The following is a 144179-nucleotide window of genomic DNA, read 5'->3' as shown; positions in this document are numbered from 1 at the left end:
AACCAAAAAGCCAGAAACTAAACACACTAGAGCAATATGAAATGTACAGATACACAAAAACACACTCCAGTGAAATTCTCAACACACAACTCAATTTCAGAACACACGCACTCTTTGACTCCACACTACACCACACGAACACACCCTCAGAGGAGGCGCCAAGACCAACAACGACCAGTTCTGAGGATGACCCATAATAGGTCGAAACATGTAAACCAGGTACGATAGACTTTAACACAAGAAAATCATATAATACATATTCCGAAGTGATACCGTATTAAAAGTTGTGTAATCAAGATGTATAAAAAATTAAGATCAAATTAATGCCTAAGAGTCATTATTAAACAAACACGATACATTATGACAACCCGATTATTATATTTCATCGCAAACATTCCGACAGTTCTGTGCTAGCATGCTTGCTCGCAGACTACAAGGTTCAAGGTTCGGATACTGTTGAGGAAAGAGCTTTTTAATTAATTATGCAGGTTAATTTCGTTTACCATGATTCTATTTTACTACACGACTTATAAATATTCATCTGCTATTCGAGTTTGGGATTCGTCCACAAGAGCGTCACGACACGAAGAGGTTTTACTTACCCGGTTGAGGATTGCCCACTGTCATCTGACACATGGCCGTCTCCTACGTGGCGAGCCTCAGCTGGAGTGTTTCCCCTTACGGTGGAACATTTTTGTATTGCATTACATTATTGAATTGTAGAAAATATAACAGTTTATGTCGGAAATATGGAATTCGGCCGACTCTATGTGACGCTTTTGGAAATGATTTTAATTGTACAAAGCAGTTCTGAGATTTTTTATCAAATATAGGACTTGATGGGGAGATTTAGATTTTTATTGATCCGTTTTACTTATCCTCCGGACCCTTTACATCCGGAGGTTACATTTGTTGTTTTATATTTGATTTTACATAGTTTTCATTTCGGACCTTTTATATCCGAATATTTTATGAAATTTTATTGTTTTAAAATGTGATATACAATTTATCCCTGGTGGCCTTAGTTTTATCATTTTATTGGTTCGTTTTGAATACTACGTATGGTCTGAAAACGCTCACTTTTATGATTCTTTACAAATCACCTTGTGTATGTTGGATTTGTGTACCTCGTTTCACCATATCAACGCTTTTTAGTTCTTTTAGCATTCTGATTATTGTATTATTTGTGTCTTTGTTTTATGAAGAATTTTAGATAAGGGCGCAAATAACCATAGTAGCTGATCGCCCTTTTTAAACCCCACTATTTATCTATCTTCATCTGCTATTAAAAATACGTAGTTCAATTTTCATCGCACCTTTTCAAATGCCTTTCGGGTTACGATGAAAATCAACGCAAAATGAATTTCAATAAACGCCAAAGCGTTCTCGGATGTACCACTACTTTGGAGCATTGAGCATGCGCAGTGCGTTGAATCTGGAACTTAGAAAATTCAAGTGGACCATTCTTCCCTCTGGAACTGTGTTTTAATGAAAGAACACCTTACACAGGAATATCCTTCTTCACCGCTGCTTTCAGACTGACTGATCGCAGCGTGTAAAGTTTAGCGATGGTCTTTACGTGTCCGTTGATAGCACTAGCTATTGTGGCGAACCCCACGTATACCTTATTTTATTTCAAGGAGTGCAGTTCGGTGGCTCCTTTGAACACCCACTTACCCACCTACTTATGACTTCCTACACAAACAACTCTGACATTTCCATCCTGTTACCTCGTCCCAACATTGCACAGTTGCCACAATCCTGGTGACCCTCGAAATTATGCAGTGAAACTGACGGGATTCTTGGAATTCGGAAAAGATGCGGCAACTCTGCCTCCACGTGGATTTGACGGGTACCTGTCAATTCTTCTGAACGAGGGTTGTGATTGGTTACTAACAAGAGAAGACAAGATTTCCGTCACAGTAAGGAAGACATTTATTTATGACAACCAATTAGTAGGGGGCAGTAGAAGGTCTGTCGGCAAAGTCTTTTCTATGAAACTGCACTCCATGAAAAAAAAATAGAGTATAAAAGAGCATCAGCAGCACCTCCAATCCGATACGTATATTCGCTCTGTCGACCAGTAGCGTGCCTGGCTCAAGCCGGTCATAAATTACTTTTTTTTTTTCTTTTTTTTTCACAGTCAAGACACTTTCTGGATTCGAGAGTGATTGTCCATAATACACATTTTTTAACGTGAAGACGTCTATCTGCGAGGAAAACTGTCGATCTCTGTATAACACAGATACGATAACGCGAAAGTACAAGATTTGTGAGTAAAAACTACATGTAAAATATATAGAATATTGAAGGATATCTAGCTGTTTCTTTTTTAAATATACTACAGTAATATTTAGTAGGTAAAAGTTTAAACAATGCATGTGTAAAATTTTGTAGAATGTACACCTTTAAGCGCTCGCCTTTTCTAAACAGATCAAAACATGTTGACTTTGAAATAGATCTACGTAGAATTTTACGGGCTTCCAGGATCTGTTTTCAGATTCGCTGTAGCTAAGATTGTTAAGTTAATAAACATGTTAAAGAAATTAGTAAAATTGACACTGCATGTGCTTGGTTGTTATCTACGAGTACCTGTAATTAATGTGATATATGTTGTGACGCAAATGTGACATCATATGCAGTGATGCAACACCATCAATATGCCTGATTCGAAAGCTACATTAAAAAAATAGCAGATTACATACGATAATATAGAAAAAATAAAAGAGAAAAAGACTGAAGAAAATATTGAAGTTGTTGAATCAGGTTAAGTGTGGTTGAAGAATATAGAAATAGAAAACGGGAGAATATTCTATTGATACAAACACAAACACAAATAGGCCTCCAAATATTTCTTAACTGGTGCACAGCAAATCGTTTAATTCAGAGTTGTATTATATCTCTGCCAATGAGGATACAGAATAGCTGTACGTAACGATCCCAACAGTAGGTTTTTTCCTTTCTCTCCTTCCTTCCACCTGAAGACGAAGGGAGAACCACCCTTCGAAACGTTGTCTTAATTGTTTGATTGTGACAACCAGCAATGGAAAAAAGTCCAAACCCCTCACCTAAACATTAATGATCCACCATTGCTTTCCAACCTCTCATTTAGATCAATGAGTGACCGTTAAATTTCAAGCATTTTGTCTTTGTCTTGGGTGTCACGGTATTAACCCGTAATTGATGAGGTGGTGGCTGTGAGTACCCCAGCTATTGTAAGAAAAGAAGCCTGCGCAGGTGGATGTGCGGAGATACCTAGTTAAAACAAATAAAAGTATTTGATTATATAAATTAAAAATTCAGTTTGATTATATGAGTGCTACGATACAAGTTTTTAAGTTGGGGTAAGTGCAATCCCCATCTCACCAGTTACGTGACTAGAAAAATATCTCACCACTTACGGGTTAAAGAGCATTACAATCTTTTGCTGTCTCTCGTCCCCCTCACCTCAAACTGTGACTTTGCGCAGAGGCAGATATGTAGGCTAATAAAATATCAATAAACAGATCGCTAAAGACAAAAATTACTAACACACTCCACCTTTCCCTCATCCCATCTATCATCTGCATTAGTATATATTATGTTACGGACAATGAAGTAAATTCGGAAAATGTCGTCAATGGTCTGTCTTTAACATTACTGTTCACTGTTCAACTACAATGGTTAATAACGTAAATGCCCGGTCATTAACTACAATACCCAGATAGCTGGGCAATGATGATAATATTGTCCGGTCAATTTTGTAATTTCCCAAACCTCCTTGGTCAATGTTGTAACGAATGTTTTTTTTTTTTTTTTTTAACTTATTTCAACTCAATAATAGTGCAGCAGCTGGCAGAAAATAAGCAAAGCGACGACAATGCAGAAATTGAGAGCGGGAAGAATGCGACGACAACGCAATAGTAATATGAAAGAAAGCAACAGTTTTGACGATCTGGATCCTACATGTGCGCTAATTTGGCATCATGTACGCTCTATGATCCAACGGCCACGGCTAGTACGCAAAATGTACGATCCTGTCGACAAAGAGGGAAACATATGTCAAAAAGAGGGGATTTTAAACATTTTGTTACAATTTACGACATTTTAAATTTTATTTTTACATCTCTGCGGATTATATTCCACTTATCCATTTAAAGTAGTTTCTGCGTATAGCAATTCTGCGTTATAAGTGGTGTCCACGAGCACACAACATTTTTTTAAATAATTGTGTAAGCCCATATTTAATTTTAAACAATTGAGGCCTCTAGGATCATAACACGATATCCACAAAAAAAAAAAAAACTACTTATTCTGTAATAATTCATAAACCTATAAAAAAAAGATTTTACTAAAACAGTCATTCATATTTAGAATTACAATAGATGGCACATTTAAAATAATTCTGCAAAATGCTTCACTTCTGCGTATTGTTTGGATGCCTATGGAGTAGGGCGAAGTTTGTAGTATCTCGATATCCCCTCTCAAGTTCGAATATTGCACGACACTAGTACGGATACACGTGTTTTTGCATTGACATATTATCTATATCCTTCGTACATGTTACTCATGACAATCGGTGAATTAAAGGGAAAAGCAGTTTCATTCTATAGCTTCTACAATTTGGATTGCCTATAAGCAGAGTTGGAACTTTGCTACAAAATATGAAAGAACAATAAATTGAGTACAGTGCAACTCCACAAATAGACGCTCACTTTCATATACTTCACGATACAAGGTAAGTCAACGCATCCTGTCCCGTGCTGCACAGGGCTAACCAGTTGAACCAGTGCAGTAGTGTGCAGATACTCGTACACGTTGGCAGCAAGGCAGGGAACAAAAAATGTGTACTTATGTTGAAGCAGAAGTTACAACTATTGGAACGGTTAAAAAAGGTGAATCAATCAGAGCTATCCCTCAAGAACTTGACATTTCGATCAGAACAGTGCATGGCATAAAACAAAATTCATCTAATTGCGAGGCATTCTGTAGTGATTATAAGAAACGTTGTTATTGTCAGTTGATTGTAGGATGAAAACACAGCTTATTTTGTGTATTTCCTAAATTTAATCAATAGGGATGATTTATGTACTCTCTTGAAGGGTATACACCATTTTAAAATAATTTAATACATAAACACAACTATTACAAGAAATTCTCAAGAAGTTTTTGTAGCTTTATTCTCTTCGGCTCTAATCAACAATAACAAAAATGCAGGTTACCAGGCGACGATAGAAAAGAAAAGATGCGAAAACAAATGAATGTGGTGTATAAACAATTGAATGCTCTTTCATATTCAAGTATAAAAATATAGGGATACCATTTGAAATTTCAAAGTGGGAGTGGCTGGGTGTGGGAGGTGAAATCTAAAATGAAAATAAGCCTGGTTTAAGACTTCCCCCTTGATATCTAAATTTACGTGTTTTTTGGTTTAAATTGAATTAAATTTAATTAACTGGTTATTTAGAGTGGGAAGTTCTGAAATGAAAGCCCCGTATGTAGATATATTTAGAGTTTTTCCTCTAGAAGTTTGTTTTATGTTCCAATGTATCACGTATATATTATACTTAATCACGGATTTGTTTTGTTATATATTTGCATATACTACAATATATTATTTAAAATGATATACGTTAATTATTTATGTTTCGGTCCGCACGCCATAAAAAACATTGTACAGCCCTTATGTTTACCAATGTCCGCAGTACTCCGTAGAAAGACAGCGTTCGTACCTCGTCTCGCACACGGACCATTGCTGTGTCTATTTGTGGAGTTCCACTGTAGTGAAGAATTGGAAGACCTTGTCGTCTCCCAAGTTTTAAAGGAGAGTGAACCTTTCTTTTCGGCGACGAAAATGGCTCTGCTGATACTGCTTGTCCAGAAAATCAGGACATGACCACGAAGCACTATGGGAGAGGTCTGATTAAACGGACTGGTTAAGGGTGTTTGACAACTATGACTTCTTTATTCAAATAGTAGCTAAAAATTTGCCATGAACGCATGAAAATTACTTCTTGAATTTATAGAGTACCGTTACGTAAATTAAAAATAATTCTTACGTCATTTATTAATTAATGTTGTAAGTTCCGTCTGTAGGCCTATAATACGTTAAAAGCATCCTATCTTGAACAAATATGCAAGAAAGATCTCTACGAGAAATTACAAATTGTAGAATATGCAAAATAATGTGCGCATTGTAGAAAATGTTGACACAGCTTTAGTCTTGTTGATAAAACCTTAGTTTTGGTTCATAATCTGCATTGTCTTTGTTCTAATTTACTTTGTCTGCAACATAAATCCGAGTATGCAAGTTCATGTCTTGTTTGAGATCAAAGTCTTATTTTGTTAGCTTGAGTATAAATAGCATTGATACAGACAGCGCTCTAACCGCGAATAATTGTGATCCTGGTGACGTAACGCTAGCTTTCATTTCCCAGAACAAAATTATGTCGCTACGAAATAATGACTATAATCATATTACAGCTGTAAACCCATTCTTGAATTATATTTTCGACTCCTGCACAAAACAATTTTAACAAAGCTGCCATAAACCGAAGAAGATCAAGATAAAGAAATTAAAGGATTTGATGGAACGTTTTGTTACCCTGACTTCATTTGACTTGGTCGCCTTGAAAATGCTTACGTTATATCCGATAATCTTAACAATGTGAATGCTTCCATTGCTATGCATAAGGGGGGGGTCCGTGTTTTATATATATATATATATATATATATATATATATATATATATATATATACTACCGGTCAAAAGTTTTCGATTACCTAACACAACTATGGATTTGTGGTTAAGAAAGGGATTTCTTTTTGAATATTCTATCATATCATAATGCTAGAGAGAGAAAATATTTATTTTGCTGGTCTATTTAGTTTTTCCGATGTGTTTGTATATTGAAATAAAGTATTTAGTTGTTTTCATAGCTGATCGAAAACTTTTGACCGGTAGTGGCGTAACTCTGTCGGCTAAGGCGCTTGCCTGCCGATCCGGAGTTGCGCTCGGGCGCGGGTTCGATTTCCGTTTGGGCTGATTATATGGTTGGGTTTTTCCAGGGTTTTCCCCAATCGTAAGGCAAATGTCAGGTAATCTATGGCGAATCCTCGGCCTCATCTCTCCAAATATCATCTCACTGTCACCAATTCCATCGACACTAAATAATCTCGTAGGTGATATAGCGTCGTTAAATAACCATGTAAATTATATATAGGCCTATGGGTATTGTATGGGACAGAAACATGGTCATTACGACGAAGTGAAGAGAAGCGAATAAAAGCATTTGAAATGTGGATATGGAGAAGAATGGAACGTGCGAAGTGGACAAAATAAGAAAGGAAGCTGTGTTGGAAAGAATAGATGAAGAAAGAATGATGCTGAAAGTGATCAAAAAGAGGAAAATAAATTTATTGGCTGGGTCACTGGATGAGAAAAAACTTCCTACCGAAGAATGCACTGGACGGAATGGTGAACGGGAGAAGAGTTCGATGTAGAAGACAATATCAGAGGATAGACGACATTAAGATATAATAATAATAATAATAATAATAATAATAATAATAATAATAATAATGATTTATTTTAGCTGGCAGAGTTAAGGCCGTAAGGCCTTCTCTTCCACTCAACCAGCAAAAAGTGTATATACATATGCATGAACTTACAAAGAATTCAAAAATTTGATTTAGATGAGAGTTACATGTATACAAGAGTTATTTACAAATTAAACAACAAAATACTATGAACTATTTCATATGAGGAAAAAGGAGAGCAGAAAATAGGAAATACTGGAGAAAGCTGATTTTGCAGTGAAAGACCTGCCCTTGGGCAGAATACTAAATGAATGAATGAATATATATGTTCTTTGTATTGTGTATTAGGCCTAGTGGCCTGTTACGGTTGTTTCACACCATCGTTTCAGTGGATGGCTCAAAGATCGTTTTCCTAAAGGACGGTAGTTAATTATTTTTCGTGGTATTCCTTTAGGTGCAATTCTGAGTACATGAGATTCCTATTTTTATCTGCAATTTTTTTATTTTCTTTAACATAGCATCCATGTTTAGTTATTTAAAAGTATTTATATATAATTTTCCTAATTTAGTATAGCCCACAGTGCTGCTTAAATATTTCATTTCAATGGCAGTAATTCGGTGTCCTTCTAACCTTCACTTCCATAGTTCTCGTCAATGTTTTATAGCTTTGATTTTTGTATGTGTTTTAGATAAGAAAAAGTTTGAAAATGTTACACATTGCATAGTTAAAACAGTTGAATTTTGTACAAATATCTTTTTGCAGTTCATAGCTTATACGATAACTTGATAACCTAAATATTTAAAACATGAGACCTACACTACAGGCGTATTATAAAGGCAAATTTTTCTGCGGACATGTTTTTTTTTCCAATGAAGCCCATTAATTCATTCTTATCAACTGAAATTTCCATTCCATATTTCTAAAACATGAGTTGTAATTGAAAAATAGACCATTGGAGGCTGTCTTCAGAATCTGCCAATAATATCATATCATCTGCAAACAGTAGTATATCTAACTCGAAATTTTTCATTCAAGTTACCCTTTTCTGTTCTTTTTAATTTTCTTATCATGTGATCCATAGATATAGTAAATAGTAATGCCGATAGATTACAATCTTGCAGAACATCATGATTTATTTATTATTTTCCACTGAGCCTGATTGCTTCCTGTACATACTGCAATGTATCTTCCTTCTTGGCAGTTCCACACCGCAAAAAAATTGCGAAATAAGGAACCTTTGTTGTCCGGCGTCTCTGACATCGATACCTTTCGAATGGGTTAATTAGGATGCGACGGAATTCGTAAGCTGTCAAAACTTTCGATAAAAAACATTTGGTGCGAAACTGCCTATGAAGCAGATACTGGCTCTGGTTTAGTGTTTCGTTGCTGAAAGAGCCTGTCAAGTAACAATAAATGAGTGCTTTATCAGGAATTAGAATCTCGCACACATCACAATCGCAGAGTTGTTCAATGAACTTCGAGCAGGGAATGTTGAGCTTGGATGCTCTATACCAGCGGTCATCAGCACAGAGCACCCTGGGGCTAGCGTCTCTTACCCGCGGAGAACACACTGCACTATGGTGCACTCGTAGTTACTAGCAGGTATGCTCTATATCTCTTCCTGCTGCACGACGGGGCACACGGGACGGCTCCGCTTACCCTTTATCCATTTCAGCGAGTGCTGACGACCACTGCTCTATACCATGGGTATTCAAACCCCTGTAGAACTAGGAGATACTGCACGTCAAGCATGCTCTGCTAAGGTCAATAACTTTCCATATAAAATAGGAAAAACGACCTTAAAGAATATGCGCTGCGGGTTGTTTACGCCAGGGGTTACCTCGTATGAGTTAAAATTGGACGTCTATCTGTACAGATCAACGAGAGATCGGAATACCAGAAAGCAAGGCTGATTGATGAAATGATGAGTGCAAAGACCGGAAAAAATATCGGAGGTGTGATGATTTAAATTTCTAACCCTGCATTGGCAGTATTAAATTACCGATACTCTTTGTTCACTGCATCATGGCCACAGATGTTTCTTCGTCGAAATGAATTAGTTGCTACAGAAATTTCGTTCCTATACTTCACATCTTTATTGTCAACTTTAGGTTCGTTTTAAATAACAAACTAGAGTCTTCATAGAAATTATGAGTGTCATTTCATATTATGTCATGGCAACTATATATCTTCCGAATAACCGAAAATGTGGTTAGTTCAGTATATACGTTTGAAAATCTGTTGTACACTGTACGGGATGCCACCGCCAGATTGCGTCTGTGTGTATTGGTGGCTAATTGACATCACACGCAAAACAGGCTAGTTGACAGCACACGCAGAAGTTAATATGCTAGAGGCTGTGCTGCAAGATGGATGTACAGACAGATTATTTAGTCCTGACAGTTCGGCGACGCGAAAGAGGGGAAGTAATAGGAATAGTGGGGAGAGCTCCGGAGTAGAGATAAGGGCGAGCGGTCGGTAAAGAAATGCAGTACAGCTTAACTATACTGGAAACATACAGCTCTACCGCACGCATGATATCCGATCGCTCCGAAGGCAAGCGAGTGAATAACCCAAACACCCCTTGGCGTAACTAAATCGACTCGCCTGACCAAGGCGCACATTGCCGGCGACTGTCAAGACTAAATAATCGTACTAAGTAAAGTTGATCAGCGGTCATACGTGAAAATTACAGTTCTTCATGGTAGAAATGCTCGTCAGTGTCATTCTGAGCTACGAAAAGCATTGCAGTGGCCTTGGGACACCCTCCCTACTCGCCTGGTCTCAGTCAATGCAACTTTGATCTCATTTGCAATCGAAGATGCCACTGCGTGGGAAGCGGTTTCCAAACAGGGAAGACATCTTAACAGCAGTTCGACGAGAGGTGGTACATATATAAACGAATCGCACACAGCCGATGGTATTCAACGCCTGCATCATCGTTAGCAAAGATGTGTGGAAGCCTTGGGGACTATTTTGAAGAGTGTTAGCTGTGAGGAATGTACTCGTACTTTGTTTCCTTTTGTGCATAATAAAACAATGATTTCTATTTACGCATCTTTCAATTTCCCTTACCCATTGCCTCCTGTACCCGGACCCAATTTGGTACTAGCATTGCGAAGCACATTCCACTGACCTTCAATCACATATAGTGAATTTCTGTTCCTGCAGTTTTATTGGCTGATGTAATATAGTTGCCATGACTTATGATATGACCCTCGTACATGTCATACTTCAACGAACACGATCCTAAATTGTGGAGAGAATCACAGTTGAAGTCAGGGCAAGTCCATATTCTCAACAATAACACGTAAAAATAGAGGAGAAAAAATAAATATTGTAAATTCACAACTTCTAAAAATAGATTTCAGGACTGACTGCCCTAGTTAAAAGTAGCTTAGTAACGTAGAAATAGCAATGGTGATCGTGTTTTGAACGACTAAAATGTTGTTGTCAACTCGGACGATTATCATGTTCTCGAGAAACATTTTACAGTCTTCGTGCATAGAAAATTTGTTGTGTATTCAAGAGTTGTTTATAAGTTTCTTTATTTATGAAGCTATTGTAACGCACAAGCAAGTCAAATATGTCTAACATATTAGAAGTACCAAACAACAGTCTGTAAACAATCTCTGCGTTAATTGAGTTGTGTATAAGGCCCACATGTGTGTTCAGGCCCATATTAAATATAAACCTTTATTTTTTTTTTAACGAGACAGACGTCACAGCGTCTTCATAACTCGGTATTTTGTTTATACCTCCAATTACGTGTACATATATGGTGTGGAGTGAATCTGCATGTCTTTTTAATTAGCGTTTTTCGTTTCAACACTGTTTAGCCTAAGCTGTGATCTTCCTACTGTTATCCGCAGATTTTTGTTTATTCTTCGTCAAATGCAATGTATTAGGCAGCGGTGTGTTCAAATATTTATATTTGTTTCGAGCCTTTTGTTAAAATAGCTCGCTAGGAAATATCAATAAAGAAAACACACTTTTCTAATTTAGATCCGAGTTCGATCTCCGGTGTACCATCGATTTATAACTTGTATTGGGCAAGCCCGTGGCCCAGGTAACACAGGGGTTTTCTCCGAGAGCTCCGGATCCCCAGTAAAGGCTGATTCACAATAAACGGGGAACGGAAACGACAATGAGAACGAGAACTGAAATATTAAAATGTATTTAAATGTGAGCTTTCACAATTAATTATTGTGAATGCTCATATTTAAATACAGTTATTTTAACATTATTTCCGTTCTCGTTCTCTTTGTCGTTTCCGTTTCCGGTTTATTGTGAACCAGCCTTAACATTTCAATAAATCTTCATAATCATCTGATTGCGGGTGTAGTGTAGACCAGCCTTCTGTGGCGCACCCTGGGCACCGAATCTGTCGTTAAATTGGTCTACGGGGGTACGCTAAAAATTCTTAGTGGGTACGTAAGATTAAAAATAAGGATACATTTCATGAAAGTTTTACTTTGGATTGGCTGCGTTAATAAAGGGAATATTACGGGGTTTTCAACTCTGAACATAGTGGACAAGATGAAGTTAGTATTGCTGATGGAGTTTTGGAAATAATCAAATGCCACCTAGAAAATGTCAGGAAATACTGTCCAGAAACTGAAACAAAATTGGATTACAAATCCGTTTTCCACCACACCTCTGAACTTCCCTTAAAATAGAAAGAAAGTCTGCTAGAAATGTCCGTTGATAGTTCACTGCCAATAAAATTTGAAAACTTGTCAATTTGTGACTTTTGGTGTTATGCTCGCGAAGAGTATATGGAAGCCGAAAAAAATCGCGAATTCTATCACCATTAGCTGCGCGGAAACTGAAAGAGACTTTAGTGTAATTGAATAACGTTGTCGCTTGTGAAAGAAGTAAGATTAGTACAGTCTCCCACTTACTCGTTTAATGACTATTAAAATTATCGGCAAACCTATGAAAGAATGCGACGCGGTCCCACTTTTGCTATCCTGGTTGAGAAATCATCGCCTCTCAACTGACATTCGAGTGCGTCCCCCAGCTGAACTGAACTCATTGATGATCGAAATGGCAGTTTGAAGCCTATTTTGAAAGTAAATTATTATTATTATTATTATTATTATTATTATTATTATTATTATTATTATTATTATTATCATCATCATCATCATCATCGACGTTATTGTTGTAAAGTAACCTTTATTTCACCTTTTTCTTTGCTGGCCGCCCCATTTCTTTTGTTAGCCCTTAAACTATTACCAGCACACCCCTTAGGTAGCGATCAATCAACGTTTCTGTAGCGGTTATTTTGCATTGTTTAAATAAAACTCTTCATCGTCATATTTTAACACTTTCTGTCATACTGACTTACAATTCAAAGCAATGTAGGAAATAGTAATATGCGTTACAAGAACGGTATGTTGAAGTTTTCATGTTCGAGGAAAAGTTTGAAAAAGCAAAACGTAGTTGAACTACGTCTGTTCCCCCCCCCCCAGTCTATGATGAGTCTGGAATCTTGTTGATTTTTTCACGGCTTCCTTAATGTTACTTGCATCACGAATGCAGTAACTTTAGTGGAGTTGTAGAGTTTACTTAATTTTTGCAAATATTTAAAAACAATAATTAACAGTGCAACTTAGGTGAAATTGCAGTGGTAAGTTTCCAATTTATAATTATTACTATATTGAACATCTCTAAAAATAATGTTAAAAGCCTAAAGCAGTAAAATGAATATGTCACTTAAGCGGTAAGAAGAGGGAAATTGTTATGTGTTAGGTTGGGAATACTGAATGTGGAATTTTAGACTTTCCGCGGATTGGTTTTGTGCGGAAACCAAGCAAATACGCACGATCTCGCACAAAAATATATACTCTATATATGATATGATATATTGATATGATATGATATGAGATATATGATATATGATATGATATGATATATAATATGATATGATATATGATATGATATGATATGATATGATATGATATGATATGATATGATATGATATGATATGATATGATATGATATGATATGATATGATATATGATATGAGATATATGATATTATATATGATATGATATGATATATATTTGTTGTCAACATTTACATCCATGTAATGTGGACCTCACAATTTTGTATCCGGTGCCACAATTACATTCATTACAGATATACCTTTTGTAGACGCTCTTATATTTAACTTTCGACCCCATTTAAATTCATCAGTATTCCCACTTTTAAAACCTAACAACTTAATTTAGATCATTCAAAATTGCCACTTTTACGACTCTGTTCTTGATATTCAGTACACTTATATCGAACCCACAATGTTTCTAATAATACTTGTTACTAAAACATACTATAACATTTTGTCCCATATGTTCGTTATTATGTCTGTTTCTTGTGTACATTTCATTTTCAGATCCCACTAATTTTCTACATGTTATACTTCGCTATCCTAGCTAGCCTCCCCGCCATACCCCTCACCTATTTTCATTAGCTCTATCGTTTTACTTAACTTCCTATTACACTCCTCTAATTCATTCAAAATTGACACTTTTATCACTCCGTTCTTGATTTTCAGTTCACTTAGCCTATCTCGAACACACACTGTTTCTAATAATACTTGATACTAAAACATATTACACCATTGTCCAGTATGTATGTTCGTTATTATGTCTGTTTCTTGTATACATTTCATTATCTGACCTCACTAATTTTCTATATATTATACTTCGCTATCCTAGCTAGCCTCCTCCACAATACTTCTTCGCTATTTTCATTACCTCATATATGTGGACTAACACTTGACTAGTACATATTGCAGGTCTCTGTGATCCTGTGGTCAGCGCGGCACAGGGTCACCGTTGCGACAACACAGGAAAAGGACAAACATCCAGTCCCCATGCCGGAAATAGAACAACGGACCGCTTGGATAGGAAGGGTATACGCTATTCACGGACCCAAGACGGCAGAAATGTTTGGTTAAAAATAATGACGACAATATTGTAGAATTATGTTTGTCCATAGACCATTCTAGTTATACACAGCAAATTTCTTGGAGTAAACTAAAATTATTCGTTATAATATAACTTCGTTAAACTGGGATTGAAGTTTAAAAACAGTTGGAATCAATAAAAATAGGGAAATAAAAAGAATAACTTTATTATTTTTGGGAGATAGCCTGCCCCTTTCTAAAATATAGTTTTTTATAAGTTAAATTTAAATTATTAGGTCATAGACGTTTACCACAGTCGCTCTGTGGTTAGCGAACGCGCTTCAACCAAGCGTTCCGTGGTTCGATTCTCGGCGTTGGTGGAAATTGATCTCCATTCCATGGGACAGGGTAGGCCTATATGTTTTTTGGTTATCTTGTAAAGTCTTCGCGGTGGTCTTGCATCGTGCTGACCAAACGGTCAGGGATGCCCGCAATATGAATGTCTAGTGTTTTTTGAAATATGTACTGTTCACCAAACCGCACTGGCTATAGGCTAAAAGTAGGAGCTAAAACACACAAACAAAGAAACATCGTACTTTGTCGTCTGTGGGAATTCAATTAAACATAACTAGTGCGTAGTAGCACGCGTAATTTAAAGGAATCGAAATCAGGACTGACAAGCAAACATTCTGATGGGGACAAATAAAAAAGTTAATTTTTTTTCTTTCATCGTGTTAATGATGTCAAAAGAAGTGCTTATATAAATTTTGGGCACTCGACCGCAATTACGAGAAAGTGATTTTCCCTGGGGCCGTTTACAGAAAAAATCACAATTGCATGGAAACATTTATTGAAACAGATACAGCAATTGTTGCGCTGTTTGTCAACATATCCCCCACGGGAACTGAGACATTTGTCATACCATGGGATCAATTTTTGTATCCTTGTGTCATAGAAGTCAGCCACCTGGGATCGGAACCAGCGTTTGATAGCCGTCTACACCTCTCTGTCGATTCTATGATATGGCAAATATCTCAATTCCGGTGTGGAATATGTTGAAAAATAGCTCTACAATTGCTGTGTCTGTTCCTATAAATTTTTCCAATGAAATTGTGTTTTATTTCTGTTAACGGCCCCTGGCGAACTTTTTACGGCCCTCGTAATTGCGGTTGAGTGGCCAAAGTTTGTACAAGCGCTTCTTTCGACATTATTAACATTATGAAAAAAAAAAAAACTTTATATCTGCCCCATCAGAATTTTTGCTTGTTAGATTGTTTTTTAGGTTTGAACTTCATAAGTGACACCAGTAAGGCATCACTAGGACATCATGTGGTAGATTGGCCAGTTCCTTTCTCCCTCTATTGCATACATCGCTGACTAGCAGCATATTACTTTATTCAGACTTCAGATGTATGCAAACAGTTATTCTTCCTCTACATATTGTCAAGGGAGATGTAATACTGCCTGATAATAATAGATTGATTTAGATTAGTAAAATGGAAAATTTTATATATTCTTCTATAAAGATTTTTCCTTTTATATTGTAGGTTGTTTTAACAAAGGTAGTCTATAATTTTCTTTGTCTTGGTGTGGCTTGCAATTTTTATGTAAATTCTTGACTCGTTGAATTTCGATATGAAAATGTTATTTTCTTTCTACAGTATTTACCCAGCACAAATTCTCCAAGAGTCTTCAACCCGATACACTGAAGGTTTTCTTGTGAGCAATCCTCTTTTCTTTGAGAAGTTTATTGAAAGTTATGCCAGACTCATCTCCGAAGCTTAAGCAGATAGAAAGCGTCATTAGGGCGAAGTTATTCCATATTGTAGTCACATGTACTTCGTAATGCTCCACCGATTTCCTCACTTCTGTAATAGCACTATCCCGGGCCAGCAGGTCAGCAGCTTCATAGCTGTTATCCGAAAATAATGACAGAACATGTGAAAGATATTTAGTGACCTTTCAGTGTTTCGTAAAGGAAAGAATCGGAGGCACTAAAATACGCAGAAATATCGAGAGTGGAAGTGTTGAGCAACTCGACGTTGCACAGCTGTGAGACGAGCGTACTTGAGTCACAGACACCTGCCCGCCTGCCTGCTTGTCACAATCGTGTTTACTTAAAATAAGTGTCAAGAAGTTGACAGGCCTACGTATCTTCTCCGTATACAGGGACATCATTTTATTTTTACTTCAATTTTTATTGTACCTGAGTTTTTGAATGTACTTCACTCCCACCCCTTCTAATAATGAAGTTCAACCGTCCTCCACACAGTCATAGTAGCCTTACGGTCATAGTAAACAGTACGTACCAAAAATACGTTCGCGTTTTCCAGTAACGAAAGAGCTTTCAATATTGCATCATTTTCCATTTGCCTACGTCGCATCCCGGTTTACCCCACCTACTTCTATTCGCCTCTCTGTAAATGATATTGGCTGGGCTGTCTTAGCTCTTTTCTGAGAACATTAATTTCTGTTAGGAATTGAACGTCCACGTAATATTATACCAATACAATTGTTTAAGATAACTTAAATAAAAGGGCCTCGTTAAGTAATTAACTGTTACGTGATTTCCTCCCTTTCTATGATGCTGCGACGTAGGCTAACCACTTGGACGGACAGTAGATAGCATGTCTGAGTAATTTTATCTTTTCGGATCGGGCAGAAGTGAAGATTGAATTTACAGTGCGTAAGGTCTCTTTTATAGAGTAGCTACAGAATTATTTCAACATGAGTTAATGATACGAAGTACGAACCTGGTAATTGGAATTACGTACAATAGTCTATAGTGCGATAATATGCACATTAGAACTGAAGCTTGTATCTAAATGAACGGCCACCAATTTAAAAAATGTGTTTAAATATCCATATTATGATTATTTTTCAATTTAACTTCATTCTCTATAGTGTACGCAAATGTGCTGTAGACAGTATAATATACACTGCACAATGAATATGTCCGCATGGCAAGCTCAGTTCGTGAGTAAAAACAGTCATTGTTAATACTGTACTGTATTTTGATTAAAGAAAAACCTAATGAAAATGATCAAACTCAAAAGCGTGATATTTCCTAGTTTACGTAAATGCATGAACTACTTTTCTTCCCTCCTATACCTAGTAAAGTGATTTGTTTGTATATTACGCCAGTATCATCGAACTCCAGTCGTGGAAGGGGGTAGCAAACTGTGTTCCCGATTTTTAATCGTTGATCCAAAGGTATAGCCAGGTTAATATTAGAAATGTTAGTAAAAATAAAATTATGTCCCTATATAAATTCATACATTCTGTATACATTCTAAATGCACATTTTGCAATTGTTTCTAATATGTATCATTTTTCTATTTTTTAAACTTGCCATTCAAATGTCGTTCACTCATGTGTAACAAATGTGTTTGACAAAGCGTGTAATCCTATAATGACGCACGCTTACGATAGTTACTGTATCACGCTTATAAATGTTTAGTGTAGGTATGTAAAATTAGGAAAGCGTAGCAGGTTCTTTGGTCAGTGTTTAAATAGTATACAATTTTATTTAAGGAATAAATAAACATTATTTTTGGATAGATCACTCCTTATTCTTTCATTAAATATGATATGATCCTATTAAGTTAGATATTAGCATCCAAAGACGGAGTTGCATCAGTGTTAAAGTCTGTGTGATGTATCTTGTCTCACTGTGAAAAGAGAGAGAAAGGAGATATGTCTTATTTCGTCAGTGTTGTTATGGTGATGGGGGAGTGGAGCGATGCGGTCCATCCATCCAGTGTCGGAAGGGACTAGTTGCTACATTCTGTAGCGCAAAATAAAATTACAAAATATCTCTCTTCGTACTGTATAGTTCCGTCACTGAGCTTGTCTTTCAAGAAACTGAGTTCCGGTAGCCTGTATAATAACAAGGTTTTGAAAGGAATCCTGAAAATTTACAACCCTCCTATAATCTCCACCCTCATTTGAAGGGACTTAGTTTTATTGCTACTGAGACAAGATAAACCTTACCAGGTATAGGATACGTACACGTTGGAGCAACGATAAATGATAAAAGAAACGACCTAGTGATGCTTTGGTATTATCAAAGAGTCAAGTGTTCATATCGGAGCGACGTGGACGCGGGAAGCAAACATTTTGATCTATCGGTAGAAGATATTCTACGCATCCACTTAATGAAAGAAGATATATAGGAAATAGGCCTATTAGCTGCTAAGTTCAGGGTTAATGTAACTTAAATACGTACAAAATTAAACCCGTTTCTCATCCCAAAGCTAGTATATATTCGTTGTGTTGTGATTGGTTCTTGTGATCATATAACATATGACGAATAAATCACAACTGATCAATTTGCCAATATCTACAATAATTAATTTAATATGCCGAAATAATAATAAATCGATTAATATTCGGATATATTGACAACCACAGGTAATTATACAAATTAATATTATCTTAATCAGAGATCATATAAACGACAAGAGCGAAGAAAATGGAACTTTTCTTTTTCGTCGCTTTTACAGTGCATCTTCGCTTTTATCGTTACTCCAATATGCACACCTCAATGACAATGCATGCTTCAATTCTCTCTGATATAGCATCGCTGCTTCTTTTATCGTTTATCGTCGCTCCAACGTGTACGTACCCTTACGCGAAAATGTCTGTTTCATCCTAGTGACCCTCTGTTAATAACTTTATTCAACGTTGAAACAGGTGTCACAAAGATAACCTACATTTCGTCTAAAGTTTTATGCCTTTCGCGACGATAAAAGTTGTTTCATCATGTTACCAAGGATATTTCTTCACTTACGGTGCAGTTCAAAAAGATGAACTTCCATATTATTATACAGTATATTTAACATGACAATATTTTGTTTATATTCCAAATATTTTATATATTACAGTATTTATTTATTTATTTCCTTATTTATTTATTTATTTATTTATTTATTTATTTATTTATTTATTTATTTATTTATTTATTTATTTATTTGTACTGGGGAAGTTAAGACATAGCGTCTTCTCTTACACTTCACCTGGTCACATTATATCTGACATTTATAAATTTAGTGTTGTAAGTGTAAAAATTCAGTTGCAGTATATAGGTACCTATTCGTATATTGCATTCCCTTTATTATTATTATTATTATTATTATTATTATTATTATTATTATTATTATTATTATTATTATTATTATTATTATTATAGATGGGTTATACAGTTTCCCGATATGCGACGTCGATACGTATTTTAAAGCTTCGGTACTTGATACTACAACTGAGGACAGAAAACAGCACAACAAAAATATTAAAATGCTTCAAACGGCATTTCAATTTTTGACACCTTACTAACACAGTCTGCGCGCATCTGCAGAGGATTTTTCTCGGGGTACTCCCTTTTACCTCTCTCATTCGAGCAACACTTTCCATTTCCACCCCATTTCATCTGCAATAGAAAAATAGGCTGGGTTGATGTCTGGGGAGTAGTACGATTCCGATGCTGGTCTAGGTTCTAAGGGCTTGGAGTTGCGGGCTCTGGTTTCGGGGTCGTCGAGACCTTACCTACATGACCCAAAAAGAATGGCCCGCCTGTCGGTGTTGGATTTACGAAAGCCACCCGGGACATCCTTCGAACTGACAATCATCGCATATAAGGTGCAAAATGGACCTAAACGGCCTAAGTGCAAGGATCGATCCCGGATCCAGCCCTCTTGAAATCAATCAACCAATCAATCAACGTAGTCTGTGTCTCATTAGTCACGTCTTAGTTAAGAGACAGGTAAGAAATTCCTATTTTTTATAATAGGAGTTCATTCACACGTATTTTATCTGACCGGAAGCATTCTGGGAGGACTGTGACAATACTGAACTTTTTGCAACATACTATAATTATCTATTTCCCTAGGATTTCCTCTTACGCATCGCTACTCGGAGATTTCCCAATCTCACGACTGAGCCAATTCAAATTTTTGTTTACCAGAGGTGAGGATTATTTTGCAACCTACTGTTATAAAATATTTTTAAATGGTAGAAAAGACAACATATTTCTGTAAAATACGGAACAGAGACGAATGATATCATAAGCTTTTATTACATATAGTGGAAGTTCAGTCCTTGGTTGAAACGAAAAGAATGTCTTATGAGACAACACAGGATTCCACAAAACTAAAGACAGACAGATGTAATACTTATTGTAGATAGGTGATAATTATCCACTTCCGTCCATGGACTGCGAATAAAAGATTTCTGGGTTCATAGTCACGTTTTCTTGTTGTATGGTTGACAGTGCCTTCAAATGAAATAAACGCATAAATAAGGCAGACACATTGCAATCGCTTGTGTAATTGCGAATTATGAGACAAAATAGGAGCAATTAATGTGAAATGTACTCTGGACCTTGTTGTTATGGTATCAAATTTTTCGCAGGCTTGCAGAGGATAAGGGGTATGTCCGCGCTCATTTTGAGAGGAAAAGTGTTCTCTTGTGGTAAATTTCCATGAAAATAATGTGACTACATTGGATGAAATTAACAAGGATCAATTTAGTGTAGTGTAGAGTGTGGGTAAATTGCAACATGCATGAATGGAAGATAGGAGCTTATCGCGCGCTGTTAGATTTCAGCTCATCACGAGATGGGAGACCAACAGCACCAGTTCTATAATTGGAAATATATTGCTCATCAACTTATTTCAGTTTATCACGCACATAAATAATGGTCTAGTACTAATGTCGATGTTCGTCGTGCATGAACACGCTCTTAATCATAACGAGTGCAAGCTGTTCAATTGAAATTGGGATTAATCAGTTCAATTCATGAGTTAACTGTAATGAAACTAATAGCAATTCCTAACGTCTCAGAATATGGTGACTCGTTAAGCCTTCTGACCTCTGCTAGCAGAGCGACATGAAGCGCACTTTTAATGTGGGGCACCTATAAGGCGTAAGTAATTATCCATTTAATAATACAGGGCGAATCAAATGTAAGGGACCGGAATTCCCGCCGTCTCTCGACATTACATTCTGGCAAGCAGATCGCCAGCTCTCACGGAAAACGTTCTTGTCTTACGGGACTACAGTCTGCCAAGTGAGAAATCCAACTTAACCCTCAAACGGAGTTGTGGGATCTTTTTCGATACCAGGCAAATTGTATACCCCTGACATTCCTTAACCGTTGCATTCTTTCTCTAAAGCTTTTGTGTACCTTTTCCTTTTGTCAAGCTTAATCCATTGGCTATGTCGTTGACCAGCAGGTACCGTTATTTATTTCCAGTAATAGCTAAAATATTGAGTGGTATCCTTTTCGACCCCACAACTTCAGTTGTGTATCTGCACCTTGTCAATGTACATCTAACTAGTTTTCATAGTGGAGTATGGCTACTAATGCGCGTAAAAGTGTATCAGTGTTCGATTCTGGTTTCCCACGCTTTGTAAACAGTATTGTAGATGAAAGTGAAGGCAGTGATGCGAGTGAATGTGAAGTCGAAAATGAACTGGACTATAACTCTGAACATGACACGGATTCAGAACAATATTACGACTCGGATGGAGTGGATGAAGATGTAACCAACCAAATGGTGTTTCATTGAATTTCTACGGTAAGAATGCATGCAAATGGCCGGCTGTCGAACCTAATAGAAACAGAAGAACACCAGCACACAATATTGTAATGAAAGTTCCTACACTGAAAGGAAAAGCTAAAAATGTAGGGAATTCGTGCAATCCTTTACAGGTATGGGAATGTTTATTTACAGAAGACATGATTACAGAAATTGTTGTACACACAAATGAGAAAATTAGTTCCTACAGAGCAAATTTTTCTGATACAACTCGTACAGAACTGAGAGACACTAATGCAGTAGAGCTGAGGGCACTTTTCGGGTTCCTGTATTACACAGCAGTTTTCAAATCAAACCATGAAAGTCTCGAGTCCATGTTTGCAACTGATGGTACTGGAAGGGATGTTTTCCGTGCCATTCTTTCTGTCAGGCGAACATACATTTTTATATATTGCTTGCGTTTTGATGATTTTGCAACACGAGCAACAAGGAAGGAAATTGATCCATGTGCAGCAGTGTCGTATATTTTTCACAACATGGTTGAAAACTCTCATCCTTGCTATAATATATGTTCTTATGCCTGTGTAGATGAGATGCTAGTAGGTTTCCGTGGCCACTGCAAATTTAGGGTTTACATGGCTAGTAAGCTGGAGAGTGAAGAAACATGCGAGAAATCGAAAAGAAAACGTTGCGCGCTGTGTCCTCATTCAAAAGAGAAGAAGACAAACCAGTACTGTGTTAGTTGTGACCGTCCAGTTTGCCAGGGCTGCCGATCAGTCACATGTAGAGAGTGTGGAGAATAAAGGAAATCCAGTTTGACAGTAAAGTATGCAACCAGACTGGCATTTTTATTGTGATTACTACATTTGAATGTGATGGTTATGAAGAAAATATGATAAAATGGAACTTTATCTTTTACAATAATTTTAAATTAATTCAAAATTGTCATACAGACTTTCGGTGTTACATTATGTTATGATCTATTGTTTTTCAAAGTTTTGCACAAATTAGTAATAATTATATTGTACTCATATTAGTTATATGACCTTAAATTATGTAAACAAACTTAATAATAATTGAAATTCCTATTACATCAGCTTAAAAAGTAAACAAAATTAATATTATACCTCCTTTTGTAGTGGTATCGTTTTTGACCCCACAACTCCACTTATGTCACAAAACAGTCACAACTCCGTTTGAGGGTTAAACATGTTAAAACCACGTAAATTTATTTTTCATTTTATCCAGTCTCCCTTATTGAATTAACTTGAAAATGTATGAGATTATTAGCAAGTGAACAGCATCAAATACTTGGAATGTACTATAAGTAGTAACATACGCTGCTGCCAGGAAGTCTAAAGGAGGACAGAAGTGGCAAAGGAAGTTTTTAATAGAAAACGGAATATCTTCTGGAGATCTCTAGAAAGAGAAGGAAGTTGGAAGAGACTAGTGAAGTGCTTTGTGTGAAGTGTGGAGCAGAAACATGGACATTACGACATTACGACAAAGTGAAGAGAAGCGATTAGAAGCATTTGAAATGTGGATGTGGAAAAGAACAGAACGTGTGAAGTGGACAAACAATAAGAAATGAAGCTGTGTTGGAAAGAGTGGGTGAAGAAAGAATGATGCTGAAACTGATCAAGAAGAGAAAAAGGAATTGGTTGGGTCACTGGCTGAGAAGAAACTGCCTACTAAAGGATGCACTGCAAGGAATGGTGAACGGGAGAAGAATTCGGGGCAGAGGAAGATATCAGATGATAGACGACATTAAGATATATGGATCATATGCGGAGACAAAAAGGAAGGTACAAAATAAGAAAGATTGGATAATGCTGGGTTTGCAGTGAAAGACCTGTCCTTGGGTAGTAAACTGTGAATGAAATGAATATGAATGATGATTTTCGTTAATAAATAATTCACTAGTTAGGCATGCTACGCGAAAATCACTTGCGAGACTGCAGCGAGAAGACAAGAGCTTTATCAGTGCCGTTCTCTTAGGTTTGACTAACCCGGTGTGATAGAGGATTATGTTGACTAACAGTTGGATATTAATGTAAGTGATTGAGAGAGCACGGAAATAATTTTAGCTTTTTTTTTTTTCGTTATAGGCCTACTCGTACGAAGTATAGAGAGAGAAAATTATGCCTATCCCTGTTACCAAAAATGTGGAAGTACAGATGCGGAAATAAAATTTTAAGCTCTGTTATCGCTTTCAACACACTGAGGATGTGCAGAAAACAACAGCCTCTGTATAGGGTAATATTGCGATATGAATAGTATCGTGATAGTTCTTTTTGAGAATATATTACAATTTTACCGAGCGAGAGGAAGATTGTCTTTTATTGCGTCAACGTATTAAGCCTATTAAGGGAATGTTCGTGGACAAGTTGCTGCACAAAACCGGTCTTTCTCTCGCTCAGTAAAATTGTAATAAATTCTTAAAAAGAAACTATCACAATACTAGTCGTAACACAATAATACCAACCTTTACCTTACATGCTATTTGTAGACAGTCGTGCGAAGTTGTTACCTATATACAGGTGGACTTCCATCAAGGCTCGTTGCAAATTTTAATTCCGTATCTGTACATATCTGCTTGTACAGTGTTTTTTTTTATTGGTCGTACTTTGTTCATTATAACCCTAGTATCTACGAGTCAACGACATGTACAATAAACAGTTTTGTTGTTGTTTAGTCAACTGTCGACAGATTTGAATCTCATAAGTGACACCAATAAGGCATCAGTTATGAGGCAAATAGGCTAGGAGATAATGAGTTAAGGTGGTCAATTTATTTTCCCCTCAATTGCATAAGTAACATTCCAATAAATCAGACTTCAGATGTATTGTTTTTCCTCTGACACATATCGTCAAGAGAGATGTACTGCCTGATAGTAATATATATACATATCAGTCAGAGCTTCAATTAGAGGTATAGCCTATACAGTTTTAAACTACGAGGATCGTTCCGAATGTAATGCCTCCTATTTTTTTTTTTGTGTTCACCTGTAATGTCTGAGCCAGGGATTTAAGATTGGGGGGGGGGCAGAAATGAAGAAAGATTTGGGAACATCACTTGGTAAATTTGTCCATAACATGCGTGCGACATATTAAAAAGAAACAATAATAAATTATTGTTTCATACTATGAAATTTAAAATCAATTTAGACTCTTCAAAAGTTGTTACGAAGCAAACTCCATACCCCGTCATTGCATAGTGAATGGATACTCCATCCCCTAAATAAATTTAGTTATTGAATAATTTTAAAAATAAAAATTGTTCCGGGACCGGATATCGAACCCGGGACTTTGGCTAAGCGCGCCAACGCTCTACTTCTGAGCTATCCAGAAACTACATCAGATATCGGTCCAGTTCTTCCTTCCAAAACCAATTTTTCCCTTTAAAATCATTCAAATCAGTCTTAAAGGAAGCTAAACCTTGAAGTTAGATTCACATAAAGTTTAATTATTGCTTTGAGAATGTTAGCTTCATACTTTCTTTGAAAATCATGAGGCAATTTAAAATAACCTGTCAGCGGAAATATAAAGGATTTGATATACTAAATATTGGTCATTGTCGGCAGAAAAGGTCAAACAATCCTCAGTTTTTACAGGTAGGCCTATCTTAGTAAAATCTTAAATTAATTATTAATCTTTTGTAAGTCCTATTTGGTCCTCAGTTTTTACAGATATTTAACCTATAAGTGCAGATAAAAATACCAATATGTGACGTATTTTACCGGTAACAGTAAACATTTTAAATCATTAGCCTATAGTTATGTAAGGGTAAAAATATATATGTGAAACCAATATTATCTACAAACCTAAATTATTTCAGTATTGCATCTCTCGTTACGTAATAGCGTATGAAGATAAATTACGCCTTCCGGTTTCCATGAGATAAGAAATTTATAACTGTCTTTCCTAACTGAAAACACTGCTCTGCATATGAAAAAAACAGGTTTCATTATCATTGTCTTTAATTCCATTCCAGTTTATTCTAATGAGGAATTACTTTCGCAATATTTATCTAAAAACTGTCACATTCTTTTCGATAGTAGCATTTTTAACTGCTGTCAGATTGTTTTAGCTATCGGTACTTATTTCTAAAGCTTCTCTGTTTTACTATTGTTAATAGACATAAGTTAAGCTGGGAGCAGATTTTAATACTGGTTCTGGTTTTAAGTTTAGTGTGCTAATAGTATTCTTGTTGCATTTTTCTGCAAATATTATTTTCTTTGATGCCACGGACTTTTTCGTGAGACGTAGTCTACTACCTATTAAAGGATACGTTATTATTATTATTATTATTATTATTATTATTATTATTATTATTATTATTATTATTAACTCGGTATAATCAATTTACAGTAGGCCTACCCTTATTTTGCGTAAGTATATTAGGGTTATAGTTATAGCATCTGAAATATCGTATAGATTAGATAGTGATAGACCAGACATGGGCACTATGTTCCCGCATGAGCACTGTATACACCACCTCTTCATTTCTCCCCCTACAAATATTGTATCTGTCTGCATGTGCATACAGTAAGCAGAGGCTGAACGCGGCACCTTAGCGTTCTAATCAGGGGTGTGTAAAATGGTGGAATATGGTGAATAAATTGTAGGTTTTGTTTTAATTTCCAAGAAACAAGGGAACAAGCCCATTTTGTTATTATAAATTAAAGTAAAGTTCAATACATCAACTGTTAAGTTTAGATTTATATAAAACAACATAATTTGAGACGGCACATCGATCTTGAACATGAGAAGGATTTTAGCGAACATAAACTTAAGGCAGGAGTGTAAAATATAATTGTTAAAAATGGTTTTATGTTAATAAAATAGTTGTTAATGCGATAAAGCCATGTGTTATTTTGATCTGATTTGTTATGCAAGTTGAAATACTGAGAAAGTTATCAAGAATGTACAAGAATAATTTGTTAATGGAAAAGCCAACCCACAATCACTACTAATTTAAAATGCAGCCCGATCAATTTATCGTATTTCAAACAAATACGTGAGCCATAGAGAACAATAGGCCTATCCTTTACAAATGTCAGGTAAAACCAGCAAAGAATTGTATAAATTGAATAATTTCAAGGGAAGAATTGTTCCCGGGGTCGGGTATAGATCACGAGACCCTTCGCTTAGCGCACGAATGCTCTACCGACTAAGCTACCCCAGGTACCATACACTCACCATACCTGCACAAACAGCGCTCAACGAGCGCGCGCGCTCCTTCGGAGCGGGAGAGCTGTGTTTACCGCTCGCCGAAACGGAGAGGAAGATACGTCAGAACGACATAGACTTGCTATACGTAGAGGAGGGGGAAACGACCACTCAGCTATCTAGTAGAGTGCAGTGTGTAGGCTTATTCTCAGTAACTGTTCCATGTTGCTTACTTACTGCTACAGTACAGTATGGAGGAATCTAAAAGACGGAACGTAACATTTAAAATTTAACAATTTACAGCTTGAACTTATTGATCTTCAATGTGACGTAAGGGCCAAAGATTGTTTGGATAATACAACTAGCCTGGTTGAGTTTTACAAGACTAAACATTAGCAATAATATCCACGACTACACCGGCTGGCTGTGAAAATGATTGCTATGTTTGGCTCAATATTTATATTTGTGAGTAACTGCTTTCTATAATAAAGTTTAATAAAGGCAGGCATCGAACATCGTAATGTTTCATTACGATCAGTAGGCTACTGTTCCTTTCAGCTGCCAACAGCATAAAACCCCGTTTTGATGTACTGATAAATAAAAATGCAACAAAAATAATATTGTACATTTAAGTAGCTATAGAATTTCTATTATTTCTGTAAAATAAATAATCTTTATTAATTAATAATAGTCCAAGATAGTTTTGCAAACACTAAACGGGAATTCATTTCATAAGCACTCGTAATGGTACTTCCTTTTGTGTATATTTTGTACGAGATCACCCCTTCTTCATGCAGAGCGCAGCTAATATCTGCCTCCGCTCATGAGCTGTGACCCGGCTCGGAGAGCGCAAACCTTGTGCAGGCCTGCACTACACCGTCACAATTCTTCCCTTTATATCCACACAACTCAAATGGGCTGACAAGACGCCAGAAACTCAAGTCACACGATGTTGATGATGTTACTACGAAGACGTCAATAGCGATGATAAATATTCAGAAGTTTGGGAACCGTAGGCACCGAAGACATCGGACTGGCTTGCCTGTGATCTCCCCGTGCCAGCAGACTGCACGGCGAAAGCGTGAGAATCAAGTGCAATGGACAGAAGCCGCGATATGCCATCTATAGAGAGGTAGGGGGAACTCATTGTCAGCCGATGACGTAATCGCTAACGCGGTGCTATGCTTCTGTTATTCGCAATGTCAAGGTAACCTGTAGCCTGCAGTCAACCAACAAGTTTTGATCACGTGACTGAAGTGTGCAAATCTCGACTTCTCCAGGAGATTCATCCCATGACCTAATTGATCAACAGACTTGAGATATCGGTCTTACTGTATTAGCGAATATTAAAAAATCGTGTTATCTGTCTAGGATGGATTAAACATTGCCATATCTGGTGCGAGATAAGTGTGATTTCTTGCTACACTTTGAGACAACTAAGTTCAAACCGTGTTAAATAGTTCACAAATTAATAAAAAAATATAGTTATCCTTTCATTATCTTAATCTTCTTTCAGTTCATCTTCATTTCCTTCCTCTTTACCTTCACCTTTCGCTTCTTTATCCTCTTACCTTATTCATCTGCCTCATTTTCATCTTCCTCTTGTTTTTTTTTTTTTGCCTCTTCATTTGTTCAATAGTTATTTTATACATTAATCATCATCCCAATTACTATAAACTGGTTCTTCATTATATTTTCCCTTTTTATCTTCATTTTATTTTTTATTTCCTTTCCTTATTTCCTTTCCTTCAGAGTTCAAGTTCTAAACTTTATTTTTAAAATGTTTTATCTTATATTTCTTCTCCATCTTCTACATATTCTTTTTTTCTGTGCACCTTATCTCCTCTCCTTTGTCATCGTCCTCTTTTATCCTCATTTTCCTCATTCTCCTTCACTTATTTTCCCTCTTTTCCTCTTCATTTTCGTCGCTTTTCTCCTTTTCCCTTCCTCTAGGCCTTTAACTCTTTCTTCCCCTAATCCTCGTCTATTTCTCCCCCATTTCATCTTCTCCCTTTTCTTCGTTCTCCCTTCATTCCGGTACTCTTCCTTTTGCACTTGTTTCTCTCCGTCTATACCTCATCTTCGTCCTTTTCTCGTTCTTACCACGTATTTTTTTTTCTTTTCCCCATACTCACCCTTTATCTCCTAACCTTCATCCTTGTCCAGTTATATTTTTTCATCTCATCTTCATCCTCCCATCTTTTCCTCATCTACGTCCTTTTTTTTGTTTCTCCACCTCATCACCTCTTTCTCTCCCTCACACTCGTCCTTTTCTTATTCATCTCAAGTCTTCCTTTTCTCACTTCTCCCCTCATACTCTTTCTTTTTCACTTACTCCCCTTCTTTCTCTCCGTTTACTCTTCATTCTCGTCCTCTCTTCATCGTCCTTTATATTTCTCCCCCTCCTTCTTGTCCTTTTTCTCCTTTCCCTTAGCCCCTCACTTTTTTATTTTTCCACCTCGTCCTCTTTCTTTTTCTTCTTGCCTAATCCTCGTTCTTTTCTTCACCTCGTCTTTTTTCTTTTCTCTTTTTTCCTCTTAGTCCCTTTTCTCGTTTCCTTAATCCTCGTTCTTCGTGTTTTTCCACCTCAACACGTTCTTGTTCCTCTCTCTCACACCTTCATCTCTTTTCTCCTTTACCATTCCCTCATTCTCATCCTTTTCTATTTTCACCTTATCCTCTTTCTTTTTTCCTCGTCCTCGTCCTTTACGCTTTCTCCATCTCATATTTTTTCCCTTTTTCTCTACAAAATATTCATCCCTTTTCTCTTTCTCCACCTCATATATTTTGTTTCTTTCTGCTCTTCATTTTCGTCCCTTTTCTCTTTTCCCTCATCCTCCTTTTCCATTTCCTCACCTCTTTCTCCACCTCATATATTTTTTTCTTTCTCCCCTTCACTTTCGTTCCTTTTCTACTTTCCCCCATCCTACTTTTTCATTTTCTTACGTCTTTCTCCCGTCATCCTCGCTCTTTTCTATTTCCATTCTTGTTTCTTTTTCCTCTTTCCCTCTCAACTCTATCCATTTTTCTATTATCCAATTTCATCCTCTTCCTTCTTCTCTTACCCTCGTCCACATTCTTTTCGTTTTATCCACTTCATTTTTATTTTTCTATTTTCTCTCCCTCATCTTCACCCCTTTCCTCACCTTCACTTCTTCTGCATATTCTCCCTTTATCGCCGTACTTTCCTCTTTCTCCACCTCATATATTACTTTTCTGCCCCTTAACTTAATCACTTTTGTTGCTGTTTCTCTTTCCCCTCTTACTCCTTCGTCCTTTTCTCCCCTTTTATTCGTCCCCCTCCTCCCTCCTCTCTAGCCTTCTTTTCATCCACCTTTTTATTTAAAACCATTATTTCCATTTATCTCATTAGGCCTACTGTTTCTCTTCATATTATTATTTTATTTTCATTCATCTTTCTTACATATGTCTCTCTCTCTCCCTCCTCACTATGACTTCTCTTCATATTCTATTTTAAAGGCATAATGGAAACATTCGCTGTCTCATTATTTCTCATTAAGATTGGTTGGTTTGCAATACTGCTGAATTTGATTTATTTCAATTCGTTTTCGTAATATTGGAGTTCATGTGATGAATTACCAATAGTTTTGTAATGCAGGAGTGATGTTATGGCGTGCCAGAGTTAGAGAGCTGCAGAACAGGGTTTACAACAGGTTTAAATTTGACCGGTCATAGAACTTCCGACAAGATTGAGCTTCAGACCGAATGTTCGAATTTCAAGCGGTTATCCCCTGATGGTCCTCTGGTTGAGGTCCTGGCTGTTATGTTGCATCTATTATCAGGCAGTACATCTCACTTGACGATATGTGTCAAAGACAGAACAATTGTTTGTATTCATATGACGTCTGATTAGTGTAACATGTAGCTAATCGACGATGTATACAATGGCGGGGAAAGGAACTGGCCACCCTACCCCATTATCTCCTGGCTTAGTTGCCTCATAAGTAGTGTTTTCTTGGTATCACTTACGAGGTTCAGACCTGTTTTCGGACAGTTGACTAAACAACCCCCTGATGTATTGCAGGGTAGACAGAACAACAGGCGCACTTCATAATACAAGATAATTCACATTTTCGGAATACACAAACGGACCAACAATTTAAGAAAATTTATTTTGTTTAATTAAAGAAAATTGATTTAGACCTACAATTTATTGGACACTTTAATATATTTATCTTCATAAGTATTATATAAATGAACAAATGGACATCTGTAATAGCAAACGAAATAAGCGTAATGCATAATATGAAATCTAATACTTATATGCGAGACTAGAATAAATTACACAATTGCTTACAAAATAGAACAGCAAATAAGTGCACACGTCCCATTGTAACGTTTAAAGTTTAAACTCAAAATGCTTACATCTAAAACAGTATAATATAAAATATAATAAATAATAATAATAATAATAATACTATAACTAATAATAATAATAATAATAATAATAATAATAATAATAATAATAATAGAAATATATAGTAATTAATATGCAACAATTTCTTTGAGCACTGTTTAATACCTTTCAATTACTCTAAGGAGATGTTTTATTATTTAATTAATAAACCATTTTTTAAGAAGATAGAATGTAAAATTATTAAAATATCACTAATTGAATTATTAAGATAGAATGTTATTAACAAAAAGTAAAATACTCTCAAGCTTTAGTATAATGGTTGTAGTTTCACGATGCATGTTGTTGCTCTTGACGATACCCATCTGTAATACATGAATGAATGACGAGTGAGAGGGTAGAAAATGTTAATTAAATAGTACACGATGATACTCGCGCCCTTGCAAGGATTCTTGGGAGCCCTGAATGGCCCAATCGAACATCCATTAAACCGAACACTGAGGCACTCAGCATGACGGAAGAGCTTCGCATATTGTCTATAGAGCCAGGCGTTCAGTAGCAATATAGATATATAATTTCGATTTTCCTTAACCGGTTCTGCACGACTCTAGCTTGAGTCATTTTCAGAATTAAATGGGTAATAGATAGCAACATTTACATTTAACAGAACGTAGATAGCTTTGTTACTGGAGCGAAACCCATCAACTCATGCCAATACTTCACTCTAAAGAGATAGGAGTACATTGGAGAACTGTAATCAAATCAGTCTTTTCTGACAGCTTGTTGTTCAAGTAGTTTCAGAAATAGATGGAACTATTTGTAACTCATTTTATAACGCACAGAATGAATACGTGTCTAATATGCGTTTACTTGGAAAGTGTCATGCCTTACCACTAAAGTTAGGAAACGCATGAAGGAGAATAATCTATCACCAAGAACTGAAGTCCTGGCCTAGACACACAAATACATACCGTACGTAGCCTTTTTTTCTCCTCTTTACGCTTGTATCCAGTACTGAATGTTTGCATTCACGTAGCCTGCTGTAAGTCATCTGTTTTCGGTTAGCCACTATATGAATAAATACTTCTATTGTTCTTAAGACCTTTTCCTGTCCTATGTTGCGCAATAACGACATCTGCTTCCTTCGAGGTTATTTTTTTCCTTTCAGTCTTTTTCTGGACTCCACGAGTAAGTCGTAAATTTTATTACAGAGCGTTCGAAAAAATGCCGTACAAGTAGCCCGCGATACGATAGAAGGGATCAAATGTAAAATCAGTATAGAAACTTACCTCTTTAAGGGGTTAGGTACAGCTTACAGCAGTAAAAGTTTTGAAAATATACAACTTTTTTTTTTCCTCCATTACTTTATTTTGTACAATAATGAAAGTTGGTATGTGTGAAACACTGTCGTTCTTCTATATGAAACAAATATTTTTACGATTAAAAAAAATTATATATCTACATATATTTTTTAATTCAAAAAGGTGACAGTTTACTGTGCAGTCATGAAGCATTTCCCTCATAACTCATAAACTTTAATAATAATAATAATAATAATAATAATAATAATAATAATAATAATAATAATAAAAAATCCGTCCGTCATAACAGGTGACCAGATAGGTCCGGAAAACAATTTAAAAAATGCGTATATGGAATAGAGAGAAAAATCAATACAATAGATAGCAATCATATTACAATATGCAATTTAGAAAGTTTAAAAGATTAAACATTATATAAATTATTATGTAAAATGCCTATGGATTTCTTTAAGATATTTAAACAAATGTTTTTAATATCTTGGGATGTCATATCATATTGTGTTAAAATGTCAGTAGTATATTTATACGCCTATCCGCGGGCACCAAAAAGCAAACCCCTCACCTCCCATGTGTAGTCAATTGCATTATATCTCTCACTCAAGTGAGGAACACATGGGCGGTAAATGACTTGTTTTTCTTGATCAACCGCTAATGCTTGAGATACATCCTTTTCGAACCGTACAGTTGGGTCCAATATTACTGCCGTCTTCTTTTGTCTATTAAGAGCAACTATATCCGCTCGTACAATGTACAGTACTTCTTCACGTTTTTTTCTCTTTCATTTTATTGCTGAAACTCGTGTTTACAATACCATGCTCTTTCTACTACATTCCTTAAAAAATAATATTTCTTTTTATTTTTTAAAATTAATTTATTTTTTATCAGACAATCTATCAAAGGTAGAGAAGTGATCTTGCATCATATTGTAAATATGACATGCATAAATACACACAAAAAATTCCATCACAGAATGTTGGATAGGTTTTTTTTTTTTTTTTTTTTTTTTTTTTTTTTTTTGCTATTTGGGAAACGCTTCATCATTGCACAGTGAAATGAATTTTGAAAAAAAAAATGTAAATAACTTTTTTATCGTAAAAATATTTTTTTCATATAGCAGAAGGACAGTGTTTTACACATAATGATTTTCATTATTGTTCAGGATACAGGAGTTGGTGAAAAAAATGTATATTTTCTAAATTTTACTGCTGTAAGCTGTACCTAAACCCTTAACTCACAATTTTACTCAAAAGTCAGACTGAGTACATCGTATTTGTGTAAGTTACAGCAGACCTAGTCTTTACCAAGCAACGGAATCCCCTACGCTTTCTAAAATAGCTTCCCTGAGCTCTTTATAAAGCCAGGTCCCATTCGCAGACGAGTGTCCTGATAAGCCCCAAGGTTCGAAGTTCCAAGCCCTTCTTTTACCAGCATCGGAAACCCATACTAACCCTAAAACTTCATTCCAGGTGATAGACGAAATTAGGAGCAGCTGGACAGTGATGGTAGAATGAAGAAGGGAAACGGGAGTACCCCGATAAAATCTTCTGCAACGTCGGCTTTGTACCCAGAAATTCGATCACGACTTAACAGAAATCCAACCCGCGCTGCACATTTGAGCCCCAGCTGTGGCTAACAGAGCAGAGCAGAAGAGTAGTACCAGTTTGCTAAGTTGGTGATTTTGCCACCAGATCTGGTGTTCTTGGAAGCCATTTGGTGCCAAAAAAATGTAATTTAGCGACATGTTGAAATTCTGTTAATTAACCTCAAATCTTAATACATTGGGAAAAGCTTGGCATCACTTTGTGTTTCAAAATAGTGTGTAACATCTTCACGTCGAGATTCCCCTCCCATCAACTCACAGAATAGGAGTTACGAGGTCATGAGCATGAAGAAACGGAAATTAGGAACGAGGAGGTGTACAGAAGTCAATACAGCTTTGTTCTGTTCATTAGCAGTTCGCTTTGTTAATTAGTTGCCGGTACTTTTGCCTACGCAACAGCCTTTTTAAAGTTTTATCGTATTTTGTAAGAGTGCAGTATGGAGTTCAGTGTTATTATTTGTGAAAATACGTTTTTTCAGCTTGCTGCACATGCTTTATCATTTCTAGCTCCTCCATATTCGATGCCGATGTTAAACGCGCGTTCAGTGTAATGAACTTTGTCAAATCTAAATAGCGAAATATAATGAAAATTGAAATACTTCATGCTATTATGTGCATTAAATTCAGCTTGGAAAGAGTCACCAAGTTGTCATAGCTATAGTTTATCAGAAGATGTAATTAAACAAATCAATATATTACAAACTTCGCCCTAGTCCATAGGCATTCCAAAAGTACGTGGAAGTGAAGAATGTAAACTAAAATAACAGAGTCGGTTGGAAACCGGTAAGAGACCGTATGTTCGGTTCATGTTTGCCGAGTGTCCATAAAAACTGAAGAAGAATGTGGACAGGGAAGCTTCCTCTTTTCGCTACGCTTCCACTTGTAGCTAGTTAGCTCACTTATCCACATTATAAGGTTCTTACTGTAAGCTTCGGCGCATGCATGCATGCATTTGGTTTCAAGAGATAGCGAATAGCCTATAATAAACACGGTGAGCGGTGTAAGCTTGAATGTCAAAGGTAGTCGCGTTTGAGTGAGACGATTTGCTCTTGTACTGCTCGTATGCAATGAAGAGTGCACGTGTAACAAGTGAGTCAGTAAAAAAAAACTATTGTAATTAATAAGTCAATGCTTAGTTGGCAGTATTATTCTCTTTTCTCGTTGTCGCATCACCCCTCCCCACTGAAGCTCAGGCTCTCTTGTACATCATGCCGATCTCTCTCCATTTCGACACAGAGTACACAATGGCGAGCACGTGAAATAATAGTTGTCTTCACCTGACGATGAAAGTAGATTGAACGACATGCTTAGAAAAGTGACTTCACTGACCTCGTACCCGCCGTGGGCGCAGGACCAGCAGAACCAGGCTTCGCCTCTTGTGGCTGCTGTACAGCATCGCCAGGTAGATTCTTTCGATCTTCCTGTGAATGGGACATTTGACCAGAAGAGTCCGTTGTACCTCCATTCTCTTGTGAGGGAGATATTTTAAGTTCCGTATTCGTCTCACGTGTATTAACTTCATCTTTTTCAGTATTATGTATAACAATGGATTCGTTCACATTGTGTTCCTTTTCCTCTTTGATACTTTCACATGGTAAATTCCAGACTTTGGCATCTTCGTCGTTAACGTCTTCCCTGTAACATGGAAAAATTTTATTGACATTAGACACGTGAACAACGTGCGTGACAAGCTCAGTAAAATGAATCATCTAGCTACTGTGGCTGTTAATATCGTTTCGCCATAATACTTGATTTTCCCGTTCATATTTGTTTCGGTTGATTTTGTATTTATCAATTTTATGATTATTTCACTCTTCAGAGGCCCTGATGTGTCTAGAATTAACCCTCCATTCGATTTTGTAACATAGTTTATACTCTTAAACAAAATACAGCAAATTTAAGTGGTTTAATTATGTGTTACCTGGTGAACTACGGCTTTGACGAGACGAGCATGTGCAATGTTATGTCTCTGGAACTTAGAAATTGTCGGCGGCCCATTCTTTTTGCCGTGAAGTGTACGTTATACCGATTTCTCTCCATTTCGACACAGAGTACGCAATGGCGACCACGCGAAAAAATAGTTGTCTTCACCTGACTATGAAAGTAGATTGAACGACATGACTAGAAAAGTGACTTCACTGACCTCGTACTGTCCGTGGGTGCAGGAGCAGCAGAACCAGGCTTCGCATCTTGTGGCTGCTGTACAGTATCGCCAGGTAGATTCTTTCGATCTTCCTGTGAATGGGACATTTGGTCAGAAGAGTCCGTCGTAACTCCATTCTCTTGTGAGGGAGATATTTTAAGTTCCGTATTCGTCTCACGTGTATTAAGTCCATCTTTTTCAGTATTATGTATAACAGTGGATCCGTTCACATTATGTTCCTTTTCCTCTTTGATATATTCAGATGGTAAATTCCGGACTTTGGCATCTTCGTCGTTAACGTCTTCCCTGTAACATGGAAACATTGACGTTAGTCACGTGAACAACATGCGTAACAAGAGCAGTAAAAAGAACCATCTAGTCAGTACTTCTTCACTCGTGCACTATTTGGCACGTTTTAATATTTATTAAGGAAGGTCATGTCCTTGGAAATTAATACAGCAATTATTTTTAGCATATCATTACGTCTGTAGATTTTTAATGAAGATTAATAAGATTTACAACATAAACAAGTCGGCTAGTCGTGTGGGGAGTGGTATATCGCTGTCATTACTTGTGAACCGTATCGGCTGGATTAGTAAAAGTGACGGCGATATCCCAAAAGGTCGTAACTTGAATTCTAATCAGAGGAAAAAGTACAGTTCGTATTTTCCTCGAAACATTTCTGAGGTCTCTCGCTCACTTCTCATTTTTGCTTTTTACTTTTTACTTTACTCTTCTAAAAGTTGTAAGAGAACTTACTGTGATGTTGCAAAGAGCCAATTCTGGGATTCTTTACAAAAATACACGTTTCCATTCTCACTTAATCCGAAAAGTGGTTTTGTTCACTCATTTTTAAGTAGGTTATTTTACGTCGCTGTATCAACATCTTGGGTTATTTAGCGTCTGAATGAGATGAAGGTGATAATGCTGGTGAAATGAGTCTGGGGTCCAGCACCGAAAGTTATCCAGCATTTGCTCAAATTGGGTTGAGGGAAAACCCCGGAAAAAAACCTCAACCAGGTAAGTTGCCCCGACCGGGATTCGAATCCGGGCCACCTGGTTTCGCGGCTAGATGCGCTAACCGTTACTCCACAGCTGTGGAGTGTCTGTTTTTGTACTGAATTTTTCATGACCTATTGGATGGGTTTTGTTCATTTGAGTATCTACGATTCCTCTTATCTGCAGGCGATGAATATGAAATAAAAAATTTTCAGTAAAAAGAATTGTTCCTATATTTATCTTAATTGAACAACACTCGTGATTTGCTTTCAACGCAGAAAATGACTTTGTGTATTCAGGAATGATTTTCTTCGTGTTTCAACTTTACGTAAAATCATCTAACAAATGAAACAATATAGCCTAATCTGTATCAAAGGAAAAACGATTTCGTCAAATAATTTGTTTCTACAGAATTTGTTTGCTTCTTGTTTGTAATTTCCGTCGAAGTACATAAGGCGGAACGTGTTCAGTGACAGTTATGTCACAGAGTAAGTATTTGAAATAAAAGCAATAGAACTGTTCTTTGGCATCGGCGTTATTTCTTTTTATTTAGTGGAAAATCGACTTTTTTTCTAGAAAAAATTACAAAATCTCAGAAAATTCAGGAGAATTTGTCAACGCATGGAAACGCCCCTTCTCTGCTGCAGTGAGAGCAAAAGATGAGAATGAACACTGTCAGTTGCACGGCTTTTATGCAAGAGATGATGAACTGTTAACGCGGTATAAGCCTTTATTCAAGTTCTGAATATACAGTTGCAGTTATTGCTAATATGAAGATCTTTTCTAAATGTCTCGCTGATAAACAAAACCAAGTTCCCTAATGCAGTGGTATTCAACCGGGGGTACGCATATCCTAGGTTCAATTAAAATAAATTTAGCATAATTAATCATCATTTATATTCTTTATAAAATGTAATTTGTCTTGTAGCCTAAATTGTTTTTTGTTACATATCCAATAAATTTTTCAATGATAGCCTACCTAACTAGGGTTTCTATTAAAGAAAAAATTAAATTAAACATAAATATTCATTTGGAATTGATTAGGAGGCCGATTATTAAACCCTGGTTGGGATGGCTATCAAATATCACATATTTAAAATAAGCATATATGTACGTTTCATGAATGATCAGAGCTAATGAAAACCATTTCCTCCAAAGGAAATATGTATTGCCTTCTATAACCCTACCCAACAACAAAATCTTGCAGTTGCACTTATGCTGATCGTGCTCCTATAATATTACGAATGACATACGTCAGAATCAATGCCTTAGTGTATCTGGCTAAATGTAACCTCTTTCAGTGGTGTATGGTGTCTCTTGTATGCAGACTCGGTTTCTTTGCTTCGTTTCTTAGTCTCTCTCCTCACTTCTTTTAGTGGCGAACTAAGAAGGCAGAGGACGGACACTGGAAAGTTTTTTTCTCAATCGTACTATCAGAGACTGGATTGCTCTCTCTGCAGACTTATTAAAAGCTTTACCAATAACCAAAAATGTATTTAAAAATAGGCTTAAGGACTTTACTAATAGACGGTAGAATATTATGCACATTATTTTGTTGCTTTACAAGTACAGTGACCAAGCAGAGGAAACAAAGTGAATTTCCAGTGATTAGTATTGGGTGTGCATGTGTTGTAGTGAAAGTGCAGTGAGTTTCAAAGCAAATTCTGAGTTATAGTGACAGGGAAAAGAAATTGATTTACAGTGAAAGGGTGTGACTTATAGAAAACAATCTCGGGCATCTCATTTAACAGGTCACATGCACTTAAATCAATAATAAAGTTATTTTTTATTTTTTATGATATCTGTGACGTTATTTCTTCTATTACATACTTAATAGCGTGATTACCTTTTTTTAAGTTTAAAACTGGGTGATTTAATAATTGATAGATTGAATTTAATTTAGTTCGGATATAGTTTTGTATAATTTGGATTAAGCATAACTTTGGGGGCACAAGTTTGAGTGGAAAAATGTCTCTAGGGTTACGCAAAGAAAAAAGGTTGGATACCACTGCCCTAAGCAATATCTCCAGCCAGGAATATATCGATAGTAGATGGGTAAAACAATAGTCCTATAAATAGCGCCCACGTTTATGCAGAGCGCGGCATCTTTGTAACGCTGCCTCAGAAACCTGCCCCTGAGTGTGGCTGCTTGTTTTCTTTCTTATGTAACTCTGTTCTACCCTGTATATGTTTTGTTCTCTCTCATATTTTCAACGCATGTGAAGGGACCCTACGAATTTTCACGATAAAGTTCAACAGTTTTTCCACTTTTACACAAATTTTAAGTAACGTCCGAAATTGTTTACTTGCTAATTTTATATAACTCGACGAAACTAATCATTTGGTGCAAGTCCGGTCGATTTAGCACTCTTCACTGTCGAGTTACGACTGCCCGAGACATGCGGAAGCTTGCTATTTTTAACCTGTTTGTTCTCGACTTCTACCAAGTGCTCAAGTTCAATCGATCGATCGCTCCCGCCATACACTAAATGTTCATCCTAATTCTATCGATCGACACTATAATGCGTTCCATAATGTCTGACAGGCTACGTAAATTTTGCCAGCAGAGGAAGAGAGAAGGATAATTGAAGATGTAACATTCTAAATGTGCTATGTGCCTGACAATTTTTCAAATTTAATTTTATTCAGTCTAAGGGAGAAACATCCATATGATAACATATTAAATTGTCTTGGTCGTAGCTCTACTGTAAGTGACTCATTCGTGCGCCAAAAGACGGTATTGTAGATACAGGGTGAGTTAGGAGGAAAGGTAGGCTACATGGTTTGAGGGGTGATAATATTGGTGATTCTGAACAAAAAAGTTTATATGAACATATGTCCTGTTCTTAACGGTTTCGGAGAAAACTAATGGAAACAATGAGGAACGGGAAAACTGCAGGTGATAGTAAATTAAAACATTGTTGCCTTATGTTCTATTTAATTGTGAATTTTTTTTCTTTCAGAATATGTTCAAAAAGTCCAGCGTCAATCTCAACGCACTTTACGGATCTTGTAGGCAGCTGCTGTGTTGCTTATCTGAGCTGATTCGGACATTTCTTTACTTGAGCACAAGCATGTGAAATGCGAGCAAGAAGTTCCTCCCTTGTTTCCACTTTGTGCTTGTAGACTTCGGTCTTAAGCTAATCCCACACACGCAGTAATCCAATGGAATAAGGTCAGGTGATCTCGGTGGCCAAGAAATGGCTCCACTACGACCGATCCAACGTCCAGGATCCTACTACAACCTAATGTCGTTTTGGTTGCTTCCGCATGTGAGTGCTGATGAACGACATGAGACTGACACTCGTGATTTTCAAACAGCTGTATGTCAGATACTATTAAGAACAGGGTATATGTTCACATAAACTTTTTTGTTCAGAGTCACCAATATTATCGCCTCTCACAACATATCCCTTTCCTCCTGACTCATTCTGTATCTCAACATACATTTCGCAGTTTTTTTTCGTCAATATCTCAGAAAGTTGTTTTTGACACTTAGGACATTTAGAATGTTAGATCCTCAATTGTTAATCAACCAATTATAGAGGTCACGTTGTAGATTTATCTTGAAGTTGGGCGGTCTGAAGCGTCTACCTCTGCCCAACTTCACGATAAGTCTGGAAAGTGACCTGTGTCATTGATTAGCAATTATACTTCTCTCATCCTCTGCCGGCAAAGTTTACGTCGCCTAGCAAACATTATGGAACGCAGTATAGATTTATTGTTCATTATTTAGCTATTATGTATTATTAATTTTTTTGGAATTTGTATGATTTTCATCACACCGGATTTCATGACCTGTCACCCTATATTGAGGTGCGGTCAAAGACACATTCTGCTTCCAAATTGAAGTTTTACAAAACGTATGAGGAAGTATGTTCTATCTTAATACAGTAACTAAAATAATTACTTAAATTCTTTAAAATCAAAATTAAAATATGAAATAATGAAAATTAATGAATGCGTGCGCAATTGTTGAGAGGTCTGTACAGTAGAAGAGACCAGACCTGTCCTGTGATTTCATCTTGCTATATCACTAGTGGTTATGGAAGGAGAAGATAGGATTTAGTCTGGGATGAACTTCCGTTTCGGTAGATTCTTATAATATTAAGCATCATCAAATAAACTCTCTTTCTAATAACTCGATCTTTCTCCTCTCGCACAGCTCACATGCCAGGTCTCGCCTTCTCGTCTGTACTTTACTACTTTTTCAAAGGCATAGGCTATGCAACATTCGTGGAATGGCAGAATAATTAAGAATCAATCGAGAAAAATAACCTATATGCAATCTATTGTCCCGCACCACATACTTGCAAAGGTTAAGGGACTGATGGAACTAGTTTTGTGAACTCTAATCCCGTGGACCACTTATCTCACTCCGGATTTCAACTTCCTACTGAAGATGCTCAATTTTATTCAAGAGTAGTAAATGACGATATGGGAACGAACATAAAGAACAAAAAAAGTACTAGAACTCAGGAGGGAAAAGACACACAACACAATCACAAATTTTATTAATGTCCCACTTTCATAATTTACGACCGTCACTTCTCACGTACATCAAGATGCCAATAGAAACAGCCGTGGCGAAAATGTGATCGTGCGCCGAGCCACTGTGTAAACTGCAACGTGCGTAGCACCTATGGAGGGAGGCGGACACTCGAAGGGGAAGTGAAGCAACAGTCTGACTTATTAACGGATTTTCATTTTCCTTACGTCAAGCACTTAAAAATAATTTTATTCAGTATAAGGTTACAAACTAATGTTTAGTACGTGTAACCCTAGATCATACGAGTATATATATATATATATATATATATATATATATATATATATATATATATAATCTCCAGATTGCTCTGCGTTATAGGCTTTGACGGTAACAACTTTTGTCAGCTTTACTATGCTGCCATCTAGTTGTTACATAAGGAGTCACGTCATAACTCCCATTTGAATTGCATTAGCGACTGTACTGCCATCTCGTGTTCGTTTACGGCGAACGGGTGGCGATCCTGGCGGTTGTTCTCTTCAAAGTACAACAAATTTTAACATAGGAATGAGCAATCTATATGTGATCTAGGGTGTAACGAAGAAAGAAATGAAAAAGAAAACATAGGACACATTATCACAACCTAAAATTAACTCTCTTCAGAATATGTCTGCGACAGAGTTTCAAAATCAGGAATTATGTCACTTACTGCCTGTCGTAGTTGATCACGAAGGTATTTGTCTGTCAGTCGTGATCTAAATTTGATTTTACTATCAACATTGTTGATAATAATTTTTCACAAACGTAAGTTGTAGCGAACCTGACTTCAACAGAGCAAGCGAAAGAACGAAGCTTCGGATATTTATTTTTTGGCAAAGATTTGAAAAGTCCAACATTTGTCAAGTCCTTACAGTACATCTAACTTTCATTTAACATCACACTGTAAATCTGGGAGCTAACCGCATTATCCGTACATCTGCTGAAAAAGGATCGACGTACAGAGATAATAATAATAGTAATAATAGTAGTAATAATAATAATAATAATAATAATAATAATAGTAATAATAGTAGTAGTAATAATAATAATAATAGTAGTAATAATAATAATAATAGTAGTAGTAGTAATAGTAATAGTAATAATAATAATAATAATAATAATAATAATAATACTAATAACAGTTAACCTTTAATGTTTAATGAGTGACAGGTAGTATACTTCCGTTTTTTGTTACACAACCGTTTTCCTCGTAATACTTGTGAACAAATCATACATTTAATATTCTCATCGTGTTGGCCGCAAAAATGCGTCCTCCCATCCTACTTGAAACTTTCGTTTTCGTAGAAGTACATGGTTTCTAGAGAGACATTGCGACGATACGCCACTTGCAGGTCAGAGACAAATACAAATGGAACGGAGTTTGACTCCAGTGAGTGTGAGGGTGGGGGTTGAGGGAGGTAAGAGGCAAGATAAATGCATAGCTACCATTGCGAGCTACAGTGTGATCGCGAGTCACATTTCGCCACGGCTGGAATAAGTGATTCAAACAAACTGATTTGTAGCCGAAAACTTTTACACATTTTGAGATGGCCGAATGTGGTAGAAAAATGATTACATGAAACTAAGTATAGCAAAACTAAATTATACAACACTTAAAGGTCTTACAGTTACTGGCAGTCGAAATATGATTGCCGTCCCTATAATAGGCCTATACTTGTCTACATACCTTCTTTCCATTTCTGGCACAATGCTAAGTGCCGAACTGGTTGGGAGTGGAATGGTCCTGACTTCGATTCTCAACTAGTTTGTCCTGTTTTCGTTCTTTCTTTTATTGCTGCGTTGTTTTACGTTTGTAATCAGTATCACTGTAAATATTTTTCTCATATGTTTTATAATATCGGAGAAACAGAGATCTTGCTTCCTTCCTTGATACTGTGATCTGCTGTGAACGATACTGCCTCCACATTGTCGTTACCTCGTGTTTATATGTGATGCAGGGAAAGAACAAGGCACTCTAGTATACCACCACTGAAAAGGTCGCACATTTCTTCTACATAGGACAGTAGCTGAATTATTAGAGGGCGACAACTTTCGAGCCAAGTTTATGAGTTGAATTGAGTTGAATTTCATGAGGGGGGCACTACGACCCAGCACTGCGACCTAGAAGATATATTGCACTTCCCCTCTAGCCTAGCTTTCCCAACCCATACCGGCTGACTACACTAAGGTTCGCTGCTTATCCAGGTTTCGAACAGGCAACCCCCATCGGTGCGTCGTCAGTTGGCGTTCGGGGAATGCTATAGAACGATGATGGAATGCCGATGTTTAATATGGGGAAACGGGAGAACCCGAGAAAAACCCCAACTGCGACCTTGTCCACCAAATGAAAAACCCCAGGTCAGACCGGAACTCGAACCCAGATCGCCTGCGTGACAGGCTGATGTAACCTTTCAGCCACAGCGGGAGTAATTTATAATCCAATGAAATAATACCGCTCACAGTGAGACACTGCACTCAGGAAGGAAGCGATGCTTTCGTTCCTCTGTTATTTTAATTATTCGAAAAACATATCCATAAATAGATTCTAATGTTATTTGTAAATGTTATTCAACGATTCTGTATCAGCAGCGAATTTATATGGCGTCGGCGGAATCCGTGACGGCAAGATTGTATTTTGGCGAGGATTAGCTGTGGATTACCCGATATTGGCCTTACAGTTGGGGAAACTTAAAAAAGAACTCAAACAGGTAATCAAGCCGAATGAGACTCGAACTCACGTACGAAGGCAGGAGGCAGTCTCTGATCAGAAGACCCGCTCCTCAATCTTATGCTGCGATGGTTGCCTGCCGCTATGATAAATTTATTACTTAAAGTAGAAAATTGAATGAAATGAAAAAATAACAAACTAGAAGGATCTCGAACTCAGGACTTCTCCTTTATCAATTCAACGTTTAAGCACTTAGCTGCGGAAACTAAGTACCAGAAATGAGGAGGAAGTAGGTACCGTATATTAAGTAAAGAAGCTATAGATCTCAACTTTCTTTGCTAGTAACTACAGTTCTTCCGAAGTAAGGAAGTGCTTGACAACTCCTTAGCACATGCTTTCGACTCCACCGTCTCTCGCTGCACCTTGCTTCAAGGTCAACAGCAGCAAATGGAAAATTCAGCAGCTTATTCTTACGTTGGAGTCGGTATCCACACTTGATTCTTTTGGGTTGTCATGGAAACTTTTTTGTAGCACCTGGATACACTTCCCAAACTGTTATTCGTGTAGTTTATGTTGTATCGCATGGAGTTCTCGTAGTGTTTACACCTCTTTTCGTTACAGCGGTGTTTTAAATATTTTTAGTATAAGTTTAAACTTAATTACGGAAATGAGTGTAAGGAAAAACTTCGCTGAGGGTAATTTCGGCGAAGTGGAAACTCTGTTATCAGCGCAGATATTAAACTCAGATACTTTTTCTTACTGCACGGTCTACAGATAACTTTTAAAATGTGTATTAATTTAGCATTTATTTTATTTATTTTTTATTTATTTATTTAACGTGGTAGAGATAAGACCTTCAGGCTTTCTTTTCCCCTCCACCAGGGGATTGTAACTATATTAAAAGATTAATAAAAGATACACAATTTATTGTAGAAATTAAAAAAAAAAAGAAGAATTTTTAACTGAAGTACAAATTAAACGTAGACTAATATTATATAAGAATGAAATTACCGGAGATTGAAATATTTTATGCTAGAATAAGATAACTATTTCGTAAGAAGCCGTAACTACTAATTTCAACTACTGACCAACTGCCTAGTAAGTTTGCTTTTGAATTCAATTTTTTTCGACAGTCCCTGATGCTAGCAGGTAGCGAATTCCAGAGTCTTGGCAGGGCTATTGTGAAAGAGGATGATTATTCTATTTATTTGTCAATGATGAGTATGAGGGTTGCGATGAGATGGTGTTATTATTATTGTTTCATGGGGAGAGCGTGTGTTCAAATTATGGTGGGAAGAAAGATAAGTGAAGCGAGACGACAGGTTCGAAGGAATAGAAGAGTTCAAGATTTCGAAGAGAAGAGAAATGAATGTAAATGTATTCTTTTATCTAGTTTAAGCCAACCTATTGCTTTCAGGAATGGGGTAATACGATCATATTTGCGAACATTGCTTACAAAACGTACCGGTACACACGAATTATGAGCACGTTGAAGTTTCGTTTTGTTAAGTTATGTAAGTCTGCAAACTGTTAGGACTCAGTTCGCGACTTTAAACTGGAGAAGACCGGCTACAAGTACAAAATAAAGAGTGCAAAGGAGCTTTACAAAGATTTTAAAACCTGGTTCTGTGAATCACAAGTGATAGGAAGTAGTTATGCCGTACAGAAGGACAATTCCTATGTTGTAGTACCTTAAAGCAGTGTTAATGTACAAATGGCTGTTTTTTAATAATTAATCGATTTTGTATGAGAATATTACATTTGGGATGATGTAAATAATCAGCAGTGCTTAAAGCAAACTACTCTGCGTTTAGGGACGAGCCGTATCCCAAGGTGATAACTGCTGTTTCTAATGATCAGTCTATGGTTATATTACAGACTTACCAACTTCCCTGCATAATGTGTGTCACCCGCAATTCTTCCACAATTTCCAATCCCTTCCTTTTAATTGTTTCCCCTTTCAATTCCCCTTCTTTCATTGTGAGTTTTGCTATTACTTGTTAACTTAAAAATTACCGATTATTCCATCGCCGTTGCCATTGTCATTGTATGAAGTTTCATCTGAAGTATTATTTTTGTCGATAAACAATCAATTATCAGGTGTAGAAATAAATCGCTATGATAACGTTCCCTCGATTTCATCCCACCCAGCAACTGTCTAAAGCTTGCTATTTTTTTCGTAACTAAGAGATACAAAATATTATTTATATGGATTTGAAGCGCAAGGAACTTAATAGTATACCGATTTTCCATTTAAGCAAGATGCTCGTATAATATGTGTACTGAATTTTATTAATGAAAGACATGCGACAGGTTTCTCTGCTGTTTCGCTGGAGCAATGAAGATTTTCATTGTTGTGTGCTCTGATTGTTTTTCCTAAACTGTCCAAGTTTCACTTCCACATAAGAAAGTACAGCTGGAAAAGTGAGACCTGTCCCAAACATTGGTATGCGCAGTAGGCCATGATGACATCTCTTCTGTAGCGGCCAGCAGAAGGGAGGAAGTGCCTTCTCAATTAATTGTAAATGCGTTCTCAATGCTGTCACCACCAGATTAAACACAATGTTAGGCAATAAGTATAATATTAGCTGCTTGTTCGCGTATCCCGCACCTATATTAGAGACATTTCCACGAAACTGTTTGCATTCCTTATCGAAGTAATCCTCTGCAGGTGTTCCGACGCAATCCTTTACGTCTGTTGTCTCGTCATAATCGCTGTTCATCATAGGATCACGTCACAGCCGCTCTGATTTTACAAACAAGGGTTTATCTACACCTCCTCTCACACATATTTTTTGTATAACAAATATAAATAAAGACATCAAAATTGCAAACGACATGAAACATTCAAAATTGAAAATTAAGTTTTATCCATCTGTAATTTTAAGGCAATTGATTACTTGAAGAAGTATACAATAAGAAGAAAAAGTAAAGTGAAAACGAAAAATAGGAGGGATAAAGTCATTTAATAATGATAATAATAATAATAATAATAATAATAATAATAATAATGGTTTTATTTAACCTGGCAGAGTTAAGGCCTATGGCCTTCTCTTATGCTCAACCAGGATCTCAGATGTGAAATACGAGGGGGGGATCCAAAAATAACCGGAATGTTTTTTTTTTTTTAATTTTTATTGAACTCTACATTCACAGTACTTTAGTCCCCTTCAAAGTATTGTCCATTTGCATTAATGCACTTGTCCCAACGCTTGCCACTGCTGAAAACGGTGCTGGAACTCTTGAGGCAGGATACTGTTCAAAGCCGTTAGCGTTTTTTCTTTGACGTCATCCACATCACTTAATCGCTTTCCTTTCAGACATTTCTTCATCCGTGGAAACAAAAAAAAAAAAGTTCGACGGAGCCAGATCGGGTGAGTAGGGTGGATGAGGCACAAACACCATGTTGTTGCTTGTCAAAAACTGTCGGACCGTCAGAGCTGTGTGGGCTGGAGCATTATCGTGGTGAAGCAACCAGTTCCCATTTCGGGCCGTTTTCGTCGCATACTCTCTCGTAATCTTCGTAACACATCCAAATAGAAATGTTGGTTCACTGTTTGTCCTGGCGGAACGAACTCTTTGTGGACAATGCCATTCACATCAAAAAAACAAATCAACATTATTTTCACATTGGATCGCACTTGTGCTTTCTTGGGTCGTGGTGAATTTGGAGTTTTCCACTCGTTCGATGCTTGCTTTGATCTGGATCGAACCCGTAGCATCAAGACTCATCCCCAGTCACAATTCTTTTAAGAAACTTCAGATCGTTCTGCACTTCACTCTTGAAGTCGCGGCAAACTCTCACGCGGCTTTCTCTTTGGTCATCTGTGAGCAAGTGAGGAACAGATTTTGCAGACACCCGTCTCATGTGCAAATCTTCGGTTAAAATTCGCTGGACCGTGCTCCATGACAGGTTCGTTTGCTCAGAAACTTCGTCAATGGTCTTTCGACGATCTTCATCAATTGCAAGTTTGATTTTGGCAATGTTTTCGTCATTTTTTCCTGTTGAAGGAAGCCCGGGGCGCGGCATGTCTTCAGTTGACATGTTGCCAGATTTTAAACGGGAAAACCACTCGTAGACCTGTGATTTGCCCAAAGCATCATCATTAATGACTTGCCGAAGAATCCCAACGGTCTCTGCTGCAGTTTTTCCCTAACAGAAAACAAAATTTCACACACACTCTTTGTTCCTTGTGGTCGGCCATCTCACTAATCGCCAAACGGTTGAAAAAGGAACGCAAACAACACAGCACCACAAACAAACCACTTAACTCAGACTGACGCCAGCTTACTAACGGTCGCGGGAGACCCCAAACTAACACTACCTAACAGCACAACTCGTAACTACAAAGCATGCGCGCGCAACAGTTCGGTTCCGGTTACTTTTGAGTCCACCCTCGTATATGTATTAATTTAGTAGCAACGTTGAAGTAAACATCCCAAAATAAAAAAGCATGTGCGGAACAATTTAAAAACCTCAAACGGGAATTTTATAAATTAATGGCTGTGACTGTTCCTTATGACTGCAAAATACATTGCTCGGCATAAGTCGCTACTCTCGATTGACTGCTTCAAATTCTTAAGCTTGAGTTGTACATATGTGATTCGCAATGAAGCTGTTCCTAATTTATTAAAAACTAACTTATATATTTATGGTCTGATGTAACGACATTTAAATTACTGTAAATAGAAGGATTAAAAGACATGATTACGTTTACTGGATTGCCCGGAATTCTCATGAAGTAATTCAAGATGGATATAAAAATATGGGGTGCTTGTGTTATTGGTCCATACTTCTTTTTATGGTGGTGTGAACTCTCAATATTACAGGAATATATTGACAGTAGTGATTATTGAACTAGACAATATTTCATGTTTTAAGATACGATATACTAACTCATTTGGCAACAAGACTGCGTTACACCCCCTAAATGATTAATCTTATGCGATTTCCTTACTGATAATTTCATTGAATGGATAGACAGATATGGTACCTACTCTTGCGTCGCTCGCCAGCAGGGTCACCGGACCTTACACCTGCGACTTTGCAATATAAGGAAGTATGAAAGAGTGTTTGCTACTAAATCGAGAAATCTGGAACATTTTAAGAATATGACTGAGATACAGTTTGAAAACATTTTAAATTACGACCCAGAAGTGTGTGAAAATATATGCTAATCAGTGGTCAAACGTTGTTTGAAATGTGTAGAGAATGACGGTGGACAACTCGAGCAGTTCGGCTGGTCATATAGATGTAAATAAATGGTATGTACAGTAAGTGACCTTACCTTTGTAGATATTTTCGGGGTAGCAACTTATGTCGCACCCGGTATAGCTACGTCGACACTGACAGAGACTAAAATAAAGGCCCTATCAGAATTTAGGAAAAATATGTTAATACGTGCAACAGAGGATATGGATATTGTAGGAATAGTGGTAGTGGAAGTTGTAATGGTAGTGGTGGTGGTGATAGTGGTAGCAGAAGCAGTAGCAGCAGTAGAGGAAGTAGTGGTGACAGAAGTGGCAGAAGTGGTGGTAGAGATGATAGAAGTAATAGGAGTAACAGTGGTATTAATAGTGTTACATAGTGGTGGTGGTGGTGGTGGTGGTGGTGGTGGTGGTGGTAAGTAGCAGCAGTAGGGGCAGTAGCAGCAACAGCAAGTAGAAAGTAGCAGCAGTACAAGTAGCAGCACAGGAGCAAGAAGTAGGAAGTAGCAGTAGCAGCAAGAAGTAGAAAATAGTAGTAGCAGCAGCAAGAAGTAGAAAATAGTAGTAGCAGCAGCAGCAGCAAGAAGTAGAAAATAGTAGTAGCAGCAGCAAGAAGTAGAAAATAGTAGTAGCAGCAGCAAGAAGTAGAAAATAGTAGTAGTAGCAGCAGCAAGAAGTAGAAAATAGTAGTAGTAGCAGCAGCAAGAAGTAGAAAGTAGTAGTAGCAAGTAGTAGCAGCAGCAAGTAATAGCAGCAGAAAAGTAGAAAGTATTAGTAGCTAGTAGTAGCAGGAGCAAGAAGTAGAAAATAGCAGTAGCAAGTAGCAGCAGCAGTAGCAGCAGCAAGAAGTAGAAAGTATTAGTAGCAAGTAGCAGTAGCACCAGCAAGAAGTAGAAAGTAATAGTAGCAGCAGCAGCAGCAGGAAGAAGTAGAAAGTAGTGGTGGTGGTGATGGTATTGGTAATAATATTAATTGGTGGTTGTAGTGGTTCAAGTACATAGTAGCAGCAGCAGCAGCTGTGACTTTAAAATTCATCGCTCTTGGCCGAGATTTAATCCGCCAACCCAGGATCCAACTGTCCACACAATTACCACTAGACCACCCAGGACAGTCGGAGAGATGTAGGCCTATAATACGGTTCCTAAAACTGCAGAGGAAAAAAAAGCAAGAGCTAGAGATGCTTTGTTTAAATAAAAATTAAGTAAGACACAAGTGAATGGAAAAACCGTTCTAAACCATCATCGTGTCACACCTGAAGACTTAGGCGTAGGCGCCAACTCCAGGGATTGCTTCTGTCATTTGCTATCGAAATATAGGTTGTAGGCGAACCAAAACATTGTTAACATTCAAATATGAAGCTAAGAGGACCACCAGATCAAACACCAAAAAGAAGACTAAAATAAGAATAGGTGTAGGTAATGAAGAGACGAATCCTAAATTGTAACGTAAATTACAATAGCGATTAAGATGGTATTATATAACGCCGTTAGCCGTTAATACGAACTCTCTTTTGTTGCTGCCTACCCAGTAACCGCTTCCACAATCCTTTCTGTTTTACGCGGAGTTATGGCTTTCAGAGAACGATGTTTCTGTCAGAACTCACAAGGGAACCGTCCCAGTTCGGGATGCTCGAATTTAATGAAAATTCATATTCAAACTAATTTTCATTCGTTAAGAAGCGTGGTGATAGTCGTTCGTTTCGCTTTTTCCTCGTTCACGAAATATGTTGACTTGAAAATCGTTGCTACTTATACAGCTTCTTGCGCGCACTCGAATGCTCATAGCTCCGCGACAGCGTATCACAGCTCTCGCATTAATGCTCTGGTCTATTTTCCTTTTCTCATAACTCACATTAATATAGTGCTCTTACTGAAATACAAATTCAATCTGAATTTAAAATATGTATTAATTTTGTGTCTCCTTAAATATGATAGTATGGATTCGAAAAGAAGTGGTCGGAACAAAGAGCCATTGAACAGTACAAACATTTTATATAGGCTGGTTTTTCACACTCTTCTGTAACACACACACTGTTTCCAACATGCAATATTGTTGCAAGAATGTTATGAAATTATCTCACATTTTCCTCCGTCACATATCCACATCTCTGCCACACGTATGTTAGCGTGTCTGAAATACTCTTCTTGCCTTCGAATAAAATTTTATATTTCCTAAAAAGATACACATCCAAGGGTTACACAAATTATGTAGTTTTTGGAAGGATAATTTGTGTTTTAATTGTCTTACCATGTAAAGTATTGTATACTCCTGCAAAAGTAAATATAGTATCATCTTTGTTCTTATCTTTAGTATCTATGTTAGTATCTTTTTCTGGCAATAAATTATTTATTATTATTATTATTATTATTATTATTATTATTATTATTATTATTATTATTATTATTATCTATCTGACCACTCTAGGAATCCAGTAGTAGTAGTGTGTCTTTCTTAGCATCCGGGAGATTTACATGTTCTAACCATCTTCTCACGTGATTTTTTGTCAGTTTACAGGAACTACTTACATCGACCACGACATTAAATGGCTTGTCTTTGTCTACACGTTGTTTTACTTTAGGTCCAAATTCCCCTTTCGGTTCTTGAAAGCATACAGTAGTGTTCCTAGACTTCGAGCTGCATACCTTTGGATTTGGACGGTGTACGAGTGAGAGAAAGAAAGATGTCATGGATTGCACTACTACTTTATTAATGTGAGTTAAGAGAAAAAGAAAATAGACTAGAATATTAATGCGAGAGATGTTGTACGGTGTCGCGGAGCTATGAGGATCCGAGTGCACACAAAAAGCGGCACATGTATAGGCATCCAACAAACACAACTCAGTGCGCAGAAACCAACGGGCGTGACTGTCTCGCGCAGATGACGTATGCTCCCTTTCCCAGCATGCTCCCGGTCTCCAATCACACCACCGACACTATGCGCACGTGTTATCTACTTATGCTGAACTGAACACGTGTTATTGCTACAGAGTCAGGGAGTCACATAGCGTTTTATATTAAATATTAATTTAATTTAATTTAAATATTTAAAATTTAAATATGAGGACAGTTCCAGTGAAGATAGATTCCGATTGTGACTTAGAAAGAGACGATGTTGACATCTTGTAATGTTATATTCACTTCATTGGTTATTGTTACAGCTGCTCTTTGAGTGCACATGTCCGCAACCGTAGCCGTAGCCGCTTATTAAAGAACCCGCCTACTGCAGGGGATAAGAGGGGTATAGCATGTGCGACGCGAGGAGTCTGAGCTGAGTTTTACTTGTAGGATACCTATAGCAACGATTTTCAAGTCAATATATTGGATTGGTGCATACGTTCGTAGCGTATTTCTGTACTTTCATTCTTATAAAAGTACTATAGTAACCCGCCGAGAATGAATGTGGGGTTTTACGAGTTCACTGTGAAGCATGTATTATGTGTAATGGATTGAAGGCGCGTGTAATTATTTCAGTAACTCAAACAGTTTGCTTTCACGTCATTATCATAAGTCATTGTTAAGTATTCCTAAGTCAACAGTGCACGACGTCATGCGGAAGAGATTGAAACTACATCCCTATAAAATTCAACTCTTGCATGCAATAAAACCACAGGATAAGTTGCTTAGGGCTGAATTCGCTGCTACCATGCTATAAACAATTGATGATGAACCAGAATTTCTAGAGAATATTCTCTTCTCCATGAGGTCACGTTCCATGTAAATGATTGTGTTAATCGGCACAATTGTGAAAACTGGGGCTCGGAAAATCCACATGTGATACACGACCACATTCGGGATTCTCCAAAGGTGAACGTTTGGTGCGGCCTAATCCACAACAAGATTTTTGGTCCATTCTTTTTTTTTTAACAAACATAAACTCCATAGCACACATGGACATACTACAGAATTTCCTATTTCCTCAAATCGAGCAAATGGAAATGGAGTTGCAAATCATCTTCCAACAAGATGGAGGACTGTCCTATTTCCCAAACCATGTCCGAGAGGAGTTAAATTATCGTTTTCCAGACCGATGGATTGGCAGACATGGACCCACCCCATGGCCCGCTAGAAGTCCGGATCCTATTCTATTGGACTTCTACCTTTGGGGATATGTCAAGAATGAGGTTTACAGTGAAATATTTGAGAATCTTGGTCACCTAAAACGAAGAATCAGACAAGTAATCACAAACATTACGCTAGATATTCTTGTCAGAGTGTGAGCTGAAATTGAATTTCGCTTAGACGCCTATCGTTATGGTAATGGTAATCATATTTAAATTTACTAACATTATTTGAAAACTGTTTGAGTTATTGAACTAATTATAAGCACCTTCAATCCATTACATATAAAATAGGCCTACATGCTTCACAGTAAACTGGTAAACCTTGGAAACCTTGTGTGTGTATGTATTATATATATGTGTATATGTATATATATATGTATATATATATATATATATATATATATATATATATATATATATATATATATATATACTGTTATGTGTGTTTGCCAAAGTATTAGAAATAAACTTATTCCGTTTTGGAACTTGGTCGATGTTTATAATCCAGATGTAATAATTGGGACGGAATCATGGCTTAGGGAAGACATAAATGACTCGGAAATTTTTAGGTCGGATTATAGAGTCTTCAGAAAGGATAGAAGTGAAAAGGGAGGGGCAGTTTTCGTTTGTACTAAGATAGAAATAAGTAGCAATCTTCTGTGGATACATGAGGAAGTTGAAATATTGAATGTTCAGATAAGAAATGGGCGGGAAACCTTAGATGTAATAGCATGTTTCAGACCACCCAGTGAATTAAACAATTTAACTTTGCACAAACTGAATGAATATCTTAATACAGTATCAGAAGACCGAAACGTAGTAATTGCTGGGGATCTAAATCTCCCGAAAATTAACTGGAACGGGATTTCAGGTACAAATTCAGATGCATAGACCCTTGTTAATGAATTGATCTGGCGTAAAGATTTCACGCAGGTAGTAAATGGTCCGACGCGTGACAATGCCCTCTTAGATGTTTACCTACTAAGACCTGTCTCTCTCTTTGTCAACTCTGAAAGTCTTCATAAAATAAGTGATCACAATAGAGTCTTATTAGAAATCTTCTGGGAAAACACAGTAAATCCGAGGTCAAGTCCACTGTCTGTCTGGAATTTTAACAAAACCGATGTCCATGAATTACAAACGTTTCTACGACAAAAGCATGATGACTTTCTAAGGACTGAAGGAAATATGGAAAATGTGTGGCATAAATTTAAGTGTATAATTTTCGAGGCATTAGTAAAATGTGTACCTTCTAAAATAATTAAGAAAAATCCGGACCCAGAATATTACACTAATTATATTCGCTACTTAAAGAAAAAGACAAGGCGCGCATTTAGCAAACGTAAACGAAGCCATGAGCATTGGGAAAAATATATCGAATTAATTAAGAAACTTGAGTGTGAAAAAAGGTTGGCTCAGGAAAATTTTCTAAAAACTATTTTAAAAGAAGATGAAAGTAACAATTGGAGACAGTTTTATAATTATGTACGCAGGAGAAAAGGAAAAAATGAAGGAGTAGTGATTTTACGAAATCAGAACGGAGGAAGTATAAATGATGACAAAGAAAAGGCCGACTTATTAAATTCCTATTTCATTTCGGTTTTCAATAATAATAATAATAATAATAATAATAATAATAATAATAATAATAATAATCCCGCTGATAGGAGTGGTTGTGTCACAGACCGTGAATGTGAACCAAATTCGACTTTCAAAATAACTTCCAAAGGGGTTAGAGAGAGAATAACGAAATTAAAAAATCGGAAGTCTCGAGGACCAGATAGTATTGCTACAGAGATTCTTAAATTAGGTTCCGAGGCCATAATTCCATACTTAATGCGTATATTTCATGTTTCCATAAACAATGCAGCTATTCCATGTGACTGGAAATCAGCTATAGTGGTACCCATACATAAAGGTGGAAATAAATTAGATGTCGAAAACTACAGACCGATTAGCCTTACATCTGTCGTATGTAAAGTCATGGAGCATTTGATATCGGATTATATTCATGTTCTAAATGCGAAAGACTGGTTTTACAACCGCCAGCATGGTTTTAGGGAAGGCTTCTCATGTGATAGTCAAATTACGTCGCTGGTTCAGGATCTAGCTGAAGAGGTAGATAGAGGCGGAAGAATCGATGCAGTTGTGATTGATTTTTCGAAAGCATTTGATTTGGTGCCACATGACATATTAATAGATATGTTAAGTAGGCTAGGAATAGATAAAAGAGTGGTGCTATGGATCCAAGAATTCTTAAAAGGTAGAACCCAGAGAGTTAGAGTAGGTCATGAAATATCGGAAATTGGAAATATAAGTTCAGGGGTGCCACAGGGCAGCGTTCTGGGTCCATTACTCTTTATAATATACGTAAATGACCTATGCCAGGATATTACATCAAATATGAGGATATTTGCAGACGACTGCATTATCTATAGAAAGATTATAAATAATTCAGATGTAGATGCTATTCAAACAGACTTGAATAACATTTATAACTGGGCTTTAAAGCATAGGATGAAAATAAATGGTTCTGAAAGTAAATCTATAACATTTTGTAAAACCCGAGAGGAAACTAGTCTTAATTACGAATTCAGTGGTGTTATAATTCCGCAAGAACAATGTTGTAAATACCTAGGAGTGTATTTAAACTCCAAACTTTCTTGGGGATAGCATGTTGATAATGTTACAGGCAAAGCATGGAGGACACTTCACTTTATTATGAGAATCTTGAGAAAGGCTAGCCCCAAATCGAGGGAAATAGCATATCTAACGTTAGTGCGACCGTTAATGGAATACGGAACTACGTGTTGGGATCCCTATAGAATATATCAGATAAATTCCTTAGAAAGAATCCAGTATAGGGCAGCTAAATTTGTTAAAGGTAAAAGAGAAGATGGGAACGATACGATAAAAGAACTTAAATGGGAAACTTTGGAAAACAGACGTAGGAAAACTAGAATAACATCATTGTATAGAGCACATCTAGGTCAGAAAGCATGGGTAGACATAACGGCTCGTTTAGAAAAGCCAACGTACTATGGTAGGAACGATCATGATTTTAAAATCAAATGTAGGAAACAGAAAACGGATGTAGGTAAATTCTCATTTTTAAATAGAACTATAAATGATTGGAATGACCTACCTGCAGCGGTCTTTGAGGGCTGTCCTTCCTTAAGGAGATTCAAGAATAACTTAAAAAGTTGTGTATAAAGTGCAAATTAAAATTAAGGTGACATTCAACATTTAACTTTTTAAGGTGACATGTATTTATCTAGCCTGACGAGTTTACTTCCTTGGTTTGAATTGTAAATTATTTAAAAATAGCGTGTAAGAGGGCCTTAGACTAGAAATGTTTAGTTTAAATGTAGTTCTGTTTATAAGTATGCATAAGGATGCAATTATTTGACTTATTTGAACTGTTGTATCAGTGAAGCGAGGTGAGTCAGTGAAGTTATGGTTTTACAGTGCAGTGAACAGTTCCGATCAGTGATAATTTATAGCGTCAATGAAATGTGTTCTATAGTGTCAGTGAAATGTGTTACAGAGTGTCAGTGAAATGTGTGCTAAAGTGTCAGTGAAATGCGTCATAGTGCCACTACAGGGAACGAGATGAGAGTAAAGTGAAAGACTATTGAAACTTATGTAGGACCTATACATAATTATGTAGGTTGTGTTGTAAAATTAGGTGTTTTATTTTATGTTTTATTATTATTGTGTTAAATTGTATTGTGTATTCTTATTGTATTGTGTATAAAATTGTATATGTGTTGTAAATTGTATTGTGTATTGTAGATTTTATTGTGTATTGCTTATCATTTTATTGTGTATTGTTAATATTGTATATACCACTGCCACCGGGTGCTTGCCCACTTGCAGTGTAAATAAATACATACATACATATAATATGTGTGTATATATACATATATAATATATGTGTAGATACACTATCTACCAAAAGTAATTGGGCACTGTTTTTGCCCCTTTAGAACCTCGTGGTACCACCTTTTGTTGCTATAACAGCAGCCACCCTGTCAGGCATGCTCTCCAGTAGTTTGTGTAGGATATCCACTGGAATGCGTCGCCATTCCTCTTGGAACATGGCACTCAGTTGGACAATGAAAGTTGGCCCCATGTTTCGGCGGTTACTATGCAGTGGTATGCAGACTAATGGTCACCGGTTGGACTGGCCTGCACAGATTCCTGATCTCAATCCCATTGAACACTTTTGGGACGATTTGGACCGGCGATTGAGGTCTCGGGAGATGGGGCCAACTTCCATTGTCCAACTGAGTGCCATGTTGCAAGAGGAATGGCGACGCACTCCAGTGGATATCCTACACAAACTAATGGAGAGCATGCCTGACAGGGTGACTGCTGTTATAGCAACAAGAGGTGGTACCACGAGGTTCTAAAGGGGCAAAAACAGTGCCCAATTACTTTTTGGTAGATAGTGTATATATATGTGTGTATATATGTATATATATGTGTGTATATATATATATATATATATGTATATATATATGTTACTATAGTAACGCTAGAAAACCGCTACGAACTTAAGCACAAATCCAACATTTCGTAAACGAGGAAAAAACGAAACTAACGACTATCATCACGTTTCTTAACGAATTAAAATTAGTTGGCATCTTGTTTGCACATGCTCATAAGACAAACTTCAAGGTCTGGACGACAATAAAATTTTTGGCTTCCTCACTTTAGTTCACAAACTCGATTACTATTGATGGAGTGTCTTGTTATTTATAGGTTATGTTAAACAGTTTCAAGTGATCAATCATTGTAGCCTAATAATAAGTCACGTCAGACTCAGAAGTGATATTGGTGTGACGTGTTTGTTATTATGCAATTCGGTAAAATAGCGAGTGTCGTATGTACGGTATTGAAATTTGCCTGCAGAGGAATCACCAATTTTGAGTGTGTCTGTTGGAAGCTCAAATGACAATGTAGATCACAGGCAGGGGATATAATATTTTTAAGGGCTGATCATTAAAACAAATGACTGATAAATCTGTTAAACGTGGCCGTATTTAGTTTTATTTCTACTGTTAAAACAAACTGTAACAAAATGCTATAATCTCGTCTGTTTCTTGTTGCGTATAAAGATTTAATTTTTCCAAGGCTAGAATACATAAAATATTGGATATTTGTCTGAGATTGATATTTCGTATGCTCGATGCCGCACCCAGGAATTTATCTTGGGGATGATCCAATAAAAGAATGATAAGTTACATAAATGCACACACACATACAAACATACCTCTTCTATATTTTTTTACAAAACAAAGCCCAGTCTCTTGGCATTTTCTTTAGTTTAACATCTTCTGACGAGGGATGTCAAATCAAAAGTGTTATTTATATGTACGTGAATCATTTCGGTGAAATTATAGATAACGGAATTGTATGCTTCCAATGCCTAAAAATTCAATAACAATTTTACAACTTATCACTTTGAGGGGGGGGTCAGGACCCGATGGACCCCCCCCCCCCCGTCGGTGCGCCCTTACGTATGCTTTCCTTTCGTAAAATATTAGGACATAAAATTATAGCAATCAGAATGTTCCTTGACTGGCCGTGCTCGTCTGCAATAAATTACATGAGACGCCAGCAAGCATTTTGCTGTTCTCTACATAGCTTGTGTGACGTGTAATAAAGAGTAATTTGTTATTACCTTCTTCTTTTAAATACCGTAAAATGGGGTAACTTTGCACCTGCAGGAGCAACTTTGTACCAACTGTGAAAAACCTTTTACATAGGTCTAGGGGTTTTTACGTGAACCAAATTTATCTGTTCATCACTTCCACCAATAGATGATATATGTGTACAGTATTTTTCCACAGTTCGTGGTCACAGAATTTGTTTATGGTATTTCTATAACTTAACAACACAATGTTTGCATAATTAATATTTTTATTGTTTAACACGTGTATGGTGCAATGTAACACCAGCAGTGGCAAACTTTGCACCACCCCTCTTAAAACTCTCGCGGTGCAAAGTAACCCCCCAACTATGGGTAACTTTGCACCAAATTTTTGGCAGATTATAAATTTCAAAAGACATTTATTTTCCAAGATATGACTGGCTAAATACATTCCCGCATACCCCTAGAACGTATAAAATAAATGTCCATCTCAAAATTAGACACTTAAAGACTACATACAGACTGAAAACAAATTTTTGACTAGAAAATGGTGCAAAGTTACCCCATTTTACGGTACCAATATTATATAATATTAACGGGGCATGCGGTAGCATCTCTGTTAAGGCGTTGGCTACAAGCCGGAAGGTCGCGGTCTCATTTCCGGAGGGGTCATGGAATTTGTCCATTATCTACCATACTTCTTCCGGCACACTACGGCCCTGTGGTTCACTCAGCCTCTAACAGAAATGAGTACCAAGGTGCTTCCCTAGTACGTAGGACTTGACATCCTTACTACTACCCAGAGCCAATTGTCTTTAACATCCCGCCGCAATAAGGGCCTTTCGGGGTCTTCAGTGGGATTCTTTAGGTTTACTCTGATATTATTAATAAATTTTCTGCGTTGTGACTCGCTAGTTTTTCGACCCCTCCGTAATATTTTAAGTATTAAAAGCCTATAGGTCACCGGATAGCTCAGATGTTGAACGTTCAACTATTGATCCGAGACAGCATTTGGGCGTAGATTCCAACCCGGTTTAGATAGTTTGCGTGGTTGGGTTTTCTCACAGGTCCCCCCATAATTGTAAGGCGAATGTCAGATAATGCATACGAGTCCTCGGCCTCATCTCGCCAAATGCTATCTTGCTATCACCAATTCCATCGACGCTAGATAACCTCATAGTTGATACGGCATCGTTAAATAGCGGATTAAAAAGAACCTGTAGTCCTATTGTAAGGCCCCATTCACACGGTGAGGGAATTTCTCGAAACCGGCTTTTATTGGAGTCGATTTCGTCCTGATAGAAGTGCTCAAACAGTTCGATTTTTTTCCGTGCATAATGAAATTTAAGTTGAATCGTGTGTACTCTTCTGTCCGCACGAAAACGATTCGAATAAATGTCCGTTTTGAGAAATTCCCGTACCATGTAAACGGGTCCTAACAAAAATGTCTCCTCAGTTTAGGCCTATTAGTAAACTTTAAGACAAATGACACATTGACGTATTTCTTCATTACCAACAGTAGTACAGATGAAAGTGAAGTCCAAATACTGTACCTCTCGTCATATTTCCTGTACTTCGGTTTTGGTTTCTCAAAAACGCTAGGTTCAGCCATGTCCAGTTCACCTTTCTTACACGTACCGGTATTTAAGAACTTATCCATTCGGACAGCACACTCACGAACTACTAAGTCTCAAATGGAAAATAGACGTAGTGTAACAAGCTTCTAAACCTCATTAGACTTCGTGACACTAGTCGCTAATGCTGCTCGCCTAGTCACTATCAGGCTGAGTCACGGACGCTGTTGCCAGGCTGCACTTTCCATGCATCTGATTGTTATTCAAAGACCTATGAAAATAAAAATGTTATTACTGAGTATTTTGTTTTATTTCGAATAAAATACAATGCATATTTTACAATTTCGGTACAAATTCGAATAAATTCTCGCGCATCCCTTGGTAAACACTGGCGCCTCACAGTTTGAAAAACACTGCGCCAACCCATTAAGAGCAAATGCTGGTAACTTTCGGCGCTGGACCCTGGACTCAAATTGCCGGCATTATCACCTTCATCACTCAGACGCTAGATAACCATAGCAGTTGACAAAGCGTCGTAAAATAAACTGTTTAAACAAAACAGAAGTACAACTCAAGCTAAAAGAAACACAATGACAACTGTACAATATCCAGAAATAAATCTGTCGACTAGATAGTCTATGAGATTATGGCAATATCCAACAACTACGATGCTAGGCTATGAGATTATGGCATCATCCAACAATGATGATGGTAGGCTATGAGATTATGGCCTCATCCAACAATGATGATTGGTAGGCTATGAGATTATGGCATCATCCAACAATGATGATGCTAGGCTATGAGATTCTGACATCTTCCAACAATGACGATGGTAAGCTATGAGATTATGGCCTCATCCAACAATGATGATGGTAGGCTATGAGATTATGGCCTCATCCAACAATGATAATTGGTAGGCTATGAGATTATAGCCTCATCCAACAATGATGATTGGTAGGCTATGAGATTATGGCATCATCCAACAATAATGATGCTAGGCTATGAGATTCTCACATCTTCCAACAATGACGATGGTAGGCTATGAGATTATGGCCTCATCCAACAATGATGATGGTAGGCTATGAGATTATGGCCTCATCCAACAATGATGATGGTAGGCTATGAGATTATGGCCTCATCCAACAATGATGATGGTAGGCTATGAGATTCTGACATCTTCCAACAAAGACGATGGTAGGCTATGAGATTATGGCCTCATCCAACAATGATGATGCTAGACTATGAGATTATGGCAACATCCAATAACGACGATGCTAGGCTATGAGATTATGGCATCATCCAACAACGACGGTGCTAGGCTATGAGATAATAGCAAAATTCAACAATGATGATGCTAGGCTATGAGATAATAGCAAAATTCAACAATGATGATGCTAGGCTATGAGATAATAGCAAAATTCAACAATGATGATGCTAGGCTATGAATCATGGCAATATCCAACAATGTTGATGCTAGGCTATGAAATTATGGCATCATCCAACAATGATGATGCTAGACTATGAGATTATGGCAACATCCAATAACGACGATGCTAAGCTATGAGATTATGGCATCATCCAACAACGACGATGCTAGGCTATGAGATAATAGCAAAATTCAACAATGATGATGCTAGGCTATGAGATCATGGCAATATCCAACAACGACGATGCCAGGCTATGATATTATGGCAACATCCAACAACGAGGAAGGAAGCAGAGCCAAAATTTGCGAATGCGCTAGTCGAGGCCGCACCGGAAATAAGAATGGGTTAAGTAACATATTATTACATAAATTAATGGAAAATAGGACGGACAAGTTACCTAGTTGAGGTTTTTCCTTTTTTTTTCCCCTAAACCCATTAAGAGCAAATGCTGGGTAACTTTCGGCGCTGGACTCATTTCGCCGGCATTATCACCTTCATAGGAGCTCCATCTTGTTGGGAATATATGTCGCCACTAGGTAGCCCACAGTAGCTATGGAAACAAGTTTGCGATAGCCGATAATGGGTATCTATTAGCGTTCAGCGCTAGATAACCACAGCAGTTGATAAAGCGTCTTGAAATAACACACACATAATAGGCCGATAAAGCTTGATTAGATGCACATATTAATTAAATATGAAGAAAGAGTAAGTTGAAATGTGAAACTACCCAATAAAATATGGTTTGAGCTGATCTTAAAATTGACTTACATATGCAGTTCAATTCATTATTGCAATTTGGTCTCTCATTTTGTTTTGCTATTTCTCAGAACCAATTTTGTTGTGTAATGACCTAATGACTTTACTACTCATTTAAAGCTTGAAATCTGACCAGAGCGAAGAATTGTTGTCAAGGTGAGCTGGATACACAGCCCAGTATACGTGGGCTACGTTACGTCACGTTGACGGCCATTATTCTCCTTCCGTGCGTGCAATGACCATGTGGGGGCATGGACGGTTCAGCAGTCACGTTTCCACATACTGTACGATGTTAACTGGTATGATGGGCAGCAATTCGCGCTCGTGCGTCCAATTATCCTCAGCTGCGAATTGATTGGGTTTCAGTCTCTCAATGAATCACTACTAGTAATTCGCGTTGCAAATCAGTGCTTACGACGTGTCTCGAAATTGAAGCTGATGAACCTTGAACTATAAAGATTCGCGTGGGTTTCCTCTCTCAAAGCTCTTCGGAGGCTTTAGATTAGTCAATAGAGAAAATTAAGAATAAAGATAATATAAAACTAAAGTGAGTAAGTAAGTAAGTAAGTAAGTAAAGCTTTTCACGCCTTCATCCCGTGATTAAATCCCGGCATATGCAAGTGGAATTTGTGTTGAGCAGAGACTGTGTTGGGGAAGGTTTTATCAGGATACTTCCGTTTCATCTGGTTTCATTTCAGTATCCGGTTCTGTCAGCCAACGTTATATGTAGGATAGCCTATAGTAGAGCTTCAGAGCTGACCACTAACCACTTGATTTTGAAACACCTAATAGAGAAATGATCCTGTTTAAGAAATTAATGTATAGTTCAGGGATACAGAACTGGCGAGAGAGGGTGGAAAGCATGGGGAAAGCGTTGGTTCCCCGTCCACAGTCCACCGGCGTTGAATGACATAATCTGTGGCCCGTACGCAATCACAACAGACACTGAATACAAATCCCCTCCCCTACCAAGTCAATGACGCGGGGATGGAAGGAAGAGGTGAGTGACGTATTCGATGAGTAACGTAATGCCACAATTGTCTCCCATTTCTTCAAGTCTGGTATAGTTGAATTATGTTTATTCCCTCCAGATATGATCAATTAAGATTTTATGGAAAATACTGGCGAGAAAAAGCAACCGCTTCTGGAGATTTTAGAAACGAAACTATTTATATTGTTAAAAGCCGTACCCTTCCCTTTCTGCCTTAACGTCACGGGCTAGTTTGTGTGCTCTGTTGACTCCGAGAGCTACCTATACCGCGGCAGCGTAACTACTGCTTTGGTCTCCCATGCCGGGCAGGTCGAGAGGGAAGAGCCAGATGAAAATAAAGGGTTATGGATGGATTGACACCCCATTCATGTAAAAAGTTATAAGCTACGTTTCCACAGAGAAGAAAGCCGGACGGATAAATCGGTGAGGACTTTGGTTAACAAAAATAAATTTTATATTTGGTACATAGAACATACAAGGGCTGAATGGAAACAAGATGGAGATAGTCAAGGAAGCAAGAAAATAAAAAGAAAAGCGCACAAATGTGCACTAGTTTTTGATATAGTCTAGCAGAGATTTTGTTCTCTTGGTGCATTTACCAAAGTGGTAACGTTCACATTTTTTTGTTACACACACAATATAGATCAGGCGTTCTCAACTTGGTGCTCGCGAGCAACATGACACTATTTCAATGACATTTGGTGCTCTCGGCATGCAAGTAAAAATGTGCTCGCGAGCATGAACGCTCCTGAGGTCTTTTTTTCAGTGCAAACTTTGTTGTACAAGCTGAGACAAATAGTGTTCCATTAAACTATTTTAGCGACCTGATACGTCTTCCCATGTATTTCATTGTGTATAAATCCTTTCAACTCAGTGTGGACTTAGTCCGAAAATCAAGATTATTCAAGAAAATAATATGGCTGCTCGCGAGGAACTTGAATTGACAGACCTCCAGTCCTTCTTAGCGCTGAAATATTTGTTTTAAAAGGAGAAATTCATAGCCTTAGGGAAGTAGAAGATACAAAAAGATTTCAAATACTACGGGGCGTTTCTCTCAAATGCTTAACTATGATCGGAACGACCTACCTATGCGAAAAAAAAATACTTTCTCACTTATGAAATGCCTCACGATTAATTATTGATTTACATCTAAGCCACTTCTTAGACATCACTGAAATTTTGAATAACATTGAAGTTCGAAGATCGCATTTCCCTGGTGAGTTTTTTTATAAATGTGTATTTTATTTGTTATTTAATTTATTTACGTATTCATATATTAAACCTATTTGACTTCATGGTACTCGCTCACTTAGCATTACATGTGGGCCGTGCTCACAATCATAAAAAGGTTGACAACCCCTGATGTAGATGTTCGTGGAAGCTTGAGCGAGTACACAGCTTGTGATGGAAGCCATGTATTGCCAGTCTATTCAGTGTGTTCCTCATGTCGTTATTTGGTCCAGTCTAGTTTCGATTCTTCATTGCGTCAATTGAATAAAACTTGGGATTGATTTCTGACCGTTTTCTTCGTGTGATTAGTGTTAATTCTGCTTCTTGCTGGGTAGATGGCAGCTGTAGCCTGGCTCTTAGATCCTCCGTAAGGAAAGACAAGTTTCTCTTGATAATTCGTAGGCAAGTCTAGACGGTGCCATTTTTGAAATGTCAAGTGTCCATTTTAGAAACCTGGCTTTGACAATTTCGATGCAGTTCAGATCGGATACTGTTATTTGTTCCCAAATTAAATCCAGCCCGTAGTTATTACTGGCAGTACTTTGGCATAGAATAAAATCATGTCTGGTGGGCTCATTAATGTCGTATATACTCCTGATGACTGCTGTTGATCTCTCTCTTATGTGGTTTCTAAACGAGGTTGCTGCAGTCTGGAGTGTGATCCCAAAATACTAAAATGAATTTACAACTTTCAGCTCCTCTCCTTTGTAGATTATCTTGTCACCAGCAGCAATTTTCCCTCCTCTTCTAAAAACCATTTGCACAGTCTTGCTTGTGTTGACTGTAAGGCTGTTGTCTTCCGCGTATTCCTCAAGTTTGTTCACAGTCGCTTTCTGTTCTCCAAGGAAGCAATAAAATGTAATGTAGATATATTGGTCATGCCAGAGACAAAGAAAAAACGGACAGATCAAGAGATTATAGAGCATTATGTACATATATTGAGCGGTGTGAATAAAAATGAGAGAGCTATGGCAAGTGTATTTTTCTTGGTAAAAAAGAAGTGAAAACTGGGCTTACTTAATTGAAAGAAAGTAAATGTATTAAGTCAGTAGAATTCTTCAAATATGTAGCATCTATTATCCATGAATCTAGAACCTGTGACATGGTTATTGACTATCGAATTTCTCAAGCGAGGAAATGTTAGGATGTTCGATGGTATATAGAAAAATTAAGGAGACGAAGAAGATCTTCCATCTGGATCCATGCTAACCTATGGAGCTGAGCGACAAAAAAATATAATTCTGTCCGCAGAAATGGATGGTTTAAGACGAAGTTCAAGAACATCCAGGTTCCAGAGAATAAGGAACAAAAGCATCAGAAAGTAGGTGGTAGCAGAAGTGACTGTGGTACAGAGAATTGAAGAAAGCACATTGCAATGGTATGGGATGTGATAAAGATGAATGAAGAGAGACAACTGCTGGAAAAGTGGAGAAACCCGTAAAGTAAAACATGTCTATCATTATGTCCATTTTCTTGTTCTGAAATATCCAATATTAGTTTCACTACAGATAGTAATTTTAACAGAAAATATTCATAGTGATAAGACAACTGATATCAATTTACTTTTCTTTTCCATTAAATTTAATATTCATGAATACAATTTTTCATTCATGACAAGCTTATTCTCGCGAATTTTCCGGAATTTCTGTACCATCACTCACACTTTTAGCCATTTTAAAACCACGTGTTTCCATCTTTGTCTTGAAAGACACTTTGCAGCATCTGGGGTACACTTCTGACGAGACCCGCTATTTCCGCCTAAGGGTTGCTTCTCGAAAGCTTCCTGAAGCTCTTCCAAAGTCTCTGAAGCGTGATGACTAGACATCGGATGTTTAGGAAAATGCCTATTTTATTTGAATGTTCATATTCAAAGGCACGAAACGTGCACGAATCATGAGAAAGCATTCTGATGAAGTTTGATCTTGTTTTTTTTTGCCATTTACGCCTTTTTTTACTGTAATATGTACTTTTTTTTCTTGCCCTTTTCTTACTTTTATATGTACCTTTTTTGCTTTTTTTCTTTAAATTACTACTTACTCAACAATATTTCATTTATTTCTGTGTTCGAAACTAAGGAAATTGCAGTTCTTATGCTCATAGTACTGGTAGTCATAGATCTGGGAGACACTGTTGCAATGCAGTGTTGTTTCACTTACTCCGGAATCGATCTTGTCCTTACTCAGCACTGCTATCTGACTCCAACATTGACCTACCCAATTAATTCCTGGCTTAGTTGCCTCATGGGTGATGCCTTATTGGTGTCATTTGTGAGGTTCAAACCTGTCTTCGTACAGTTAACTAAACAACAACAAACATCAGTATTAGTCGAATACATGAAGCGTTGGATTTCCACGCTGATAACCCGGTTTCGAATCTCTGTGAGTCGAACTATAATTTGTGATGGACAAACACGGTGCTTGCTGATAGAAATTCGCGGCTCTACCGACGTCTCATTATTGTTACATTAATCATCGTCACACTGATCTTTGAAAAGTTGCTTGGTGTTTATTGTAACTCAAATTATGAAGTTGTGGATGAATAAGTACAAGTGAAACAAGTCTATAGAACAGAGAACTACTTTTCCAGTGTACTTTGTTAAGTTACTTATAGTCTAATGGATGTTTACTTTATTAATTACTAGCCGTACCCGTGCGCTCCGTTGCACCCGTTAGAAATAAATATAAAGTAATTACATAATTAAAATAGGACATTTGATCCAGGGAACATTCGTGTTTGATAGAAGGATAAATAGTTTAATATGTTACTTAATTTAAATTGCATCCAAATAATTAAAATGCAATCATTTTGGTCCAGAGATCACTCATTGGTGCAATGACAATTCCTTTAACATGTTTCTAATTTTTATTACATGCAACCATAGTTTAATGAACATTGACATCATTTAGATTTAATGTGTATACTTTATTTTACTTGTTATAGGTTTCCATTGAATTATGGCAATAACTTAATTTTAACCCTTGTTTTCTACGTATTCAGTAAATGGCGTTTGGCGCACTATGGTTCTGAACCCTTCAAATAACTTAAATTATATTATATAATATTACATTACATATATTGTATTATATTATATTGTATTATATTATATTATATTATATTATATTATATTATATTATGTTATATTATATTATATTATATTATATAAGAAGTTACTGTAATAACATTATAGCATTATGTCCATCTAGAGAAACTACACTTTCCAATGGTGAAATAATAATTAATTATACAAATCGGTTAATTTAGCTTCCGATATTACTTCATACAAACACAGAAACATTCTCTGTAGGCTCTCTTTCATAGCTTTCGATTGTTGCTGTCCAAGGTTCATTATAGACGAAGTCATTTGTTTTTTATTTCATTATACGGCCTTAGATGGCAGTTATTTTAATTTTAAAACTCATTTATCTCATTAAATATCAGTCCTATCAAACTTTTTCAAGGAATAAAACTTATCGCAAATTATTTTTAAAGAAACTTTTGCTACGTAACATTTTTCACAAAAATCAATAATAAGCGAGATATTTCGATTTGTTTAATTCAGGCCCCCTTATAATCCCCCTTTTAAATAATGTATTTTGAATGCCATATAGCCTAAAATCTAAGTTACAACGAAAATAATTTATATTCCAATTTTCATCGAAATCCGTTCATCCATTATCGCGTGAAAAGGTAACAAACATAGACAGACAGACATACAAACAGAAACTTCAAAAAAGCTATTTTCGGTTTCAGGGTGGTTAATTATATATGTTAAGACCAATTATTTTTGGAAAATCGAAAATTACCAGAAAAATTTCGGCTACAGATTGAGACGGTTCCTCGTATAGGATGAGGAGATTTTCATTAGATTAGTATTTCGTGTTAATATTCTTATATGGATAGGATGCGCGGACGTGTAAGTTAGTTTCAAAATCTGAGACGGAAGTAACAGGTGGACAGGAAGGCCGAAAGGAAGCTAGGCGGACAGGAAACGTGTGTCCAGGCGTGGAGTTGACTGATGAGGGAATGTATGGACTTTGCCTGCGGGTGGTCAGTAAGATGACGCCAAGCCAGGTTCCAAAAGAGATGATCTGGTATATGTCAGAGAATTGTCAGAACCCCGGAAGTAAGGGGATGTTCTAGTTAACGAACAATTTTTGAAGAACGCGTCTTAAGTGACGTAAGTGTAATCATGGCCAATCAGGATTCTTAATAGAGACACGTGATATATAGATAGGAGGGCGAAATTCTATGTTTGGTGGTTGAAAGTAGGGGATAGATTTGGCAGATAGACAGAAGGCAGATAGACAGTGTTCGGAGAGGTCGAACTCCACATATTCTCGGCAAACCTAACTCGGAAGTACAGTATAACAATTTACGGACTTAGAATTTTTTAGTGGGTGTAGTAAGAAGTCGTGTGTTGCATTATTATTATAAGTCTGAATTCTTTCCTCTCATCACGTTATCAACTGTCCGTTATATTACTGGTGTTTTATAGTACAAAATATATAATTACGTGAAGTCAGAAATTAGTATACCAACTCGTGGGAAGTGAGAGCGAGATATTATACACTTGGACGCGCATTTCTGCTGATCTGAAACGAACACTTAATAATAATAATAATAATAATAATAATAATAATAATAATAATAATAATAATAATAATAATAATAATAAACGTTTTCATAGTTCTTACCAACAACTTCTGGTGTGCGCCTACATCATTTCAACCTACGAGCATGTCTCCCAAACCCCATGTCCCGACCGTTTTGCAGCTGACCTGGGAACCTCATACCTCTACCGGAGTAATCTCGAGGAGGCTGGCGCCCAAATTAATCAGTGTACATAGTTAATTATTGACATCGACGTGCCATCCTCGAGATACTTTCCATATATGACGGAGCTGGCAGCCGAGGGCGACGACGACCACCAGCAACGACGACGACCGCTTCAAGATTTATTATTAGTATAGAATAGATGAGTGATTCAGTATAATTTCATTGCCTTTTATTACCCTATTTTTTGTTGTTTTTAGAGCCTTTCTAGGCGCCTAAAATACCATTTTTTAGTGCCTTAACTTCCGATGTCTAGTGATGGACATTTTTTCCTAAACTCTACCACACATGCTCAATTGGAGTGAGATCCGGACTCGGTGCTGGCTTTGCATGAGTTGAATCCCTACCCCATTGACGTCTTGGAGGACACATCGCGCCACGTGAGGACATGCATTATCCTGAATGAGCACGAAATCGTTGCCAGTATATAGTTAAAAAGGTAAAACGTGTTCTCCCAGGGTTTCTTCAATATAGTAATGAGCGTAAGAGATTCTTCTCCACAAAGACGAAGACAGTCTGTTCGGGCAGCCAAGCTGCTCCCTGTCCACACTGTAGCTGAATTGCTAGGAAATGCTGTCCTTGATGAAAAGGTGTATGAAGAATCCAATACTACTCCACATTTTTTGTCGTCCATCTGAGGATCTGAGGTTGAATAGGGACTCTCTTCGCATTGTTTGTTATCCCATTCCAGATGATCTCTTGCAAAACTTCTGCGATCCTGACGATGTTATCGTGTCAGTTCTAGGTCAGTGACAGGTCTTCTAGAGACCAGTTTTCCGTCATGTAATCTTCTTCTCATAGTTAATAACTGACATTCACACATCGTACTTGTTGAAGTCTATTTCTACCATCCACCACAGTCGTGTGGCGGTTATAAGGAACTTTAAGGACCAAAAACTGGTAATCCCATGCAGAAATTAATCTCCCCCTATCATATGTCGGTCTTCGAAAATATGAACCCAGTTCCCGGTATTCTCGCATAGTACGCCAAATTATTAAATAAAAAGTACCCAACATTTGAGCCACATAACGCAAGTTATGCCCATGCTTCTCTTGACAAGCATCTACTGGATTTTTTTAGATAGGCACGTAAAATGACCCTATAAGAGGGCTTCCAGTAAAATTTACCTGCGTTTTCTTATACATTGTCCTCGCCTATTATCATTTGCAATTTTTACCGACACTGAATAACATTATTAATTATGTTGTGTAATATTTTTCTCTTACACAGTCATATATATGACGTTTTTATGAAGAAATTGTGAAATTATGACAGGGAGAAATGACAATAGCCTATATTATCATAGCGCTGAAATAAAGAAAGGCAGCTTATAGTGGTATATCGAGGACTTAATGCAAGGATGAGATGTGTTACAAATCAATCACTTTGAGAAAATGCAAATAGAAAAAAAAATGTTTATTTTATCGGGCTTTTCACGCATTGAATTTTCCAGCCACAAACCTGAAAATTTGTATGGGGGTGTAATTTATTATATTATTTTATTCAGTGTTATATTCAATTTGTTAAATAATTAGTTAAAATTGTTTTGTGACAATTTTATCAACTGTCTCATTATTGCACTGAAGGTATTAAATGTTAAACTAAGTTATTTTGCGCATTTTATAAGATAATCGAATATTGCATTGAACATTGGTTCAGTTTTTAAGCCATCCTGTAGATTATTGTCAACTTTTTAAAGAAGTTGTAGTTTAATTTCATATTCAAAAACAATTGATTTAAAACTTGGAACTGAATAATAGGCACTTAATCTTACTTTTCATTTTAAAATATTTTTATAATAATAAACTTTACCCACATATAATAACCAGAGTAACCAGGACAGCTTAATAATGCTTTCTTCTTTGTCACTTGATCTCTACATTGAAGAATGAAAATTTTAAAATATCCCAGTATCGCATTTAATATAAAAAGTTATGAGCATAAAGTAAAGAACTCCAATACTGTACTGTAACAGTACAACATATTACAGTATATCTGTATTGCATTTACAGACATGTTATAGTTGAATGTGTTATAGCATCATCATTAATGAAAATATCATATAAGACACCATTGCATCGAAAAGGGGTTTATTTTATTATCGAAATGGTATATTACTTTATCTTAATTCTCATATACAAAGTGAACCGTAAGTTATAATGTCATTAATTTCAGGAGGTTATTCTTTGAGATATTTCAAACAAAAAAAAATTACATACAACTTTCCTCGTTTTTGCTTCCTTTTGGAGAAAAAAATTGTATGATATGAAACATTTCATACCGTGTTTTAGAAAAGCCATTGATTGAATTTCGAATATGCTCAGTCAATTTAAGAGAGCAGGTAGTATGACAATAAATGACTGAAATAATTTTAGTTTTGTGTTTTAATGTGCAAGCATGTGACCTGAATAAATGTAACATTGAAAAATGCCTTTGCAGAACGAAAGGTTACATTTGTTCTGGTCAAATTTCTGCATATTTAAAGGACAAAACTAAAATTATTTCAATCATTTATTATCATAATACACTGCTCGCTTAAATTGACTGAGTATATTGGGAATTAAATCTTTGGCTTTCACAAAACTCCCTATGAAATATTTAGTATAAAACAATTTTATCTCGAAAAAGAAGCAAAAACGAGTAACATTGCATTAAACGTTTTTGTTCGAAATGTCTCAATTCAATGAAATTACTTACGGTTCTCTCTGTATATCCCATCCTTGCATTAAGACGATCTGATGCTTCTTATTGTAGCTATTTTAGTAAAAGACTTAAAATTATGTAAACAGTTCCGAACATTAGGACTCTGCACACTGTAAAGAAATTGTTAATCTGAAATCAGTTAACCATCTGTTTCAAGTAAGATTGGCAGCAACTTCTTTCCACCGCTTCGGTACTCACCTGCTGTTGCTACAGCTGTTCTTCAAATACGCAGTAGCCAAATCGGAGTTACTGCGTTGTGACTGAGATGAAACATTCACAGGAATCCGCTCCTGATTTTCTTGAAGTTGCCCATAATTGTTTGCTTTTAATTCTTTCGCTGTATGTTTACATTTAGGATAAGGTACGTGGTCCTCTATTAACGATCTCTTGATCTTATATTCGTCATTCCCATCAATGGTTTGAAATGACACACATTGGATATCTCTTTCGTCATTGCAAGGGATCTCTCTGAAATTCAAATACACTTTTTAGACAATTTATTTGCGTGTTTTTGGTTTCGTTGTTCATCATACAACAAGCACTAAATTAAGCCATTTTGAACCCGTTTCGGTTTCAGCTAAACAGGGTCTAGAAATCTTTTCTGTGGGTGTCCTGGTCTTCGTCCTCCTTGTGGGTGATACTGTAAGAGTACTTTTGGTGTCCTGTTTCGTTGTTGAATGAATGTAGGCCTAAATAAAATAGTTGCAATTTCAAAGCTTTAACGTAGGCTATATGCTATGTATGACATTGTTTTAATATTGTCATTTAACCCTTTGCAGCATAGTGGTTGTTCAGAAGAACCATCGTTTCTTTCTTTCTAAATTTTATGGAATAGATATTCCACCAAGGAACCACCTCTTGAGTAGACAGAGGTTTTTTATTTTATTTTAGTAGGTTATTTTACGACGCTTTATCAACAGCTTAGATTATTTAGCGTCTGAATGAGATGAAGTTGATAATGCCGGTGAAATGAGTCCGGGGTCCAACACCGAAAGTTACCCAGCATTTGCTCATGTTGGATTGAGGGAAAACCCCGGAATAAACCTCAACCACGTAACTTGCCCCGACCGGGAATCGAACCCGGGCCACCTGGTTTCGCGGCTAGACGCGCTAACCGTTACTCCACAGATGTGGACTACATAGAGGTGCCATCTGTATTTTGAAATTGTGTGCAGAGTTAAAATGTTGAAAAAAAATTGATCGAAGCTTTGTTATGCTTCATGAAATGAAAAACATAAAAAATTAATTTGTGCTGCAAAGGGTTAACTTCCTTGATAAAATATAAACAAAAATGGTTAAAGTAAAAATAAGTATAATTTTTTTCGGAAGACGTTGAAGGTACGAAACGTACACTCAGTTCGTGAGTTTGAAGTAGTTTATAGTCGAAACCTTGAATGTGAGCATGATTTACAGTATAATTATTAAGGTACAGGTCAAGACAAAAAGAGGAGGAAAATAGTTACGGAAGTGAGAAAATAGAAAAGAAATAAAAAGTAAACAGAGAAACAAAGGCGAAAAGTAAGGAAAACTTGAAAAAGAAAAGACAGTAGAAGAAGATATCGATGAAAACATGTTTGGGAAAACACATCCGGCATTAAGGATTTAAACCACTTAACAATATTTTAAACTTATAAAAACCTTTAGCAATAGTAAAAAAAGTATCGTGTTTACGGGCTTGAGCAGAAGGCAATTAACATTTCTAAAATTTATTCATAACATATTTTTAAAATATATATTCTTTAAACGTAAAATTTGTTTGGGTATTAAGTTCCTTTATGCTGAAGGGTGATAGAGGATTCTATTTGAAACAATGCATAATACATTTTTTTTATAAATTCAACTGTTTTTTTCTAAATTAACCTTATTTAAAACATCTACATTAAAATTTGCAGTTCAAATAATATGTCATAGTTTGCTGACAGCAATTGCTTACACCCTTTAGTACTTCTAGCTGCTTTCAAAAATGATAACCCAAACTCCACCCCTGGCCATAATTTGTACGTTATAGTGACAAATAGCTTACAGATCAGCTGATTTCAGTCCGTTACTTACATGAACAGTGTAAGTCAGTCTAAATATATCAGTACGTATTGTAATAGGCTACAATGTAATGTCATTTTCTGTAAGCGAATTGGCTGATATAATACTAATTTATTATGAAACCCGTTGAAATTTGACTACCAAGATCCTCCGCTACGCGTTGCGTTTAAGTGGCATCTATGCTACTGGTTAAACATGACCAACTTCTGCCTTCACATAGGGTGGTCAGATTCTTTCTTATTCAACAGGGAACACCGTCCAGGAATCTAGTTTAATCGCAACAGTTACGCCAACATGCTTTTATCTATAAGTAAAATGTTAATGCAACAAAAGTAAACTTAAGGGGACAAAATCGGGGACGTTTATTCACTCCGGGACAATAAATGAAAATGAGAGGTTGTTTCCTGAATTAGGGGATGTCTGCCTTAACAGTTATTATCTTCTAAATCAGATAAAGCAAATATGAAAACATTGAACATTTTAAAATATAAATACTAATTATATTAATGTGTTTTGTTCCATATATCATCTGCTATCACTCCTTAAAATAAAGACATTCAATATTCTCATAATATGTAAGATAAGAGTAATGTAGTGTAAATTATACAAAAATTAATGATTTAACACGAAAAGTTTGATACGGATTTGAAATAGAAAAAGGACGAGTTTATAGATTAATAAATGAGAAAAGTTCCTTCACGGTAAGTTTGATGGCCACATCCATCCCACTTTGGACTAATACTTATCGCGTATTTATTAACTCGCAATTAAAATAATATTGACAACTATCATGGATACAATCAGCATTCTAAACTTTTCTAATATTACTGACCTCCTGTTACAACTTCGCCTCGAAGATGAAGGACCAGAACTCAACTTCTTCAGCTGTGATCGTTGTGCAACATTGGCAGGAATCTTCCTTTGATCATCTCGCGGTTTTGGACTTTCTCTCCCTATACGCGATTTCTTCACTACACGTTTCTTTCCTTGCAGATTACGCATTTCGTCTCCTGTTCTCAGTTTCTTCACTTTGTGTTCGTTTTTTCGTAAGTGAGGTATTTGATCTTCTGTACTCAGCTTCTTTACTGTACATTCGCTTTCTTCCGAATGAATGATTTGTTCCCCTGTATTGCGTTCCTTCATTGTAGGCTCGTATCCTCCTAGATGTGCTAACTGTTTTTCTAGACTTGATTCCTTCACTATGAACTTGTTTTCTTGTCGATGAGGCATTTGGTCTACTGTACTCAGTTTCTTTACTGTATATTCATTTTCTTGTGGATTAACCGTTTGTTTTCCTGTATTCCCTTCCTTCACTGTGGACTCATTTTCTTCTATATGTGGTAATTGTTTGTCTAGACTGGATTCCTTTACTATGCACTTGTTTTCCTGTAAGTGATTAATTTTATTCTTTATAGTCGATTTCTTCATTTTACAGTCGTATTTCTTGAATCGAGGTATTTCGATCCCTGTTCTCGATTAGCTCATTACATGTTCGTTTCTTACGAAATGCAGTATTTTGTCCTCTGTATTTGATTCTTTATCTGTACAGCGTTCCTCTTTGAAGAGATGAGCTTTTTCCTTACGTTCCTTTTCTTAGAAATTAGATTTGATCGGTTTCCAATTTATTCCCTGTACTTTCTTCTTGGTAAGAAAGAGACACTTTGTCTGCGATATGCAGTGCCTTCACTGCATGTTCGGTTTGTTGAGGATGATGTATTTGGTCTTCTGTGCTCCATGCTTTCTTTGTGCATTTGTTTTCTTGGAAACAAGGCATTTGGTTTCTGCATTTATTTTCTTGGCGATGAGGCCTCCTCTATTTCATATCTTCATTGTGCATTTATTTTCTCGAAAATTATACATTTTGGTCTCCTGTATTCGATTCCTTCATTGTTCATGCATTTTCTTGGAAACGACTCATTTCATCTCCTGTACTTGAGTCCTTTACTGCATAGGCATCTTTTTAGATTTAACGTATTCTGTTCTCTGTATCCGTTTCTTCACTGCCCAACCGTCTTTTTGAGAAAAAATAAATTAGATACGCTTTCTTTCGATTCTTTCACACACGTCCACTTTCTTAGAGATTATATATTTGATCTGTTGATTGGATTTCTTCGTTGTATGTCCAGCGTTTCGACTTCTCCACTGCACGGTTGTGTTCTTTTAGATGAGGTAGGCCTACTTGGTATCCTGCGCTCTATTGTGAGCGTGCATCTTCCTCCCTGAGAAAGGGACATTTGCTTGCCTCTTCTTTACTTATCCTATCTAACTAAAGCTCTTATATTTCATTTAGGTCTATTAGTAAATTCTGCACTATACTTTATTATTTTGTGAGTGCATTTCTCGAGCTCTTGATCGATTTTAACATACATTTTTCAAGAACATGATTCATGTAGGATTTAACATTATCTCTTACTTCGAGATTCGAGCAGGATTTGTAACAATTTTACTATAATTATGTTTAACGCCTAAGTTGTTGTGTTTCACTGGTAATTAAAATGTTTATGGCGGGAATAAATTTTAGTTATACACCGAAGAAATCTATCTTTTTAACAATGTTACATTTGGATTGTCCCATGGAATCGATTGTCATTGAACTGGAATGAAACTGATATCAAACACGGAAACAAAATCTATATCTCCGTCAAATGAAATTACTATATTTCCGAGACAAAACTTGTAGCATTAAATATTATATTCTTTGAGGCTTCATACTAATATTTAGGCCTATCACACTCTATTCTCTGCTATTACTTAGAGACACACCATGTATGAGATAGTTGCAGCTGGCTTCTGCCGATCACACTTCACTATTTCCCGTATAATTTCACCAAACATGTTGATTCAACCGTTCACTATTTGGAACTGGCATCATATCAGTACCGGCAGCTGGGATGTAATCAATCTGTCTCCTGTTGTAAGTTTCCATGTCGAGTTCATTATGACCTTAACCATTTACTACTAATTAGGTCTCTTAAGCGTTATTTTATCTTCATTTCAGTTTGTATTTATAAAAGCTATTAGTAGAATCACGTGATTAGGGTAGCAAGAAATTCACTAGTGTATGTTTTCAAAGTGCGTAGTTTTGATATTGAAAAATGAGGCATTTCAAAGTTACAATGAAAGAAGTCTCACCAACGTTACTTTGACATGTAACCCACCACTAAAACAATGAGACTTGAATTAAAAACATGGTCATAACTTATCCGTATCTTTTATGAGGAACAGATTTGTTTTTAGCATCATGAAATTTAATGTTATTGTTTTCAGGGGTTAGATACAGTTTACAGCAGTAAAATTTTTGGAAATAATCAACATTTTTTCCTCCATTATTATATCTTGTACAGTAGTGGCAAAAAAACCGGACCGACCCTTGTAGCTGATTTCAGAGCTTTGTTCACTCCAGAGTACGATAGACTGGTAACTAAGACTTTCGTGGTTCGAATTCTGCTGGGAAGGAAACTTTTTTTTTTTTTTTTCCTTATTCAAATTTATTCCCAATACTTTTCGATTGCTGGTAAAATTCATGTTCTGGGAATAATAAGTTAATTAAGTAGTAAAATGTCGTTGCAATCGAAAAGTATTGTGTTCTGTGTGAACAAGAATCTGAAATCAGCCACAAGGTTTTTTTTTTTTGCCACTACTGTACAATAACGAAAATTGGTACGTGTAAAACACTGTCCTTCTGCTATATGAAAAAAAAAAATATTTTTACGATTTACAAAAATTATTTATATATATTTTTTAAGAATTCAGAATGTGCAGTTCACTGTGCAGAGATGAAGCGTTTCCCTCATAACTCATAAACTTGTTCTCTCTCTCTTTTATTTTATTGCTGAAACTCATGCTTACAATATCATGCTCTTTCAACTACATTCCTTAATAATTTTTTTTTCTAATTTTTTGTTAGAAGAAAATACTGATATTTGACCATTTTGTAAAATAAATTTATTTTTTATCACACAATCTATCAAAGATAGGGAAGTGATCTTGCATCATATTGTAGATATGACATGCATTAATATACACAAGAAATTTCATCACATAATGTTGGATAATTTTTTTAGTTATGTGGGAAACGCTTCATCACTGCACAATGAACTGAATTTTGAAAAAAAAAAAATGTAAATAATTTTTTTTTAATCGTAAAAATATTTTTTTCATATAGCAGAAGGACAGTGTTTTACACATACTAATTTTCATTATTGTTCAAGATACGGTAATGGAGGAAAGAAATGTTGGATATTTCCAAAATTTTACTGCTGTAAGCTGCACCTAACCCCTTAAATAAAGTTAATAATGTTTAGGTGAGGGGTTTGGACTTTTTCCATTGCTGGTTGTCACAATCAAAAATTAAGACACAACGTTTCGAAGGGTGATTCTCCCTTCGTCTTCAGTCATACAGAATAGCTGTACGTAACGATCCCAACAGTAGGTTTTTTTCCTTTCTCTCCTTCCTTCCACCTGAAGACGAAGGGAGAATCACCCTTCGAAACGTTGTGTCTTAATTTTTGATTGTGACAACCAGCAATGGAAAAAGTCCAAACCCCTCACCTAAACATTAATGATCCACCATTGCTTTCCAACCCCTCATTTAGACCAAAGTCAATAATGCAAAGCGAAGTACGACATAACAAAATTAGAATCACAAACTAAAATTAGCCTAAGCAGCTTGTGTGATTTGGTTATGGTTGTGATATAATAATTGGTTTCTTATGCATCATGGTTAATATTGGAACTTTTTTGTGTTAGACCCCTTTCCTTACAGTATATATTCGTAAGGGCGGATTCGATCGAATATTTTCTTCTGAGATCCTTGTCCTGGACGGAATTCAAACTCTCAACCTTGGCTTCCATGTCTAGCCTTTGTGTACAGCACAGTAAGTTAGAATTATCTTCCCTCACTCCAGAATCAAACCCACACCCCCAAATTCTCGACGAGTCGCTCTTTGTTTGTTAAAGTTAGTTACATTTGCCGCTTCTATGAACACACATGGTTTCTTTATATAGAAACAAGTGGAAAAGTCCCTGAAGGAAGGCTGCCAAGATGAATACCTCTGCTAATATGTAGTTTCAAAGTATATGGTTATTCTTGAAATATTAGTTTGCCAGTTGGCAGGTGAAGAAGCCCATGCTGTCTGTATGAACCAGGGCAAAACCCACATATGTGAGCTCCCCCAAATAAGAGGAATTTAGCTCGCAGCTCCTGACGAGAATAGTCTGCCCGTGCTGCTTTCCTGTAACCAGAAGAACGACCTCTCCAACCAGTCAGATAATCTTTGTTGCCGTTCGTTTTACAAAGCTCTATTTCCTAACAGTTGTATATTGCTGTCAGTTGATGTATCACGCAATTACTGTAACGGTTTCTCGTCTCAGTATTGTTCGCATCCCACAAGAAATGTTAATTAGACTTGTGTTCGGACTTCGTATTGTGTTGTTACACTTAAAGACAGTTTCGACTGTAGCACTCATTCAGAATCATGAAATAGTGTAATATTCTATTCTTTTCCTTACTATTCCTACACAGACTAATATTATCCTCTTCGTTCTAGTTCCCGCAATCTTTCTTAGCGTGTGAAGCGTACAAGTCAGCAGCATACTGCGGTATTGGTACAGCAGGCAATGGACGGTCGGTATTATAAACAGGAAGGTTTAACTCTTATGATGGAAGTTTTATCCTCATGGAAGTTCCTTTGTTTTCCGCATTGGGTTAGAGTATGTTAGCTGTGTTCCGATGGGAATGATGGGAAGAGATTGGTTATAAGAGTTGCCAACTTAACAATTTTAAACATGTAATATGAATACTCATTATATGCAGGTTGTCAATTTTATGACAGATATTATTATTATTATTATTATTATTATTATATTAGCAATTCTAAATCTTTCTCACCTATCTCCAGGTGTATTAAAAATGCTAACATATATTTATTTTTTATTTTATTGGGTTATTTTACGACGCTGTATCAACATCTCAGGTTATTTAGCGTCTGAATGAAATGAAAGTAATAATGCCGGTGAAATGAATCCGGGGTCCAGCACCGAAAGTTACCCAGCACTTGCTCGTATTAGGTTGAGGAAAAACCCCGGAAAAAACCTCAATCAGGTAACTTGTCCCGTTGACCGTTACTCCACAGGTGTGGGACGCTAACATACATGTAGGCGATTTCGATCCATTCAATATATAGAAGTATTAGAACATGGCAATGTCTTTGCTAATATTATTCGCATAATCTTTCTACACAAATTGGTAATACTTTTGTAAGAATCAATTCCTTTCCATAAAATATAAAAGTATTAATTCTTGTAAATTAATCATCGTAATCTATGTTCTTCATTTTGTAGTTATCTCAATTATTTAATTTGTACCATAGTTGTTCATTTTGTTGTATTAATTTTATCACTATGCTGGACTTTTATTAGCCTGTGGTTGTTGTCCAGCACATAAATATCAATAAATAAGTAATAAATTATTATTATTATTATTATTATTATTATTATTATTATTATTATTATTTATCTATAAGATCGTCGTTTTGTATATCCAATTTACAATTTCAATCGGAGACAAATTACCTTTATTAGATACATTTGTTCAGTTGGTCGGCGATTAGATGTTGGTAAGCCTGTTACATTTGAATAATAAACGTTGTCCGTTGATGTCAACAGATCGGGTAGCAGAGGGAATGTGTTGTCATTGGTTTTCAGTTATGTTCAACCACTATATTCATATTCATAAGTCAAAAAAAGAACTATATATGATATGCATATTATGGTTAAACATTTTATTTAAAGTGATAAACCATTACGCGCTGTTACGGAGAGTAATATGAAGAACACTTGTAATGATATTGTTTGTATAATGGATACCTGTAATACCGATTGGGCTTTGTAACATGAGAATTTACAATTCATTTTATATATCAATATGCCTGGTAAACTATTAAATAAGTATATAATAAATTTCAATCTTAAGACATATCAACTTGCAAATGTAAGATTACTTACTTAGAGAAGTAAGTAATCTTATAGTAATTATTACCGCTGCCTTAAATCAGTTATTGATTCTCTACTTAAATTTCAATGTATGATTAAAATTCATACCTAACTTATGATTTATCTATTACGAAATATTCGTACATTCCACTACATTCATAATCAACGAGCATTTATTCAAATATCTCAACAAATCTAATCACACCTAACAGCAATTCTTTAACATAAACAATGTTAGTTCATTAATAAATGTTTTTTAGTAAGTAATCTTATAATAATAATAATTATCTGCGTCTCTATATAATAACTCGTTTATATTTTTGCATTTATTATTATTTCTCCATTTCAATTTTCAGATGAAACAATTACAAAATACACGAACATCAGCTACGCAAACTATCTTGTAACTCACGACAATTCTCAGCTACGATTACTCTAAAATATTTTATTATCATCATTATAAATTTTAAATTTTAACATCATTGACAAATTTTAACCATTGTATATTTAATTGTAACATGAGCTATATGTATAAAATATTCGTCTAGTCTAATTTTAAAATCCAAACATTATCTCAATATTCATCCTGTATTATGTCATATTTTACATATAGCTCATGAATCTCATGTATTACATATATTGTTTTCTATTCTTCGTCATTTGCATAATTTACTGTTATAGGTCCAGATTATATGTTTTTTGTTATATCTGAAGATGCCCTAAACGGCGAAAACGTTCATATATTGTTATTAAATAGCAAATAAACATTTGCAAGTTGATATGTCTTAAGATTGAAATTTATCATATACTTATTTAATAACATGAGAATTAGTTCCGATTTGTCACCATTCAGTTGGCTCTAACAGCTCTTCAATAGCCTCTCGAAAGTATACATTGTGTTGGAGGTCTTTCTGTATTATTTGTTTGTGGTATTAAGAACGTTCTCCCTTAGAAATAAATGGTGGATTATTCACAATAAGTGAGACATCAACTTTTCTGATGATGTATAGGAGGAATTCACGGCGTTTCAGAGATTAGCTGTACCTTCGTCTTTAGGCGAACAAAAAATGGAGGCGAGAAGGCTCAAAGTACACTTAGCCATTTGCAACTACTCTAACGAGTAAGTACCCTTAACGCCCCTTTCTTTTTGTTCTCCTGAACACGAAAGTAGAACCAACCGTCTAAATGTCGTGATATAACTTTTCGTTCTAAAAAGGAATTTTAAAATGTTATATTTGTTCGGATCATTTAGAGGACAAAACTAAAATTCTTTCAAACATATATTATCATAATAGTATGTTTTATAAAATGGACTGAGCATATTGTGAATTCAACCAATGGCTTTCCCAAAACACGCTATAAAACGTCTCTTAAAACAATTTGTATCTAAAAAAGGAAGTAAAAACGAGCAAAATATATTAAACATTTTGTTTGAAATATCTCAAAGAATAATCCCTTGAAATTACTTATAGTCCACTTTGTATAGGTACTTTAAATAGGCCTTAATGAAAATTTGTCACTTTTGGTAATTTTGAAGTCCATATTTAATTATATATTCAGATAAAAGCAACTAATATATAGCAATGTAATAATATAACAGTATATTTATTTGCATATTTATACACTTTTAGTATATACAAATTCATTGCCTGCTTATAATGATTGGTGTTGGTCACGGTAACAGCGTAAGGCAGAAGAAATGGAAATATATCAAGAGGAAAGGCGTCTATAGCCAAAGGACGTGCTGGAAAGCAAATTTCGATTTTCTCATTAGAAAGCACAGTTTCACTCTTTTGTGCTTGGTATGAGATGACTCTTAGTCACCATGTAGAAACTTGTTCACAAAGGTGTAAAGGTGCATTCACCTGCTTTACACATAACTAACCTCGGTCACTGAAGCCAAGGATTAAAATAGAATCTCAAACAGAAAAAAAAACAGCCCGAGTAACTCTACGCTTTTACATTGGATATAATGTAGGACTTGAATGAAAAAGTGAGCGCAACGACATTGTAAGTGGCGCTGAGAGCTCACACCAAGTTTTAGTTATCTAGTCATAAGCAGAAAGCCCCACTTGCGCAGGAAGCTATTGGTAGTTGAGTGGTGACCAAAGATGTTGATAAAGCGTCGTAAAATAACCCACTAAAAAAAAAAAGATAGTTTAGTGGTGATAATGCTCACAATGCTACGTGAGACTTCCGTAAATCTGAATCAGTTTGAAAACAAATTAAGGCGTTCTCTGGAACAATAACTTAACTACAAAATCTTGAATTTGAGATACAAACATTTTAGATCCGGTACCTATAACAGCATTGCGCAGAACGCCATTCAAATGTTTATAGAAAGCGTTGTGTTTATTGGAAGGAAATAATATTTTGTCAGAAGCGAAATGTGTTATTAAGTATTCAATACATAGGTCTGCTGGAAAAGGAAAAACGATGTGACATACGTTAAGTTGTTATTCAATAATACGCAATTGTACCAAATATCTTGGAGAGTGATTTTCTCAATCTAAATATAATATTAAGTCAATCCTTCATGTTTCCAAAAGATTAGATAACACCTATATTACTTCGATTAACTGAAATATATGAGCATAGACGTACCCTGTAAATTTTATTACTAGCGAAGATGTTTTATTGTTGGAAAAATTTGGAAGGAATACTTGATGCAGATAAATTATATCACCTTTTTCTATTTCCTATTTCTCGGCTCTGCAGAGCGTTGATTGCCCTTGGTGTAAGTTCACATCTGGACATTTCTGTACGTAACGCTACAGGATGGGTTTCTGGACTTGCTGCACGCTACACAAAAGGTATAGGCACCAAATAGGCAACGGACAAATAATATCCATTACACATGAAAACTTTGTCTTGACCATTATCCCTGTCCTCATTCTATAGTTTCTGCAACTGTAAGCAGGTTCGATATTGTTAAACGTCCTTAAGTAAATTCGCGTTGAAATATGGTTTAGTAGTTCAGTTGACTGAGATCTGCCGATCTAGAGTTGCGTTCGGGCGTGGGTCCGATTCCTGCTTGGGATGATTACCTAGTTTGATTTTTCCGAGGTATACCCCAACCTTAAGGCGAATGTCAGATAATCTATGGCGAATCCTCGAACTTATCTCGCCAATACCATCTCGCTGTCACCAATTTCATCGACACTAAATAACCTAATCTAATAGTTGATACAGCGTTGTTAAATAACCAAGTATATATAATACGGTTAATATTTTAGAGGCAGGCGGTTATACGATGTCATGTTGAAAAACTGAACCTGAGAGATGTGTCGTGGATAGAGAAACTTAGAAGCAAGTTCCATTCGAATAATTTAAACATCATCGACGGCGACGCTATATATCCTCTGCGATCTGATATAATTTATTCATAAAGTTTTTTTTATCATTATTATCAGAACTTTTAATAGTATTACAATAATTATTATTAATACAGTACTATTGCAATTACTGAAAATATCATTACTGCCAATATTATTGTCATTTGCACAAATACTACCGACATTGCTTCTAGTTCTGCTTACTACCATTTCGTCAAGTATTGTCATTGCTTCAAGAACAGTGTTGTTCTTATTATTTCAAAGTACTTGTTTCAAGTGTCATTGCTTCAGATACTATTGTCATTGCTTCAACTACTATTGAATTGCTTCAACTACTACTATCATTGGTCCAACTAGTCATTGCTCCTCATTGTTATTTCTCCAATTACTACAGTCCAACTACTACAGTCATTTTTTAACTACTGTTATTCCTCTAACTAGGCCTACTACAATCATCGTCCCAACTACAGTCATTGCCCCAACTACTACAGTAATTGCTCCAACTACTACAGCCATAGCTCCAACTACTACAGCCATAGCTCCAACTACTACAGTCATTGCTCCAACTATTAAAGTCATTGCTCCAACTACTACAGTCATTGCTCCAACTACTACAGTCATTGCTCCAACTATTACAGTCATTGCTCCAACTATTACAGTCATTGCTCCAACTACTATAGTCATTGCTCCAACTACTACAGCCATAGCTGCAACTACTATAGCCATTGCTCCAACTACTACAGTCATTGCTCCAACTACTGCAGTCATTGCTCCAACTACTATAGTCATTGCTCATTGCCATCTACCCAAGCCATAGCTCCAACTACTACAGTCATTGCTCCAACTACTACAGTCATTGCTCCAACTACTACAGTCATTGCTCCAACTACTACAGTCATTGCTCTAACTACTACAGTCATTGCTCCAACTACTACAGTAATTGCTCCAACTACTACAGTAATTGCTTCAACTGCTACAGCCATTGCTCCAACTACTACAGTCATTCCTCCAACTACTACAGCCATAGCTCCAACTACTACAGTCATAGCTCCAACTACTACAGTCATTGCTCCAACTACTACAGTCATTGCTCCAACTACTACAGTCATTGCTCCAACTACTACAGTCATTGCTCTAACTACTACAGTCATTGCTCCAACTACTACAGTAATTGCTCCAACTACTACAGTAATTGCTTCAACTGCTACAGCCATTGCTCCAACTACTACAGTCATTCCTCCAACTACTACAGTCATTCCTCCAACTACTACAGTCATTCCTCCAACTACTACAGTCATTGCTCCAACTACTACAGTCATTGCTCCAACTACTACAGTCATTGCTCCAACTACTACAGTCATTGCTCTAACTACTACAGTCATTGCTCCAACTACTACAGTAATTGCTCCAACTACTACAGTAATTGCTCCAACTACTACAGTAATTGCTCCAACTACTACAGTAATTGCTTCAACTGCTACAGCCATTGCTCCAACTACTACAGTCATTCCTCCAACTACTACAGCCATAGCTCCAACTACTACAGTCATTGCTCCAACTACTACAGTCATTGCTCCAACTACTACAGTCATTGCTCCAACTACTACAGTCATTGCTCCAACTACTACAGTCATTGCTCCAACTACTACAGTCATTGCTCCAACTACTACAGTCATTGCTCCAACTACTACAGTCATTGCTCCAACTACTACAGCCATAGCTCCAACTACTACACCCATTGCTCCAACTACTACAGCCATTGCTCCAACTACTATAGCCATAGCTCCAACTACTACAGTCAATGCTCCAACTACTACAGTCATTGCTCCAACTACTACAGTCATTGCTCCAACTACTACAGTCATTGCTCCAACTAATACAGCCATTGTTCCAAGTACTACACCCATTGCTCCAACTACTACAGCTATTGCTCCAACTACTACAGCCATAGCTCCAACTACTACAGTCATTGCTCCAACTACTACAGTCATTGCTCCAACTACTACAGTCATTGCTCCAACTACTACAGTCATCGCTCCAACTACTACAGTCATCGCTCCAACTACTACAGTCATCGCTCCAACTACTACAGCCATAGCTCCAACTACTACACCCATTGCTCCAACTACTACAGCCATCGCTCCAACTACTACAGCCATAGCTCCAACTACTACAGCCATAGCTCCAACTACTACAGCCATAGCTCCACCTACTACAGCCATAGCTCCAACTACTACAGCCATTGCTCCAACTACTACAGTCATTGCTCCAACTACTACAGTCATAGCTCCAACTACTACAGTCATAGCTCCAACTACTACAGTCATAGCTCCAACTACTACAGTCATAGCTCCAACTACTACAGTCATAGCTCCAACTACTACAGTCATTGCTCCAACTACTACAGTCATTGCTCCAACTACTACAGTCATTGCTCCAACTACTACAGTCATTGCTCTAACTACTACAGTCATTGCTCCAACTGCTACAGTCATTGCTCCAACTACTACAGTCATTGCTCCAACTACTACAGTAATTGCTCCAACTGCTACAGCCATTGCTCCAACTACTACAGCCATTCCTCCAACTACTACAGTCATTCCTCCAACTACTACAGCCATTGCTCCAACTACTACAGTCATTGCTCCAACTACTACAGTCATTGCTCCAACTACTACAGTCATTGCTCCAACTACTACAGTCATTGCTCCAACTACTACAGTCATTGCTCCAACTACTACAGTCATTGCTCCAACTACTACAGTCATTGCTCCAAGTACTACAGTCATTGCTCCAAGTACTACAGTCATTGCTCCAACTACTACAGTCATTGCTCCAACTACTACAGTCATTGCTCCAACTACTACACCCATTGCTCCAACTACTACAGCCATTGCTCCAACTACTATAGCCATAGCTCCAACTACTACAGTCAATGCTCCAACTACTACAGTCATTGCTCCAACTACTACAGTCATTGCTCCAACTACTACAGTCATTGCTCCAACTACTACAGCCATTGCTCCAAGTACTACACGCATTGCTCCAACTACTACAGCCATTGCTCCAACTACTACAGCCATAGCTCCAACTACTACAGCCATTGCTCCAACTACTACAGCCATTGCTCCAACTACTACAGCCATTGCTCCAACTACTACAGTCATCGCTCCAACTACTACAGTCATCGCTCCAACTACTACAGTCATCGCTCCAACTACTACAGCCATCGCTCCAACTACTACAGCCATAGCTCCAACTACTACAGCCATAGCTCCAACTACTACAGCCATAGCTCCACCTACTACAGCCATAGCTCCAACTACTACAGCCATTGCTCCAACTACTACAGTCATTGCTCCAACTACTACAGTCATTGCTCCAACTACTACAGTCATTGCTCCAACTACTACAGTCATTGCTCCAACTAATACAGCCATTGTTCCAAGTACTACACCCATTGCTCCAACTACTACAGCTATTGCTCCAACTACTACAGCCATAGCTCCAACTACTACAGTCATTGCTCCAACTACTACAGTCATTGCTCCAACTACTACAGTCATTGCTCCAACTACTACAGTCATCGCTCCAACTACTACAGTCATCGCTCCAACTACTACAGTCATCGCTCCAACTACTACAGCCATCGCTCCAACTACTACAGTCATTCCTCCAACTACTACAGCCATAGCTCCAACTACTACAGTCATAGCTCCAACTACTACAGTCATTGCTCCAACTACTACAGTCATTGCTCCAACTACTACAGTCATTGCTCCAACTACTACAGTCATTGCTCTAACTACTACAGTCATTGCTCCAACTACTACAGTAATTGCTCCAACTACTACAGTAATTGCTTCAACTGCTACAGCCATTGCTCCAACTACTACAGTCATTCCTCCAACTACTACAGTCATTCCTCCAACTACTACAGCCATAGCTCCAACTACTACAGTCATTGCTCCAACTACTACAGTCATTGCTCCAACTACTACAGTCATTGCTCTAACTACTACAGTCATTGCTCCAACTACTACAGTAATTGCTCCAACTACTACAGTAATTGCTCCAACTACTACAGTAATTGCTTCAACTGCTACAGCCATTGCTCCAACTACTACAGTCATTCCTCCAACTACTACAGCCATAGCTCCAACTACTACAGTCATTGCTCCAACTACTACAGTCATTGCTCCAACTACTACAGTCATTGCTCCAACTACTACAGTCATTGCTCCAACTACTACAGTCATTGCTCCAACTACTACAGTCATTGCTCCAACTACTACAGTCATTGCTCCAACTACTACAGCCATAGCTCCAACTACTACACCCATTGCTCCAACTACTACAGCCATTGCTCCAACTACTATAGCCATAGCTCCAACTACTACAGTCAATGCTCCAACTACTACAGTCATTGCTCCAACTACTACAGTCATTGCTCCAACTACTACAGTCATTGCTCCAACTAATACAACCATTGTTCCAAGTACTACACCCATTGCTCCAACTACTACAGCTATTGCTCCAACTACTACAGCCATAGCTCCAACTACTACAGTCATTGCTCCAACTACTACAGTCATTGCTCCAACTACTACAGTCATTGCTCCAACTACTACAGTCATCGCTCCAACTACTACAGTCATCGCTCCAACTACTACAGTCATCGCTCCAACTACTACAGCCATCGCTCCAACTACTACAGCCATAGCTCCAACTACTACAGCCATAGCTCCAACTACTACAGCCATAGCTCCACCTACTACAGCCATAGCTCCAACTACTACAGCCATTGCTCCAACTACTACAGTCATTGCTCCAACTACTACAGTCATAGCTCCAACTACTACAGTCATAGCTCCAACTACTACAGTCATAGCTCCAACTACTACAGTCATAGCTCCAACTACTACAGTCATTGCTCCAACTACTACAGTCATTGCTCCAACTACTACAGTCATTGCTCCAACTACTACAGTCATTGCTCTAACTACTACAGTCATTGCTCCAACTGCTACAGTCATTGCTCCAACTACTACAGTCATTGCTCCAACTACTACAGTAATTGCTCCAACTGCTACAGCCATTGCTCCAACTACTACAGCCATTCCTCCAACTACTACAGTCATTCCTCCAACTACTACAGCCATTGCTCCAACTACTACAGTCATTGCTCCAACTACTACAGTCATTGCTCCAACTACTACAGTCATTGCTCCAACTACTACAGTCATTGCTCCAACTACTACAGTCATTGCTCCAACTACTACAGTCATTGCTCCAAGTACTACAGTCATTGCTCCAAGTACTACAGTCATTGCTCCAACTACTACAGTCATTGCTCCAACTACTACAGTCATTGCTCCAACTACTACACCCATTGCTCCAACTACTACAGCCATTGCTCCAACTACTATAGCCATAGCTCCAACTACTACAGTCAATGCTCCAACTACTACAGTCATTGCTCCAACTACTACAGTCATTGCTCCAACTACTACAGTCATTGCTCCAACTACTACAGCCATTGCTCCAAGTACTACACGCATTGCTCCAACTACTACAGCCATTGCTCCAACTACTACAGCCATAGCTCCAACTACTACAGCCATTGCTCCAACTACTACAGCCATTGCTCCAACTACTACAGCCATTGCTCCAACTACTACAGTCATCGCTCCAACTACTACAGTCATCGCTCCAACTACTACAGTCATCGCTCCAACTACTACAGCCATCGCTCCAACTACTACAGCCATAGCTCCAACTACTACAGCCATAGCTCCAACTACTACAGCCATAGCTCCACCTACTACAGCCATAGCTCCAACTACTACAGCCATTGCTCCAACTACTACAGTCATTGCTCCAACTACTACAGTCATTGCTCCAACTACTACAGTCATTGCTCCAACTACTACAGTCATTGCTCCAACTACTACAGTCATTGCTCCAACTACTACAGTCATTGCTCCAACTACTACACCCATTGCTCCAACTACTACACCCATTGCTCCAATTACTACACCCATTGCTCCAACTACTACGCCCATTGCTCAACTACTACAGCCATAGCTCCAACTACTACAGTCATTGCTCGAACTATTATCATAGCTCCATCTACTACTGCCATTGTTACAATTATGTCATAGCTTGAAGTATTATTGTTATTGGCACAAAGACTGTTGTCATTGTTACTAGTATTTCTGTAATTGCTTCAAGTATTGCTGTCATTGCTTCAAGTATTAATGTCATTGCTACTGTAAGCTTTCCAATAGTACATATAATTACAATCATTCCTATCAGCATGTTACCACTACTGTTGATCGTGCTGAATACAGCGGCAACGACGTATAGCAGCTTTAGCATTGCAAGGAATCTACGATCATGTTTATAAATCCCTTCTAAAATGGTTACTTATTCGATGTTCATTCATGTAAAGGCTCGGGATTGTGCTAATCCCACATCACGACAGTTCCGCCATGTGATTGTCTATTTTAATGTTAGGTCCAGAAAGCTACCCAAAAATGAGCAATAATATGAAAATCTTCGACATATGGCATACTCCACACATACATATTACGCATGCATACAAATACTGTCACTAATACAGCTATTACTGTTGCTGCTGCTACTATTGTTACTGCTAAGTGTGCCAATAAGGAACAATGGTATCATTTGGCTCAAGGAAAATGAGTGAGAGAAATCGAGAAATCCTAGAGCTTGTGCTGGCATGTTAAAACATAGTAAGAAAAAAGTATGTGTGCCTTGCCTCTAGCGCACTGATCTTCCATACCGGCGTCATGGTTTTTATCCCCCACCTATAATGGAGGAAGCAGACGTTGCACTTTTTTTTTCTTGGGATACTCCTGTTTCCTTCTTTCATTCCGCCAACATATTCCAATTCCCCTGCATTTCATCTATCTGCATTAGTTAAAAACAGACTGGAGTATGGATTTTCGATACTGACGTAGGAATTAAGGGCTTGCGACTTCAGGCCCTGTGGTTTATTAGATCCTCCGATGACGGGACCAGGTTCTGCCAGGGCTGAGGCGGGTTGGCTCAGCTGTTAGCGTTGGATTCATGAATGCCATCTACCCAAGCCACCTATAGAAAGCACAATGAGCCAAAGCATGCCCAAATATGAAGACTTAAACCGGTTCCAGCCCCCAAAAAGCCAAGCCAAGTCAATTACTCCTGCTGCTTCTATTCATTGGCTCTTACAAACCTTAAAGAACCTATCTAGGCCTATATCTGAAATTTTATCGGCTTGCACGCTAGACGAACTTTCGGTGGTTTTTCACCAGTCGGTACAACTCTAATTCTCTATCTAAAGTAAGGAAGGTATTGCATTGACATCCGTGCCATAGATGGGATTCGTACATAAGATCAGGATTCTCAATCAGCATTAAAGTTGTGCTTAACGAGTACAAAATGTAGGCAAACCTCTGCCTCTTTCTATACACTTATGATTTTTTCAAGACACTATTTCTGTAGGTCTAAGCATTAATTTGATGCATATTGCTCAACTTCTTTCATTTATTTTCAATTATCGTTAAATTAACCAATAAAAACCAATCATCAATACTTATTTAGAATTCCTGTCAAATACACGTTGCCACTTAAATCATTTTATTTACTCGAAACGCGCTCTTGCGCGTGTAAACAAACTACTTTGAGGCAATGACGTATGTGATTTCATAGATACGCACGTTTGGCCATGATTCAACATTCCTAAAGTTGCAAAGATACTTCGCTGCCACCAGTAGACTACAGAAAGTTCGATAGTGTAATACGCGAGAAACATGCTCTGTAAAGACTAGGCTAGTATTCTGTCTGTTATGCTGTGTAATTATTTTCAATTTAAGACAAGTTTCGAATCGTTAAGGTACGATTTTCCTCTTACTAAGTATAAAATATTACCACTGGGAAAATTATTTATGATTATGATGATGATGATAATAATAATAATGATAATAATAATAATAATAATAATAATAATAAATTTTTCTTAAAAATATAAATATACTGTAGGTATCATTCATTTACAATTTTAATGTAAGAAAGAAGTCTTTAAACATAGCTCAGTTTGCGAGAAAAAGTTATTTTGAGTATGTGTGCTTTTTAGAAAAATACTGATTAATTTATGTAGTGAAATGTATGTAATTTATAAAGATGCTGGAAATGTGCATTTCTGTGGAAGTCTCGAATGGATATTTTGCACTATCACAAGAGTTAATCATTTTGTTTTGTAGAACGAGGAAGTAAAATTGCTCAGCAGTTTTGTAGTTAATTCTACTGTATGTAGGCACGCCGAGGGGGCAAGAGGTACGGGCCGATGGAAGTACTGCCTCTTCCAAGAAGATGAACAGATGGGGACATCGACTGTGGAAATGAACAGCGTAGCAAGAGAAAAATTCGAAGCGAATTAAACGTGCAACATTATGTTTATGAATAAAATATGATACTCTGCGAGGGGAACGCTCCATGACTACATAATAAAATAAACGCACTTGGAACAAGACACGTATTCACATGCAGTGGAACTGAAACCATCTCGTGACCAGTGTTGCCAACACATAAATTGTATCCTCGTCAGTCTAACACCTGGAAATGCATCAGAATACGTCAAAATAAAATTACCCACTCAATATATCTATATAATTACAAATAAATGCAAATTTTAACAGAACTTACTCACCAATCTTAATTAAAATAATTCGTCAATCTCTGACTTGATTACGAGGAAATCTGAAAGAGGGGATTCTTTAACATGGCAGGGCTGTTCAAAGAAAGAGTAAAATCCCCCAGAAATTAAACAAAGTAAAATGACAGCAGCTAAAGAAGTCAAAAGACGGTGTAAATCGTAAATTCCGTCAGAAATTCCGTTACCCGTCAAAGCCATTCTTTTCCCGTTCATTACGTTGAAATTCCATCAGTTTTGACGGAATTTCCGTCCAGTTGGCAACACTGCCGTGACCTTTCCCGTCGCCCGCTCTTCCTTATCGAATTGTTTCATTCGCATTCCTGTCGGCGGTAATCCCTGCTTGCGAGACGTTTGCTAAGTTGTTATTATGAAAACTCAATTACATACACTCTGAGCATTTCCCATTGTCCTGGAACCTTTTATAATTTCGATATGACCGTTGGGATTTCTAAAGGTTGATGACATTAACACAGACTTTTTCACCAGATTGAAGGAATTAATCACCTCGGTGCCTGAGAGTATTGTAAGGATATACGGTATGTATGTAGTATAATATCGGCTTTAAAACCTGACCGTAAGTGCAGTATGCATCGCTATGACGCAGTCGCAAGGTGACCTCTACACTGCATTTATAAGGATGCAGTTCCATTTCCACATAAAACAAATGGCCTTCTGGAATGTCTACTCAAGCGTAAATGCGAAACGCCGTGAGCGCGAACTGAAAGGCTCTCGTCTTCACACTGGAGCATACGTGCACGCTATCGAATTTATGACGATGTTATTGTTTAGGGTTGCCAGATATCCGTCTTCAAGCCGTATCGTCCTGTTTTTGGATTTAAAAAATGACGTCATCCGAATGACTTTTTGTCCTGCTTTTAATTGGAACGAAAGTTTTGAAAAAAAAATGTGTTGTAAATGTTCGCTTTTAAAGTGTTTCCAATGTTTGTCATACTATATCGAAACATCCCCCATTATGGGAGAAGTCGACACTTCGGCATCAATTTGTACTTATTATTTAAATACAGTGAAATAAAATGATCACATTGGTACCAGATATGTAAAATGTACGGAAAACATGCCCATACATATCAGGGGAATAATTAGAATAAAATTTGCATAGGCTAAATTGCTCCCAAAGTTAACATTTTTCCTTAGCGTATCAAGATGTCCCTAAACGACCCTACCTTCGAATATTTATAAATAAGTTAGTTCAGTTATATTACAATGAGAAGCGGTTGTCAACTTGGACTCTCACTTTGAGAGAGGAACAGAGATTAAGGGTGTTTGAGAATAAGGTCCTTAGGAGAATATTTGAGGCTAAGAAGGATGAAGTTATAGCAGAATGGAGAAAGTTACACAACACAGAACTGCACGCATTGTATTCTTCACCTGACATAATTAGGAACATTAAATCCAGACGTTTGAGATGGACAAGGCATGTAGCACATATGGGCGAATCCAGAAATGCATATAGAGTGTTAGTTGGGAGGCTGGAGGGAATAAGACCTTTGGGGAGGCCGAGACGTAGATGAGAGGATAATATTAAAATGGATTGGAGGGAGGTGGGATATGATGGTAGGGACTGGATTAATCTTGAATAGGATAGGGACCGATGGCGGGCTTATGTGAGGGTGGCAGTGAACCTCTGGGTTCCTTAAAAGCCATAAGTAAGAGAAGCGGTTGTACGCTAAGAAGACTCCTACACAGGCTACCCAATGGTACGTTATTTTTAATTCCGAACTCTTTGTAACAAACATTTATGAAAATTGTGTTAAATGAAGTTATATATGTGTACCTGGACCTCACAATTTATAAATGAAGCCGAATAATATTATTTCTTAGATTATGAAAAATATGTTGGAAAACATACTGTTCTCCAACCAGGAGATTAACTGTGAAAAAAATGTGCTTACTATTGCCTCATCTATTGGAGCGAAGTAGATAGATAATATTACCGTTTTAACGTCAGTTTAAAAAATATGCGCTCTCCTGCGTATATTATTTCCTGTATGGAGGGATTAAAAGTCCAGGAGATTAACCGTGATCTAATTTTGTAACTAGGGTAGTATATGAATGTGTGTATCAGTGTTATCGTTTGTGCTTTGAGAGTTAGCCAATGGAGGTGCATGTACCCACGTGTGTGACCTTATGACATCAACATTCTGTCACTGCATTACCCCGTTGCGTCTCATTCCCCTGAGACTTTCTCCTGGTTGGAGTACAGTATGTCCATCTTTTTATTGCGGTGCATATTGTCATCTTCGGTAGTTTATCTGATCTGTTGCCAGACTGAGGTTCGCGGCTTCAAACTCGGACGATGGTGATGGATTTTAAAGCGGATAAAATACATTTAGGAGACTCGTGTCTTAAATTAACGCATGTAAAAGAATACTGTCCTGAATAGAGAGCTCCAGATAAAATTTGTCAGCCATTTCTCACGCTCGTCAAAATTTGAAAGCACCACAACGGACCCATAACTTACTAATGATTTAAGTGCGTTGAACTTTTTCCGTCCTCCATCTCTGATCCAAGCCATAAGGGAGATATTAAATAATTTCATATATATGCTTCTCTTTTCTTTCAAGATAATACATTATAAATCATTCTCAGTATGGGAAAGAAACTATTTATACCAAGTGCGTAAAATTTGTCACCGGCGTATTTCAAGTAGTATTGCCTGCTGATCGCGAGCTGCTCCCAGGTGTGGATTCGAACCCCGCTTAGGCCGATTACCTAGTTCAGTTTTCCCTAGGTTTTCTCCAACTATATGGCGAAGGTTAGATAATCACATCACGAATCCTCGTCTTCATCTTGCCAAATACCATTGACACTAAAAGAAAATCTGGCAGTTGATCCAGAGCTGTTAAATTACAGACTTAAAAAGTAGCAGGGATTCATACAAGATCCCTGTAATTGCATGAAACGTTTGTTGTCGGATATTTGAAGGCATTGGTTATTATTTATAAGGTCTGTGAATATGATAGAGAGTGAAATAAATTTCATGCAATTTATGTACTGCATTATGAATTTTTATTTCCCTTTATTTCTTTATTGAATACACAACATACATCTGCACAACAATGAAACAATTGTTATTTTATGTCATCTGAATGATCCGTTGCTAAGCAAGTGACGTCAGATGTTGAAATGTTTGTAACATTTTAATCATTTTAAACTCGAGCACAGCAACAGGTATATGCGATCCATGGTAATGTGTACTTAAAACGTTTCACCACAAATTTGGTCCATGGTAAGATACTAATTTTTACTTCATTTGTATTGTATTTTTGATCCAGGAAACACTCGTCTCTTATTCACTGATTTATAGTAGTCATGGATCACTACAGCTTTCAAGCAAACATTATCATGTGAGCATATATAAACGTTTTTTTTTCTTCTTTCTTTTCATTGTCAAAAGAAGTGCTTATACAAATTTTGGCCACTCGAGCGCAATTACGAGGGTCGTTCAGAAAGAAAATTTCCGTGTGGATGTTTACAGAAATAAAATATAATTTCTTGAAAAGATTTATTGGGACAGATACAGCAATTGAAGGGTTCACAACTATAGTGGGCCAAGCGCCATTTACTAAAACCGTAGAAAACTAGGATTAAAATGAAGTTATCATCATAATTCAATGGAAACATATAGCAACTAATATGAAGTATACTCATACAAACTAAATGATATGTCAATCTTCAATAAACTATGATATTTACTTAATTTTAACTTTTGCTTTCTCCGTTTTCAATAAATGGCGCTTGGCCCACTATGGCTCTGAACTCTTCAATTGTTCAGCTATTTTTCAACATATTCCCCACCGGAATTGACACACTTGTCACACCATGGGGTCAAAAGAGAAGTGCAGACGTGTGTCACACACTGATTCCGATCCCAGGTGGCAGACTTCTACGACATAGAGATACAAAATTTGATCCCATGGTGTGACAAATGTCTCAATTCCTGTGGGGAATATTTTGAAAAATAGCTAAAAAATTACTATATCTGTTCTAATAAAACAACTTTCCATTAAATTGTGTGTTCCTTATAGAAACAGCCTCAGGGAAACTTACTTTTTGTACGGCCCTCGTAATTGCGCTTCAATGGCCATAATTTGTATAAGCACTTCTTTTGACATTGTTAACATGGTGAAAGAAAAAATATAGCTTTTTTATCTGCCCCCGTAAGAATGTTTGCTTGTTAGTTCAAGCGTAAACATTTAAAATTTAAAGAACGTGTAATGAGGAAGTAGCCTATGTATCATTTTTGTTGCTGACTTTTTTTTCTTTCAATTTTGGAAAGATTGTATATTTGCTAACTCTGCGTTGAAGAATTAATACAGAAAAAATGCAGACTTGTATGTCCATGTTGTCAGCAAAGAGGCGGAAACTATGTAACAATAAACAAGGCCGTTTTGTTGATATGTTATGTAATTTGATATGTGGCGTTCAGTCTCAGCTGTGCCAGAATGTTGACCCTGATTGTAACACTATTCTTCCGGATCGAAGACAAACACACGCGTCTGCGGGGAGGTCGGTTTTACTGATAATATTGGCATTATCTAGAGCTGTTACACAAATTAACTTATTTTACATACATTGATAAACTGTCCTTGTCTATAAAGTAGTAAACATTTGTGCGAAATTGTCTGCCCCATATTCGAATCACATTTCGCATGCTCGTTCATACGCTGTCAGTATGTTATCCGGTTTTGCCTTAAGTAGATGGAAGGAGATGAGCAGGCTTCTCGTCATAGGAGTTCGGCGATACGTCAGTCTAGTTTATAGTTGAGAAACTTAAAAATGGGTTAGTAGTAGAACTCAATACAGGTTTTGAAATGGTTCATTACAAAATACAGTTACTCCCACAGAAACAAAAATATTGTTATTGAATGCGAAATTTAAACTCGGAAAGGAATTTCTCAAACCCACATTATCTTGCAGTTATTATTTATTTTATACTATGAGCATTTCGATTATTTACGAGGGAGAGTCTGAAAGTAAATTACAAATTGAAATAATAATAATAATAATAATAATAATAATAATAATAATAATAATAATAATAATAATACTTTATTGCCAGAACAAAATAGTGCATTATGCAACGAGCCTATAATGGTAGTAATTAAGACGCGCGTATGTTTATGAAACGAGTGCAAGCGAGTTTCATAATTTTCATACGAGCGTCTTAATTACCATTATAGGCAAGTTTCATACGACTTTTTATGCTCGATCATATTTCTAACTTGAAATTATTCATAAGTATTCATGTTATTCTTATCTGACTGGGGAGCGGAACTGACCTTGTGCAATATCTCGTAAATTGTGAGATGTGCACAGACGCGAAAGTATTGATTTTTTCCGAGAAACAAATGTCATTGACCTCGATATAATCTAGAGAGTAAAATAAACATTAATCTTGATATAACCTTGAAATTGATTTAGACATTGAAAAACGAGATGACAAATTGAATTTATTTGAATATTATTTACAATTAACGCTAATTATAATTATTATAGTAACAGAACATAACCTTCTGCGACAGTATTGGATTTCCAGCCTCCGTGACGTTTCGCTAGTTGTCTTTCGATTGCATATCCGAGAATAATCGATACTTGCGCTTTCATATTGCTACAATGGTGTTTTCTGATTGGTGGAACACCTGAACTTTAATTAATAGGTGTACTTTAATGAGGTCCATTAAAGGGATGCTACCAGGTGTATAATTACTACATTTCGGCATGGTCGAGCATAAATATATATTGCTTTTTATATAAAACACTTTAGCACCTCCAGAAAGAGTAAGTTACATACTGGTGCTCAGGGGACATTTCAAATAGTGTTAAGATATTTTATTAAATAACAGAGTAAAAAGTAAAAAAAAAAAAAGAAAGCAAAAAGAAGAAGAAAAAACACATATCACAATAATTGAACTTTAAATTTTCTCTCTAAATAACAGTTTTAATTGATTCTTTAAAATAAGGAGCATTAGCAAATTTATGTTTGGGAATTTGGCTATTATCTTGTTATAAAGCCTTGGACCAGTGTTGTCATGGAGGCCATACGGGGCCTTACATCGTATGGGAACCTACAATTTTTTTCGTTAATCGTATAGGGAAAAGAAAATTTTACCTGTACGCAGCCATACGGCATATAGGTGCCTATGTTTTGTACGTGAAGATCTGTACATCTCTTAGATCATCTCTTGCTGTTCCTAATGTATTTTGTTTGATGCTCATAAACAAAAATTGTCCACCTCTGCAGCACTGGAATCCAGAATTTTATAAAATAAGGATTGAAAAACAAGAAGTGCTGCAAATACACACTCCAAGATTCATCGAGACAAGTGTACATCTACGGTGGGGCTACAGGGTGTATTCTTTAAATCAAACTTGTTGTACAATTAAAATGTAAAGAGATAAAATTTCTTTATTTCTTCTTTAAGTTAGTTAGTTAGTGGGGTTTAAAAAAGGGCGCGTCAGATACTATGACTATTTGCGCCCTTATCTAAAATATTTCACTAAACAAAAATACGATACAATAATCAGAATACTTAAAAGAACTAAAAAGCGTTGTCACGGTTCTTCTTTAATATTAAAAAAATAAAAAAATAATAATTAAATGACAGTCGGAGAGATAGAGAGAGGAGAGTAAAATATATTTAAAGGGAGAAATCAAGGAGCGTTGAACTGAAGTTTCTACTGTGATTATATGCTACAGCTATAGTACATTTAGGTTCTGTCAAGCATATGCTGTCTGATCTTTAGGTTTTTATATTTATGTGAATATAAATGAAATATATTTCGGTTTTTATGTACGAAATCAATAAGACATTGCTATAAATTTGATGCAAGTCAAATACTTTAAATTCTGAATACAAATAGCGATCTAAATTTTTGATTGAGGCGCCTGAAACTATCACCGCTAGATGGCAGTATTATCTATGTGCGCACAAATTAAACAAAGAAGCATTAACTGTAACATGGCGGTACCTCTACATGGGTGTACCATTGGCGTATTGATCCGGGCATTGATGTACGCTTTGTCTCGCGTTGGTGATTAACTAATGATGCACCCAAGGTTCGTCAGTCATCACCTATGACTATCTGAGCTAGCATATCGTGCCCTTCATCATATCTGCTCTAATCTATTGCACATTTGTCTCCGTGATAATCTTCACTGATCGACCGACTCGTATTCGATACTTGTTCACTTTTCAGGAAATTTCTGTACCCAATTTGTAGACAGGTTGTCGTGACAGGCAATGCTGACTATGTATGGACAGCATTTCTTTATGAATATCCTTTGCTGCCATTCCTTTTGCCCAGAAAATCGCACAACGGAGCGCTGCTCGACAGTGGTACACTCGTACAGAAGTTCCGCTATCTTGCAACTGCTGCTTCTTGATTTTACTTGTGCCACTTGTCAACAAATCGATCATTTCGACATCTGGATAATACTGCTATCTAACGATGATAGCTTCAGGCGCCTCATTAAAAAATGTAGCTCACTATTCCGATTTGTAACTTAAGTACTGACTTGCTTGTGTAATTAAAGACTGAAGAATGTAGTTATTGCAGAGCTGGCCAAATTATTAGACTGAAACGTTTCTCTTTTAAACATAATATAATTTGTCATATCAGTATATCATTATAATTCACAGAATCTATATTGTTGTAAATATGATTGTTTACATCTTCTGGTATAATCTGTTGGATATATTTTGTCTGCCTATGTTGATATTATTGATGTTTTAGTTATAGACTGGAGATACTCAACAGTCTATTCCCCCATGGGCTGCAAAAAGGCCGGATATGAACCCAATTGAAAATGTGGTCTATACTGAAGAAGAAACTGAAAGATTGAAGCTAACAGCAAGAAATGAACTCACTGAAGCACTGTTTGATATCCGGCTAAATGATGCTGATATTCAAAGAACGTGTCAAATTTTGGTTTACAGAATCCCTGACAAAATCAACATGTTAATGAAAAATAAGGAAATGTTCACAAAATATTAGTAACCTCCAGTTTCAATTTTCTGTTCATATTTCTGTCTAAATATATTTTTTGTTGATTATTTCTGCCGATAAATACAGCTTTGTTGCACATGTAATCTCTTTAGTCTAATGATTTGGCTACCTCTGTATAATCTGGTAACACTTGATTATGGTAGAAAAGAAAATGAGAGAAGAAAAGGATTAAAAGGTGCACGATCTCTCATCCTTAGAAATAACTTTGGTGCTATGAAAAGTCAATGTGAGCTCCAAGTCTGTTGGCCACTTGTCTCACTCCGTTTCTCGTCATTTTGTAGAAATGTTGAAAATGGACGTAACCTAGTAACTACCACACGAAGTGATAATGAAAAACGACTAGAAATAAATGTTTAATTCTTTGTATCTTCATTTCCCCTCCTGAGCACGAGTCTTACTCATTCAGGAGTGGGCTAGTTTATATTCTATTAACTTGTATTCATTCGAAACTTACTAGCAATAAATAAATAAATAAATAAATAAATAAATAAAAATTCACTCTACTCCTCGGACCTAATTATGCTCACTCGGTGCTTTCGAGCTTCCCAGTGTGTGGTCAGTAAGAAAGACAGTTACGACGTATGGCGTGACAGAGCATGCAGTTGGAAATCTCTGTTACTCAGAATCATAGGTGTTCCATATCTACATTATCTATTCATTTCACCACATCTATTTAACAAATCAATGAATAACTCTCTGTTGCAGAATACTTATTTGTGAAACCCACGGGTCACCGTCCATATACATGGTCAAGAAAACAACAGGAAACTACTGCACCGTATGATATCCAGTGTCATCAATGGAGAGAATAGATCTGGTATCAGCAGCTGAATAACGCATAGCTTTTGACAGGTATGAGAATTTTTTCACATATTCTTATTAAACATTTCACTACTGTTCAACACATGAAATTACAGGAAACACGTACAGTCGTTGCAATACTGGTAATGCCTCCTTAGACAGGCACAAGCTACAATTTCTTCCAACCTGCTGGAGAACAACACTGCTTTACCCTCTCTCCAGTTAGTACACTCGTTCCTCATCCGAAGCACGGCATATATCCCGTAATGTAAGTTGCTGAACATACCTGGCCTAGACCAACCTCAAAGGTATAAACCATAAATGTGTGTTGTATTCCTACGCAGATTATAGGCCTATACTATTATTGTTTGGGGGGGAGGAATCTTGGCACGACACTTTTTTAACGTAAATAATGGTTTAACATTAATAAAAACATGGTTTGATTCGAATATTCTTTCACTTAACACTCTTAAAGCTATAGCTATTCCTTTTTCATTAACCAGTAAATGTTGCAAATTGCCTCGTTCTCCCCTGAGCATTAAACTACGCAATTCGGGTTGTTTCGCAGTTAGCTGTAATTGTCCAATATTATAAATGAATTTTCGGAGGTTAAATATTTAGGAATCATTATAAATAAACATCTGAAACGGGTCAAACATATTAACTTTACTCTCTTTATATCAAATTACATAGAATTATACTCGTACATTATTTTGTTCAGTTACGAAATCACTTATCAGTAGATACACTACGTACAGTTTACCTTGCCTTATTTCAGTATAAAATATTAGATGAGTAGTACTTTTAAAACTAACCTTAATCCATTAGATTTATTACAGAGAATAATAATTAAAATACTTATGTCTAAAAACTATTAATTATCCTACCGAAAATTGTTTGTAGAATTTAAAGACTTGAAAATACAGTAGACCTAATTACACCAAATTTATATCAATGTATTATTAAGTTTTATACATAAAGACCACACATATTTCAGCTCATATAGGTCTACTCACAAACACAAACCCAAAAGCATGAATACAATACGTTTGTTTGAACCCAAGTGTTAAACGAGCACTGTTATTAATCATAGTAGTAATATTGGCCTTAGAATTTATAACAAATTAATAAAGAAATACCCACATCTATTTACCTACAACGGTTTCAGATTTAAAAATATATGTACCTAAGTAATTTGTTATGAATAGACAGCGGGAAAGAAAGTCAAATAAAAGTCATGTTTACGGTTTACAAGTACTGTATAGTGAGGGTCACATAAGAACAGTTCCTAAACTGCAAAATTGGCGTCTTGTCAGTGTTACTAGACATCACACGATCCTACGTACTAAATGACTTATTTACTTACCGTACTTTATGTTGGAAGGTTATTCTAAATAATTCAATAATTTGTAACATATTTTCGTAGACAAACTATAAGAGAAAAAAATCAACATGTCAAATATTTTGTCTGGCAATACGAAATTCATTGGTTTGACTAAACAGTTGACTCACGAGACCTAACCTAAAAATGTATTTTGTTTGATCACATGAAATTATTAGTACTAATTCCGAAAACTTACCTGACTATAGTCTTGAATTATAAACACAACACATAAAATAACTATTATATATTAATATTAAAACTGATATTAATTACTTATTAGTATGTTCAAATTTCACTAGCTTCCAGTAACCAGCTCAGAAATGTAGTACAATTTTAATTTCATGGAACTCCAGTACCGACAAATATTTTCGATGTCTCAGCTGCCGACATATAAGTGACAAAATCACTACCATTTGTCCATTTGAGCATTAGTGTTTGTCAGTATCGAAATTCGAAACGAAGTCGGCAAAGGAAAATTCAACCTGCAAACTATAAAATCACCACAATCCACTAGCATATGTAGTAATGGGGGGAAAAATGGTTAGGTTTCACCCTTAGGGTATGAAGTAAGCTGACCCGGACTATATGTATAGACTACGGCATGAGGTGTGCACGCATCCCAAGTAGCTACAACACGGTACCGTCCGCAGAGAGCACCACGCGAACACCGAAAACAACTGCCACTCTGCGTTCTCAGTCAGTCCTCGTCCGTACGTGAATAGAGAACATTGACATACGTAAACATATTCTTCATTTGTGTTCAGTGAAGTGATCATAATGCCGAAGACAGATGTTAAAAAAACATAGGGTGTATTCTTTAGTACAGGAATATGATGTCCACATTTTTAGTAGTGATACTGGTGAAAGAATTAAATGTCGCTTATGTATGTGTGCATTAAAAAAGATAACAAAACCATCGATAGAACATCACTATAATACACAGAAACACATGAAAAATGTTGCTCTATGTTAGAAGAAAATAATTGTTCAAGTTAAAATTCCGCCTCAAATATGAGACATGACTTTTGCCAGGATTTGTGTCGAATGATGATAAATTGCAATATTCCATTCAAAACGCTGGACAATCCTCACTTTAAAGGGTTTATAGGAAAGTACACAAAATATGAGACACCTTCTGAATCATTGATTTGAAAACAGTTCTTACCTGCACGCGTCCCTAGTATGCCTACTGTCCTTACGTAAACAACAACCCTCTGACGAGACAAACTACTCGCGTTGTAGTTACCTTCACATCCGAATGACTTTTTTTCCGCTGTCTAGTTATGAGTAAATATTAATTTTTCTTTTTTGGATCTTATTTTATTGTAATTTATGCATGTAACTTTACTATGTATCGAATCCTAGAATTTCGTCTGGCAATAAACTTATTATCTGCTTATTATTTGACTGCTGGTTTCACGTTCTCACGCCTCAGCATAGATGAACGGTCATCCTCTCAGTACGGGGGATATTTATTGTCAGCACAATTATGTAATTGAGATACCCTTGTAAGATGGACACTTCTAATTATGTATAATTAAAGAATTGTCCGGTCCAAACGACAGGCAATTCCTTAAATTCTGAATTTTTTAAGCTTAAACTTTATGATACGGACAATAGCAAAGAATTGCATTTTCTTCTGAATATAATTTACCTCAGAGTCCGTATAGGTCAATTTCTGTTAGATGCGTTTCCAATTCACTGTGGGCTAAAGCAAGGAGATGCACTATGACCTTTACTTTTTAACTTTGCTCTAGAGTATGCCATTAGGAAAGTCAGGAGGGTTTGGAATTGAACGGGTTACATTAGGGGAAAATATTGGAATTTTACTTGAAGCAAATAAAGAGCTAGGTTTGGAAGTAAATCCCGAAAAGACAAAGTATATGATTATGTCTCGTTATGAGAATATTGTACGAAATGGAAATACAAAAATTGGAAATTTATCCTTTGAAGAGGTAGAAAAATTCAAATACCTGCGAGCAACAGTAACAAATATAAATTATACTCGGAAGGAAATTAAACACAGAATAAATATGGGAAATGCCTGTTATTATTCTGTTGAGAAGCTTTTATCACCCAGTCTGCTGTCAAAAAATCTGAAAGTAAGAATTTATAAAACAGTTTTATTACCGGTTATTCTTTATGGTTGTGAGACTTGGACTCTCACTTTAAGAGAGGAACATAGGTTAAGGGTGTTTGAGAATAAGGTTCTTTGGAAAACATTTGGGGCTAACTGGGACGAAGTTACAGGAGAATGGAGAAAGTTACACAATACAGAACTGCAAGCATTGTATTCTTCACCTGACATAATTAGGAACATTAAATTCAGACGTTTGAGATGGGCAGGGCATGTAGCACATATGGGCGAATCCAGAAATGCATATAGAGTGTTAGTTGGGAGGCCGGAGAGAAAAAGACCTTTGGGGAGGCCGAGACGTAGATAGGAAGATAATATTAAAATGGATTTGAGGGAGGTGGAATATGATAGTAGAGACTGGATTAATCTTGCTCAGGATAGGGATCAATGGCGGGCTTATGTGAGGGCGGCAATGAACCTCCGAGTTCCTTAAACGCCAATAAGTATAATTTATCTCTCTGTAATGAATACCTTCTCTACCGTGATAATTTTACTACTACTACTACTACTACTACTACTACTACTACTACTACTACTACTACTACTACTACTACTACTACTACTACTACTACTACTGCTGCCAACACCACCGTCACCATCACCACTAAGTTGATTTCTCTCTCTCCTTGATTTCGTCATATATGTTCCAGGTGGCATTTTGACACATTTATACTCTATAAACATTGATGAAATGAGGGAAGAGCTTGCAGACAAGCAGGAGTCACAGAGCTGAAATAGGACAGCGAGCGTCAATCTCTTAGCTTTCTTGTCGTTGTGTACATAATGACATTTCGCTCAGGTCGGCGCGATAATTGTGAGTCGCGCATAACAAAGCGGCAGTTGTGACATGCCCATCAATTGTTTGCGACTTCCGCAAACAGAACGGACGACTGCGGCGTGGGTGCTAATGTTGCCAGGGCACTGCCCCGCAGAAAACGTCTTTTCACAAGAAGAGAAAGAACAATTTCCTTCTCTTAAGTATTGCGGTTTCACGGACCAGTTTGGCATTGTCGGATTCTACTGCGACCAAGATGGCTTTTCATTTACTGTAGAAAATATTCTGCGCTGTACCATGGATACATCCATACATCGGAATGTACTGTACTCCAACCACGAGAAAGCCTCCAGGGAATGAGACGGAGCGGGGTGATGCTGTGAATGAATGTTGTCATAAGGTCATACACGTGGGTACTCGTATCTCTATTGGCTATCTCTCAAAGCACAAACGATAACACTGATAGACACATATTTATACTACCCTAGTTACAAAATTAGATCACGGTTAATTTCCTGGTCTTTTAATCCCTCCATACAGGAAATAACATATGCAGGGGAGCGCATGATTTTTAAACTGACGTTATAACTCTATTATTATCTATCTACTTCGCTCCAATAGATGACGCAATAGTAAGCACATTCCTTTCACGGTTTATCTCCTGGTTGGAGAACAGTAGAATTGAAATTACAGTTGTGTTGATTTGGATGGTTTATTTTTGTTTCGGTTTACAAATTGGGAGGTTAAGAGAAGTCACTAATGAGGGGCCTATATTTTCTCATCTCATGAAGTGACATTCCGAAATAGTTCCAGGACACAACAAATTTTTCCACCATGGTTCACGTAGAGTGTATCGTACGTGTCTATTTTCACTTACCGAGTGGTAAATCGCAGTAACATATGGTTTAGCCTACATGAGTCAGCGAGAAGAAGACCGGTAGAATCAAGAGGGCTTTACGGGAGATCAAGAGAAGGTGCGGTTAGCGTTCAGAGAAGACGTCAGGACGCGAAAAGTATGATGGGTGAAGAGATAGTGATTTCGTTACGACAAGGCAGTATTTTGTTTTTGACGGGTAGATTTAAGGGTCAAAATAGTTACAATTTTAGAAGTTGGTGCATGAGTAGTAAGAAATAAAGAAAAGTTCTGAATGGAATTACAACAGGAAGTTTGGCGATTTAATGTCGTAAATCGTGTGTAGTGTGATGAAAGTGTGTTTAGGGGATCGTAAATGTAGAGATCAGTTAGGAAGTTATAAAATTGAAAAAAATGTTGGGAAATTAAAAAGTGGCTAGTTAATAAATATAGGTAGTTATTGATTGAAGTTTATTGTAAAGAAGTAAATCTTAAAAAGTGATGTAGGGAAGTTTATGAAAGATGATCTTAGTGATAGTATTTATAATTTTCTATAGTTTTTCTGAGTGTTGATTGTGGTTAAGGAATGAATAATCGAACTAAAGTGAACTAGATACTCATGTCAAGATTTAATAACATTATTATAATGACGTGTATTAGGTAGAAAAAAGATCCCAATGAGTATAACCGAGTGAAGTGTTAAAGGTTTTTAAATAGGGATGTTAGTATAGGAATTTTAATTAGGATAATCAGTTAAAATTTAAGAACGATATTTTGATAAAGTAAAAATGAACAACAGAATAATATCCTGTAGAGTAGGAGTTAGATGTAATGTAGAAAGACGGGATTATATATAAATTTAGTTAGCTACATTAGAATGCTGAAAGGAACGTAAGTGTGGAACGAACAGATGGTGGACATTTAAGATCATTAAGAAGAAATTGACTGTTTGGAGTTAAGTTAATAGCGAGAGTAGAAGAGTTATTAGTTTAACAGGCTGTCTGGATTGCATGCTAATTGTATGTATATGTAATAGAAAGCTTTGGTGAAACCCGTATACATAAGTTGTGGTACACCATAACTAGTATAAATATCTATATCTATTTTCAGTTCAGTATTGCAGAACTAGTGATTAAAAATCAAACGTGTGTTAGCACAAGTCTCGTTGCCGAGATATTGCTAAGAGAGGCAGCGGGGCAACGATAATTTTATACGCAAATTCCCCGCCCTCGTGTCTGTAACAAGGAGATGTGGCGTTATTGGCCGTGGTCACTCAAGTCGCATTGGTTTATGGCCTAACTACTAATAAAATTAGCATTTGGCCGCGGCTCATAATATTAGGTAAGTATTTGAAATTTCTGTCATTTTTTATATCCCTACGCGGTGCGGAGAAACACCTTGATATCATATAGATTCTGTAATGTCTGCAATGGGCAAAACGCCTATGTCAATGACTTCAAGAGTTCACTATGAGTTTATCAGACATTCAACTTGCAGTTGGAGAAAATCTCGGAAAAGAAACCGACCGGAATTCGAACCCATATCCTAGCACAGCCTCGGCGCTCGAGTCGCGCTAACTCCAAGATTGTCGATGGCCGTGTAAAGTTAGTCGTGAATAATATTAAAACATAAAAGCAACTCATTTTAAATTATGTAAAATGTTTCCTGCGCCTACATGTTTAACTAGATCTAAAATTGCTGTCGTGCAGGCAACAGTTGCCATGCTTCCGAAAAGTCGAGCTGCCTCCCGAGAATACTGGGCAAGAAGTTTCCACTATTATAATTGAAGAGTGTTTATCCTTTACTTACAATCTATCTTTAGACACTGTATTACTGATATTGCGTTAACGTTCAAGTTTGCATTTTGCAATCCGTATAGAGAGTTCGCTGAACTTTGCTTTTGTCCAAGTTTGTATGTGTTTTTAACCTTCATATTTAGATATCACTGAAGTGTATCACACATATTAGTTTGCTGAAATGTAGGCCTATATTTCTCTCATAGTTAGGGAACGGATTTCTAGCTCCGTAACTATTTTGTTTGTTACGTCCTAGACCAGGGATGCAAAACTATGCTCCAATTGAAGCATGCATCATAACCCGGAACACGTAACTCATCCCTTCCCTTCAACTCTCGCGTCATTGTACTGTAGGGGGAGAGGAGAAGAGAGAACAGTATATATGCCGAACGTCACAGAAACGTCATTGAAGGCTCCGGCCTTGTGGATGGGGGAACGAAATCTTTCCCATGTTTTCACTCCTCTCTTTCCCAGTTCTGCAACCCTGTCCTAGACATATGTTATTCAGGTATCTCTACGTTTCATGTACACAGGATTCCCCTGTTAAAATTCTATATGACCTAAAACTTCTAAACGAACCATAAACTCCTATAAATGCCTAAGAACTATGTTTGTGCCTGAAAAGCATCTTTTTAGTATTTTGCGTATATTTAAAATAAAATTACAGATATTAAAAATGAAAAAATACACCAAAAAACTACAAAAATGCTATTTAAAATGTAAATAAGCTATCTCTTTCAGACAAACACCAGTCTGACAAGTTGGTTCCATATTGGTCTTAGTAGGGGAGAAAATATTTTACCTATTTCCTGAAACTTTTTGAAAAGTCAATTTTAGCATACGTGTAAAAGGAGTAGTAGGTTGTTCAATTTAGGCGAGAGCTTACAGATTATTTATTACATCAACGCACCGCCGTTATGCGAAATGAAATTGATCAATCAACAATCAATTCTTTACTGGTAGCACTCATTTTCAGCACTCATTTTGTATATAAATTCCACCTAAAATAGAATATTTACTAAACTTATTTATTGTTAATTTTATATAAATTCCTAAAAGTCCTAAGTTGGAATTTATAAAGAAATTCGTTCCCTACTTATAATAGTAATGAACTTAAAGCACACGATAGATGAATAGAAACAATGTTTGCAAATAAAGTACTATCTTACTTATAGTTGCCGCGACCCCTGCGATCGACTTTTATCTTCCGAAAACCAACAGTGGGGTATTACAAAGGCAATCCGTACACGTTAGAGCAGTGATGGACAGATTCCTGCAATGCGTGTATGTCCTGTGCAAGACTGAAACGGTGTGCATTCGAGATGAACAAAACTAACTGCCGCTCTTGCTTTCTGTGTTCGTTGCATTTGTTCTCTCGAGTCTCGTCTCGTCTCGTCACTCCCGCGCGCCTCGAGTCTCGCTCATCACTTTCGAAACAGCATCCGGTCGGCGTGGAAAGTCTTCGCAACCCCGAACAACATACATCATTGAAACAAACAACTTTATAAATGTTAAAATAAGACAAAACAAAACAGTATCTTAGTTATCAAAATGTTCCGGCTCGACCATATGATATTACTAAGGACCGGATTTTTATGTAATATCAAGGTGTGAAATATGTACATATTCATGTAAGAAAAATAAGCTGGATATGTACCAAAATATGTAAAATCATGAAAATATTTAATATCAATTCTGGCAAGTAAAGGATAGGCAAGACTCTCCAGTTGTGATTTCATAGAGCACCCGACTTTTCTACCGCACGCTTGACACATTACTATTTTTCCATCTGTAGTGAAAGCTTCGTCCATTGCAATCCATAATTTTATTTTTGTCGTTAGGGTCGAAAATACAGGGACCATTTTAGTTAGTTAAAAGCAGTAGATAAACTCACTTCCACTTTATAAGTACTGTAAGTACTAAAACTAGAGAATTGAGTGAAATGAATGACACAGCAGTACTGCAAGCCACTGTTTCGCTTTATTGGATTAGGAGAAAATAAAAAGAGATGTGAGACGCATGCATTTTAGCTGCTCCCCGTAATAAATAAAGTACTGTACCTACTAAAATCTCGAACTATAGCATTTACAAACTGTTGTTTGAAAAGTGACATTCCTGTCTTATTCAGAAGGGTGGGATTATTCCAGCCGAGAACCATACTTTCTAATTGCTCGGAAAATCCCTTTTCGGTATAGGTCTACTCCTCTTGGTATAGGTCTACTAAATATAAAATAAAGAGGTCAAGCAATAACCTGAAAGTGTCATGTCAGACTTGACACGGGTTTTCCTTGGAAGAGTTAGAAAAAGGGTGGATATGGTTGCAAATTGCATGGGAACGGCTTGTTAAGACGTGTGCTAAACAATAAATTATAGTTCGAGACAAATCATGTTGTCCTCGTCCCATTCACCGCATGAAGGCAACGCTACTTTCTGAGTGATTTTTACAATACAAGGTAGTTGTATGAAAAAGGTTGCCTTTTTTCACTCATATTTAAAGTAGGCTGTATGGGGTGAGTGCCTCTATTACTTCCTGGAACTAAGGACATTATGTTTCGTCCCGAAATATATCCTTTCTTGGGTAGGTAAAAAGGCTTTTCGAATCTGTGTATTTCAAATTGTAAACTTTCCCAGCAGAAGTTCCCCCCCCCCCTTTCAGAGAAGTAGAAATGAATAAAATCCCTAAATATGTAGATTTATGTAATACCAAGCCATAATATGTAATGTGGGGTAAATATGTAAAAATATGTAGTATCAAATTTTAATATATTAACGGTAATTACAAGGTTCGCAAAGATTTCTTATTTATATACTGTTAGGTCGAAAGGAATATAATATGCAATTACATAAAAATCCGGTCCCTAGATATTACCCATGGTTATATAAATAGAAAAAAAAACAATTCTCAAATAAATTTGCATTTCTAAGAATCACAAAACATAACGTTAATATCTTTTTATTTGAGATTCCACACTTGATCCCAAACATTTGAAAAGAAAATTCCCAGCCTTTCAACAAGGGTCCAGTAATTAAACAAAGACTGGAGAACGGACCATTATAATCCGAAAGGCAGAGATAATGTTCAAACACACAACAGTTGCCAAAGCAGATAAAAGTTCAGTCAGGTACAAACAACTGTGGCGATTCAAGGCTGCTTGACGTTCGGGACTTCGGGAGTGAACAATCTCGACGTCTCGAAACACTCACAAACAGTCCCCACGTCAACGACGCGACGTACAAAACACTGTCGTGCGGGTCCTCGGCCTTGCGGGCGCCCTTAGTCTTGCCCTCTCGATCGTTGTTCATCTCTAGTATGCATACTTCATGCACGTGGAACTGGTGTTCAATCGAAGCGGTGAGGATGGGTTAAGGTTTAGCGAGTTGTACAGTGTTGCAAATAAAGTGAAATAAATAGCGTATAATGTATATAATAAGTACCTTTAATAGTTTAGACAATTATAAATTATTTATACTGACGGAATTTTTGTTTATTTTTAAATATTTCAATTTGACCTAAAATTCAGCACATTATAAAGAACACAAAATTAGGAAATGCTACTTCGAAAAATAAATTAAATTAAGGTCATTTTTAAGAATAAAGATCACTAGCTTAACAAATTCAGAGCATTATGTATGTATGTATGTATGTATGTATGTATTCACATTGCAAATGAGTATATACCCGGTGGAAGTGGTAACTAATTACACTCAATATGACAATTAATAATAAACACAACTAATAAAAAACAATAATAATGAATAATTAATAATAATAATAATAATAATAATAATAATCAGGGGCGGCTCGTCCATAAGAGCTGCGGAGCTGCAGCACTCCCTGCTTTGACAGGAAAATAAAAATAATATTTATTTTAATTTTTAGAAGAATTGTTACAGCTATTATTGGTAAATTGCTTTATATTTCATCTGGCCGGGAATATGTACTATTATCTTATGCATAATCTTTTTGCGCGTCGACTGTATTGGAATTGACACTGCATTCAAAGTCGTCCTGGGATCTGTAGGGTGATCAGCTCATAGAGAGTGTGTCTTGCTTGGTCAGGGGTTAGAGAGGTGAAGGGAAGCAGAGGGAGACTGCCGCTGTTTAAAACCTATATCTCGCTGCAGTGGCTTGCAGAGCCAGGCCACAAGGGATCTTTCCTTCTCCTCCCACACCGCTATTGTAATGCTGCGTCAAATGGATTCTCTATTCCCTTGAAACTTAATGACAAAATTTTTATTTTCTTTTAACATACTTATTGTTGTAGAATCTTATCGAGTTAATATAACGAAATTAATATTCTCTTTTGCCTTATTATTACGTATAGCCTATATCCACCCTCCAGCAGAACCTAATATTTGCCTTAACTCAAAATGATTGCACGAGTAGAATCCTTTTGATATAGCACGTAAAATACGAAAGAGACTTCTTTTCCAGTTTTAGAAAATTGTTGACCATCAGTATATCTGAGTGTTACTTTGGTGTGACGTCTTAATACCGTAACTTAACCAGTGCAAATTTGCAAGCATGAGTGTGTGTGAATTACAGAATATTAATTTTATTTTTCTCAACTTTCCCTTGCGGAGAATATTGATGTAATGAAGTGAAATTAAAGGGTCGTCCGTTACCCGACGTAAATCTTACTTAAGCTTCTTCCAGCCGAAATAGTGCACATATGTAAGGAAGTATAACAATGAAATTTACGCTAAGTATTTGTGATTACGTGGATGTGAACAAAAAAAATCTGTATTTTGTTTTCCTTGCCTCCTCTTCGGTGGTGATGCTGTATGGACTAGGAGTGGTGTGACAGATTTAGGACATTTGCCCCTAAAAAGCAAAATGCACGAATCTTCGCAGTTTCACCTGAAAAATGTTGTTTCATTGGCTATATTACGCAACTCATACTGCTGTGTAATTAAGTGAAACGAACAGAACAAACATTCTCAAACATAATCAAGAAGTGAGAAAAAATCGTGAAATTATTTTAAAAAAATTGATTGTATCAAATTTTGTGGCCAATATGAACTTCCCCTTAGGGGACATGATGAAAAAACGATTCGAAGAATCCTGATGTGTTTCGTGGGTTGCTACAGTTCGTGAGTAATCTAAACGAGCCTTTCAAAAATCATTTGGAACATGCCACTGTTTAAGGTTATTCTAAGACAATTCAGAATGAACTGGTAGATTGTAAGTTGAGTGTCTGCCGATCTGAAATTCAGACTGAAATCGATGGTATTAGTTTTTCTTAGGGATTAGCAAATAGTCCCACAGATATCTCCCAACTAAGTCAGGAAGTTTTGGTTTTTCGATATGTAGTGCATTTATTTTTGTCCTATACTTATTAGTAATGGTATCAAGAAGTGAAATTTGTATGTACCGAAATCTACTGCAGCTCTCCCAATCCACAAGTTCACGAGCCGCCACTGATAATAATAATAATAATAATAATAATAATAATAATAATAATAATAATAATGAGCATCCTAAATTAAATGAAGCACGATCACTTAAAATAACATTTAAAGTAAATCTAATTTGTATCTTAACCCTAAGTTCATACCTGCACAAGTACCTTTCGGCACTACACTTATTTCGCTATCAATTCACTCACTGCACTGATTCTATCCTGATTTCACTAACACTTCAAAACCATTTCACTGTTCAAATACTTTGCACAGCCACTATGAAGTATAGAACTTCACTGACACAATCACACTTCACTTACACAACAGACTTCACTGACACTACACACTTCACACTTCACTGACACAACACACTTTCTCACTGATACAACACTTCAAATAATAACATATCAATTACACCCTTTAAATAGTGTGTATAATATACTACCGTCTATTAGTAAAGTCCTTAAGCCTATTTTTAAATACATTTTTGGTTATTGGTAAAGCCTTTAGTAAGTGTGCAGGTAAAGCTTTCCAGTCCCTTATAGTACGATTGAGGAAAGAAAACTTTCCAGTGTCCGTCCTCAATCTTCTTTCCCTCAATTTATGTGAATGGTCGTTCCTTGAAGAGTAATTTGGCGGCTGCAACCTATTTTTTATTTACCTCCAGGCAGGCTCACCTCTGTATGTTTTGAACATTGCGCATAATCGAATTCGCGTTCCCCTGTCCGTGAGTGTGTCCCATTTTAATGGTGAATTATTACGACAACGCTTAAGAGTCCGTTTGAAAGTAGGATTAAACAAATTTACTTCTAATGTGATATATTTAATAATGTTGCTCTAAACAGTATTTTCTAACAGTGGTAATACCTCTTCTACAACTGAACACTGTCCAATTTTCTACCTCGAAAATAAATAATCACTTTCCCACAGAGAATTCAATTGAGACCCTAAGCGTCATTTAATATCACTAGTGCTAGCCTTGCAATAACTGATTCACAAAAGTTCTGTTTATATACAACATTGATTTATTACATATTTTAGTTCACTTTTTAAGTGCTGCAATCTATGTTTGTCGATCATTGATTTTTGGAGACAAAATCAAAAGCGCCTAAAGATTAGGCAATCTTTAGAACAGTGCACGCGATTGTTTACAAATGATTAGGAATGCTCATCTCTGCGTTAGGGAAACTGTACTCGGATATAGAGGATGAGAAGAGCGGTCATCAATCCACAACTTCAGATTGTAAACAACAAAAGTTGTAAGATCCATTTTTTTAAGTGGTTGTCAAAACAGGTTGTATGTGTGAGGTCCGATAACCTACAGAAGGCTTATGTTGAAATTGGAGAACAGTTGATATGTCTAAACTTATCTCTCTGGTACTTCGGAATATAAATTCCCACATACAGATTTTCCCATTTGAACTATGGCTCTCGGAGAATTTACGTAAAATAAATCGGTCAATGGTTGCAGTACGGGAACATTTTCATGAAATCTCTCACTAAATGCATAAAAATAGTCTGACCGTGTGCCTCCTGATTTTCACTTGAATCTGTCTGATGGATTTTTTGTAAAAAAAAAAAAAAAAAAAAAAAAAAAAAAAAAAAAAAAAAAAAAAAAACATTATTATTAGACGTGAATTTTTATGTTCTTGTTTAATAAGCTAGACTGGTAACGAGTGTGGTTCGAACTCCGATTAGAGGGTAGCTAAAGGCTGTAGGTTTTAATGACATTATTTTTTAAACAAGCCTTATCATTTCATGGAAATATAAATGAAAGATGTCATTTTATGATAGCTTTCTCCGCCTTCCTCTTAGTTTCCGTCTACGATCCTTATATCTTTATGTTGTCTATCATATGATATTGTCCCCCCCCCCCTCCAGTGCTTCCTTCAGCAGTGACCTAGCCATTTTCTTTTCAATTCCTGTAAGTTTCAGTGTTCGTTCTTCACTCATTCCTTCTATCATAGCTTCATTTCTTATTCTGTCTGTTCGTTTTACACACTTCATTCTTCTCCATAGGCCTACTCACATTTCAGACGCTTCTAATCTTTTTTTCTTCACTTCTTTGCAATATCCATGTTTCTGCCACATATTATCCCACATTTCACACTAAGCACTTCATAGTCTCTTCCTTAGTTCTTTCTTCAGAGGTCCGCAGAAAATGCTCTTTTTCATATTAAAAGCTTCCTTTGCTATTGCTATCTTCCTTTTGACTTCTTGGCAGAGGCTCTTGTTACTACTTATAGTAGCCTAGATCCCAAGTATTTTGAGCTTCCGCTTGTTTTATTGCCTCATTTGGAATTCGCACTTTTCCCGTCTTTATTTTTCTTTCGTTAACCATGGTCTTCTATTGTGGATATTAATTAAAAAATAAACTATCAACAGTAATGTTATTTGCATTATGATAACGAACAGAATTTTTACGTAACTTTGAATATTTTTTAATTAAAAATAAATTGAACAGTAATGTTATTTAATTTATTTAATAATTTATTTAATCTTGCAGAGCTAAGGCCAGTAGGCCTTCTCTTCCGCCCAACCAGACTCTAATTCTAATTGAATACAATTGCCTACATAGTTATTACATTAATATCTAGACCATAAAACAACATGAAAGTAAATAATGAAAGTTGGATAAGTAATGTTAGTGTGACAATAATAAACATTGGTAAGAAATAGTTATAATAATAATAATAATAATAATAATAATAATATTAATAATAATAATGAGATAATTTAGATTTTTATGTGATATATATATATATAACCATTAAACATTGAGAAACCTGAAACAGCTATTATTGTTAACAAGAATTGTTAGAAAAATATTTCGTTAACCTATTCTTAAATTGGTTTGATGTTTGACAGTCCCTGACATTAGTCGGTAGGGAATTCCAAAGCCGAGGAACAGCCACAGTGAAAGAAGATGAATATGAGGATGTTCGGTGGGAGGGAATGGATAATATTGAGGAGTGTTGTGATCGTGTGTATAGGTTATGATGGATGGATAAATTTTGAAAACGAGACGCAAGATAGATAGTAGTGGAGAAATGCAATATGTGAAAGAGAAGGGAAAGACAGTGGATTTCCTACGATCTTCTAGACGGAGCCAGGACAACATTTCGAGGGATGGTGTTACGTGATCAGCCCGGCGAATATTGCAGACGAAACGGACGCACATATATTATGAACAGGTTGTAGTCTCTGCGCCGAAGTAACGCTTAGGTCAGTAAGCAGGGTATCACAGTAATCGAAGTGGGGCATCACGAGTGTTTGCACTAACATTTTTTTCATGGAAAAGGGTAGAAAATTCTTCAATCGTCTAAACGAGTGGATTAATGAGAATACTTTTTTGCAGGTTTCTGCAACTTGAATGTTCCAATTTAAACTTTTATCCATATAATTACCTAGATTCTTTACTTATTCACTGAACGGAATTTCGGTGCCGTATATTTTAATCGGGGACAAATTTGGTATGGTAATAGTGCTTAACAAACGTGAATGGCCCACAATGATTGACTGTGATTTTTCTGGTTATTTGGAATATGACAACGAACAGAATTTTTACGTAACTTTGAATATTTATTAATTAAAAATATACTGAACAGTAATGTTATTTGGAATATGATAACGAACAGAATTTTTACGTAACTTTGAATATTTATTAATTAAAAATAAACTGAACAGTAATGTTATTTGGAATATGACAACGAACAGAATTTTTACGTAACTTTGAATATTTATTAATTAAAAATAAACTGAACAGTAATGTTATTCGTAGCAACATGATACAAAAAACTTAATTGTTACGAAACTCGTGAAATGTATAATAAGGAAGTAAGTGTCATCTGAGTGACGCCCTTTTTTTTTTTTTAATATTTACGGTCTGTGCATCATATTCACAGACTCTTACACCACGGTATGGTGCAGAAGCTTATTTGAGGTCAATGCTCGGAACCATAACTTAGTGGGATCTTGAAATACCCACTAAAGCAAGTGAGAATATTTTAAATACGCTACAGAAACAGCGCCGCATATTTATTGGACACTTTATGTATAACAATTTGGTCTGGAAGGCTCCGCAGGAGACAATATACGTACAGAATCTTCAGCCGGAAGCGCGAGCAGAGCGGGTGGTGTATCCCAACAGCTTTCCGCGAACACTTGGAACTAGTTCAGACTAGTTTATATTTAGACAGGATTTCCATGAAAGAAAAACGAGTTACAAAACCATTGAGATATCTCGTAAACACCGCCAATGACACGAATGCAATGGTAAACTAAATATAATAAAGGGTAAGGCTATGCACCTTGTTTACTTGGCTCAATACCAGCCTACTTAACAATTCAGTATGAGGGCTAGAGTGGTGTAAGTACACAACAATGCTGAGGGTATAGTAAACTTTCTGGCAATAGTTTTTCTCGTCCCATCTGTACTCCGAAATTCTTTAGTTTCTTGTACCATGCAAGCTTTGTCGGACATGCTGAATAATGTTATGTTTGTTATTAATTACATGGGCAGCGTGTTGGTACTATTATTTTTAAGAACTTCAGGCTCTAAGGCTGGTATTCATAGTCGAGACTTTATATCACCACTTTGCAAAGTGACGCTTTTGACGAAAGTGGCTCTTTCATATTAGTGGTATTCATAGACGATTGAAGAAGTGCACTTCACAAAGTGTCACTTTACGCCAGCAAAGTGTAGAGTTACAATTTGGTTGGTAATAGAAGTCCCACAATGCCTTTCAAAACAAGTGAACAAACAATAACAAATTAATGACGTATAACCTACAAATTACAATGCTTGTAATTTGAATTGGGAGCCTATTGATTGCGCGAGGAAGAAAATATAATTTAAAGTTGTTTTATTTCAGTTTCTAGCTTTTGTTGCCGATAGTTTAGATTATTTCAGTCAGTTCAGATATATAGCATTTTATTAAATAGTTGGTGATACTGCTGGTGAAATTAGATTAGGTTCTGTACAGTACATAACTGATCCATTAATTTATATAGTTAGATTAGGTTCTGTACATATCTTTTTCATTGATTTATGTCGCTAAGTTAGATTTTGTATGTATCCGTTCCACTGATTTATACAGTTCGGTTAGATTTTGTAGCCTACGTATCTTCTATTAGTTTATATAGTTAGGTTAAGTTAGACTGAGTAGGTTAAGTTTTGTGTAATCATTAAATTTATATCGTTAGGTTAGGTTTTATACGTATCTGCTTCATTGATATATCGTGTTATTTCCGTTATTTTCATTTTTGTCTTTTTCGTGAATAGTGAATAGAAGTAAAAAAGGAATGAGATAAACACATTACTACTGCTATTATTATTATTATTATTATTATTATTATTATTATTACTACTATTTTCTCTCTCTCGTTTCCATTATTGCCTGTTCTTCAGGAATATTTTGAATGCCAAATGTTTCTATAATGCAAAACAAAATAGGCCTAATAGTATGAGATCTCTTTTCATGGTGAGGTTATGACTGCACATGAACTAGAGACAGTAGATGTATTGGTTACCGGCGTGAAAATATATATTACCGGTATCAAAACAGTAATGATTATATCAACACCAAGATAAATCTTATCTCAAAATACAGGTAGTCAACAAAAATCAAAATCATTTTAAACCCAATATAATTATGGAATCGGCTTAGAAGGCAGGCACGTGAGATCTCTCAATGCTAATTTAAAAATAATTATGCCTACATTAGATTGAAGTTAGTTTAATATTATTTAAGTTAAAAAATTCGTTTCAGTAATAAAAAATAGGTTATATAGGCATATCTACCTACATATCACTAATCGAATTGAGGTTATAAATATACGAATGTTACTACAGAAATACCTGAACTATAATATTATATATATTAATGTATGGTACATATCTGTAGCATAGAATTTTAATGCAGTCAATAACTGTATTATTGGTGGCACTGACAAACGTCTATTATTCGTTTTTGTCAACCAGTCATCGAAAATATAAGCAAATCTTTATCAAATCGGAACCGTTTTTTTTAAATTCTATATCATTATAAAATTCCACGGGATTGTCTTTAGGCCTATCTCTAATTTGTACATTGTCCACTAATTGTGCCATCTCTTCCGCACGTTCTAATAATTCGACAATTTCCAAGACGTCCGCCATTTTTATACAAAGTGCCACTTTCAGCTCAAAGTGTGGTCGGAACTACACTTTCATCCAAAGTGTCCCTTTGCACCAAAGTGTCGACTGTGCAAGGAAAAGTGATACTTTGCGTCTTCCAAAGGACACTTTAATCGAAAGTGTCGACTATGAATACCAGCCTAAATCAGCGGTGACCAAAACTCGAACTGCAGTGATTACATGCGACAGTCAGCCTATGAAGTAAGGAGGCGGAGGAAAGGTACTTGGCATGAAAACTACAGCCAGTGGTGGTTCCTACATTAACATCTTAATCAATCACGCAGATAAAAATCTCAAGCTTTGCTGTATCAGTAATGTCACTGCTGTCATCAAGAGCCAGTGAATAATATAGGCTACGATTTTTCTTGCTTCTTTTTATTACTTTTCTCTTGAACACATCAGGAATTTTATAAATTCTTCTCTCGATACTCGGTCGAGAAATTCGTAGTTTTTCAAAATTAAAAACTTCTTATAGATAAGTTATTTAAGCTATTTTAATCATTACTGTTTTGAGAAATTCTGTTATATTAAAAGGCTTTAGAGCACGCGATATTTCAAACCCATTAGGTAGCTAACTTCCTTACATTTATTTATCTCATCTTTCTCTTTCTGGCTATGATTTAAGACATGTCAATTCCTGACGTTTAACAATTCGTTGGCATATAATGTTGAATCAGTTTTTCTACAATATCATTATTAAATGAATAACTAATAAATAGTTACCCTTATCTAAAGATTAAGAAGATTAAGAAGATCAAAACTGAGATAAAACCTATTAATTTTATCCTTCTAGGGAGAAGAACTAAAAATGTCAATATTTATACACGTACAGAAGAATTATAGAAACACATACTTAGTGGTCAGTAGTAGTGGTGGTGGTGGTGGTGGTGGTGGTGGTGGTGGTGGTGGTGGTGGTACATTATTCAGCGTGGCAATTAATGTTTCTAATGAGGTCCTACTCCTAATTGAACCGTTGAGCAAAGTAGACATATTACATTTTGTTCGACAGAACAACAAAAAAGTTCTCCTTCTCATTCTTCACGAAACCACCTCTTACTGCTTGTAGAGACAGAGGTTGTAGAGAGACATGATACCGCCACTGCTTTTCTTCAGTTCGTGAATGAAACACACAGCAATGTACAGGAAACTCCTCGTACCCGTTTGAATGTCTGTGATTACACGATGTAATCACGACACCCGCTTTGGTCACCGCTACTCTAAATAAATGCAGTCAGATTTTAGTCAACGGAGAGATTGCGAGACACAGGAATTCGTGTGTTATCGGTGAAGACAAAGCATGTGGTCAAGCACCATGGTTGCTGTGCGTTCAGAAAACTCTTTTCGCAACATTTAAGTTAAGCAGTAGTCAAGACCACTGTGCAACAGTTTGTTCAAGTCAGGTAAGAAAAGGCAACGCAAACAGGGTTGCCAGGTTGAACTATCGCCAAACTCGGAGATTTACGATATCTATAAAATTTATTATTATTATTATTATTATTATTATTATTATTATTATTATTATTATACCTATTATAATTAATTATTATCTTTCATTTTGATATTACTTACTTACTTACTTACTTACTTACTTACTTACTTACTGGCTTTTAAGGAACCCGGAGGTTTATTGCCGCCCTTACATAAGCCCGCCATTGGTCCCTATCCTGAGCAAGATTAATCCAGTCTCTACCATCATATCCCACCTTCCTCAAATCCATTTTAATATTATCTTCCCATCTACGTCGCGGCCTCCCCAAAGGTCTTTTTCCCTCCGGCCTCCCAACTAACATTCTATATGCATTTCTGGATTCGCCCATACGTGCTACATGCCCTGCCCATCTCAAACGTCTGGATTTAATGTTCCTAATTATGTCAGATGAAGAATACAAAGCGTGCAGTTCTGCATTGTGTAACTTTCTCCATTCTCCTGTAACTTCATCCCTCTTAGCCCCAAATATTTTCCTAAAAACCTTATTTTCAAACACCCTTAATCTCTGTTCCTCTCTCAAAGTGAGAGTCCAAGTTTCACAGCCATACAGAACAACCGGCAAGATTTACTATAAGGCCTGATTTATAAACACACTAATAACATTTTCTAATTTTAATAGACTCATAAGAATAATGTTATTGTTTGACTGAATTCTGTTACATAAATATTCTAGAAAACACACAAAATACGCACACTAATATTATTATTTCATTACTCAGTTGATTCTGATTCATTTTTGTATTGTAAGTTAAAAATTCAACAATGTCAAATTTGATTTGACGAATAAATTAATATTTAAAATCGTTGAAAAAAGTGCTTTTTCAACAAGTTCCTTAATTTTATTACGAGATTTGTAGAATTTAGGGAAAATGAATATTCAGGAATGCAATTCTTGAAAATGTCCGGGTATCATGGTATGCATTCATTTAACCTCTAGTTCCAGAGTCCCTAGCGAAGGTTTCTTAATTTGTAAGGAATTTAATTGCACTTATTTACCGAAAGGGGGCAGAGGGACAAGTGGTAAGCTCATCGCCTCGAAGTCACCTATTAAGCAACTAAGGTATTACTAGGACGCGAGAATGGAGGAATTTATTCCAGAGTCTCTAACATAGGCTCGGAAGTATTTAACGAGCCGCAAACTCCGACACGGGACACACTGTTTAAAGTTCTTTCCGGAGGACATGCACTCCGGATTTTGGCGTCTTGAAAAATCCATCGATCCGAGCCGGGTTTGATTCTGTAATAGTACGGACATATCTTATAATGTAATATTTCAGTGGCTGAGTTCTATGGTTTTTCTATATGCAATCAAAAGAAAATGAAGCATCAGATAAAGTAAATAACCGGATCTTTTTCACTGGATGAATACGACTCAGAGGTAGGCCACAAGTTTGAAAATACTAGACAAACAGTAGCAAAGTAACACACAATTTCTTCCACAGGCGAGAAATCTCGATGTCCTTCGAATCCAGTTTTGAATTCTAATATACGCCAGATTCGGCGTTCAGAAATAAATGGATCACTGAAGCTGTCTTAATTCTGCGGATAAGATGGCTGTATTGTATTAGTGCTGTTAAAAGAAAGTTGCGCTTTGATAGTTGAACATCTGTTGAAGGAATGAGGATGCGTGAAATTTCGTTTAATCTATGTAATTTGGCGTGCGACAAACATTTTATTTCGCCAGCTGAGAAGACTACATTCCTCTACACGAACACGTGTTGTTTCGTGAGTTCTTCAAAACAAGCGTTGTTTTGCAGGAATTACCAGTGTCTGAGTTTATAGTGAGATCTATAATTTATTTTATGACATTATGTAGATAAACTTCTTTCAGACCTAATTTTTATGTGGTTACACATTATGTAGTTTGATTAAAATTTGTTTTCTGTGCTGTTGGCAAGGAAATTGAGAACCATGCCAAGTCCTTTGTAGCTTCACTTTTGCGAAAATCATGACGTATTAACTAATAAATGAATAATGTATTTTGATGCTTCTTTATTTCAGTGATACAAAGGGAGTCATGTTGGAAATATTTGCTGTATATCTGTAATTGCAGACGACAGATGGACTCAGACAAGATTCACGTGGAACGTTTTATAACGTGTAACAGCTTAATGAAAATATATTGAACTTATTTTTAATTTAATATCAAATTATTATTCGTGCACAAATGGGTGCGAAAATAAATGTGGGGAGTATGAAGATAGAAATAGTTAATTTAACATAGTCTATTTTAAAGTACTTAACTGCTGTGAAATTAATTTCCGAATGAATTCAATTTTCTCTAATTTATTATTATTATTATTATTATTATTATTATTATTATTATTATTATTATTATTATTATTACAACACACTGGCGTCATATTTATGTGTGAATCTTTTCCGCTATCAATTGCATTGTTGTTTCGAAAGTACGCTCCATGGAATGAGGAAGCGATTATGAAGTAATTAACGAGAATAGGCCTACTCCATTTTGTTAAATTTAAATGTGGGAAGTATGAAGACAGAATGAAAATAACAGTGGACTCGGAATTCCTTGCGGTGCACGTGAAACTACTCTAATTCCATGAGTGGTCATTTGGGGAGGCTCTCGAGTTCCTTGCCAAGATTTGAAGCAAGATTTTTCAGACTTAGGACTGCCAGCAACAAGCTCAAGCATATACAGTAAAGTAAATCGTAATGAAAATAGCTGGTGTGGTTGAAGTGTTACTTATTTTTTAGACATAGTCGCCGGTACAATTACGATGCATTAAAATACTACATACAAGAAGTTAAATTAACATTAAAGTATTAATGCAATATCGTGCTTTCCAAAACATTGTTTCTACACCCTTAACAGCCTCACTGTTTTGGGAGATGTCTGCAGCATACTATCTTGGCATACCCAGATTTCATCATCTGGTGCTTACAGTAGGTACTAACTGATGACTGACTGAACTGACAACTTCTTTGCCGTTGCTCGGTGCCTCGTAGATTGTGATTCTCCTATCATTTTCATATGTTTACTTGCATACCTTTAAGAACTTCTACGAATTGAGACATATTAGGGTAAGGATGATAGCACATGGTATTTAAATATGAAAAGATTCACAGACATTTGTGGTGTACATTCAGCTTCATGACTTTTCTGCCCAGACACATGGGAAAATTCACTTCACTTGCTGGAATCGAAGAACAATTTAAAAAATGCTTTGAATTCCTTACAGTTGACTAAAATTCTGAGAACAATTTTGGTTATATAGCCGAAAGAAATTTTGGGTTGAGTCGGAATCAGAAGCAATTCTGGATTGAGTCGGAATCTGAAGTAATTTTGGGTGTAAGAAATTTTAGTTTGAGTCGGAATCGGAAGTAATTTTGGGTGTAAGAAATTTTAGTTTGATTCGGAATCGGAAATAATTTTGGTTTGAGTCGGCGTTGGAAGCAATTTTGCGCTTGTATCGGAATCGGAAGCAATTTTATGGTTGTGTCAGAGTCGGAAGGAATTTTGGAGTTGAGTCGGAAGCATTTATATAGTTGATTCGGAAGCAATTTTGGATTCAGTCGGAGGCAATTTTGGATTCAGTCGGAAGAAACTTTGGATTGAGACGGAAGCAATTTTGGATTGAGTCGGTAGCACTATTGGATTGAAATTAATAATTATATATAATAAATTTTCAGTCAAATACACTTTTCAGTTTGTGAGGTCAGATAATCTGTTACATCACAATATTTAATACAAAATCACTAATATTTTCGACTTTAAAAAGTCATCATCAGGTGCATGAGATGCAAACAATTTTAAAATAGGTGATAGTTGATCTAACAATTAATGATATAGTAAGTAATGCACGTGCTGGCATTTACAAGTATATAAGTTTCGTGCCTCTTGAGGTAAACTGTACATGGTAAAGCTGAACACTGATGATAGATTCTCGTATGTGTATAAAACAAGGAAAGGTACAGCATGATATTAACCTTATACAATTAAGGCTAAATATTCTCATTAGGTCACATCATTAAAATTAAATTTGTACAATTTGATATTAACTATGTTAAAATGTTATATATAATGGGTCATTCCATATCACATCAACAAGGCACTCAACCCGACCGACTCAGATTTCTTTCAAATTTTGAGGGTTTGTTTTACCTGCCGCGCTAACTAAAACTGCCGAGTTTCATATGTCCTGTGCTTTTCGTTTTCTGTCAGTGGCGTTTTAAACATGAAGAAAAATCATATTTTTGTAAGCACGCCGCTTCAATTAAAATTATATATCTCAACAACGTCTCCAGATAAATTTACAAAAATTGGGTGACACATTCTTAATATGTGATAGTTTTTATTGCTTATATTGTTTTCTGCATGTATTCAATTACACTAAAAAAAACATGGTGAAACAATTTTCATATATTCATATTTAAAAATGCAGGGGTTCTATTTTAATGAAAAAAATATATAGTACGCCTCAATTAGTGATATAATGAACTGATAAGTTTCGACTTGGAATCATCATAGGTTACAAAGATAAAAATTATTATGTCACAGCAAGCGTGAGCTAACCGTGTAAGTCGCGATAATTATGTCCCACACATTCGTTGTATTTAATTATATTTGATCATATTCTTGAATGGCACTATGTAACTTAACATGTAGTACATAATTCGAATTTTTTAAATTATTACCTGAAATAAATTGTCACATGGATTTTGTTAAACCTGAAGTTCTGTAAGAAATGCTTACCTTTCATTGCTGAGATGAAATAGCCTGATCATCTTTCCAGACAGGATGCTGCGTTGTTTCAGCTGCATTTTAAAACTGCTTAGCAAGTATAATACCCATCCTAAACAGCAGGACTGTATGAAACTTGTGTTCCAGGCACTGCTGTGGATTTTACAAATCGAAGAGCAAGCATTTTTTCCTCTTTAGTATAGCCTTTTTTAGTCGCATAAACGGTATTAATGTTTGGGAGATGATCCCTTGTCCAGTCGTACAATTCCCTAGGTATAGTTATTTGTTTATCGGATGGTCTCTGTAAACTAGCACAAGCCGCAAACCTTTTAAGTGTCCCACCTACAACGTCGTAGATCTTTTGCCATGCGATATGCAAAAATAATGCAATTCTGTTGGAAATCCAAAATCTTCTCCATGTAATGTGAGATTCAGGAAATTTTTTCCTATTTTTATACTGAGCAGAGAATCCATCGGAGAAATATATAATTTTTATGGTGAATTACAGATGTTTGTTTTAATGACTCCATTAGATATTTTTGAAACAGATGTACAGCTGTAGTGTTATATTTCGGGCAGTGTGAAATTATTACCAGATTTTTAATAGAGACTGTACCGGATGACGATTCGTTATAATATATTACGAAAGTATGAATGGTTGTCTGCACATTAGTCCTGTGATATGACTGAATTTCATCTTGGATTACGAAATAATAGTTTTCAGCGAAGTCGCATAACACAATAAGCAGGCATGGCTGTAGAAATGATTTCATATCACGTAGAAACTTACTTTGTCCAGATGATATAAATGAGTGAGTCAGTAAATCACCAAGTTTCTCCAAGAGATAGTCGAAAAATTTGTCTGTGGGTTTCATTATAGTCTCAAGCGTTGATCGGTCAGTCGTCATCCACTGCTTGTAGGTCACTGATTCACTGAAGTTTTATACGAAACATTTCTCTAAACCCTCTCTTATTTTGAATGGTTCAGGACATCCTGTACATTTCCTGAACAAGCAATTTATATGAGGAGGATTGCACACCATAGTAGCCAAGAAATGTTAAGTTGGAAAGTATAAAGAAAAATTTTCTTGAAATCCACGTAGACCTGAAACTTTAATAAATTGCTTCCGGCATAAGTTTTACATTCTGATAAGGACACAAACACAGACAGTATAGTCCACTAACTCCAGCTAGAATACAATTTCTTGGTCAGGGTTAGAATTTTTAAACACTGCATATAATTAATTTCTGCTCATGTGATTTACTCCCTGATTCTTTAATCGCAACAAATATTTCTTACCAGGCATCATTCTGCTTATCTCGTCAGAACAACAGAATTCTTTAACTTTACCGGCAACAGCCGCGAGCAAGGGTTTTCCAGGTTTCGGATTAGGTGAACACAAAATTCCCTTTCCCTTTGCCAGGACTTTGGCTTTCCGAATTATGTATTCGAAAGCTGAAAGAAACTTTTTTTATATTATTTACGCTCCAGCTTTTAGGTAGCAGTGTTAAAATGGTGATTTTCTCACTTTTACCAGAATTTTGAAAATTTTCCTGCAACTGAGACAAAATTTCAGAATCAGAAAGGTCCTGGTTCCTCGGCATCTTTAATATCGAAGACTTTGTCTTTTACAATATTTTAAAATTTCTGTCTCTTATATTTCTCTTGTTGTAGCCTTTCTTGTTTAATAAGGAACACACCTTGGTCAAAAAGACTTGCATTTAATGAACTTACATTTGCTGTAGAGTCGACGTATTCTTCATTACTAGAGTCATTATGAGGATTCTGCGTAATAGCATTATATTATATTTTTATTTCTTTGCGACACATAGCTCACACCTTTTGTTCCTGTTTTAAATCAGGAAATACATTAAGCATCCACGATATAACACTTCTTAAATTTTTCCTCTAATTACAATGCCTTGATTTCTCGAAGGGATTGCAGCAAACATAGACCTATAACTTAAAACGCTACTCCATTACATCGCACAAAACTACCACATACTACGAAAACTAACGACACTGCACTTGAAACAGATTGCACGTTTTGTATAAATTGAAGACTCTGTAAACTGCCACTCATGACGGCCTGACATATCTACGACGCAGCTTATCAGACAAGTACAAACTCGCGCGCATGCAGTGTTGGTGTAAGACGGTTTCAAGTGCTACAAACCAATACATTGATATATTTTTTTTACTGATATTCCTGAAACGTTTCCAAAATGAAACTTACACCAAGGGGAGAATACTCTTACCTCTATAACATACATTTTTCGCGAAATAATTTATGTCCCGCATTTATAGATATTTAATGTTAAAATGTGTTTCACGTGACCATTCAATAAAGAATTCATTACTTTGATACAAACCTATTTTTATTGAAACGTATGATCCCTTAGCTTTAAAATAAGCCGAAGTTTAAGATTCTACCTCAATTAGAAGAGAAGTTATGAATTATTTTTATTGACATAGTACGCGACATTTTTACATTTTTTCTCGTATTGACAGAATTGCTGTATGGATATCGTGCATTATTGAGGGCTAAAATTTTATATAATTACTTAACTTAAGGTTCTTTACCATCCCACCAAATTTAATGAAATCTGAGGTGGTCGGGTTGAAAAGTCCACTTTTTTGTGTTGATTTGACATGGAATGCCCCTAATGTATAAATTTAAAAGGGATGGAAAAAGCTGTGATGCAAATGCTGTTGGTAGGAGAGCACGCAGTCTAATTCGTCGTGGTGAATGCCATATTTGTCTGAAAATATTTAAGTTAATAGCTTATTAATAATTTTGAAAGGTTGTGAGCTGATTCAGCATTTTTTAAAAAGTTTATTATATTTATACTTACATAGTTGTTCAGTTGTTTACGTCCAGACAAGGAGGCGTGTTTCACCCGATGTTACATGTTTTAGACTGAGTGATGATGTATGGACAGATAACTGAGAGGGAATGCCAGGAGTGACTGTTCGATAATATTGGATTGAGTCGGAAGCACTAGGCCTATTTGGATTGAGTCGGAAGCACTATTTGGATTGAGTCGGAAACATTAATGGATTGAGTCTGAGTCGGAAGCAATTTTGGGTTGAGTCGGAATAAATTTTGGTTTTGAGTCTGAATCTGAAGCAATTTTTAATTGAGTCAGAGTCTGAAGCAATTTTTAGTTAACTCAGAGTCTGAAGCAATTTTTAGTTGAGTCAGATACGGAAGCAATGTTGGGTTGAGTCGGAGTCGGAAGCAATTTTGAGTTGAGTTGAAGTAGAAAACAACGCAGCCACAATCATTTTTTTATGATTCTGAGTTTGAAGCAGTGTTATGTGGAGTCTGAAGCAATTTTTTGTGGAGTAGGAAGCAATTTTGGTTTGAATCCGAGCCGTAAGCAGTTTTAATGGAGTCACATTCCGAGTCGGTAAAAATGTAGTCTTCAATCCCAACCTCCACTTAATATATTTTAATAAATATTTTAAATATTTTCGCTACCTTGTTGGCCACCAGAGATGTCATGCTTTATAGAAGATTTACGGACTTTTTGAGTCACATGGTGCGGTAATGACTTGTTTATTGCATTACGAATGAACAAGATACCCGATGGTAATGTTGATAAATGTAAAATGGAACTAAAAATCTATTTTGGCTGTAGCGTACCTCGATCATTGAACTTTGGATTAAGGGTTACGCCTCATATCTAACCTGATGGTTCACATGATGGTGATTAAATATTTTACAAGTGTGGAAGTGAAATAACCCTGCAGAAACGCAGAGCGATTTGGTCGTATTGAGTATAACAAAAATATCTAATATCATATTGGTGGGAAGTTTATAGTTTTCGAAATAAAAAAAGTTTTTTTTTTTTCCGAAAACTTATATGTCGTCGTTGTGGATAATTACTATTCATAGGATCTTAATTTCTGTCAATAACAATAGAGAATGTAATAAAGAATATATTTTTCCTTTGTCGTATTTCAATAGAATTGATGGTTTTCGTGTAAAATGAATAAAAAGTATTGCAAATTTGTTACCTGACTAACAAGACTAGACGTGACAACACTGATCAGCTGTTCTCGACTTTCTTTCGATGGTCAAGGTCGTCTTGTCACAGTATTACGTGATCTTCCGATCTTAAGTGAAGTTGGCGTATCGCAACTTGCGTGCCGTTCTACCCGCGTATGTAGAGAGGTTTCCGGTAGGATATTAAATATTATAAATTAATAGTGAACTCAGTGATTTTCAAAGTGTTGGTTGAAAATTGAAAATATGCGTGTAAAGATATTGTAAATAGTAAAGTCATTGTTTGTGAAAGCGCTAATTAAAATATTGTAAATAGTAAAGTCAGTTTTCATGGAAGTGCTAGTTAAAATATTGTAAATAGCTATATCAGTGTTTGTCTAAGTTCTGATGTTAGTAATACGTGGACATTGCATAAAAGTACCAAAGAATAAAGTGGTGAGAGTAATAAAGTTTAACAGGATTAATAACCGCACCACGACAGTATCTACAACTCGCCTGGATTGGCTCACCAAGTGAGATTCATGAGCCACCCCTGTAAAGGGGGTCCTACCCCCAGCATAGGAGGCCTTTGCCCTACATGGGACATGACGGCTATATCATTCATTCATTCATTCATTCATTCATTCATTCATTCATTCATTATCAGGTGCAGAAATATTCATCACTGTCTGCTAGCTGGTTCGTGATATGGACAGCGTAATTCCAACATTTCGCAATCGGAATCGACAACGACCTGATGAAATTGTTGACCGGGAAGAGGAGATTTTAAATTTGTCGAGGAAAATCTGGACCGAAGCAGTGGCTTGATTTTGTAATGCGAAGTATTTTGTTTACATCTCACGTCGGATGAGTTCAATGCCTCCGTGTGGAATCTTTGGCACTGCGACGTTGCCAGCGAATTTAAACTTTCGATGCTATTATTTAATTAGCCATACACTTAATCTCAAAACATATAATAGATTTTTCGTTTATTTTAATGTAATCTATCCCTCCTTTCAATGCGCAGGGTTTTATCGCTTCCACCCTGCTGCCACTTTTGCTGAAGATTCATAGTCGCATGTTTTGTACCATCGACTTTCCATCCCAGAATCTCCCGGTGATCGGAACTCCATTTTTGTGAAAGTTGTCGCCTCATTGAGCTACGCCTTGGTCGATTGTCAAGATAAAATATATTACTGCATGTGTCAGTTTCCCTGAAGAATAAACGCACCTATCATAAGGAGTAGAGTGACTAATGTGACACCCAGTTTGCTGTAAAATTCCACTACATTTCTTTTGATGTAATGGAAAAGTACTTGCACATTCATTCTGCACGTCTGCCTCGAAGCCTGTAGAATAAAACATACAAACATAAAAAAACCACGAAGGTGAAAGAATATAGTATACGTTATTACAGAGTTTCTGCAACTTTGTTAATGACAAGGCTTGGAGGAGTGGCTTCATACCAGCCATCGGCGAAGCTTACTCGGCAGAGGTGTTTGCCTACTTATCGGAGCTGCAAAGAGTTCGATTCCCGCTTGGGCTGATTACCTGGTTGAGTTTTTCGAAGACTTTCCTCAACTTTAAGGCGAATGCTAGGTAATCTAGAATTGTGACGGGTCCTCGACCTCGTCTCGCCAAATATCATCTCGCTTTCACCAATTCCATCGACGCTAAATAACCTACTTGATATAGCGCCGTTAAATAACCACCTATAAAAGTAGACCATCGTTGTGTGCTTACTCAAAGCGAAAACACAGCTATTCTTAAGGACACTGGAATACACTTCTCTTATTCACGGCACAGACAATTTTTTTATCTATTATGCAACTGAAAATAGTTGACTTCCCATGCAGATGGCAACGAAGAATGGAAATTGTTCTTATTTTATTATGCACTAGCCGTACCCGTGCGCTCCGCTGCACCCGTTAGAAATAAATATAAAGTAATTACATAATTAAAATAGGACATTTGATCCAGGGAACATTCGTGTTTCATAAAAGGATAAATCGTTTAATATGTTACTTAATTTAAATTGCATCCAAATAATTAAAATGCGATCATTTCGGTCCAGAGACACTCATTGGTGCAATGACAATTCCTTTAACATGTTTCTTAATTGTTATTACACGCAACCATAGTTTAATGAACATTGACATCATTTAGATTTAATATCTATACTTTATTTGACTTGCTATATGTTTCCATTGAATTATGGTAATAACTTAATTTTAACCTTTGTTTTCTACGTATTCAGTAAATGGAGTTTGGCCCACTATGGTTCTGAACCCTTCAAATAACTTAAATTATATTACATATTATATTATATTATATTATATTATATTATATTATATTATATTATATTATATTATATTATATTATATTATATTATATTATATTATATTATATTATATTATATTATATTATATTATATTATATTATATTAGAAGTTACTGTAATAACATTATAGCATTATGTCCATCTAGAGAAATTACACTTTCCAATGGTGAAATAATAATTAATTATACAAATCGGTTAATTTAGCTTCCGATATTACTTCATACAAACACAGAAACATTCTCTGTAGGCTAGCTTTCATAGCTTTCGATTGTTGCTGTCCAAGGTCCCTTATATATGAAGTCATTTGTTTTTTATTTCATTATACGGCGTTAGATGGCAGTTATTTTAATTTTAAAACTCATTTATATCATTAAATATCAATCCTATCAAAATTTTTCAAGGAATAAAACGTATCGCAAATTATTTTTAAAGAAACTTTTGTTATGTAACCATTTTTCACAAAAGTCAATAATAAGCGAGATATTTCGATTTATTTAATTCAGGCCCCCTTATAACCCCCCTTTTAAATAATGTATTTTGAATGCCATATAGCCTAAAATCTAAGTTACAACGAACTTAATTTATATTCCAATTTTCATCGAAATCCGTTCAGCCATTATCGCGTGAAAAAGATAACAAACATACAGACAGACAGACATACAAACAAAAATTTCAACAAAGCGATTTTCGGTTTCAGGGTGGTTAATTATATATGTTAGGACCAATTATTTTTTGAAAATCGAAAATACCAGAAAAATTTCGGCTACAGATTTATTATTAGTATAGATTTGATGAATAACAAATAATAATAGCCTATTGTTAAGTTTATTTCTGTTCTCTGATTTCTTTTCCTCCTTTCCCAATGGAGATTTTTACTTATTTCCTATTCCATAACGCACAAGCTACTTGCATAGAGTCCACCCCTCCTTTCATCTCCAAGCCCCCCACCACCTGGCTTTAGCTCTTTGATCTAATGTACTAGAGTCTGGCGCACTTTTTGTAGATATAATCACAGTCTAGTACAATGGTCGTCAGCACTCGCTGAAATGTGCGAAGGGTAAGCGGTGCCGTCCCGTGTGCTCCGTCGTGCAGCAGGAAGAGGAAGAGAGCATGCCCGCTAGTAGCTACGAGTGCACCATGGTGCACTGTGTTTTCCGCGGGTAAGAGACGCTAGCCCCAGGGTGCTCTGCTCTGAGGACCGCTGCCAGACCAGTCACGAAGCTTGAGTTGTTAAGGATACTAGGAACAATAGACTGTGCCGGTACTATTTCGCATTGTCTGTAATGAGGCGATAGTAGCGATCCTAGTGGTTAGCAACTACCTATGGATGCATATTGCCTACGTATTGAGCTTCGTGACTGTATATACTAGACTGTGATATAAGTTTGATTTGGGACCTCCGACGCTCTGCTTTGTCTTCTCGACCATAGCTCAACTTCTTCCTTGGGAATAAGTGAGCTTTGCGTAAACTCTTTTCGGGTTTCATTTGATCATATATATCTAAATTCGAAATTTTTCGCATTTTCACATGAAAATAAAACATTACGTTTAATACTTAGTTATAGCCAACTTACATACTATAAAATGTATTTAGTCCACACCTATGGAGTAACGGTTAGCGCGTCTAGCCGCGAAACCAGGTGGCCCGGGTTCGATTCCCGATCGGGGCAAGTTACTTGGTTGAGGTTTTTTCCAGGGTTTTCCCTCAACCCAATATGAGCAAATGGTGGTAACTTTCGGTGTTGGTCCCCGGACTCATTTCACCGGCATTATCACCATCTCATTCAGACGCTAAATAACCTGAGATGTTGATAAAGCGTCGTAAAATAACGTACTAAAAATGTATTTTGTACACGGGTCGGAGCATGAGAGTTAACATATTTGCTATCATTCATAATAAACAGACGAGCATTATTTGAATAATTATGCGTGGGATAACAAGTGTAGTAAATATAGTCTATACTGACTTTCACAGAATGACGTTACCCTCAAACTCGGAGAAATAAATTGCTAGGGAATGAAAATATCGATATAATATCATAATTGGTCATAACGCAGCGTTAATTTAAAATCTGCTGAACTTACAGGAATGAAAATCAGTAGGCCTATACGTTAAGACTGACTTTGTACATATTTCTTCATATGAAGGGTTCAGAGCCATAGTGGACCAAGCGCCATTTGTTAAAAACGGAGAAAGCAAGGGTTAAAGTTAAGTGAATACCACAGTTTAATGAAGATTGACATGTCATTTAGTTTGAATGTGTGTACTTTATATTACTTGCCATATATTTCCATTAAATTATGGTAATAACTTCATTTTAACCCTTGTTTTCTACGGTTTTAGTAAATGGCGCTTGGCCCACTATGGTTCTGATCCCTTCATATATTACATATACGTCATGTTCGATACAGATGACTAATGATATAATATAGCAAATGTTAAACGTAAAGAGCTTCATTCCGTTAATTTAAAAAAATGACAATTTATCAAAAAATCTTAACTATTTCCAATATTTACGAAATAAATCGCATTTTTTCCCCGTAATAAATCAAATTGCCACTTTCACAACACCACTCTTTGGCATTGACCTTAAATCAAGTGTCTGCACTCCTTGGGACACCTTTCCTTGCAACATACGATTTCTTCTGCACTTGCCTTTTCATGACCTCGCGAATGTTGACATAATCTGGCAGTTTCTTTAGTATAACACAGAGTTTTTCAAATTGAATTGCGCAAGAATGGTGAAATCTGTGTCAAAAAGAAAAAATTATTAGTTTGGATATTCTTACTCCACATCTCTTTATATTCGTAAGATAGCATTTCCCAATCTCATAGTCTCAATACATTTCAAGCACATTCTTACATACCTATGTTTATATAGAATGCAATATTTTCGTTGCAGTGTTAAGGCCATAAGGCCTTTCCTTCCACTCAACAAGGCTTAATCAAGACAATAGTGACATAGGCCTACATATTTAAATGATGAATATTTACAGTATTATACACTAAAGATTCTACAGCAGTATCCTTGAGATGAATTTTAACAATTAGTACATGTTTATTTAATTTGAGATAATGCGTATACGGAAAGGTAATAACTTAATTTATAAGCTAATGTAATTCAATTCAGTCTATATGCAATATGTAAAGAATTATAATTAAGTTGAGAAAGCTAGTTGGCTAATGATGAGAATTTATTTATTAATAATTTACTGGAACTATGTTGTAGGGAGCAAAGTATATATCTAAAATATATTGATATACTGAGAATAATATTAATATAATGAGATTATGCCATTAAAGATTTTGTAATCTATTTAAAGAAATTAATGTAATAATAAGAATGGACAGATGTTAGTTTCATTACAAATAACAAATATTAATCAGTTAATCTGTTAAACAAGAATTTATATAATTTTACTTCATTCAGAAGCGAGTTCCAATTTCTAGCAACTGAAACTGTGTAGGATGTAGAATATAAAGATATCTTGTGGCAGGATATAATGGAGCAAATTGTTTTGATGAGACCTGGTACTTAGCTGATGATATGCGATTTTCAAAGTCATTTTGCTATCCACATAAGTATTTATGTAACAAATTTATTTTTAATATTTTCATCTTTACTTATCAATGGGTGAATACATTAGTTATTTGCATGTTCTTATATATTACATGTTTGGGCAAACGTTTTCGCTTTAATCAAAGCATCATCTGGTCCTTGTTAATTTTTAATTTTTAATTATAGTTTATTCAACGATTCTCGCAACTGTCGAGGTTATATCAGCGTCGCCGGTGTGCCGGAATTTTGTACCGCAGGAGTTCTTTTACATGCTAGTAAATCTACTGACATAAGCCTGTCGCATTTAAGCACACTTAAATGCCATCGACTTGGGCCGGGTTCGAATCCGTAACCTCGAGCACAGAAGGCTAACGCTATACCGACTGCGCTACACAGGCCGACTTCGGTCCTTGTTATAAACCTATCTACTCGTATTATATTGAACACAATGTTGATAACCCAGTCTAATTGTGGATCTTATAATATTAAATTAAACATAATACCCTACTACATGCCATCAATCCTTTGAACTTGCCTATATTAAGTTCAAATTAGTCAATTTAAAAATAGAATGAAGTTAAAAATTGTATAAAATGTACATTCCATAAACATCAGTTTATAAATCAGTTACTTTCGTTAAAATCGTGGGATACAGTATTTACATCTTTTTGTACATAAGGAATTGTGTTCAAATTTGTTTCCGTCATTTCCCATAACTATGGTCCTGGAACACAACTATGGTCCACGATACAACCATTCAAATGTTGTACTCCATAACGTAGTATCTCGTTTATCTATTTTTTGCTGCACTGTAGTTTGAACTCAAGTCACTGCAGCTATCTACGAACGGTCTATGTTACGTCTACAATGTTCTTTGAATGGTTGTATCGTGGACCATAGTTGTGTTTCAGGACCATAGTTATGGGAAATGACGGTTCTACAATAAACATGTAATTATTATATGCATATTAAAGTTTTTGTTGTATATTGCTTCTATGCCTATGTTTCTTGTGGGGTTAAGTCGATAGCAGGTAGTGTTTTGCTGTTGTTTAGGTTTCTAAAATTTGTTTTCACTTTATTTTAAATTGTTGAAAACTTAACATAGATTTATACCTTTCAATTCTCTGTTCGGGTCGCTTTTTTTCCTTCCTACTTCTCTAAATTTTATTTGATTTTTTTTTTCAAAGTACAAGATTCACGAACACGACTTCAAAAAAGTTTGTCAATATTGATAGCAACATTAGGATTAGAAACGAGTGAATATATAAACTCAGCAGATTTGTCGACATAATTCGTAACCTGAAAAACTTGAATTCATGAAAACTGTTCAGCACCCTTCCCATAGTTTGAGATATGAAATAAGTTGATCTTAAGAGTTCAGAATATTTTCTTCGAATCCCTTCTTTCATATTTTCACCTTCAATATCAGTATCTCTAGTTTCTGTTTAGCTATCTTGGGAATGAATTTATGTTTTCTCCTGGAAGCAGGCATCGTAATTTGTGGATGCAGTCTATCTTTAAAACCCTTTTTGGTCTATCTTTAAAACCCAAAGTACAGTGCAAAATAGTCGCTATGACCGTTGGTGTAGTAGGTGCAGTACCATCCCTCGAAAAATGTAACAACCAATTATTAATCTCCTTTCCGAGTCCAAACCAGAAAATACGGACATTTCGTCACTTTTTTACTTGTACGATACGGACACGGGTCTTAAAATACAAACTGTCCGTACAAAATACGGAAGTTTGACAAGCCCACGGTATATACAAGGGAGAGTCAAAAAGTAACCTTAATAATTGTTTTATTAATTGAATATCATCGTTGTTCCTGCAATAACTCCTATGTACAAAACATGGAATTTTTCAGTAGGAAGAAAAACACATTTATTCTTCTATGGTAGTAGTGCATAGGAGATTGGGAATTCTTACATTTTCGAAACAAAGAAATATAATTACATATAGGAGATTTTATTATTTGCTGTATCACTATTTAAGTTATTTAATAGAGCAAAAATCTGAAATCGACAAATATGTCACATAAGAGTTATTTCCGGAACAACGACGATATGTATAATAAGACTACAAACACTTCATCACTTTTAACATAGAATAACAGGAACACTTGCATTGAACGTAGTTGGGACTATATTGAACAGTGATATTCAATTAAAACAATTACCACTCCAAGGTTACTTTTTGATTCTCCCTCGTGTATATAAATACTGTACAGTAGTGGCAAAAAAAAAGCCGGACTGACCCTTGTAGCTGATTTCAGAGCCTTACTCACTCCAGAGCACGATAGATTGGTAACTAAGACTTTCGTGGTCCGAATCCTGCCTGGGAAGGAAACTTTTTTGTTCCTTATTCAAAGTTATTCCCAATACTTTTCGATTGCTGGTAAAATTCATGTTCTGGGAATAATAAGTTAATTAAGTTGTAAAATATTGCTGCAATCGAAAAGTATTGGGAATAAATTTGAATTAGAAACAAAAAAAAGTTTTCTTCCCAGGCAGGATTCGAACCACGAAAGTCTTAGTTACCAGTCTAACGTGCTCTGGAGTGAACAAGGCTCTGAAGTCAGCTACAAGGGTCGGTCCAGTTTTTTTTTTTTTTTTGCCACTACTGTACATAAGGTCTCGTTATCTTCCGTACATTTCTCCGCAAATTATCTGTAGAAATATGAGAGGAAGGACTGCTTGTTAATAGGTTCTTCGGAAAAATTAGTGCACAATCTCAACAGAACTGGCCTCCTGACCGAAGTAAATGAGTAGGCCTAGCCTATTACGTGAATATGAAGGACGAAACCGCGACGGTATGTTCTTACTTAGTTAATAGTTTTGTGCATGAGTTAGTGTTTAATTGGCTTCGACTGGAAGGAAATGGCTGTAACCCACATTCAGGAAATACACAAGAAAATTGAGACTCTGATTGACAAGTGCAAGACTTTGTGGTCAACCTCGACACTCGCCCGCCGACAATTCCGAACAAGACTCGCACACGTTAATCATACGACAGTATGTTCCGTGAATTTTTGTAGATCAGGGACATCATGCTAACATTCACCTGGAATAATAGTTTAAAATGACAAAACACAGAACGTAATATATTATACACCATATCTTGATCACCTCAATTAGGTAACCGGCTAAAACCGCAATAGAGAAAAGGGCTGTCCAATTTGCCGTATGTCAGTACTGAAAGTAGATCGTTCCAGGCCATCGGCGCAGCTCGGGGACAGACAGATATCTCCTGATCCGAAGCTCTGTAAGATTTTCCAGGGCCCCCCCCTCCCTCAACCGTAACGAAAATGTCTGGTAATCCAAGGCGAATCTTCGATCTCATATCGTCAAAATATAATTTCACTATTACCAGTTCCAGCCACGTTAGATTACCCACAGTTGAAACCGTTTCGTTAGATAATAATAATAATAATAATAATAATAATAATACTAATAATAATAATAATAATAAATTTAGCTTTCCTTATGAAAAGGTTGCCAGATTTGACAAAGCGTATTACATAATTTGGAAATACACCTAAAAGTTAAAATGATACACATTTGAAACGGTTAGGGAATCGAATATACAAAATGTCAGAAAAATTTGCACCTAAATAGCGTTCGTGCTCACTTACAGTTAAGAAAGGGGGGGGGGGAGATCATCAGATAGGTTAGAATGATTTGAATGCCATATACCGCGAGAAAAATAATAGTACTGATTTGTTGGCATTGATATCTAAACCAATCAACAGCCATCGGTTAAGATAACTTCAAATTTCCATTATCACTCCCATACAAGTGATTTCTCAATATCTGAACCGATCCTTTGAGGGCACTAATGGCTATTTCCTTCGCAATGCTGTATGTTAGCCCCAGGTTTTTAGATATGTTGGCAATGAAGGAGGGTATGGTATCTCGTGCTCCCACAGATTGTTGGCGTATGATTAACACCGATATATTCGTGACGTTGCAATCTAGTCATGGAATACTTATACTATAACGCAAAGTTGTCAAACTCTGTAATTTTCGGCCAATTACGCGTTTCCCCAGGTGACCAAAAGGAAAAGACTTATTGACGAGAGAAGAGTTCTAGCTTCTTTTGCAAATTTTGTACAACCCGAATTCCTGTTCCACAAACAGAAACTGTGAATCATGATATAAGATATAGAAGTGGTGGTGACAAATTAACTAATTTTGAAGCACTGGTGACTTTCATACATTTATTTTTGTATTTTCTTAATTCCACGATTTTGGGGGTTTCTGTTGTAATATTTACCGCACAAATCATCACTACATCAAAATAAAATATAGAAAACATTAAAATATACAGTGGGTTCGTAGCTCGGCCGGACCACTAAAACATTCACATTTGAAAATTGTACTTTCAATAATTGTTCCTTTTAAAATTATTCATATTTATTTTTTATTTCATCATCCTCAATTAAAACTTTTCTTATTTATTTCATCATCCCTAATTAAAACTTTTCTAACACTTGTTTATATTATTTAGGTTAGGTTATAAAGGTCCGGCCGAGCTACAAACGCTCTGTACTGTCACACCATTTTAAAAATAACACATTTCACTCCATTGCGATTCTGAATTTTAGTCATATCATTAGGCAAACTGGTAAGGAATGATTTATGTCGTTGCAGTTTTTCAATAAAATGGTCGGTATTTCTTGATGAAATAAAAATATTAACAAATATTATTATTTCTTGTTATTACGAAATATGGCAACCCTACTCCAATGAATATCCCAAAAATCCAGAATGAGTCAAAAAACTGTTCCAGCTATGATTGTTATCATAATCAACTTAAACATAACCTGTCAGGAATTTGCTGCAAAATTGGAATTCTGACAAGACCTGCTAAAAAATTCACACTTCTGAAAATACCAGTAGTTTAAGTAGTACTGGTAGCTAATCAGAATGAATATTTTAGTGTGTAATTGCGATGAGTGTTCTCAAAGTATCTGAAAAAATATAAGTGAATAGTAAGCTAACATAAATGTCAAAAGTAGTATTTTCATACGTCAATTCTGGTCCCCAGAAATTGTAAAAAAATAAATAAAAAATAAATAAAAAATCTAGCAACTTTATTCTAGTTGCATCTCTTCACTCCGTCGTAAAGTCTATGTTTCTGCCTCATACAATGTCACACTCCACATAAAACACTTCACTAGTCTCTTCCTTAGTTCTTTTTCTATTAAAAACTTCCTTTGCCATTGCTATCCTACTTTTGGCTTCCTGGCAGCAGCTCATGTTACTGCTTATAATACACTCCAAATATCTGAAGCTGTCCACTTGTACCACTGCTTCATTTCGAATTCACACGTTTACCTTCTTTATTTTTCTTCTTGTTTGCATTTATCTTCATCCCACACTGCTCACAACTGTCATTTAGCTCCAGTAGCATATCTCTTAATATCATCTTTTCTTCTGCTGACAACGTCATATCATCAGCAAATCTTGTGCACTTTATTCTTCTTCCTCCTATTATCACCCCCATGTTTTGAAAACAGTTTTTCACTAAATTCTTCAAGTAGATGTTGAACACGGTAGGTGATAAAGAGCATGCTTGTCTCCTTATTTCACTTCCCTCTAACATTCCTTCTCCTATCTTGACTTTGACCCGTTGTTTCATACAAAGGTTACAGAACAGCCATCTCTTTTAAATCCATACCAATTTTCTTCAGGATTCCCATCAGTTTATTGCAATCTACTCTGTCAAATGCCTTTTCTAAGTAGATTCGCAAACACTAGCTATATACACTTCTTTATTCTTCTCGAGGTAATCTTTCGCCGATTGCTCGCAGCAGTCCAATTGTATTTCTCGTTCCTTTTCCCTTCCTGAGGCCAAACTGCTCTTCTTCCAACTGTCCTTCCATCTTAGAATACAAATGTCTATTCAGTATTCGCAGGAGAATCTTCGTCGAGTGCTATATCAGGCTGATATTCCTGAATTGGTTACATTTCTTGGCATTATTTTTCTTCGGTATTGGATGCAACACTGTCTCCGTAAAATCTTCAGGCCATTCGTCTTTCTCATAAATTTCGTTGCATATTGACATAATTTTCTTCTTGTCTTCATCATACATTTCACTAATTCAATGGGGATTCCTTCAACTTCTAGCGTATATTTCTGCCATAATCTCAAAATATATATTTTACAGTATCAAAATATTCTCTCTTCACGTTCGTATTGTAAAGAAAAAAAAGTAGAGCAAAGAAACAGATGCAAGAAATCTGCCACTGCACCTTCTGGAACCATTAACATAGGGTTCAGAGCCAAACACATTACTCAGAATCATCATAGCTGGTCCAATTCAGTACAGAAAAACTGAATCTAATCATATTAAACAAGATAAAGTCTTACATGCATGTCCTAAATATGTCTTTGTAGTCCTAGTGACCGCTTTCCGCGACG

General features: G+C 36.4%; 1 protein-coding gene across 1 annotated transcript; it reads right to left on the bottom strand.

Annotated features, from left to right (window-relative positions):
* Window positions 1-35748: 35748 nt before the first annotated feature.
* Window positions 35749-129913, bottom strand: LOC138715727 (uncharacterized). Its single transcript, XM_069848785.1, has 4 exons — window positions 129600-129913; window positions 73421-73690; window positions 36585-36890; window positions 35749-36076 (listed from the first exon to the last, which is right to left on the bottom strand). Exons 1-4 carry the CDS (start codon window positions 129662-129664, stop codon window positions 35749-35751), a joined length of 969 nt encoding a protein of 322 aa, XP_069704886.1. The 5' UTR covers window positions 129665-129913.
* Window positions 129914-144179: the final 14266 nt, after the last annotated feature.

Source organism: Periplaneta americana, chromosome 15 (genome assembly GCF_040183065.1).
Source record: "Periplaneta americana isolate PAMFEO1 chromosome 15, P.americana_PAMFEO1_priV1, whole genome shotgun sequence".
In the NCBI taxonomy this organism is placed as follows: domain Eukaryota; kingdom Metazoa; phylum Arthropoda; class Insecta; order Blattodea; family Blattidae; genus Periplaneta; species Periplaneta americana.
This window is presented reverse-complemented; position numbering and strand designations above follow the sequence as displayed.

Coding starts and splice junctions, on each gene's coding strand:
- LOC138715727 (XM_069848785.1), bottom strand. CDS start 129,664: ATGCTATTACGCAGAATCCTCATAATGACTCTAGTAATGAAGAATACG. Junction 73,691..129,599: donor ACGTCGACTCTACAGCAAAT/GTAAGTTCATTA, acceptor TTTGAATTTCAG/AGAGATCCCTTGCAATGACG. Junction 36,077..36,584: donor GCACCCACGGACAGTACGAG/GTCAGTGAAGTC, acceptor TCCATGTTACAG/GGAAGACGTTAACGACGAAG.